The sequence below is a fragment of the Pagrus pagrus genome, assembly GCF_965226575.1.
Source record: "Pagrus pagrus genome assembly, chromosome: 8".
NCBI lineage: Eukaryota > Metazoa > Chordata > Actinopteri > Spariformes > Sparidae > Pagrus > Pagrus pagrus.
The window spans coordinates 21,200,989-21,338,954 of record NC_140192.1 but is presented as its reverse complement, the minus strand read 5'-3'; the positions used below and the strand labels follow the sequence as shown (position 1 = coordinate 21,338,954).

At 42.6% G+C, this 137,966-nt stretch overlaps 13 protein-coding genes across 25 annotated transcripts; 8 read left to right on the top strand and 5 right to left on the bottom strand.

The window, feature by feature from the left end:
- Positions 1–14,524: 14,524 nt before the first annotated feature.
- riok2 (RIO kinase 2 (yeast)) lies at positions 14,525–18,692 on the top strand. The gene is made up of 11 exons (XM_084359324.1): positions 14,525–14,601; positions 14,724–14,977; positions 15,669–15,807; positions 15,902–16,018; positions 16,329–16,504; positions 16,634–16,722; positions 16,816–17,007; positions 17,107–17,199; positions 17,295–17,738; positions 17,957–18,056; positions 18,313–18,692. The coding sequence occupies exons 2-11, from the start codon at positions 14,912–14,914 to the stop codon at positions 18,472–18,474; spliced, it is 1,578 nt and encodes a 525-aa protein (XP_084215450.1). The 5' UTR covers positions 14,525–14,601; positions 14,724–14,911; the 3' UTR covers positions 18,475–18,692.
- Positions 18,693–19,847: 1,155 nt separating this feature from the next.
- Positions 19,848–24,228, top strand: LOC311260768 (protein limb expression 1-like). The gene is given in 7 exon segments (XM_084358975.1): positions 19,848–20,050; positions 21,245–21,450; positions 22,172–22,312; positions 22,414–22,509; positions 23,608–23,685; positions 23,775–24,096; positions 24,099–24,228. Coding segments are annotated over 7 exon segments (960 nt in total). The 5' UTR covers positions 19,848–19,968; the 3' UTR covers positions 24,134–24,228.
- Positions 24,229–26,019: 1,791 nt separating this feature from the next.
- Positions 26,020–46,849, top strand: epg5 (ectopic P-granules autophagy protein 5 homolog (C. elegans)). Its single transcript, XM_084360731.1, has 45 exons — positions 26,020–26,683; positions 26,886–27,494; positions 27,898–28,158; positions 28,256–28,454; positions 28,557–28,693; positions 28,794–28,901; positions 28,989–29,062; positions 29,200–29,308; positions 29,898–30,012; positions 30,095–30,245; positions 30,332–30,487; positions 30,569–30,726; positions 31,244–31,395; positions 31,667–31,807; positions 31,922–32,083; positions 32,165–32,287; positions 32,384–32,646; positions 32,730–32,870; positions 32,976–33,120; positions 34,177–34,374; positions 34,733–34,840; positions 34,939–35,061; positions 35,812–35,978; positions 36,081–36,317; positions 36,433–36,556; positions 36,664–36,808; positions 36,996–37,167; positions 37,283–37,445; positions 37,540–37,682; positions 37,789–37,945; positions 38,104–38,298; positions 38,393–38,606; positions 39,678–39,865; positions 39,959–40,166; positions 40,296–40,371; positions 40,702–40,805; positions 40,889–41,064; positions 42,164–42,382; positions 42,474–42,683; positions 44,257–44,401; positions 44,489–44,731; positions 44,997–45,210; positions 45,322–45,540; positions 45,632–45,746; positions 45,843–46,849. The coding sequence occupies exons 1-45, from the start codon at positions 26,630–26,632 to the stop codon at positions 46,023–46,025; spliced, it is 7,704 nt and encodes a 2,567-aa protein (XP_084216857.1). The 5' UTR covers positions 26,020–26,629; the 3' UTR covers positions 46,026–46,849.
- A 2,254-nt stretch (positions 46,850–49,103) lies between these two features.
- dnajb5 (DnaJ heat shock protein family (Hsp40) member B5) lies at positions 49,104–61,702 on the top strand. 3 transcript variants are annotated; one of them, XM_084361089.1, is made up of 4 exons: positions 49,104–49,154; positions 53,504–53,781; positions 54,527–55,182; positions 59,644–61,702. In XM_084361089.1, exons 2-4 carry the CDS (start codon positions 53,571–53,573, stop codon positions 59,875–59,877), a joined length of 1,101 nt encoding a protein of 366 aa, XP_084217215.1. In that variant the 5' UTR covers positions 49,104–49,154; positions 53,504–53,570; the 3' UTR covers positions 59,878–61,702. The 3 variants fall into 3 exon arrangements, with proteins under 3 accessions (XP_084217215.1, XP_084217213.1, XP_084217214.1); XM_084361087.1 differs by lacking the exon at positions 49,104–49,154 and adding an exon at positions 51,118–51,398; XM_084361088.1 differs by lacking the exon at positions 49,104–49,154 and adding an exon at positions 51,623–51,900.
- A 614-nt stretch (positions 61,703–62,316) lies between these two features.
- On the top strand, positions 62,317–66,343 carry akr1a1a (aldo-keto reductase family 1, member A1a (aldehyde reductase)). The gene is made up of 9 exons (XM_084359737.1): positions 62,317–62,398; positions 63,007–63,096; positions 63,186–63,305; positions 64,570–64,721; positions 64,835–65,030; positions 65,112–65,161; positions 65,249–65,398; positions 65,499–65,658; positions 65,993–66,343. Exons 2-9 carry the CDS (start codon positions 63,016–63,018, stop codon positions 66,056–66,058), a joined length of 975 nt encoding a protein of 324 aa, XP_084215863.1. The 5' UTR covers positions 62,317–62,398; positions 63,007–63,015; the 3' UTR covers positions 66,059–66,343.
- Positions 66,344–67,031: 688 nt separating this feature from the next.
- On the bottom strand, positions 67,032–75,802 carry vcp (valosin containing protein). Its single transcript, XM_084359399.1, has 17 exons — positions 75,643–75,802; positions 73,824–73,935; positions 73,498–73,670; positions 73,269–73,411; positions 73,010–73,140; positions 72,786–72,917; positions 72,159–72,261; positions 71,566–71,699; positions 71,219–71,354; positions 70,208–70,320; positions 69,646–69,810; positions 69,440–69,562; positions 69,105–69,317; positions 68,671–68,979; positions 68,276–68,431; positions 68,014–68,168; positions 67,032–67,588 (listed from the first exon to the last, which is right to left on the bottom strand). The coding sequence occupies exons 1-17, from the start codon at positions 75,657–75,659 to the stop codon at positions 67,483–67,485; spliced, it is 2,421 nt and encodes an 806-aa protein (XP_084215525.1). The 5' UTR covers positions 75,660–75,802; the 3' UTR covers positions 67,032–67,482.
- A 567-nt stretch (positions 75,803–76,369) lies between these two features.
- Positions 76,370–83,018, bottom strand: fancg (FA complementation group G). Of its 2 annotated transcripts, none has more exons than XM_084360844.1 (14): positions 82,859–83,018; positions 81,798–81,897; positions 81,551–81,676; positions 81,248–81,420; positions 80,567–80,720; positions 79,647–79,777; positions 79,358–79,504; positions 78,977–79,137; positions 78,764–78,830; positions 78,354–78,682; positions 78,227–78,267; positions 77,947–78,120; positions 77,682–77,796; positions 76,370–76,601 (listed from the first exon to the last, which is right to left on the bottom strand). In XM_084360844.1, the coding sequence occupies exons 1-14, from the start codon at positions 82,925–82,927 to the stop codon at positions 76,499–76,501; spliced, it is 1,890 nt and encodes a 629-aa protein (XP_084216970.1). In that variant the 5' UTR covers positions 82,928–83,018; the 3' UTR covers positions 76,370–76,498. The 2 variants fall into 2 exon arrangements, with proteins under 2 accessions (XP_084216970.1, XP_084216971.1); XM_084360845.1 differs by having other exon boundaries at positions 81,798–81,894.
- A 3,393-nt stretch (positions 83,019–86,411) lies between these two features.
- LOC311260959 (uncharacterized protein) lies at positions 86,412–90,958 on the top strand. Its single transcript, XM_084359293.1, has 4 exons — positions 86,412–87,323; positions 88,588–88,787; positions 88,878–89,002; positions 89,092–90,958. Exons 1-4 carry the CDS (start codon positions 86,573–86,575, stop codon positions 90,338–90,340), a joined length of 2,325 nt encoding a protein of 774 aa, XP_084215419.1. The 5' UTR covers positions 86,412–86,572; the 3' UTR covers positions 90,341–90,958.
- Positions 90,959–92,511: 1,553 nt separating this feature from the next.
- Positions 92,512–100,445, bottom strand: thoc5 (THO complex 5). The gene is made up of 20 exons (XM_084360516.1): positions 100,327–100,445; positions 99,960–100,064; positions 99,295–99,438; positions 99,017–99,130; positions 98,541–98,638; positions 97,919–98,065; positions 97,693–97,807; positions 97,267–97,399; positions 97,105–97,182; positions 96,870–96,913; positions 96,087–96,186; positions 94,324–94,432; positions 94,108–94,209; positions 93,909–94,005; positions 93,714–93,825; positions 93,521–93,624; positions 93,319–93,406; positions 93,108–93,223; positions 92,818–93,008; positions 92,512–92,711 (listed from the first exon to the last, which is right to left on the bottom strand). Exons 2-20 carry the CDS (start codon positions 100,056–100,058, stop codon positions 92,648–92,650), a joined length of 2,055 nt encoding a protein of 684 aa, XP_084216642.1. The 5' UTR covers positions 100,059–100,064; positions 100,327–100,445; the 3' UTR covers positions 92,512–92,647.
- Positions 100,446–100,911: 466 nt separating this feature from the next.
- Positions 100,912–105,972, bottom strand: tfip11 (tuftelin interacting protein 11). The gene is made up of 15 exons (XM_084359050.1): positions 105,815–105,972; positions 105,185–105,395; positions 104,738–104,903; positions 104,496–104,652; positions 104,253–104,380; positions 103,968–104,129; positions 103,529–103,720; positions 103,214–103,393; positions 102,981–103,115; positions 102,788–102,891; positions 102,504–102,672; positions 102,135–102,378; positions 101,852–101,994; positions 101,558–101,723; positions 100,912–101,410 (listed from the first exon to the last, which is right to left on the bottom strand). Exons 2-15 carry the CDS (start codon positions 105,391–105,393, stop codon positions 101,064–101,066), a joined length of 2,502 nt encoding a protein of 833 aa, XP_084215176.1. The 5' UTR covers positions 105,394–105,395; positions 105,815–105,972; the 3' UTR covers positions 100,912–101,063.
- Positions 105,973–106,542: 570 nt separating this feature from the next.
- On the top strand, positions 106,543–109,302 carry srrd (SRR1 domain containing). The gene is made up of 6 exons (XM_084359296.1): positions 106,543–106,826; positions 107,126–107,166; positions 107,246–107,418; positions 107,514–107,612; positions 108,731–108,882; positions 108,964–109,302. Exons 1-6 carry the CDS (start codon positions 106,678–106,680, stop codon positions 109,202–109,204), a joined length of 855 nt encoding a protein of 284 aa, XP_084215422.1. The 5' UTR covers positions 106,543–106,677; the 3' UTR covers positions 109,205–109,302.
- Positions 109,303–110,587: 1,285 nt separating this feature from the next.
- On the bottom strand, positions 110,588–122,953 carry LOC311261057 (clustered mitochondria protein homolog). 2 transcript variants are annotated; one of them, XM_084359433.1, is made up of 28 exons: positions 122,671–122,953; positions 121,109–121,221; positions 120,560–120,731; positions 119,116–119,253; positions 118,863–119,017; positions 118,626–118,780; positions 118,379–118,501; positions 118,116–118,248; positions 117,929–118,021; positions 117,633–117,799; positions 116,572–116,751; positions 116,038–116,475; positions 115,880–115,953; positions 115,669–115,773; positions 115,479–115,579; positions 115,236–115,388; positions 115,083–115,145; positions 114,711–114,943; positions 114,528–114,612; positions 113,992–114,145; positions 113,744–113,883; positions 113,457–113,537; positions 113,195–113,320; positions 112,999–113,108; positions 112,805–112,898; positions 112,594–112,719; positions 112,414–112,484; positions 110,588–111,427 (listed from the first exon to the last, which is right to left on the bottom strand). In XM_084359433.1, exons 1-28 carry the CDS (start codon positions 122,714–122,716, stop codon positions 110,842–110,844), a joined length of 4,215 nt encoding a protein of 1,404 aa, XP_084215559.1. In that variant the 5' UTR covers positions 122,717–122,953; the 3' UTR covers positions 110,588–110,841. The 2 variants fall into 2 exon arrangements, with proteins under 2 accessions (XP_084215559.1, XP_084215560.1); XM_084359434.1 differs by having other exon boundaries at positions 121,109–121,218.
- Positions 122,954–123,880: 927 nt separating this feature from the next.
- Positions 123,881–137,584, top strand: LOC311261412 (triacylglycerol hydrolase DDHD2-like). 9 transcript variants are annotated; one of them, XM_084360004.1, is made up of 20 exons: positions 123,881–123,915; positions 124,792–124,980; positions 126,759–126,951; positions 127,787–127,983; positions 128,116–128,205; positions 128,331–128,451; positions 128,550–128,639; positions 128,729–128,870; positions 129,005–129,213; positions 129,305–129,366; positions 129,484–129,603; positions 129,688–129,783; positions 130,803–130,979; positions 131,088–131,114; positions 131,561–131,716; positions 132,107–132,209; positions 132,316–132,477; positions 132,685–132,789; positions 135,090–135,258; positions 135,414–137,584. In XM_084360004.1, exons 2-20 carry the CDS (start codon positions 124,861–124,863, stop codon positions 135,493–135,495), a joined length of 2,421 nt encoding a protein of 806 aa, XP_084216130.1. In that variant the 5' UTR covers positions 123,881–123,915; positions 124,792–124,860; the 3' UTR covers positions 135,496–137,584. The 9 variants fall into 9 exon arrangements, with proteins under 9 accessions (XP_084216130.1, XP_084216132.1, XP_084216129.1 ...); XM_084360006.1 differs by lacking the exon at positions 123,881–123,915 and adding an exon at positions 123,930–124,229 and having other exon boundaries at positions 127,790–127,983; XM_084360003.1 differs by lacking the exon at positions 123,881–123,915 and adding an exon at positions 123,930–124,229.
- The last annotated feature ends 382 nt before the right edge of the window (positions 137,585–137,966 follow it).

Genomic DNA, 137,966 nt, shown 5'->3' with positions numbered 1-137,966 from the left:
CTGCAGAGAACATCTTTGTGTAAATGTGTGCCGTGTGGGGACAGGATGTGTGTGACACAAAGAGACGGACTCAGAGAGAGAGAGGAAAAAGTTAACTGTGATCTGCACAGATGGAAGGACACCTGCTCTGTAATGGTGTTTTCAGATGCTCCCCCCTCTCTCTCTTTCTTTCATGCCCTCATGCAAGTGCACAAACACACACATATACACACACAGTTACTTCAGAGAGGCAAACCTGGGCACAACATGAAGGTCCATCCTCCTCCTCCCATGGTGCAATGGAGGCACAGTGACGGATGGGATGGGGAGAAATGGGAGAGAGATAAAACGACAATATGGAGCCATGGATACAGGTCCAAAAGGGGGGAAGAGGGGAGTCACAGACAGAGAGAAAGTGGAGGACAGACAGGGAGTGGTTCACACATTTGGCAAGCGACACAAGCTGTGATAAATCCAGCAGAGTGGCCTTATCTGTGTTGAGTTGTGTGTTTGCATGTGGTGAGTGCAGTCCTGCGAGGCTGAGAGGGAGCAGGTCTGTGCAGCTACAGGGCAGATAGGGAGGTGTGTATTTAGGCCAGGAGGCGCTCATAGTCCGCCTCAGGGGCTGTGGCTGGACCTGAACCTGAGCTGTGATTAGATTCTTGTGATGTAGCGTCTGAGATCCAGCCTTGACTGAAATGACAATCAGAGAAAAGGCTCCCCATTGTTTGACTACTTCCTACCAGAGTAAAAGTCTGCTCACATGAAAGCTGTTAAATCATCTATTGGGGGCACTAATGAATTACTTTAATCACAATGCATTTTTCAATGTAATGAGTTCTAATTATGCTAATGATACACATTTGTTAAAAGAACATATTTTCCAAAAGAAATGCACTTTGCTACCTGATGCTGCTAAATGTGGGACCACCAAGCATTTGGATATTTGGATAGAAGAGTAAGCATCTGTCTCTCTCTCTCTCTCCCTCTCTCTCACACACACACACACAGAAAGCACACCCTTTAGGCTATCATTCAACTTACCTTATTTTAGTTTTGCAAAAAAATGGTTGCCTCAGCTGAGATTGAAAGGAAGTTGACGTTAAAAAGTTCACTTTCCTATGGTTACATCATCCAAAACTACGTCTCCAACATCAAAAGTCATTCTGGTGCTGCTATCTACGAGAAAAGAAGAAGAAGAAGAAGTCAAGAGCATTTTAAACATTTCTTGGCTGATAAGGAACCGAAACGAAACCCGGTTGACAGACTCAACACAAACTGAGGGCTGATGCTCTCCAACTGAACTTGCATAACAAGTGTGTGATTGGCTGTTTTGTAGAGATTATACCCAAGGCACTGAACTCAATAATAAGTAAGACAGATGCAGACTGCCCTTCTTTACAGGTTATTACAGGAGCAGGGGCGTTAAATGAAAAGTTGAACATTTTTGGAAATATACTTCTTTGCTTTCTTGCTGAGAGTTTGATGAGAAGATCGATTCCACTCTCATCTCTCGATATGAAGCCGGAGCCGGGAGGTAGCTTGACTAATTATTAACATGTTATCTTTCATTTGTTTAATCTAAGTATTGAAGAGTAGTGACTTTCTGGAGTCTGTGCTGGAGCCCCGGCAAAGAAACAGTCCCCTCCATAAAATTGTCAAACACTTGTGTAAAAAGGACAAGTTACAGAATGTATGGATTACATACATGGCAGATTTTTTTGTTACGATTTCGTCAAGTGGTTTCAGTCTTCTCAATTAACTCTTTGTGCTTCCCAAAATATCAAACTTTTGCTTGAAGGACTTATTCTGAAACCTTGTAAGACTGCATAGATCTGTATGGATGTATAGGGTGTTGCAGCCTAGCTTCAGTGTGATATGTTTACACAAGAACATTGCTTTGGGATTTTTCAAAGTAGAAATGTTGGTATCAACATGTTAATAATTCAAATTTGACTTTATTTCAAGTGGATAAAATATGAGAGCTTCAATCACCAATGATAATGAGGAGGACTCGGAGGACTCAGCACAATGAATTTCAAACAATATGCTAGTTCTCAGAAGATATAGGGCAGTACAGCCCAGCAGGCAAACGCACAGCAAAGCCCATTACCAGTAGTTCAAATGAGGTTCCTGACACGATGCATGTCAATGAGGAGAGGTTGATGCCCAAGTGTGTAAAACTGAGATACATGCTGTGTGCGAACACACACACAAACACACACACACACACACACACACACACACACACAAACAGACATACAGGCAGACCAGACCGAACGAATAAACAACAGCACACGCACACCAAGAAGTCTGGAAACTCATATATATATACACACATCACTATCTCATTTTATTCACTTATTAGCAGATTCACTATAACGTAGCCTACAGGTGTCATTAACATTTCAAACATGGAAAATTATGCAAACACCCCGCCACGCTGTGGGGGGGCAAGCAACCCTGTTCATTTAACACACTCCTCCAGCCACTCAGACGGAACCGTTTTCTCATCTGTCAGTGTTCCACGGCTTTACGAAAACAAACATCTTGTCAACATCGTGCACTCTCACATTTACATTAACACACACCCAGACACGCGGGGGGGCCAAGACAGGCAAGAAAATAGCACAGCTGAACGCAGCTAAGGAAAACCAATTTCAGAAAAAAAACACACACATCGACGCTCACACATGAAAGATGGTATCAATGAACATTTTCTGCTCCCATCATCTTTTCTGACCCTCTTGGATAGACTGTCCAGCAAAACCAATCTGCTCTTATTTCATTTCATCCCAATCTATTCTTTTGCTTGGCTGAACTGACCAGTGTGTGTGTGTGTGTGTGTGTGTGTGTTTGTGTGTGTGTTTCTTTATATGTGTGTCTATTACACCCAGTGGAGGTCTATGTGCAGGGCCTCAGAATATGAGGTAATCAATCACATCATACGGCCTTAGATTAGAGCCACATCGATCTGGTCTCAGCTCTGACAAACAGCCTGACCTAGAATACATCCACCTGGACAGGGCGCATACACACACACACAAACACACAAACACAGCATCTCTTCTTTCGCTGCATTTCTATCGCTCCACATAGCACCCTTTCCCGGGAGTGTACACCACCACATACACACATACCAGGAATATTTACTGAGAACCGCAGTCTCACACAGACCAGTCCCTGTGCAGTAAACATCCAAGGTGGGATGATTTTCCCCGTGGGTGGCTGTTAATTTGTGTGCTCCTTTCACTGTCCATCACCTCCGCTGCCCCCGTCCACGAAAGCAAACACACACAGACACAGAAATTGACGTTCTTGTCATTCTCAACTGACTCAGGAATGTCATACATATTTCTACCTGTGTGTGTGTGTGTGTGTGTGTGTGTGTGTGTGTGTGTGTGTGTGTGTGTGTGTGTGTGTGTGTGTGTGTGTGTGTGTGTGTGTCTTCTCTCTATTGGCAATGCACTCATTTCATTTATTAATGCTGTGTATCGTCCCAATCAATGGTCGGTGGCGTGATGAAGGTCTTCGCCTGAGGGGAGAGAGAGAGCAAATGGAAAAGGCTCTGAGATGTGCAGCGTTCACAGAATCATTAAGTCTGAGCTCAGGCCTGTGTGTGCATGTGTGTGCATATGCGTGTGCAAGTGTGTGTACGTGTGTGTGTGTATTGTGCTTAACAAGTAATCATTAGCGCTGGATATGCAGTCAGGGTGTCAAGAGTGTTATCCAGGTATTGTTTGAAGATCCCTAGCTGTCTACTCTGTAGTGTAGACTGGAGAAAATCAAAGCTCTGAACATCTAAAGTATGTGTGTGTGCGCATGTGTGTGTGTGTGTGTGTGTGTGTGTGTGTGTGTGTGTGTGTGTGTGTGTGTGAAGGTGACAAGCCTTCACCCACCATTCCACAGCAGAGACTGAAAAATACACTCCAGTAAAAGTAGAGTCAGGGGGGTTGAACTTTTTCAGCGCTTGTGTTTAATAATGTGAATCATACAGCGGAGAGCAGAATTCATTTAAATGTTTTATTCAATCTTTGCTTAATTGGTAAGGATGCCTTGCAATATGTATTCGGAATTGAATAGACCCTACAGCAGTTAAAGTGACAAAGCAATTAAATTAATTAGCTAAAATGCACAGTGAATATCAAACACTTACCTACACAGTATGTATTGTGATGAAAAATCCACTTTGCTGTTTGTAATGTCAGCTACTCTCTGAACACACGGTAAGGAGAGGACAGGTTTTTAAAAAAATAGTTCAACATTTGGAAAATATTTTATTAGAAGAGTACTGCACCAAATCCAAAACTTTTGTTAAGTTTGAATCATTTACACATAAAGATAGATCAAGTGCCCAGGTTTACAAAATACCAGAAAATTTGAAGCTACAGCAAGCAGCCAGTTAGCTTAGCTTAGCACAAAGACTGTAACAGGGGGAAACAGCTAGCCTGGCTCTGCTAGATCCATCTACAAACACCTGTAAGGCTCTCTATTTAACAGGATATATCCTGTTTGTTTATTCTGTACAAACAAGTGTAAAAATGTCAAGTTGGAAGTTCTCAACATTGTGCCTGGCCACGTCCTGGAGTGCCTGCTGGTGGCCCATCAAAAAGACAACAAGACCTCCAAAGACCAAGACCAAGAACCACAGCATGTTGTTTTTACTTTTTGGTTGAAGTACTGATTAAACAAACTACGTATAATGAATTATTTAGATAGGTGGTAGGTGGACCCTGCCAGCTGTTGCTCCCTTTTTCCAGTCTATACGCTAAGTTAATCAAACCAGCAGCCGGCTGTAGCCTGATATTGAACAGACAAATATGAGAGTGGTCCCAATCTTCTAATCTTACTCTGGACAAGAAAGTGAATAAGCATATTTCTCTAAATGTTGAACTGTTTTTTTAAACAACTGTACTCACTGCCTGCCAAACTACTGGCTGGTTAGCTACATGTAAGAGCAGTATCAATCTCCTCATTAGCTCTCTCCACAGAAAGAAAATAAGAATATTTCCTAAAGTGTTGAATTATTCACATATCACAACTTTGTCCCTTATTACATGAGGTGACTCAGCCATACTGGATTATGTTATTTCTGTTGTGATTTCCAGCCAGAGCTTGGATTAAGTCTCATGCTGGATGTGTCCTGGTGAGCAACAGCTGAACAGTATGAGACCTACAGAGACAGCCGGGTGGACAAGCCACCAATGAAGTTCTTCTGGAGGTGGGAGAATTGACCAATGAGAGAGCAGGACTGATTGGAGGTGATTTACGTTCCTGACATCTTTAACCAAATTACCCGGCATCCTTTGCGGTGTGATTACTGTGATGCACAGTCTTGATGCTGGTGTGTGTGTGTGTGTGTGTGTGTGTGTGTGTGTGTGTGTGTGTGTGTGTGTGTGTGTGTGTGTGTGTGTGTGTGATTTTACTTCTCCCAAGGCAACAGCTCATGCAGAACTAGAAGATGGATTTGGGCAACAAGTGAGATTTAAAAACTACCAGACAGGAAAAAAAGATTTTTTTTTCAGACTGTGTGATAGTGTGCTATCTGCGACATCACATTTACGATACCCACTGACCCAGAGGCGAGGCTTAGACAACATGTTCTGGGTTTTATGAAGTAATCTTATTGATCAAAAGCCAAGGCTGCTGTCAGGACATCCACAATGTTTTCCCAGCATTTGTTTGAATTAATTAGAATCTAAAAAGCTTGTGTAAATTTTTGACTGGTGCAAACCAATTTCACTTAAAATGCTTTCCCTGTCAGCAATCTGAAGTCTAATACAAATCGATCTCCACTTGCTTTAATAGGAAAATATAATAAAACTGTCGGTGCTGACATGCATTTGATTATCTGACTCTGTGGCGACTACTAGAGTCATTTTCCTAAGACTAAACCAGTGGCCTAAAGATTTTGAAATGAGCTGAGGGAAGCCTTTCCCTTTGAAAATAATATGCAACTAAATCAGTTGAAGCTTTCATCAGACCAACTCAATTAAATACAAAATATATCAGGTACAATATGTAGTGATTTTTCTGTGGTTCACTATGAGATGTCTCTCTGCTGAGACCATCACAGTTTCTATTAGAGTTAACAGGCTCATCTGACTGGAAGCCTGCATGATCCATCAGTTCATTTCAGCCACTCTGCTCTCTCAGCCCTGCTCTTAAAGACAGATAGTGGGAGACTGTCTCATTTCACGCTTGCGGGAGTTAATGCTATTAAACTTGACACAAAGATAGACCCAAATGTGCACACATTTAAACACACACGTACACACATGTGCACACACACACTAACACAAGATGTAGCTGCTATCTGATGGCCTGAACAACGGCAACCTCTGAGATAAAGAGCAGCTTTCCTGTTCCAGTGATACACGGCCATGTTCAGCCTCCAGATGATATGTGTGTGACTGTGTGTGTGTGTGGGCGGTTGTACCTTTGAGTACACATTTTCACCTGCACTGTGACTGATGCAGGACCAATCCCTCAGCGATCCCATTACAAGGGTTTGACAAGTGAGGGGGGTGTGTGTGTGTGTCAGTGTTAGTGTGTGTGTGTGTGTGTGTGTGTGTGTGTGTGTGTGTGTGTGTGTGTGTGTGTGTGTGTGTGTGCGTGTGTGTGTGTGTGATGGAGAGGATCATCTGAAAACTGCTGTTAGTTAGCAGCATTCTCTATCACTGTGGCATGTTATTATCTGGCCAGGGCCTATGTTACATCACTCATACTTACACATACACACATACACGTGCACACACAACCACATACACGAACACAGATTTGTCTAGAGATTTTTGTGAGGATTTTTGATGGTACAGCCTCCTGTAATGCAGCTTTTCCACCAAAATTAGCGGGCCTATAAGGGTTTTTGTAAACTCGGGTGAACCCGCAAAAATCGCCTATCGACACCACGCCCAGTTCCCACAGGCAAGACAGCCCATCTGTAATTTTTATCTGAAGCGTTACGTTGAACGTAATATGTCAGAATTTAGCATGTTCACCGAAGTCTTACGTTTAGATCAAAGCCGAGCCGGGCCAAGGTGATAAAAACATGTGTCTACTGCAGAGTCAATTGACCCGGGTGTAATGTCAAGGGTACACATTCGCATTGCACAAAAAAGCCTGATCTTAGTGGGTTTAAGTGGGATTTCTGACCAGTGGAAAAGGGGTATAATAGGGTGAAAGTGTCTCTGTCTCAAAGTTTTCATATCAGCATATATTGGACAACATTTGTGCCAATGCCACCGTATCTGTGATAGGCCAAAATTGGCCAACTTATATATCAGTTGGGCTCTAAGAACAAGGGTAGACAGTTGCCTTGGCTCTGTCCATACCTTAAAAACATCTGCATACCAGAAGATCTAATGCTAACTGGTCAACATGTTATAACTTGTTTCTTTAATCCACATAAAAACAGAAATGTTAAACACTGATTTGTAGTTTTAGGAGGAGTTGTGCAATAAGTTTTTTTTGGCCAGGCACAATCACTTCCTGGAGTTTCTACTGTTTGCTTGGCAATCCAACAGTGATGACAAGACTCAAAGCAGTAACTGCATGAAATAGTTCCAGCACGTATCTCCCCCAAAGGTCCTATTTGTAAGAAAAAATGTTTTTTTAGTCTCATTCCCAACTAGCCAAAAGCTGGCACTTTAGAATGGGCATCAGTAATTGACAAGCTGGGAATGAGACTCAAAAAACAACTTTTTCTTACAAATAGGACCTTTAAATATGAAACTAAATCAAATCCTTAAGCCCAACAAAGTCAAGACACTGAAAGTTTTGAGGACTGGCCAAATGGTGCCACTTTACAATATCCTCACACTGTAGCTCAAACATTTAAGAGAAGTGCAAGAAGAACAAATCCACTTAAAACACTGCCCCTTTACCTAATGACACTATGACCTCAGCCACAAAAAAATCTTGATAACTAACACCTTGAGGGGTTCGGCTTGGTAAAAAAGGAAAGTCCAGCTCGCTGGTCACATACGGTCATATACTGGTTTGGTTTTTGGTTAGTTATTTCCTGTTTTATTTTGTAGTTATATCCTCTTGTGTCTTGGCGTCACTTTCTACTTCCTGCTCACTTTTGTTTCCTCCTGTTTTCCTGTGCTCCTCCCCAGCCTGATTTCCCCACCTCACGTGCCTCACATCAGTCTCGTTAGCACTGCCCTGTACCCAGTGTCTCTCCACCTGCACGTCATCTCCTTGTTAGTTTAGTTTGTAATTAAGCCTGTTGTTCACTTATTCTTTGATGGTTTGTCTGTTGTCGTCATCATGGCCTGTTTCCTGGTCCTTGATTAATTCCTGTGGTTTTCTGGTTTGTCCTTAGTTTTTGTATTTTCCTCTGTCTGCCTTTTTGTTGCCAGTTTTTGTTGCTTGCCATTTTATTGTTTATGTTTTTTTGTTAGATTTTGGATTTTGGACTTCACCTGCCTGCCTGTGAGTCTTGTGTTTGGGTCCTTATTGTGTAACTGTGACACACACACACTGATCCCGACTGAAATCCGTCTAATGTATGCATACCACACAATGCAAGTGCACACATTTTTAAACTGTTAGCATAATACTGTGCACACACTGTATTGCCAACCAGACTTTATCTCTATGCAAACCTGCCCTCCCAGCACCTTGTTATTCCTGTGCAGTGCCAACCTGCCTGCCTGACATTGGAGCAAGATTCAGCCAGTCTAGTCAGCTCTTGTTAAATGATACATCACTTACTGCACTGTCTACACACACACACAGACACATGCATCCATATACATTTCAAGTGCAAACACATATATGCAAACAGTATGATACATACTCAATAAACCATGGAGTTAAAACCGAGGTGCAAACCTTGTATGAACTGATGTGATATTAACCATCAATTTGTGTGAATAATAAACTCTGTTGCATGGAAGCTATCTTAGCTCTGATATGTTAATACTTACCAATGCACATGTATGCTCACTTTAGTAGCAAATATGCAAACTTGCAAGTCGCGCACAAAGTTTATGCCAGAATATTCTCTGTAAAGCTGTAAGCTGTAAAATTCGCTGTATTTATGATGTGTCTGTACCTCATTGTGTGGCTGTGGTGAGCAGGGGTTTATCCACAGCCACACTGCAGCTTATATAAGAGTTAAAACTTTAAAAAGCGAGAATTATTTGGTTAATTGGCAAACAGTCTTGGTGTGTGTGTGCGTGTGTGTGTGTGTGTACCGGTCTCTAAGGCTGTATGAGCAGGGCTCAGAACAGGTTATGCCTTCCCTCCTCATATTTCTCCTCAGGCCCCTCATTTACTTGCTGCTTGTACCAGCACCTGAGAGCAGATTATTGTTTAGGAGACTTGCAGCAGAACAGGCAGAGTAAGTAGATCTCCTCTCCTCTGGTCTAATCTAATCAAATTTGATGTTTCTAAACACACAGCAGCTGGCTAAAGGCACAGCGATGATACCCTCGGAACAAAGCCCACGCTTGTTGTTGGAGACTCACCTAAGCTCCAATTCCTGCCTCAATTTAGCATTCTCTCCCTGAAGCTTAACGCTGAAAAAACAACATGAAAGCAATTTAACGGCCTTACACTGTGAGTGTGTGCCTAGGTGTGTACGCGTATTACCCTCAAAATTGTTCATGTCTGTTCAGCAGACATCCTCTGTGGTCTAATGGGGGCAAGTCTCCCGTGGTCCCCGCTCTGCAACAACAGGGTAAAGGAAATTCAAACACCAAGAGACAGATCTGACATAAACAACCTTTTCAAAATATCTTGGCCTTCTGAATATATTTCTCCATCTCTTTACAAACATGCATCACTTGTCTAACAATGTACAGAAGTAAACAATAGTAACATGGCCTTTGCTGTACATTTGCTGCTCAGAGATCAGTTGAGTTTTCACTGTTCACTACAATAAAACTCAATTTTCTAAAGATCTAACATGTTTTTAAAACAGCTTTGGGTCTATATAGGATTGGGTGATGGTAGATATGAACACTTTTAAGCTTTCATGCATTATTAAAGCATCATGTGTGATGTCTTTCTTTATGTGAATGAAATAACAGGGGGAAGGGCTGCTAGCTTTGATACACTAGGTGTACATCAAGTGTAGAGATCACTTTACTTCAGTCAGTGCTGCAAAGGTCCTTTCATCACTTTGACCTATCCAGCTCTCACTTTCATCTTACGCTAACGAGGGGCTCATTAATTTCTTATCAAAGGATCTTGATTTACTGCAGGTCCGCTGAGGATATTCAGCCCTCTATACACAGAAAGTGGATGGGGTCATCACATTTTACACAATACATGAGTGCTCACATAAACACACGAGGTGACGGTGCCTCTGAACATTTGGGGCACTGTATAATCAGATGTATTAAATTTTATACAGCCCAGACTGGGCTGAAGAAAAAAAGAGATGAAGGAGAAAAAAGATGGAGTGGTATGAAGAGTGAAAAGAGAGCTGCTTTGTGTTAAAGCATGGCAAAATGGTCCCTCGCACACGCACACACACATCTGGAAAGAAGACACTATCTCACTGTGTGTTGTGAGTAAGTGTGTGTGAGTGTGTGCTTTTGTGCATGCGCGTGCAGGAATGGCCGTTCCGCCACGTTCCAGATAATTCCACACACAGTCGGCTCCACACTCTCCTTCTATACTCCCGGCCTAGCTCGATTAACACACCATCGGTCACTCTGGTCCATGCTTGTGTGTAACTGTCCAGACTCAGTGAAACAGGCGACTGCGCCTGTCTGTCATAGGCTGTTTAACAAGAAATTCTGCCTCCAGACTCTCAATCTGCAGCTCCTGAGAGCCAGCGGAGCAAACCACAAGTTTTATCAGTAAAAAACACACTCTGCCTGTCAGCTAAATCACTTACTCTAACCATTAAAACCATTACAACATATATTTATATATATATAAATGTAGCTGTGCTATTTTGGCAGCAGGATATCAAAAGAATTCCTGTGACAAATTGAGTTCCGGGATGATATGATAAACTAATCAGAATCAGATTTGGTGTGTTATTACTAGTATCTGATTATGGTTATCATGTGCTCCCATTCGCCTTCAGCATGGAATGATAAAATCAAAGATGACGTGAACAGGAAAATTTGTGTATCGTTAAAACAAACAGAAATTTGTGTCCTCAGATAAGCTTGAACGATAACTTTCATAGCTTATTAAGAGTCAAAACAACTTTGATGATATCTGCAGAATCTTTCCATACATTTCAATGCTTTTAGGCATCACACTCCAGGGTGATCTGCTGGATTGACTGCATTCATTAAAAAGGTCATTTTAATATGATCAGCATGTGTTAAATTCAAAATGAGAATTTCAAACCATGTTTTGCTGTCAAGACTTTCAGCTGAAAAGCATCTATGGTCTTTTTAACAATGTGGGACAGAGCTGCAAGCTGAAAAAACAAATCCTGGGGTTCAGTTAACATACAGCCAACAGTGTTACTGCCCTCATACACTCAACCTGAGCCTGTTAGAAACACAATGTCTGCCTCATATCACAAAAACACTTCAGCTCAAACAAAAGACCAGGTGCACATTCAGGAGGGAAATTATTCTGTTTCAATACTTGACTTAAATCTGAGACAACAAAGGTCCATATGAGACAAAAGACAGCAGCTTAGCAGCTACAGTAATCTGCCTGTGTCACAGTGCCATCTAGCTTTTAAATTGAGAATTGCAAAGACATTTTCTGCAGTTAAATAATTGATAATCACTTTAATGTTCTTGTGTTCTTGTTTTAGTGTTCTGTAAAATCGAATTAACAACATTGTATTATATAATATTCGAGTAAAGAGGAGAATCATTTAGATTCATTCTACTATAATAACTCATTAAGGCTTCTAATGTTACATTTGTGTATATTCTGTGTTTAAAGCATGCTCTGTCTATTCTGTGGTCATTTTGGTGGCTAGTTTGTGGTGCTGTTACTGTATTACTCAATTATATTGTAATGTATAATACTTATTTTGTTCAACACTGTAATGAGGGGTACATATGCCCCTACAGAGCACTGAGCGGTCATATACACAGAAAACAACCGTGACGCAGTGTTAATGTTGTTACAGTGTTAATAACTGTTTGAAACAAACGTTCACTAGCACCTACACACAGAAAGTGACTCACATAGAAAGTGACTCACACAGAGCTCATGTTCTCGCCTTACTCTCTCTGTAATAAACTTAGAAATGTTGGAGTAAATTAATGACTAATAAAGGAGCCAATTCAATTTGAGGCTTGTCAGTAATATAACACAAAGGTCAGTAAAACACCTTGGCTTGTGCACTTTCTTGTTTAGTTGCACGCACACACACACTCAAGCACAGCATGCCTGGCCGCTGGACACAGGCACTTGCTGAACCGCAAAATGTTAAATAAACCAATGGAGGAATTCCACTGAGTCAACACAGCCTGTGGAAGTGGAGAGCTCAGTGTGTGTGTGTGTGTGTGTGTGTGTGTGTGTGTGTGTGTGTGTGTGTGTGCTGTGAGCTGAACAGAGTGGTGTCTGTCACAGGGCAGTCCTGAGTAAACACACACACATAGACACACACTCACTCTGTTTAGAACCTGCCTGCCCATGGAATGCACAGAATCCAGCTGCTATGGCAACAGAAACCTGCCAGTAAATCTCTGTTTAACACCTCTCTCGCTAACACACACACACACACACACACACACACACACACACACCTGACCCCCAGGTTTCGCTGGAGTGATACAGGGTTTCCTGAAGCATCATTATAGATGTATTTCTTTCATTTTATGATATCATGTTGAAGACTTTATTGTCCCTGATGGGAACTCATTTTGGACTCACAGCACTGCTGCTCTATCATGATTAACAATAAAACAACACAAAAGTCAATAGAGCAACCAGCTGTTGAATAACACTTTCACAATAAATAACAATATGGAACATGTTCAACGTCCACACACATTTGTGTCTTCTATATTCCACAAGTCTTTTACATCTATAAGCCTTGTTTACAGCATCACAACCCTGAAACTCCTGCAGCCACATAAAAGTAAGCCATCATTCGTTGTTTTCCTTTACACCAGTGTTTTTTATGTCTTCTGTGAAAATTCCCATCCAGCAGTGACAATAAAGAAATGTTTCAGTACCCTTGCAGCCAGCAACACATACTTATCCCTATCCATACTTAGACCCAGGTGTGACCAATAACTTAATGACGGCTCCAATCTATTAAGTGTCCCAGTGGACCTAGCTCGCCTGAACAGAACGCAGCCGTCATTAATGTTATAAATTCCACCTGTGCTTTGACAAGTCTGCTGTGAAAATGGTCTGTTGGGCAGGACAGAAGCCCAACTGTTATAATTCCTTTGTTTACCAAAATGTATATTTTTTTGTTCATATTTTTTTATTGGAAACTGATGAAATCCAAGAAACATTTCTCATTAAAGGACCCTGCACATACGGCACATCCACTCGAGTATTTTCAATCACTTGGCTGATGGCTGATTAGATCTCTGCTTAGGTTGTGTCGGGTGAAGCTGTGCACTGAACACTGCCCCGCCCTAACAGGTGCAACATGAGGAGACTGAGGTAGATATCAATCAAGAACAGTTTGTGCATGCCAACACTGTGCTGAGCAGAGGTCTAATCAGGCAACAATTTTGGGGGGATTTTTTTGCACCGAACACTCAGATATGGTAATAGATATGTAATGGAGGCAGGAGGCTGGATATTTCACAGTTTAATAATAAACTTCAGGGTCCAAAATGACATCAATGCACTGGAACAATAATATAAGAATTATTAAATACCCCAAGAATCTTTTTCTGCATGTCATACATACATCTGAGTATATATACACCAATTCTGATATATCTGCGAAAGGCCAATATTGGCTAACTGGTATAATGGTCTGACTCTGATGAGTAGGGGCTTTAATATTTGACTGCTGTCTCTCAGTTCCATGCACAATAATGAAGGGACAAAATTAAGTATGCTCAAAAAAGTCTGTACGTAAACTGAAAGCACCTGATTTTTGTTAGGGCTGTTTAGTATCTGTCAGTAAACATGTTGCAGTATATTGTGGTGCTGTTACACAATTAGTAAGTAAGTGGATTGTGTTTGTATAGTTTATACTGTAGGTTATGCATTTAGTTGTTAGAGTAAAATTGGGATACACTTTGTAAAATAATAGCAGGGTCAAAAGTCATACTTGAGTAAAAGTAAATCAAAAGATGAATTAGCCAGAATGTGTGACAGTCACCCATACAAAAAGTACTAGTATTATTATTATTGTTATACTAAGTATAATTCTTATACTTCATGTAGAGTAAAAGTACAATCATTGCTCCAAAATGTAGTGAAAATAGAAATACTCAAGTAAAATACAAGTACCTCTTCATTGTACTTTAGTTGTCCAGTACTTAAATATAGACCACCAAGTTACATTCCATCACTGTACATTGTACTTTTTCACAGCAGACATTTCTACTTGTCATGGCGGGAAAAGTCCAGGTGGATCTAATATCATTAATGATGGCTCCAGCAGCGACCACGTCATTATTTTCACCTTTGTATGTCAAGTTAAAACGTCGATGAAAAGGTCAACTGCGATGAAAGAGACGCAAAATTTCAAACTAGGCGGTAGTAAGTGGTACACTACTGTATACATTATATACTTTACATGTACTTTTTTTGTTTTCCATCTCATTAATAGCGTCAGACATAGCTAACATACCTTGTGCACAATCTTGTGTCTTGTATCCCAGGTACCATGCATTACCATATCATATCAACATGACGTCAGACGTAAACCTGAAGTGACGTACTCTCCGTGCCTCTCCGCTCCGAGAACTTCCGCCTTGCACGTGTGTTTACTAAAAATGTGGACAGCTGAGCTTTAGAAGAAATAGTGACAATATTATAACACGCTTACTGTTTTTGCACCGGTTAAAACATGGGGAAGCTGAATGTTGTGGTGTTGAGATACTTATCTCGGGATGACTTCCGGGTCCTCACAGCGGTAAGTAGCGAGCTGTTCTTACCCAGCTGAGTTAGCCTGTGCTAAGCTAGCTTTGGTCTGACGCTAACCCAACATGAGCCGACGTTACAGTACAGATGATATGCCACCGTTGCAGTGGGTAAAACAACGTTACTGTTGTCAGTTGGGTGTTAAATAACGTTAATAAAGCACAAATCAACATACAACGTATGAATATTTGGTTTGTTATAACCAGCAACAGCTAGCTATAACATTACTTCACTATAGTCTATATTCTTAGTAAGGATTTTTTTCCCTATCAATTTCTGTTTCTCCCGCTTTGCAAGATAGCTTGTCTTATGTCTTGCGCACATAATGTTCATTTAATGTGATGTATAGTGCTGTAATCATTACTCTTGTCCATACTGGCTCTGAAGAGTTCACATCCTAAAGTGATTTCACTGTAAGTGATGGGGGACAAAATCCACAGTCCTCATTCTGTGCCAGAAATACATTCCTAATGTTATCTAAAACTAGTCTGTGTTAGATGAATCAAGTAGATATCTTCCCAAGTCACAGTCTTTTCAGTGTGAAATCCCCTGTATGTGTTTCACCAGATACTGTTAAATGCAGTGCTCATTTCATTTCAATTGATCTTGCAGCATATATAACCCTGTTGTTTCAGCAGCACTCGAATAATCAGATTACCTCCTGTGAACCTCCCCTCTCACAGGTTGAAATGGGGATGAAGAACCATGAGATTGTCCCAGTGAGCCTCCTGTCCTCCATTGCCAGCCTGAAACACGGCGGATGCAACAAGATCCTCAGAGAGCTCGTCAAACACAAGCTCGTTGTCTATGAACGCAGCAAGAGTAAGAAAACACGCAAAAATACTTGCTGAACTTCATTAGTCCTGGTACAGATGGTTCTTATAGGTTATTTTTCTAATGTGTATGTTGATTTCAGCTGTGCAGGGCTACAGGTTGAACTATGGAGGATATGACTACTTGGCTCTGAAGACCTTGTGTGCCAGAGAAGTGGTCATTTCAGTCGGCAACCAGATGGGTGTGGGTAAAGAGTCAGGTAAGACCGACAATCACACATTGTGCACATACTGTATATCTATTCATATAGCCACCTCTCATTTGGCCTGCATGATTTAGTTGAAATCAATCGCATGATACCACTCCTTTTTTATTGATATGTACAGTGTCATTATATGGTTCACACAAGTGAACTCAAGTGTGTATATTTATAATATTTATACAATATTTAAACTTCTAAATATTTTATTTCAACATATTTTCACAGCAGGTTTCCAGGCTGCTTAGCCAAGGTCAGAAACCATCTTGTGCTTATGGTAAAACAAATATGTATTTGTGTTTACCTGTAGATATCTATATTGTGGCAAGTCCGAACGGGGAGCAGTATGCTCTGAAGCTTCACAGATTGGGTCGCACCTCCTTCAGGAACCTGAAGAACAAGAGAGATTACCACAAACACAGGAAGAACATGTCCTGGCTCTACCTCTCTCGCCTTTCTGCCATGAAGGAGTTTGCCTACATGAAGGTAATGTAACAAATCAGAGAACATAAGTTATTTGAAATTGAAAGAAAATGTAATTAGCAATTCATAAGATGTGCAGTAGGAATCCAGTCTTGTGTGATGCATCTTTTGACTCATCTACTAATTTTTCAGGCATTGTATGATCAGGGTTTTCCTGTTCCCAAACCTGTGGACTGCAGCAGACATGCTGTAGTGATGGAGCTCATCAATGGATATCCACTGTATGTAAACTAGCCGTCCTGCTTTCTTGCTTTACGTATTACACCATACCCACCCTCTGTTTCTTATGTAATTTGTGTGAATCCCCCCATCAGGTGTCAGGTGCATGAACTTCAGGATCCATCAGCCCTGTACAGCGAGTTCATGGAGCTCATAGTCAAACTGGCCAATCATGGCTTGATTCATGGAGACTTCAACGAGTTCAACCTCATGTTGGACGACCAGGACCACATAACCATGATTGACTTCCCTCAGATGGTGTCCACCTCACATCCTAATGCTGAATGGTTGGTGCCTCATTTATAAAATTGAAAATTACTAATTAACTCCCAAAATGAATAAAGCAAAAGTGTGATTATGTTCACTTTCCAAATTTTTATTTTCAGGTATTTTGACAGAGATGTCAAATGTATCAGAGATTTCTTTGCAAAACGATACAATTATGAGAGCGAGCTCTTCCCAACTTTCAAAGACATCAGGTAACTGCTCATTTATGTTTTGGTGAAAATTACACTCTTGAAATACAAAGAAAACTATATATATGTTTTGTTGTCACTGAACTTTGTTCCTACAGGCGGTCTTGTTCTCTCGATGTCGCAGTCTCAGCTAGTGGCTTCACCAAAGATCTGGAGAGAGATGCCGCATTGCTACACCCAGCTGGACCTGAGGGAGAAGATGATGATGAGGACGATGATGATGATGAATATGATGAAGAGGAGGAGGGCAATGATAAAGAGGAATCAGACAAAAAAGAAGAAGAGAGCTTCGACATGGAGGAATATAAGCATGCAATGCTGGAACTGGAGGGTCTTAAAGTCAGCGACACAAGTACAGATATGCAAAATGAGGACAACAAGAGTGAAACAGGGGAAGAGCAAACAGAGAATGAGACAGAGCCTACGTCTCAAATTAATAAAGAGACAGAGGAGAACTTGGAGGAAGATTTGAATGAGGCAGAGGATGAGTGTCCAGAGTTGTCAGACCTCTCTTACGCCAACAAAGAGTTTAAACCATTCAGGTAAACGCAATGGAAAGTTAACATAATCCAATACCCGAATAGAAACAGATTTGATGAGATAATGCTGAATCTGAGTACACAACCTCCAGCTGTGGTACAGATCCAACAAATATTTGTAGGTCTGTTAATGGGAATGTCTGGTAACTTGAGACATTTAACAAAAATATAACAGTAAATTTCTGTGCTTGGTTTAAAATGTGTTGTGTTTTCTCCTGCAGAGACTCGGACAGTCTTCTACACATGGCAGAGCACAGGAGGATGAGGACAGACAGTGAAGGCACAATGGGAAGCGTAGGGAGCTGTTCTACCATACCACCAGTAAGAAAAACACACACATCATTAAAAAGTTTGACAAATTGGACATTTCTTCAAGCATTGAAGCAATCCAGTTTTAGACACAACTGGAATGGCCTGTAGGAGTTGCTAAAGAGCTTTCACATTTCACATGGTCAAGGATTGTGACGGGTGTAGCAGAAAAAACATATCCACATGCTGTTGTGTCTGCCTCTCAGAGACAGACAGCGCTGCGTTCATCTGTAGTAACCTGCTGTCCTTGTTTTTGTGTGTCCTGTAGGAGGTAGTCCGTCAGAAGGTGCGGAGGCAGCTCACCAAGCAGCAGAAGGCGGCGCAGAGGAGACGTCTACAGAAGGGAGAGGCCAACTTGGTGACCAAATCCAGGAGAGAGAACGAAAATAACATCAAGTCTAGTATGGAGACTGCCTCCTTCTGGGGATAAACAGGACTGCAGCGGTGGACAGATGGAATTCTTGTCAACATGCTTTTAGTTTGGTTAACACCTACTGTATACTGCGTTGATCCTCTGCTCCTTTGTCTGGAGAGTTTCTGTTGGAACTGCAGTGAACTATCACGTTCAGCATACAGTGTAATGTAAATAATGACTACTTATTATAATGAAACTGTATGATTGATCATTAAAACATTTTTAATCAATACAGATAAGGTGTGTTTTTCTCTGTTATTTCAAAAGAATTGTTTAACAAATGAGTTAAAAAACATTTCTTCTGCCAGTGATAAATATGTTTGCACAGTGAGCACATTCTTCTTAATCAGTTCTCTCATATCAACCTTCACAATGGCTACAGAAGCCAGAAACATTGAGTAACCTTTGTCATTTCTAGCTTGAAGTTCATTCTAGGTCTATGTATGCTGCTGACAGAATGACTAATGTGGGTGTGGATTTAAGATTCAAACAAGTTCATGGGGAGCTTTTATTCACGCTAAACTCCAGTCAATCAAAGGCCTCCAACTATTATGGAAATTTGAATAGATCGCTACCTCCACTCACGGCAACCAATCAAAAAACACAACTCCCACATGCATGTGGGAACATACATGCTTCACAACCAAAATACATTCAGCGTTCTATGGAGCGACAATTAGACATATAAACCTCGTTCTCTCTGTCACTCTGACATGACTCAATAGAGAGTGAGACATGACATGTTAGAGATGAGAGAGCAGAGGAATTGGGAGCTAAGAAACCACTTTTTTTCCCTCAGAATTTGGTTCATTTATGTGTAAGAGGCTTTCAGGGAGCGGGTGAATTCAGACTTGAACAATGCCCATTCATATTGAAGAGGGTGAATGGAGCTCAGACCCCGGGCTCTGTGGCCTCAAATTAGTATGTGAAGTCAAAAGTATCCCACCCCCACTCGTCTCAGACACTACATGTTGGGTAAGACTGTCCTTTAGATGTTGCTCCTTCATATAAAAATAAGCATCCAGTGATACACCACAGAACTATTCTTATTTTTCCTGTTCCTCAATGATGATTGTGCTGTCTGTGGTTCAACCTACCAACTTTATGCAGGTCTGTGTTCAGGGATTAGCCAGCTGCATAGCCCAAAGGGAGGGGCTCAGCATTCCAGCTCTGCACCGCTGTGTGTGTGTGCATGTGTAGAAAGAGTGAGGGGCCCTCTGAGCTAATTGGCAGAAGGGTGACAAAGGTGGTCCGCTTCAAAAGCAAAACCCTGGTGAGATGTTCACACAGGAGAGGAGGAGGGGGGAGAAAGCGGTTTAGGAGGTGGAGAAAGAGAGTTCAGAAGTGGCTTTCAGATTTTGAGTTTATTCCTCATGATGTTCCCATCCTGAGCTGTGATGGCTGTGGTGGATGCTCATTTCTAGGGTCATGCGTGGTGTTTTGATGGACTATTTTGATGAGAAGCAGTTGACTGAACGTTTCTGAGGCCACTGTGGAAGAAAACGCTGGATGAGGATGAGTAAAGTGAAAATGGAGGAGAGCATCATGTCATACCTGTCACAAAGTGAGACTGACACCAGCCCAAACGACTGTGAGTAACTGAGGAGCTTAATGTTACTTTCATATGGAAATAGACACATCTTCGTTTTAAATTTAAGAGTCAAACTTACCAATTGTGTTTAACAGTAATGACCTGACAGTGATGCATTAAAATAATTTAAAAACAGGCAAGAAATTAACTGTTGTCTCATAATTTTGTTGTATTTCCTCCAACAAGTGTCAGTCAAGTTACCCCTGCTGCCATAGACTGAGCTGTAATGAATTATTTGGCACACAGTGGAGGACACAGGAAGTGTTTAAACTTATTTCAGGGTCAGGAAAAGCTCAAGGGGTTACAAAATGCTGATTCGTGTTAGTTATGGGAGCTCCTGATTCTACTTTGATAAATGCTGTCTGGGAATGCTGATTTATAGATGTCAGGTTTACACATTACAGGTTAAAGATGCATCTTTTTAAAGGTTTTCTCAAAATGTGACTAAACAAAAACTTTTTTCCCCGAAATGTAATGAATAAATATGCAAATGAGTCATTATCTAATTAAATATGCAACAATTTGCATGGATTTCCATAAAAGAAGACAAAATTAGCGTTTCATTTTGTTGACATACGTATATGAGTTAATGGCTTTTACAGAGAGAATTTTGGATTTTTTTTTAATCAATCCATAAATCAGAAAATACTGCCAACAAACAAAAATCTATTTCACTGTAAATCAGGCGATGAATTATGTATGACACAAACCCCCTCTTTAAAAACTGGAGCATATGGTGTGTAAGTGCTACTGAAGAAAGTTTTGGCTCAGAGTATAAGAATAACAAGTCATTTTGAGAAAACAGCTCTTAAAGACATAAATAAACAATATAAAACAAAATAACTCACAGATTTCCACATGAAACTTCCCCAGTTGAATACTTATTAGACATGTTTTTGTGTTGAAAGTTTTCTGACATTTTAAATGAGCGCACCTAATTAAACACGCACTAATTTGCATACATTTTCTGAACAGAAACCTGAACTAAAATAAACACCTAAATGTGTATTTTGGACATTTTCTTCCCACTAGGCATGTTATGGAAATAAAATATCCAGAAATCTCAAAAACTGACTTAACAGACATGTTTTTACCTGTAGTGTCTCTCCAGCTGATTATTGCCAGCTGCTTCATGTATGCTTTCAGTGCTGTCAGTCCTGTTTTTTGCAATGCATCCTTATTACATGTGTACAGTGAATGTCGTGGCCATGCTCCATAACTTCTGGGAGCAGAGGCAGATGAGCCAGTCAAATGGCTCCATCGGTGAATCTGATGGTTCTGTTGGGGACACAGCCATCCAGACAGAGAGCCTGCTGCTGTACGAGTCTGCACCGTCCCCTGGTCCCCCATACATCTGCTACGTCACCCTGCCTGGAGGAAGCTGCTTTGGCAACTACAAGGTGTGTTTATCATCACCAGTGCTGTCTGGCAGGATCTCTACACTTTGCACTGTGTGAACTTACACCAGTTATCCTTCGTGTGAAACTGGAAATATCACCATCATGTGGTGAGCACACATAGTTGACCAAACATAAGCTAAAAGGGTTGTTAAGAAACATGATGCAGGTGATGTTTGTGTCTTGACAGTTTATTATACAACCTAAATGGATAGTATATCCACTGATTCAAATTAACTTTTAGTCTCATATATGGTAACAAAAATCTCTACAGCAGCAACAGCCGCCAGAATCCATTTTTTTTAAAGTCAGAGGCACTCAGAAGCAAAAGGTCATTCAGTGGCGATAAACACACAGTCACGTAGACTTTTAGGGTTGTTTTAAATTGATGTCATTCTGTTAAATGCCTATCAATGGGCTCATTGTGACCCAGACAGCAGCCCCCAGCTCATAGAAGGCATGTGATTGGTTTTTTGTGAATACCTCTCGTGTCCTAATCTCATTGGTGATTTGAGTTCTGATCCCATGATTAGCTGTAATGAAGTGTAAAATCATCAAAATGGAACTAAGAGTGGGCGCCCGTTTAAAGACAGAACTTACTGACTCAAAGTCAGTCAACCCGAGGCTCAATACATATCAGCACACACTGTGAGAAAGCTTCACATCTTTTCTCTTTCTTTTTCCACTCTTTTAACCCTTCGTGGTCATCATCTCTCATCCTCAGGTGTGTGACACTCAGGCAGAGGCGAGGAGGGACGCAGCTCGCGTGGCTCTGATGAACTCACTTGTGAACGAGCTGCCATGTCGACGCATCAGCCCTCAGTTCATCACTCAGAGTCTGCAGCAGGCCGCAACAGACAGCGCTGTGAGTGTGAGCCAGTGCCGACACAGTATTACCCCTTTCAGACTGTAGCTATGACACAGAAGGAGAGTGTTTAGTCTAACATGAATGTTGGCTCTGTTAAGGTCTCTATTGAAGACGCATGTGATTCAAGCACCAGTATAGGAACCTACAGTTTGCTGCTCCACTCCTACATAGGAAGGACCATGCTGGAGTTCCAGGTAAAACATAAAGCCAAGGCTCATTTTGCAAAATGCTATTTTTCTTGTAGCAGTGCTCATAAATCATGTGGAGTCATGTGGTAATTTTGTGAAAGATCAATTTACTTCAAAGGATTTAAGCTTTTTGAAGCGCCGCTCTAAGCTTGGGGATCTAATATAGTCTGTTTATAATTGGACCCCACGTTAAATTGTTATCATTTTACGCTCCTAAATTCGGAATTATTAAGCCAAACATAACCAAAATTACAACCGGTGGGCGATAATTACATTCCCCGTTGTTATCATTACAGCTCTAGTCTGTTTTTGCTTATTTATTCACACTCCCAGTTAGACCCCAACAGGGAGTCCTGGTATGAAACACCTTATATTTCTACCTTTGTGTAAATAAGCCCACGTCTGCAGACAGAGGGCTATTAGCAGGAGGAAATGGGTTCATTATCATTCCTGCTAAAGCATGGCTCATAAAGATGAAACACTTCCAAGTAATACACACACCTCCATATGTGCGCACATGTACATACACAGAAACTGAAATACATTTGCACACACACCCTCAAATCTTTACACATATGGTATGCAGCCGTCTGCGTATCATTTATACATGCAGTCAATGCTGGAGCTGTCAGATAGTTTGTTTGTCAAGCAGATGAGCAAGTAGCATAAAGCAGATGCACAATTCGAGACAGAGCAAACAGGCCGGTAGGTACAACGTGGACTTTGACCCCAGACGACTAACGTGTCATATTTTCCATCTGTGTCTCATTAGGTTCATTTAATCTATAGACTCTCTCTGTTTAACACAAATGTCAGTAGCTCTTAACACACGGCAGCTGTTCAGCCAGACAGTGTTTTATAAATCAGGAGGAGGCCTACCTGGTGTGAAAAGATTTACAATATCTCTTCAAACCAATCATCCACAGTTTAGGTGTGACTTCAAGAAATGTTCACACAATATGTTATCTTTGTCGGACCTGTGTACACAGAGCTGGATGTGTGGGTTTGTTACTCAGGTCATTAGTTATATGGTTGTGCAAGACTCTCTCACTCTTTGTGTTATGTATTCTGAGGGGGTTTCTCCCTCTCTCTGTCCCTCTGTAGGAGATGATGACGATTTTTCAGTTGTTGCACTGGAATGGGACGCTGAAGGTTCTGAGGGAAAGGCAGTGCTCTCGACAGGTATAGGCCAAGGATATATCTCATCCCTGGTGTCAGCTAACTTTGGTTGAGCATTTCAGTTATACCTATTTTCCTTTCCTCCTACTCAGAGTGTGATTACCTATTACTCTCAGCGAGGACTTGATGAGTACATGCGCAGCAGCTTAGCTCTGGATTGGCTCGGACGGGCGCAAAGGTCACCGGGAAGACTGGCAGAGGAGCTGCAGGTGGCGCAGAGGGAGCTGGTGTTGGCCCGGCGTCGAGGCATAGAGCTGCGCTTCTATAAGGAAAAGACGGAGATCCTCAGCTTGGCTCTGAGTCAAGCATACATTCACCACACACCCGAGGACTTCAGCCAGGCGCAGAGTCACACATACAAGCAAGAACAACTTCCTTTACACCCATTATACAGCCAGGACTCTGAAGTCAAGATAACCCCATCATGCAGTCCTTCACCAAGCCTCCATAAAAACACAAAACAAACAGTCTGTCAAACGTCTGGAAAACACATGCCCTCCAACAGTCCTTCGTCATGCTCACAGGAGACCTTTGTGCCTATAAATAACTTTGAATAGACTGAAGCAGAAGATGGGCGATAAAACTTGACATTTGACTGTAAACAAGCTAAAAGTCTGTCATTTCAGATTTGACCTTTTTTTTTGAGAGAAGAACATATCAAGCATGGACACGGTATTCAGGTTTTCTGTAAACGTTCTGTAATCATGAGAGTTACAAATATTGTGTTTATATGTCTATTAGTAATGCTCTAGCCTTGTTAACACTCCTTTGTGACTATAGATCCAATACTTAAATATGTCTGTAGTGTCATTAAAATAATTTAGAACAACTACCAGGAAATATAGTTGAACTGTAGCTGTAACCTTCTGTCGAGGCTATTTTTGTATGAGAGCTCTCTACTGCCTTCCCTTTATGTATGTTCAATTACGTTGTCTTTCTGAGAGGAAAACCTGAAAGTTAAAATAATGAATTTTTAAAATGTCTTAGAAAGATTCAGTCTGGATTGGTTCACATACCAGCAAATGAGTGCTCCTCCATGCCTCACTCTTCTTCTCTCCTTCTCTGTCTGGCATCTGGTGTATCAATTCCAGACTGATTGGAAATTACTTGCCAGGACACTGACTGACTGTGGGACATGTTGGATGACGTGTTGCTGGGTGTTATGAAAAAGAGTGTCTGTTGTTGAGTGTGACACACATTTATTTCATAGTGTTGGAGAGCACAAGGGTATGAAATATGGATACTCTTGTATTGAAAAGCACTTACTTTGTACCTCATGATAAAATGCATACAGGCCAAGAGCATTTAGTTGTCTTAGGTTTGGTTTGGCATTGGGACTAAATGCATTTTAAAGGGAAAATGGTTTTTTTTAATCATTGTAATGTACATTTGTAAATAAATATTTTCTGTGACTCATGACCTGCCTGTGCATTCATATGGACGCTGCCGGGAATGGTAAGGTGCTTTTTAAAGTGTAATGACTGAGAAAATACTAACTGTAATGGATATTTTTGGGTTTGTGGGATATTTATCTTGCATGATCACCTTAGTTGAGATTAGAGTGAACCATCATGAACCAGATCACAGGATACGTTATCTTTTAAAGTTTACTATACCAACTCAGAACTGGGGAAGATTAGATCAGTTAGATTAGAAAGTCTCTTTGAGAATTTATAGTAAGGCTTGCTGATATTTTAAATATTCAAACCATTGGATTTAGTGTGACAGACTATTCTTGTTTGGATTTTCTGTATATGATTTGATCTCAGTGTTCTCTTGCAAAGGAGATCTCAGTGAGACTTCGTGAATGAGTAAAGCTTAAAGGAAAAGTTCACCCAAGAATGAAAATTCAGTCATTATTCAATGCCATGGCAGGTGAAGTTTTGTAGACCACAAAACATGTCTGGAGTTTTCCAGCAAAACAGCACTACCTTATTTCCCTGATCAACAGAAGTGGATGGGGACTTGTTTTAAAACCTAAAAACCAACGCCCCCCTCGGGATTCAGAAAACGTGGATTATGCCGAATTGGCCTTATGGGACCATTTTCTGTTTTGTTTTTGTTTTTTAAACTAGTCCTCAACTACTTTAGGAAATGCTGCAGTGCTGTATTTCTGTGAATTTCTACACGTTTTGTTGACTAGGAAACCTCACATGACTTTCCTTCCAGATGAGGGTGAGGAGATGATGATACCGATACCTATAATCTACAGTTTAAGTATGACCTCGTGTCCAGGTGTCAAGAAATAACTGTCCTCACATTTTTTGTGTCTGTGTTTGTGCGTATGATATAAGGTTTGGGCTCTCTGGCTGTCCGTCGAGAGGTGGAGTAGTCACATGGTCAGAGATTGTGATCGAGTTCCTGGAACAAACAAAACAAATGACAGCTGACCAGTGGACGGGGCTACCAGCCCGTGTCAGTCGCTTCGACGTGTTGAAATCATATTTTGGTCATTTGCGCAACAATACTGAAAAAAGTGTTCACTGCTGGTGAATAAATTACTGAGGAGGAAGACAGCGTACCAGGCTAACAGCTACGTGTTAGCTTAGCTTAGCCATGCAAGACGTCTCAGTTATGTAGCTAGCTAAGGAGAGTTTCATCAGCAGAGACTGGTTTCGTTTTCGTGAAATGTGTTCTCGGGACAACACGTCTGTTCTTGAAGACAGGCTAAGTGCTGGCTTCCTATCCTCCGGCAGAGACTTTTCTCAGCCGGCCATCAGGAGTGTTGTGTTTACAACCAGTGACGCTGTTTATCTCGACAGCACAGCCAGCCACTAGCTGCTTATCGACCCCAGCTAGCTATTACAGCTAATTGTGGGTGTATGTGTGTGTTTACTCTACGTATGAGGACTGTTGAGCTGCACTGTTTCCACCAGGAGACACCCCAGTCAGCTGTTTTTCAATGTGATCTGAGTTGTTTTGAAGCTGGTTTGAGCAGACACTAAAGATGGAGGCTGTAAGGCCAAAGAAGACCAAGGCAAAAACCAGCGGAAAATCTCAGGTAATTAAAAGAAGACTTTTACAGTCACTCCTTCTGCTCTTTCTTTTTTAGTCCACAGACTGGCCTTGGGTCAGGAGGATAATTACACTCCTTCTCCATCACAGTGATTGTTCTTCTGTCACATGAAGAAAACGGCATTAAAGGGTTAGCTGTTAAACAAGGATAATCATTGTTTTCGCTGATTGTTATTGTATGTTTTCAGTCGGCCAGGAAGCAGAAGCAGGCAGAGGAAGACAAAAGAGCCACAGTCCCCTCAGCTGTGTGTGACGAGGCCGCCACCTCTGGCTTCACCGATGTTCCCCTCAGCCTGCCGTATCAGGAGCCAGAGGAGGAGCAGCACGACCCTGTTCAGCTCCCTGAGACCACGGCACAGCAATCAGATCAGCCCTCTGAGAAACAGCAGACCACCCCATCACAGTCCTTATCCACATCAGTGTCAACTAAGACTTTGGAGCCATCCCTCGAATCAAAAGAGGAGGATGGTGGAGTGGCTGCTCAGACGGCTGAGCTCAAAGTTGCAGCACAGGCCACTGACACACAATCATGGAATCAGCCTTGTGTTTCAACTCAGTTTCAGATCACAAATGCCCCGAGTGCTCCTGCGCTGTACCCCTCTCTCCCAACACTGGAGGAGGGCCCCATGCTACAGCTCTGTGAGGAAGCTGTGAAAAATGGGGAAAAGGGACCTGCAGTGTTGGCACTGCCTGAACAAGAATCTTCCCCTCCAAGTTTGCAGCCTCTGGAGTCTGTCACCGAACTGTCAGGGAGCAAACTGTACCCAGAATTACCCAAGACAGCTCCAGAAATGCAGGTGATCTCATAAATCAAGAGTATATTTGTGTTTTTTTTTTTTACAAAAGACCTAATGAGTTTAATTTTATGCATACAATTAGTTTGTAGTCAGATGAACACCAAGGCTTTCAAAGTCCACCACCATTTCTTTCCCCTGAAACATTAACATTTAAAAGTTGTATGTTTTTGAAAGTGGTTGTCGACTGTTCATGCTTAATGAACAGTAATTGCCTCTCCCTGTTTGGTTATGGTATCGACATCATTTGTAATTTAATTTCTAAAAACAGCGTTAAACTCAAACATTATATTGTGATGTTTGACTTTGTCAGTATTGCCCAAACCCATTTTTCACCATCGTGCCTTACATACACATGCATTAACATGTGCGATAACGTCTCTCATCTCATGTTTTTCTCCTGCAGCCATTCTCATTAGAGCAACTGAGTGTCTGGGAGCCAGGCGGAGGCTTACGAACTTGGTTAGAGGGTGTTGAAGTGTGCGCAGCCCAGTTCTGTGCTTTAGCCCGGCAGGAGAACCATGAGCTGACCGAACTGCTGCAGAACTACTGGCGCTGTCGCAGACAACTCACCCAGTCACACACACAGCTACATACTCAGTCCTCTGACTGCAAGAGCACACAGAATCGTCTCTGGAGCTTCAAAGATGAGCAGCTTACACTTCAGGTGTGGTCATTAAAGCAAAAAACAGAAATAAAAAGAATATAGTATGCAGAGAAAATAGCTAATGGTCGTCTGCTGTAATAACACTTCTTCCATACAGGGTGTGTGCGCAGATCAGTCTAAGGTGTGTGGGTACCACCGCTTCCAGCAGGCAGAGTTCAGTCAGAGTGTGCTGGCTGAGCTCAGGAGACTGTTTGAAGCTCGCAGTGAGCTGCTCCATCAAAAGGTGGCGCTACATGCGTACACCGCTCTGCTCTCACGTCTCCAGGTGGAATCATACTTGTATCGCCTACTAAAAGGTGAGCGACTCGTAAGTTGTTGCGAATATGCTTCTCATGCATAATACAGACCTTAAGTACATACCCTGTATCTGTTTTGTGTGTGCTTGTTTTTGTCATTAGATTGTTCTGGCAGCCAAACACAACCTTGTTCTCTCCAGCCGTTGAAAGAGGCCATCAGTGTCCTGTTTAGCTTCACACGTAGAGTCCTGGATGACTCACAGTTTCAAGCAGACATCCATCACTGGCTGGACAGATTGGTACACACACAAACACTCTACCACCCTTCTTACGCCACATTCCATTGGTCGAGGTGTTGTGTCGTTTTGTTTCTTTACATGGTTCTCGTACACTTTCCAGGTGGCAGTCCTGCTGCACGTTGGAGGGTCAGGAGAGCACCTTTACCTGCTGTGCCATCTTCTGTGCTGTCCTGCCGGTGTTGGCAAGTGGGCTGCACCCTTCCTTCAGGTTAGTGAAGGACAGTCTTTCATTTATTGTTGTCTTGTCAGTGGTTGTACAAACTGACTTGAGTTTTCTTCCCAATGTCTGCCTCAGATCCAAGTTTTTGGGAACACCTGTGGAGTGCAGCACTTTATGCAAGCTCTGTCCATCCTAATGTCGCCTTCAAGGTACTCTTTCTTAGCCACTGACTGTGACCTGTACACTCTTGCTTTATGCCTTTGGTTTTCTCTTAGAATCCATGTAAACCCTTCAGGGTCTAACAACCTCCCATTTCAAACCAATGGCGTCTTTGTCTTGCACTCAGACACCGTGCAGAGTTTCTGGGACATCTGAAGCCATGTGAGAGCCAGAGCTCAGCAGCTTCTGGACCTGAGTCTGGCAACTGGACACTAGTGGATGAAGGGGGAGAGGAGGTATGTGCATGAAAGCAATGGCTGTATTTCGAGAAAAGAAACCTCACAAAACTTCCATTAATTAATGTTGGTTCTGGTGTGTGTATATGTGGGCCGGGAAAATTAAAGAAAAACAGTAGAAAACTTGAAATATGATAAAGTGCGTGTTTTCTTTTCCTTCACTGACTGTCGCACAAAATGTGATATGTCACTGGGGATTATAGATGATGACTTTCTAAATCAGAATGTTCTAGTCTTCGTTCTGACACGCTGAGTCATATGCAAAGCTGTTATGGAAAGGGTGCCAAATGAACACCTATGACCATTTAAATATCATGTCTGCCGTCTTAAAACCACAACTGCTGCCAGCGCTAATGTGTTGCTTAGGAACCACTTTAAGAACCATATTATTTTGCAGAATAGTAACATTTTAAGATAGTGTAATTTAAGTGCTATATAATAATGTATCATTTTTTGTACAATAGTCTGTTATTACCATTTTATATAAAAAGTGAATTGCTTCCACATTGCTTCTTGCTTTTAAAAGCTGTTGAGTACGTGAAGTGATCATTTAAGCCTCATCTGAAGTCGACTTCTCTCCTCTGTTTAGGATGAGGACCCAGACAGCAGCTGGTTGTTGCTCTGTGAGGAGGATCTGATCTCCCTGCTCACCCAGTTCCCGTTCCAGCAGCTCTATTCACACATGCTGGGCATGAGCAAGCAGGGTAGGGGAGTCCGTCTGTCCGTCCTTCTGTCTGCTAGTTTGTCTCATTCACTGTATGAACTGACACACCTCTTTCCGTCCAGGTGTGTATGAACCTGTGGCCTGTTCCAGTCAGAAGATGATGCGTGTTTTTGGTTTTGCGTCGTCACTCATTGAAATTCTCGCTCTTGGACTACAAACCTACAACAGGGCACGATACAGACAGCTGGTGAAACGGATAGGACACATCATACGGTCAGTGCACCAATCAGAGAGCACAAAACTATGAATGCAGTATATAATATTAGCGAATAATAATGTTGTCTTCTCTTTTTCCTCAGAATGACAGTGTGTTATGTGAGTGATCACTGGGCCCAGTATGTGAGTTTAACTGGTGCTGGTGGGTCCGGCTCACACTCTCTGTCTCTGGAAAAACTACAGCTGGAATACGACCATCTCTTCCTCAGAGCTGTTTTACATGTACTCAGAAACAAAAGGTAAGGCCTCCAGCTTCTATTTTAACTTGAACCCATTTACTTACGGCCATTGCATTTATTTTCTGTGCTCCTCTCTCACAGGTTGGGGATTTGGTTGTTTATGTCCGAGATGCCGTATGGGACTCTGTCCAGCTCTATGTTGTGGAGGGTGCTTTATGTTATGCAGTGTGCAGAGACAGCAGGACTGGAAACCCTCGGCACTGCAAGTGACACACACTCCTGCGTTCAGGCTCTTAGAGGTACCAGTATAGTATTTTTTTTTTTGTACTACTTTTGTACTACTAAACTACTTAAACTCAGTTTTTTAGGACACTTCGCACATTTATGGCCTTGGGAATATAAAACCAGGTTCAAAAACATGGGTTGTAGCCACCTTATTCCTAGCCCCCATGATACCTTGCACAAATTATGGAACCGATGTCTTTCATGGTAACATGACACTCTTAGAGCGTTCGGTAAAGCATATCATTCACTCATGACGATCTAGTGTAACAACTTTGTTGAGAGGATACGACTAAGCCTGTTATTATTGCTTGGCAACTTAGCTAATGCTTTTCAAGCCTTGAAAGTGCCACCGGTGCATCAGTTATAATGATACTTTGTTTACTAGATTATGGGTGATACTTATGCCAAGCAGCGGAAGTGTCCCCGATAATGTTCTCCCCAGTAACCTCACCAGGAACTTTGTGGATTATTCTTCTCCGTCTGATATTGACAGTTACCGACCTGATATTTTCTTTTATGTGTCTGCTACAGACCCAGAGCACCAGGAAAGGTTTGAACACTGGCTGTGTGAAGTGAACAGCTCTGATGGCATCTCCCTCCTCACCGCACTAGCACACATGGCCACACCGACTCAGCACTCTGACCCCGCATTCATCACAACCATAACTCTGCTGATTTACCAGGTGCGTCAAAGAGAGGCTGAGGGAAAACACTAGAGGCACGTTCAAAATACACACAAAGAGTAATTTTATTGGTCAGGACACTGTGTATTTCATATAGAGTACTGATGGGAACCAATATGAAAACACTGAGGAGGGTAGCACAGAGAAAGCATAACATTTCAAGGATATGTAACACTGGTTAAAAATTCATCACCCTGGTCCCTTTGGTAGAAAACATACAGTAACTAACTTGATCTTTTCTTCTACATCTCACATCTTATTTTTGCTCCAGGTGTCTTATGTGAGTGTGTCTACCAGAGAAACTTACTCTAAAGTGGGGAGGGATTTGCTGGCTGCCATAGCAACAGTCCATCCCTATGTTGTCTCTGTGCTCCTAGAGAGACTGAGAGAGACCATACAAACTGTAGGAATGGTTCGTATTGCTATTTTGTTAATACTTTTGGTTTTAACTGCGAGTACTTGAGAGGAAAATAAGTGACTGTGATAATATCTGTTGTGTGAATATTTGTGCGTATGTGTGTCATAGGTGGCTCTTTACTTGTGCAAAGAGCTTCCCCTGAGTTTGTGGCGGCCCCGGCCAGAGGAGATATGTGTGATCGGAGCATGGTTGCTCCAGCATCCCCTGTCTGCTGTGGAGAACCGGCTGGCTTGTGTCATACTGGAGGGTCTGAACTGGGGCTACACACAGGTAGTTTTTACTGATGCAATGAAGATGATGTGTCCATATATCTTGTTGTGAGTTTGTCTTTAAACTTGCTTCTTCTCGCAGGACGGCTCCTTGGCCCTGTCTTCATCCCTCCACAGTGAAGTGGCTCTGCTGGTGGCTGAAGCCTTTCAGAAGTACCTTACTGACAAACCGTACAGTGGCCTCATATCAGAGGGAATCAAACAGGTGACACATTTACTTTTCTCTCACAAACTGGGCATCCAACATTCATTTGGATGTATGTTTTCTTATTGTTGTCTCTCTTCCTCCCCCCCCCTTCAGGTGTCTTACCTCGCCAGTGTCCTTCGTTTGGGTGTATCTCCTGAAGCATCCTTTAGCCAATGGGCATGGCAGCTGTTGCTAAGGTTGAAGCTCCACAGCAACGCCCAGAACCCAAAAGGAGCCTGGTCCGTCCCCGCTTTGACATCCAACCCACCTCCAGAGCTCACACACACTCCCAGCATGCACTCTGTCATCAGGGCTGTTAAAGCAGGCATCCCTATTGGATGCTACCTGTCCATCGCCATGACAGCAGTGGGACATAGGTATTTATTCACTCAAGCTATTTGTAATGCTCATATTTACATAAAATTTGAATGAAGTTAATCTCCTCTGTGTGTTTTTCTAGCCTGGAACACTTTTGTACCGATGGAGTTGGATTGTTGAAGAGTCTGATTCAGTCGCGCCACCTGAGAGCTGCTGTGCATCTTCTGGACAACATCCTACCCCCAACCTACCCTCTCAGCTTCTACCTGCTCAACAACTCTCAGTGAGAAAGAAACATCCTTCCTGCACAGCCTATAAAGACCACAAAGAAAGTTATTTATAAGAGCAGCTATTATATCTCCAACTGTCGTCCCTCTGTTTTTGCCAGGTTTGTAAGCTGTATCCAGTTGTTCCTGCAGTACGACAGCGTGTGTCCTCAAGGTGTGACACAGCAGGTCACTCACCGGGTAGCGCCACTTCTCACAGGAACCACCTATGGAGACAACGTCCGACTGCTGAACAGTGTCATTCAGGTTTGTCACAACAAGCTTTCCTATAAAGGTGCATGTCAGATTTTCAGTTGTCACAGACAATTGTTTACAGCCAGGAGACTGCAGATGCTTTGCTTTTTATACATATGTAGTAGTGGTGGGCAATATGGACCAAAATTCACATCTCTGTATTGAATGGTGATACAATATATAACTCTGTATTTGCTATAAAGTGGGCTAAATGTTCAGTTGTAGGTCAAAGGCACATTTGATGTGTCACAAGCACTTTGATTGAAACAGACTGCGATCAAAATAAAATGCAAAGACAGGGTTTTGAAAATATACAAATGCAACAGGTGAAATACAAGTAAAAAAATGAATAAATAAACAGCAGGGCTGTACGTTCATTTTTCTTTCACGTAGCACTGGAGCTAAAGAGGTTTAAAGAAAAAAATATCAGTATCGTCGCTGTGCTGCATTTTTATAAACACATCTTACACCTGCATCCAAGCGCTGTCTCACTGCCACACAACAGATGAGACCAAGTAGAAAAGGGAGGCGCAATGATTCAGCTCACACACGAACAAGCAGCCCTGTCTCACACACATGCAGTGCAACACTGTATCGCACGTGTGCCAAAGCTGTGATTTCATCCATGGCACTGACAGATATAGGCCTATGTCATACTGAAGATTGATTAACATAGAGTAGCGGTGCTGTGTCTCCCTCAGTGTTGCAGAAAAACTTGTGAGTGAGGCAGGGAGAGCGAGGAGAGACTCAAACTGACTTGGCTTTACAGAAGAAACAGGTTATGTTTCGCAGCGTTTGCTCTCAATTGATATAAACAGTATCTCAAACTGTATCTCATGAAAATATGTTGAAGTGTCTTAAAAAGTCTATTTACCGCTCAGCCCTAATATGTAGGTGTCGGTAATATCATTGAAACTGTAGTTGGTCATAATCTTCTCAAAATTACAACAAAAATACAGAAAAGATGACTCAAGACTTTAAGCAAAAACATCTTGTGAAATGAGCAACATTTTAGCCCATCCATCCTCTGCAAAGACGACGTGTATAAATGTGTGTTTTATCTTCCAGAGTCATGTGCTGGAGAGTTCTCAGCCGAGTCGTGTCGGTGCTGCAGCAGTGCTGGAGTTCTGGGTGGGGATTTTAACTCAGCAGAACTTGTGGTACCGTGACAAAACAGTCCTGTTCCTCATGGATCAGATCTGCTGTGCAGCATTCACACACCATCAGGAGGAATGTGTGCAGAAACTTCTGTACCAACAGCATAAGGTATTTACTTTGTTATGTTAGTAGTTTGCATTATGTAGGGCTCTTACAGGTCTCACAGGTGCAGATGCTGAAATTGGCACTGCAGGCTGTTTTCAGTAACATTATGATGATACACATTACAGTAAAATCAGGAGCTTGGTGATTAGGGATGATGAACAGTTAGATTAACACTTTTAAGCTTTTCATTTTAGTGTCGTTAGTGATTCACACTGTGTTAAAACTGATCTTGTATCATTAGTTGTACTCTGAAAGTTTGCAAACTCTGAGTCAACTGTGAAATGTTTCAATCAGGAAACCTTCAGGGAGCTGAAAAAGCACAGTGACTTCATAATTTTATCCATTTTCATGCCTCATGCAGAATGCCTTGGGTTACCACGGAGATCGGGGTCTGCTCTCCTCTCTGGTTGGTTGGATCGCTGGCAATGCCACGCCCTCATTTATAGAGGGCCAATCCCTGAATGTGGAGGTAAATCCCCAAAGCACTGACAGTATGTGCAAGTACTCTTGATCATAGTAGTAAAGTTCTCAGTGCTGACAGACTTGTTGTTATCGGTGTGTTTGTAGGTTTGGTTCGCCTGGCTGGTGCTGAATATGGAGGGCGTGTTTGAGGATGATTCTCAGCTGAGACGCTGTGTTGAAAATGAGCTCCTGTCAGACCCCAACATTTCCCCAGAACAAGCCTTAAAGGTATGCAGACACATACACAGTAAGTTTTATATTTGTTGATGTCAGGATGTTATTGATAGCAAGCGTTCCGTATCACTTGGCAGGACATTTCACAATTCAGAACATCGTAGGCGGAGGACAGAATGTTGCACAATTTCAAAAGTTTTGCACTGTACGACATTTGACCCAAAATAACACACCGCAGTTACAGAGTACTTACAAAGTCCTAGAGCAGTCTCATTATTAAAAGGGTTATTCCACCAATTCTACACATTAAAGTGTGTTTACAGGCCTTAGCAAGTACCACTGAATATATGAAAAAAGACAGTATAAAGCCTTTTGTGGCTCCAGAGGAAGCTGCATGTAATTGATAAAATGCCTCCAGTTATGTCACTTACTGGCTTAGTTGCTTTGTGGGTAATGTAGGTGCCAGGTTTTGAAAAGCAGTCCTTTGGTCTAGCATTGCACTGCTATAACACTGTTGGACTCATGCTGGATAGTTTAAAAACTAATGATCAAAATTCATACACCTTGATCGCCTCCTTTTCAAAACCTGGCGTCTACATTACCCACTATGCAACGTAGCCACTGAGTGACATCACTGGAGGCATTAGATCAGATTACATGCAGCTTCCTCTGGAGCCACAAAAGGCTTTATACTACTTTTTTTCTCCCCAAGACCTGTGAACACACTTTGACATGTAATTGGTCGAGTTACCCTTTCAGTGCTGTATTTAGATGGTGTTAACAGTTGGTCTTTTTCTGAGCCAGAAAGCACAACAGAGGTTGAAGCTGCCAGTAGCACCATCTCTGCAACGACTGCAGGTGTACCGCTGGGCGAGTCAGGCTCTAGCCACGCCTCCTGACCACCCCCTCATTCCCCTGGTCTGGCAGAAGTTCCTTCAGCTCTACCTCAGGCAGCCAGGACCAGATTATGGGTACGATGCACACACTCATTGCTATCCCTAACAAGAGAAACCAGGAAATGTGCAGAATCCATGTGAAGGCGCCACATCTCTTTTGCATGTCCTGTCCACCAGGCTTGCTGCAGGTGGATGTATCGGCCGAAGGTTCTTCCAGGGCTCTTCTCAAGCCTCATTGCTCAGAGACCTGAGACAGAGAATACAGGAGGTGTCTGACTTCCACCATGCTGCCAGCCAAGCTCTCAGGGTGCCCCCGCCACACACGCCTTCATCAGACAGCCAGGGCGATGACAGCCCCGACAATCCCCGTCCACCTTATCTCACTTCTCCTGAGCTACACACAGAGCTGGTCAGGTATGACAGTGATGCTTAATACACTCAAATACACCTTTTCCTGTTGTTTGGCAGGTAGTAACAGCCTTTAGGGTGTTGACAGGCTCTCAGATCTCAGCTGATTGGTTGCTTACAGGTTGTTTGGTGTATTTGCTGTGTGGCTGGACGATGAGACCCTGCAGAAGCAGGAAGTGTACCTTCCCTCTCTTCCTCCCGAGTATGAACCACACAGACTGGCACAGGTCATGCAGCGGCAGCAGGTGGGTTTGTCTTTATGTGTGTTTACCTTTATGGTACAGTGGTTGTAACAGGTTAGTCAAATCCTGTTATATCATGTGGCTCATACATCTGAATTTGTGTTGTGTAGGAACTGTGGCTGGAGTATGTAGACCAGGAGCGACTGCAGTATGATCAGAGGGAGGTTCTGTCTCTGTGGGAGAAGGTGCAGAGTGAGCCAACTTTCTTGCAGGCCCAAAACCCCGGCTTCACTGACTACACCAGCCTCAACAATGGTACAGTCAAAACTGATACTGGAGATCCAAGAGATTACATAAAGTTTAACTTTAGCAGACACGCAGTGATAAATGTCTGATAATGATGATCACAAAAAAAATAAACACAGCCATTTCATCCTGCTACATGACAATTTAGACTTTTTTCACCTGTTTAATGTTATGCTTTGCATGTCTCTGTGTGCAGCAAGGGACCGTATCTTGTCCAACCTGCAGAAGCATCCAGTTCCCCGTCCAGCTCCAGAGCTGCAGCAGCAGAAGGCTCCAGTAGCTGAAGTCCCCACCACATGCCTCACTGACTCCAAAGCTGCTGCTGAACTGGTGCAACAGGACCTCCGCATCCTGCAGGACCAAGCCAGGTACCTGGAGATCATACAAAAATTAATTTCCACATCATCAGCGGCACACACAAAAACACATATGCTAAGCTACACTCTGAAAACGAAATACTAAATAATACTATCTTGGTGTCAGACTTGCAGTGGCACGTGAAGCCCAGCAGGTGGCGATGGAGCAGGAGCTGCTGGAGAGCCTTCCTCTACTTTATAAGAACCAACCAGAGCAAGTCACCATGGCCCTGGAGTGTAAAGGAAAGGGAGGGCAGCCATGCCAGGGACCAGCAAACATCACAGTCACAGTACGGCCAACAAAAACACATTCTACCAAACATTTTAAAATGTTTTTGCAATGATCATTGAATGCGTTTGTGTGTTGTCTCCTCCACCTCATAGTGTGAGCGTGTCCAGAGACAGGAGGCGGTGCAGACTCAGATAACATCACTGCGCCGGGACATCAAGAAGCTTCAAACCGACTCCATGGCTCCTCCACCTCAAAACCTGGCCCAGGCTGCTGTCCACACTGAGAACTTCATCACGTCAGTATAAACACATTATGCCATTGGTCTATATCACAATAGATATAAGTGCAAATGCATTAGGGAGGTGTTTTCATTAAATTATGGGCTGTTCTTATGTGCTCAGGGCTCTGGTGAATATGTTCAAGGCACAGAAATCACCGGCAGTGCAGCATGTTGGCGTGTCTGCTTTCTACCAAGTGGTCTCCTTTGTGTGTGAAGACACTCTGCGACATCCCCCAACACGCCAGTACCTCTCCTCATGTGTGGAGATCCTGGGACAGGTGCGCGCACACACACTCACACATAGCAGATTTATATGAAGCATTGTGTAGCTGTATTAAGGATGTCCTGAATCAGAAACATTGCTACTTAGGGAATAATTAACTCAGCCACTAAAGGGTCAGGTTCATTTTCTCATATCACTCTCCTTTGTATCTAGGTGTTTATCCAGGGCAATGCAGAGGAATGTGGCCGTGTTCTGAAGACCATTCTGGAGCAGAGGCGTCTTTGTCCACTCATTTCCCCCTTCTTCACTCCCAACGCTGCACCCAATCAGCTCGTCTTTCTCTACCAAGATGTGGTGACATCACTACACCTCGACAGTGCTGATGTCATCTTTATGCTGCTCACAAAGGTTAGCTAAGACACAAGTGTCACACAGTAAAGAGAGATGATATACACTTAAAATATTTTAGTCACACACACCACTGCCTTCCCTCTGCCTGCAGTTTGATTTGTTCCAGTGGCTGAATGAAGCGCATCCTGTGTTTTCGGAGAGAACCCGTTTGCTGGAGTTGGTCCACGGAGCTCTCTGCGTCTGCGGCCGCGACCCCGAGCCTGAACTTCTCACGCCTTTTCACCTCTTCACCAAACACTGGACCTGGCTTTTACGTCACCATTTCCCTGATCACTACAGTGACTGCCTGAGGCTGCTCATGACAAGTGAGTGTGTGTGTGTATGTGTGTGTCTGTGTAAAAAGGCTTCCTGACTGAATTTGGTGTTTCGAATAATTAGAACCTCTATTAGCCTCAACTTTAATCATCGTTTTCATGGTTTGTCTATTATGTTACACAATGCCTGGTAATTCACTTAGAAGCAAGGGCTGCTTTAAAAAGTCCTCTTGTGATTCATCAAAACACATTCATGCTTGTGAAAGAATGCCTCCTACTCATCTTCCCACCAACAAAAGATGACATTAATTAATTAATTAATTAATTAACAATACTAAAGTTGGATCATTCCATCAATGTAGGGTATAGCCGGATGCTGAGTTCACACAATAGGATTTTAGCCCTGATCTTGCCGTCCCACAATTTTTTGGAGATTGGCGACAAATGGCCTTGAATCAGAGGCAGATCAGTGCGCGCTCCTGTGAACGGCAATCTGTATGTGATCCAAGATCTTAGGGACAGTTAGCTAGCGTGTCCCTGATATCTACTGGCTACATATCTGATTGAGTCGCATACCGATCGAGGAGCTCCAGCCAATGAGAGCAGACCCTCCTCTCCTTTCTCTCCTCTGCTGTCTCCACAGTAGCTCTCTGACCCCAGTCTTATCAGGCATCTGTGTGTGTGGAGCGTGCGCAATAAAAGCCTATAGCTTCTATCAGAATACATACACACAAACTGTTTCAGTATTTGTAACCATGTCGGTCCCGCTGTACCACAATACCAGCAGGGAGTTTCACACTTTCACTCCAAAAGTAATACTTGCTTTTCAAGCATCCTAATCCATCCTTGAACTCATCTTTCTGTTTCTTCCTCGTTTTTTTGCTTCAAATCAGCACACAAATGACTTGGAAGACTCACGATTAAGAGACAGAAAGTTGTGTAGTGTGGCCAAGGCATTAGTGTGTGGACAAGTGTGTGTCTATTTGTGTGTTTTACCAAGACCGGTTTGGGTTTATTGTTCACAGCCACATGATATGAGATCATTTTAGATGAAGGCACAAATTTAAATTTCAGTGGTTTTTTTTTTTCTTATTTAACTAAGATATTTCTTCATCTCATCAGGCTCCTCAAACCAGTTACTGAGTCCAGAGTGCTGGAAGGTGACTCTGCGAGTGCTTGGCTGCTTACCTCCATCTCGCCATACCAAGAGCAAAGCTGAACAAGCACTGAGCACCACTGATGCCTCCGGCCGTGCTGGCGGACCCCCAGCTTCTTCCTATAGGTCCACCATCAGCCTGTCTCCTCAGCAGGTAGCCAACGTTGGTGTTTGTAGTTAATCATGTGACACTCAAATGTTCATTATTAATCCAACCTTGCTAAATGGTTTTAATGGTTGCTGACAGGTGGATGAGACTATTGAATGGCTGAGTGATTACTTCATGCGGAGTCGTCTCAGTAAGCCAGAACTCCGCAGCTTCGGCCTCTACTCATCCTGGGGACCCTACGTCAGTGAGGTTGTTTCCCTCTGGGACTATTTGGTTGGCTGTCTCATCAACTTGCAACTCAGCAGCTGTGCCAGAGAGTCAGCGGGCAGCAGCAAAATAATGAAAGGTAACTGCCAAATGTCAGCACAAATTTTATGATACTAATACTCTGGATCATTAATCCAATTCAGCTGGTTTGTTTATATGCTTTGTTGTTATCTGTTGTTACTAAAGTGCAATGTATATTGTCTCACAGCTCTGCAGGACCTATACAGTAAGATTGTGAAGTTATTCAAGCCTTGGATCTTTCCTCTGGACACTGAAGATGGCGGGTAAGCAAAGCGTATCCTCAGGTGTCATATTTGTTTCTTTTTGCAGGTAAAAAGCTGATGCTTATGATGTTGTCGTTGTTTTATTACCTGAATAAAGTCTCTGAGGTACATTACATGGAATAAACCACAAACATGACAATGCTCAGAGAAAAGAAAATATACGCTGTTTACTTCTGAGTTATAAGTTGACGTTGTCACAATAAAGTCTCTCATGAGGCCAGACGTTTGTACTGTTATTCTTTTGGAGGAAACACGGAGACAGCCATTTAGTGCTTTCCAGGATAAAGAAAAAGAAAACACAAAGTCAATATCGGTGTCTCTCTGTCTCAGTAACCTCAAGTGTTACCCCTGGCTGGAGACAGAAGCGAGTGCAGCGGGATGTCTGGTTGGCCTGTACACTCAACTCACTGACACACTGCATCACAAATTCAGAGGTGGGTACCCAGCCAGCCATCCGTCTCTTTGTTGTCTGTGCTGCTGAAGTTATTTATACCTTTTGTGTGTATGTATGTTGCAGATCGTCTGCTGCCCGGTCAGAGAGGTGCACTGTGGCTGTGCATGATGCAGTACTGTGAGAGCTGCACCTCTACCCGTACACCCGAGTACCTTCTTTACCTGTACCACACACACCTCCGCAGCCTGTCCTGGAGACACCTGCACCCTGACACTCAGCTGATGGAGCAACTCTTCAATGTGAGACATTCTAGTCTTCGACTCTTAACCCCTGACTTCCGACACTGCATACTGATCGTGACATGCATGACACAGGGGAGCTTGTTAATTTGAGACCTGGGTCCTTGACCCTCAGCTACTATTTTTAGCTGGACTTCCTGTTATTTTGGTCTCAAGATTCTGTTCCTGGAAACAGGCTGTTTCTCAAGACCCACATGAATCTACCATACAGAATTTGCATGGATAAGAATATATAAAGCAGTAAGTAAAAATCAAATCCCAGTGACTGATAATCATATTTGATTATCTATTAATTGGTAAAGCGTGCCAGAAAAAAAGGAATGGAAGTATGCAATAGGAGCTAAAGAGAAGCACTTTTCATTATTCAAACAAAAATATCATCCATTTTGTCCACCAGCTTATAGTCAAGATATTCACCATAAATATGCATCTTACATTAAAGGGATATTCAGGTTTTTTGAAGTAGGGTAGTATGAGGTACTTATCCACAGTCAGTGTAGGATGCTTAACAATGTACTGCTGTGGGTAAGGGCAGCAGCAATGCATATTTTAGCCACCTATTAAAGGGCCCACTTAAAAAATGAATACCAGTTTAAGGGTACGCTATATTTAGAATGTTTTCACCACTTTATCTCACAGTTAGACAGCCCAGTTCGACAGGAAACTGAACCTGTTATCTTCCATCTTTGCTCTCTAAAGCCTTTGACAGAAACAGTAGTTTTACCTGGCAAAATCCAGAAGTTGTTGGTCTTTCGCTGCTGGCATCAGGTAGTTTGTTTGTTTGGGGTACTGTGTGATTTTGGTGGTTTAAAGCTTTCAGTGGGGTTCATGACAGTCACACAATAACACAAACAAACTAACCAATAAATCAAGAGTTTTCTGATGGCAAAGTAAAGCAGTGAAAATATTCTAAACATAGGTGGCTAGATTAAATTTTCTCCTCCACAGCAGTACATTGCTTAGCTTCCTTGTCAGTGCTGCTGTCTGCTTTTCAGAACTGAGAGCATGCCAACCACCATCTACTGTAGGCAGTACAGTCACCTGAGACCCAAGAGCTTTGATTTGTTATGTTTATTTTCTCGCCTTCCTGTGCCTGCAGGTGGAGAGAGGAAGTCCCAAGAGCTGCTTCCTCTTTCTAGGAGAGGTGTTATGTGAAGTCAACTGGGTCAGTGTCCTAAGTGACCACTTACAAACACCCCCGACCTCTACAGCATATCCAACTCTTCCTGACACTCAGAAGGAGTCACACACCATGTTAGTCTATCTACTCTACATGCTAGTATTTCTGGCAAAGGAGGATCAACTTCTGAATCAACAGGTAAGTCCAAAATATTTTGGTTTCACATCAGGATCAGATATCTGCCCCCTTCTTCGTTCATCTTTTGCTTTTTTGCCTCGTCAATCTCCAGGATTCCCCTCTGCTCAGTCTGTTGGTCCAGTCCACCTCTCTTCCATGGCACCAACTGGACCTGTCCTCATACCAGGGCATTCTGGGATATGTCAGCACCCACTACCCTCCCTCTTTGCTGCTCACTGGTGATTCTGCGCCTCAGCTGCTGCTGAAGTGTCTGCGCAGTGCTGCTGGGCTCCATCCCTGCTCCATTGAAGCTCCACACAGGGTGAGACGACGCAGTACTGTTTGTTCGACATGGCAAATCACAGATTTATTAAGTACGAAAGAGTATTAGGGCCAGGGTCTTTTTTTTCCTCATTATGCACTTCAAGAAAAAAGTCAAAATGTTGAGAATAAAGTTGAACTACAATTCCGTGACTAAAGTCGAAATGTCAAGAATAAAGTAAACTCTTCTGGTCCATCAAATCCAGTTAGGGGAGCGACTGACAGCTATGTGAGCTGCCAAAGCCTATGGTCTCTGACATCACTACATTCTTGGAGTGTAACGTTCTGTGTAAACAGTGTAACAATCTCTGCAGAGTCCTAAAACTGACAACTACACTGTGTTTATGAGCTAAACCAGAAATAAATTCATTGTTACTAAAGCTGATTCTGAAGTACAGTTTCACCAATTCATCTACACAAGGCATTTTGTTGAGGCAGTCATATGCGTTGTTTTATGTAGTCTCAAAAGGTCGACTTTAATCTTCAAATGTCAAGTTTATTCTCGACATTTCCAATTTTTTCTTGAAGTGCATAATGGAAAAAAAAACTTTGTGAGACATTGTGAACCTCATAAGGTCTGGTATGAGTAGCAACGCTACATTCAAGTAAACTTTAGTTGTTTGTTTAGTAGTTGGCAGCTCAGTCAAGGTTTCAGCCAAAGAACATACCCCCTTATAATTTAATATAAATTCAGTACACCAGACCTTTTTCTCATAAATTCGACACTACACGCAGCTGAAATTTCATCAGGGTCCATTTACAGGGTGACAGAAGATAATAGATTTGGCTTTCACTGAACAGCTGTGTTATGAAGAGGAGCTCTGCCGTTGGAGAATATAGGCATTAAATCTTCTCGCATGTGCACAGCCCCAGGCAGGTAAATCTTGTGTAAAAGTGGGAGGCTTGAAGCATCCGCTTTAAATTTAGACTTAAACAATTGAGTTTCCTCTGCTAGCTCAGTATCACTCAGCCAAATCACAAAAATGTAACACTTAAAACCTGATAGTTGCTGTTGTTGTAGAGCAACAGAAGGCAGTATTATACTATACTTGATTATGTTCCAAAGTAGCCAGAGTTGGCAGTACACTTCCAAGCTGTGCTGTACACAAGACCACACTAAGATCCAGAAATCCATTTTCTCTTTAATTTGACCAATTCCACTCCTAAAAGTAGCTTTACTGACAAACACAATAAGGTACAACTAGTTATAGCAGAAATATGCAGGAAAAGCTGTGGAAATCAGATACATTCATACCAACATCAAACATGAGAAATATGAGACTATGAGTCAGATTTCACCTTTAAATAAGAATTGGCAGCTATCTTTACCCAAAAAATCTCTTTTTGAAAAAGAAACTGAAGATTAATTGACCAGTAATAATTCATAAATTATGTGAGGCTTAAATATTAATTGAGAGAATCCAAATAATGCCTAAATTGTACTTACAATATCAAAATAGTGCTTTGACCGTATCAGTTTTATTAATGAATATTAGGTAATTATTCGTATATATCTATTTCTGTATAGCTTTAACCCAAACAAACAAAACCATCTGTTACTTCCCATCTGTCAGGAGGAGACGCAGAAGGCTGGAGTGTATGTGTGCTGGTGTGTGCAGTCTTTGGTGACTCTGGAACAAGGAGGAAGCATCAGCCTCAGCAGCCTGGAGACTCAGCTGGAGACCGTTCTAGAGGGCGTCGTGACATTCAACCCACCAGGTGAGCCGTCCTCCTCAACCATCAGTGAAAAAAAAAGTGTTTTTTTTATCACCCAGACTGTATCACGTCTTCCTTTTCCCTCTACAGAGACTGGTTTGGAGCAGAGGCACATGGCGTTCTGCGGCCTCTTCAGCGACGCTCTGGCTTTGCTGAATGGAGTGGGTGTCTCGACAGGCGAGGCACTCGCTGCTCATGTAATCACCTGGCTGGACCGGAAGGGGAGGGGCTTCCCTATTCTGCCTCTTCTCACAGCTTGCTCTCGCTGTCTTGCATCAGTACGACACATGACGCGCATCATGGAAGCGTGCATTACAGCGCACTTTAACCATGGTAAGTCTTTGGGGTTTTTCTGGAAGCTGTTTTATTTAACTAAGGATTACTTTCTTCTTTGGAGAGTTGTCAGCTTGTAAGGATTACTTCTTACTGTTACACGAAGTGGAAAGTGTTCTCCTCTGGTAGATATCTCTGAACATTTTCCCGAAAAGCTGGTTTAGTTTTAAATCTTTAGTAATATATAGTTAATGTGCTATCATGGATTCACGTGTGTGTGTGGTTTTTTTTTTTAATAACTTCACTGTCTGTTTTTTCGTTTCAGCCGAGGAGGAGTCTGGTGGTTGGGGTCCTGTGTTGGCATCGCTGCAGGTGCCTGAGCTCACAGTGGATGATTTCCTCTCTGAGAGCCAGTCAGGAGGCAGCTTCCTGACGCTTTATGCCTTCATCCTGCAGCGCCTCAACACTGAGTACACAGCAGCCAATGAGAGGAGGACTCTGGCTCTCATCAACACATGGACCAATCAGGTCTTCCCCAGGTATGATAGCTCGTACACTCGTTTTTTTGGCTTTTAAAATTATATTTAGTGTGTCAGCATGTGTCCTCTGTGAGTGTATTATTCATGCCATGATGTGTTGTGTGTGTCCAGTGGTCCAGGTGATGAAGCTAAGCTGTTTCTGTGGTGGCACAAAGCGCTGAACCTGTCAGCGGAGCAGCTGCAGCCGCAGTCAGGCCAGACTGAAGTGTCAGGAGTTGTCATGGGTCTGTTGAGGTTACAAACCAGGCTGCTTCAGCTGGGAGAAGAAAGACAGAACTCCGGGCTGTTAGGAGCTATAGGCCTGGGCAAGAGATCTCCTGTTTCTAATAGGTATCCTGGCATGGCTTTTATTAGCTTATGAAAATACCTGAATGCCAAATAGAGTGGATTATTAATTTATCATTGTCGATAAACCCTACAGGTTCAGGGTGGTGGTACGCAGCCTGGCCACATTCCTGTCCGTCCAGGTGCCATCAGAGACGGAGCTTCGACTCCAACCCAGCAGTGACTTGCAGCTCTCTGCGAAAGCACAGCAAGTATGCAAGAAAAACTGCACATACAGTGTTTTCATTTTCTAGTCTGCAATTATCTCCTAAAAATAACTTTTCTTCCTCCTCTTTCTGTGGATGTAGGCGTTGGGGATGTTGGAGGCCATGCCCAGCAATAAGCAGTATGCTGAGTTAGAGGAGGCTGTGAATAAAGCTGTCCAGTTCATCCGCTACCCAGGACACTGTCTCAGAGACGGATCCCGGCTGCTGGCCCTGCTAGCCAACCTACTTTACCCCGACCTCAGATACCTGCACATTATCCGTTAACCATGAATCAAGCTGACTTTAATGCTGGAGATCCAGGAGGACTTTAGTCTTCTGTGACATTAGACCTCTGTTTATACAGAGAAAATCTTTATGGAGCACAATGTTTTCAAGTAGTGAATCGCTTATAAGCAGGGGGTTTGTGTGACAGACACTGACTGTTCATCAGAGCTCGCTGTGCATCTGTGAAAAATACATTTGGACTGGTTATGTTCAATGAAGGTTCATCAAGCCAGTCCGAAGCATAAGAAATGTTATGCTAACCTGATCGTTACATGCACTTTGCTTTCTTCTCTCATGTCTCTGCCTTGTTGCTTTTTATATAACCTGCCTGTCAGTTTTCAACACATCAGTTCTACTCTTGATTTTAGAGGAAGTTGCACATATTTATTGAAGCAGAATTCATGAATCAGTATTCAACACTGGGCTTCAGCTATGAGTTTTCACACCTCTGTGGAATCTAACAAAGGGTCCACAGATTATTTGGAGGAAGTTGAAGGACATATCTATTAGTTCTGTACGTTTAGTGGTACCTTCTGAAAATGAGGTGTGGGACATACCAGGAAAGCTGGTAGGCAGGGTTTAAATGCGTGATGCAATTATTTAAGTCAGCTTTTGATGCTAGCATCTAGCTAAAATCTGAAATCTCCCAATCCTTGCTTCTGTACACACACAGATGGATACAGTGACTGCCTGTATGAAGTGATAATGTTTAGTAACATAACATTTGCCAGTATTATTTTAATGTCCAGCCAAAAGTGCTTTCCTTGTTTCTGCCAAAGAGATGTTATTTTCGTTGCTCAGCTACTTAAATCTTCTTGACTATGTATCATGAGTGTTTCGTCTGTCCCTCTTTGGTACAAAAGCTGCAGTCTGAAAAAGCACACACACTGAAAGGAACACTAAGTACCACTTACAATGTGCCACGACACTTGGCTTCCTTATAAAGTAGTGTGTGCACTGTAATACAAGTTACTGACACCGTTGGTATTACTAAACAAGCAGGCATGACATGTTTTTGGAGCTGGTATATAACAGACCAATACACAAATAGTGGCACATGCTGATGATTTGAGGGTAAAGGCAGAATTTATCTCAGATGTGTCGGACCTTCATACCGCTCTGTACATCCAAGACAGTTTTTTACATTTTAATTACCTTTGTTAGTTCACTACTTCTGTTGCTCTGTGCCATCTGAATAATAATTGTGCTGCACTTCTACCGCCCGAAGCTCGCCTTATTGCCTGTGTTATGTAGTGACTGTTAATGTCAAAGGCATTTCTTTTTATGAGTCAGTGATCGGGAATGGGTCTCAAGAGTGGAGGAGGAGGGAGCTTCAGAGCGGGGCTGCACAAATGAGACTATGTTCAATAAAGGGAACTGAATGTCTCACAGCTAATTCAGGCTGGTTATCAGGGACCATATGTACTACGTGGAGCCTCTGAGAGCGAAAGACTGATCTATACTCCCAGGACAAGTCACATACAAAGAGGGACACACATGTACAACCTTGCTTGCGGGAGCTGAAAAGAACCGGTGAGAGAAACGGAGAGCCAGACAGCGATACAGAGTACATTGTGCAACATCTACAGCAAAACTGGCCTGAAATCAGCATTCTCCATGCATAACGCTGCAGATGGTCAAAGTGAAATCAAAGCTTCCTTTCTTAGAAGCCTGTTATGACAAGCATGTAATGTGATTGATATCGGCATCCTGTTATTCCTCAAATGTGTGCGAAGGTACAATACATGTCCTCGACTGAAAGAAGCTTTTTACAAAGACTGCTCGGGGGGGAGGGGGGTAAATTGAGCTGTGTGCTTTGAGGACATGTGTATTGAGCATCCTCGTTTTACACCATCACGTATGTCTGGGAGAAACCTCTCTTCAGGCAATGGTGGTCTCTATGGTTACAGGAAGGGTAGAAGTGAGAGAGGAGGTGGAAAGGACGGGGTGTTCTGAGGCTGTGAGAGAGGAGGTGGGAGATGCTTACAGACGCTCATCGCTGCCTGCTCTTCACGCTCAAAAAACGGTCTTGTGCGTGCTCAGTCGAACCTTTCGTCTGTTGTCTCTCACCGTCTCAACGACCTTCTGTCCTCCCATCTCCAGTAGGTGATTTGTTAATTTATGACAAGGGGGATTTCCATAACCATATAGTGAAAACTATAACTTTAAGCATATCTCCCTCCTAAAATATTTTGTGGCAGGAGGCTTGGTATTTGGATTATTATAGGAATACCACAGGCCAGAGTGTCTATATGATCCTCTCATTCTTCTGTGACTACGTGTTGTGACTTTGATCATGAGGGTGACACTACTTCTCTCAACTCTATATAGGCTGCAATATAGCGTAAATGATGATCGTAAGCTAAATTGGTACAATACATGGAATATTATGGGAATAATGCAAGTGCGTCAATATGATCCTTTCACCCTTCTGTGACTAGGCATGGTCACTTTGAAAATTAAGATGACACTACTACTCTATAGAGTATAGGCTGACATAAAATTGAGTGTTTATAGTTTATAGTTCAGAGAATATTACAGATCCAGAAGGGTGATACTTAAAGACAAAGGCACAATTAAAAATCCATCTGCTGCTTCAGACCCACAGACAGCACCATGGATTTATCAATATACAACACAGTTATGCTACTGATATTTCAGTCATGCAGACTATACGTATTCAGATAAACAACCCCTCTGCCCCTGCATTCTCTCTGCTATTAGGGGATGTAGAGGGGTGGTGACAGGCTAACGAGGAGGATGGCATCCCCCCACAAACCGCCTACTGCCGTCTCTCAGCTCAGTTAGTGGGATACACTGAAGTACTCAATATTTACGTGACAATTCGCTCTCAGACATTACCTTGATTAGATACCTCTTTCCATGTTCTCTCTCATACACACACACACATCCGCGTGCTCAGAGGACCCATCGCTGAGACAGTATTCCTGGCAGACACATCACTGTCTGGCAGATTCCCGTGTCACCATGGAAACCCAGCATCAGGTCAGGAATAGTTGTTCCTAGACGCTTTTAGTGCTCACTCAGCATCGGAGCAGCACGTGGATCAGCTTCCCTCAGTCATCGTTGGCAATTAGGATGCAGACTTAAAACAAACCCGGCTTGCAGGTACGGAGATGTGATTATATTCTCTGAAATCGAACTAGCCATGAAGAAATCTGACAGGGCTGAGTAAGAGAAGCTTGTTGTGTCATGTGCATGTGCATTTAGCTTTCAGATCCCGCTTTGAGCTCTTGTTTTCGTCAGTGCCTTGCAGTTGATTTCAACATGTTCCAGTGTCGGTCACAGGCGGAGCAGAGGGTAACAGCCCACTGCTGACCAGTTGCTCTTCTGGGACAGCTGCACTGGCCTGAAGTCCCTCGCTGCTGCCAAAACACACACTCAGCTGGACACACAGGAATGTCTATCCACATTCGTCCTCACAGTGATTCTCTATGTGTTTCCATTGTTTTGATTGTGTGCGTGTGTGAGTGCAAGTCACTGAGTACATGCATGTGTGTCAGACAGACTCCTCCATTGACAACACCCACCTTTATCGCACCTCCTCGCTAGTCCGGTGGGGAGCGATGACTCAAGCTTAAATGAGTCTTTATTTTTCGCTCTGTCTATTTCTCACATTGACCCCAGCAGAGCAGGAGCACTTTGTCCCACTGAGTGTACCTTTCTGTGCATAAAGGCCATCAATAATGACTCAGGCCTCTACCAGCGGTATAATCGGCTATATGTGATTTTCAGAGAGGTGAGTAGGCTGCTTGTTGATCTGCTCAATGCGGAAGACTGGGAGGAATGTTTGGCCTTCACGATGTACTGTGTTTAATTTTTTGCAAATCTGCTTAACAGTGAGGACATATAAACCTCCACTGAGAGGACTTTTTTTAAACAAGTTAATGTCGGTTTTTATCTGTACTGTGGAACTGATGATTCTGGGTTTTTTCTCTTGAAAACATTGTTAGGTTGAGGTGTAGTTTTAAGGTGAAATGAAGGGCAGAGCTAAGCTTTACAGTCTAATCCTCAGGCCTGAAAAAAGAGGGTTAAATCTAGGCTTAAGACTTTCATTATTGTAATGTGTGTGTGTTGAATATTTTTAATATATTTGACTTTAATATCTTATTGCACAGACTATGGGAAGAACATGTGTTTATGGTAGGCTCGGCCCCCCATAACATAATTAGGCCATGGGTCAAGGTTCGAGGTTAGCTGGGTTATTTTTGGGGAATTGTTTAAAGGTCCAGTGTGTTGGATTTATGGCATCAGCGGTGTGTTTGCAGATTGCAACCAACTGAACACCCCTCATTTCACCTTTCCTTACGATGGCTGCTAAAAACATGGAAGACCCTCTCTGGAGCCTGTGGTGTGTTTGTCCGCTCTTGCCAAAACCAAGTCCTGCGTCCAAGTTCTGTGTGTATGGAGGAGCAGCCCTCCCTGCGGACACTCTGTCTGGCCCGAGACACAGCTGCGAGCCGAAGGGGTCGGTGTGTTTACCGGGGAAACTACCGCTGGCAATCCGCTCAGTATTGTAAGCAACAGACACGCCAGTGCTCGTATATAAATGCAAAAGCATCAGCTTCGAAGGTTACATTAATGAAACTTATGAACACTGTGTTCCACTTCTGCCCAAACATCCTACAAACTGCACCATTTAAAGTAGATTTAATTTAAGAAAAAAGGTTCATATCGGGGGTCATTTTTGTAGGGTGTTTCAAAGAAGATTTTCAGCGTCCCTGTGTTTGGTCTTGGGGCGAGTACCCAGGACATCAAACTAAGGTCCAGGGTTAAGGGCAGGATGGGTTAAAGTTGGGGGTTATATCAGGCATCATTGTTGGAAACGTAGGATGGGACTGAATAAATCTTCACTGTTTACAAAGACAGAAGATCAAAAATGCGTGCGTGCGTGTGTGGAGTCATCACATGACTCAGCAGTGTTTAACTCAATCCAGGCACGACTACACGACCACGCGCACGCACGCACGCGTTTTCTATCAGGTGTTTGTTCTTCTGACAACTCTCAGGACTCCCTCTCTCTCTCTCCCTCTCTCCCTCTCTCTCTCTCCCCAAATATGACTCTGTTTGTCCGCACAGTGAACCACAGCCTCTGACATGCCAGCTTACACTGCCGGATCCTACAAAGGGGAGAGAATTAAAGCAATGCAACTGGTCCGTTCCTTGTTTTAAGCCCCTCAGTATAACTTCATCCTAAATGTAGCTTAACTCAGACTGAGCGTGTTTGCGAGCGCAGACCTTAAACAAAGAGCTCTGCCGGTGCTGTGTCGAGAGGGCTGGGTTTGCTCTCCAGACTGCAAACAGATTTCTAGACACCGACAGGAGCGGATCGGACACGGGGTAGCAGGCTTGGTAAGAACTTGTTTTATTCATTTTCAAACGCAGATTTTACGCAGCAGACACCAGGATTACCAGGATCACGGATGGGGAGTAGACTTAACTGTACAAGCCATCATGGGGGGGGGGGGAGAGAGTTGTCACCTCGCACAGCCTCAAATTAATAAATTCATTGATTTTTAGATCATGAATATTAATGACTGAACCACACGAACTTTTTGGAGCTGTGTTCTTGCGCGCACAGAATAACAGCCGGGGAGGTTACGTGTGATGGATCTAGGTTTATGGCTGGCTGTATGGGCAGTTGTCCGAGGTTTTCCAGTGAAACGTCAGATGCGGCTCAGTGTTTGGTCACCGGTTATTTCCGAGCCTGTGATCCTCGCGGCGTCCTGACGTCAATTTATAAGGACCCAGCGGTGCCGGGCGGCAGGCAGATACCAGGGGCTGCAGGAGAGAAAGACAGAGAGGAGCCGGGCCATGTTGGTGTGATAGTCCTCAGACATTGCTGAGCGTTCTGGTAGGATTTTCTTCATTTGATGCTCCTTTGCTTTGTTTTCCTTAATCTCGTTTTTTTTCTCCAAGATCTCGTGTAGGCTTCTAACCTGGCTTTCTGCCACTGGTATTTCATTTTCATCCTGTGGATTAATATGGAAAATGTGTCGGGTTTATAAATTGGTATACCCCATTTTTAGTGTAAATGATGACTTAAGTGAGTGGTTTAAAATGTCGGGCTGTAAGATTTTGGGCTCTATGATGTAATAGCGGACCATCGCTTTGTCTGACAGCATATAGCAGCATGAAGAGATGCAAGAAGGCTTTTTTCCCTTCTTTTTCCCTCCCCACTTTTGTGCTCCTTCGGTTAAATAGAGGATCGCTGTGTCCTGTTCACAGTAACCGCAGTGTCTCAGTGAAGAGGAGTCTGCTGTCTGACAGGTTGTGTGTCTCTGCCCAGCTGGTTTAACACAGCATATATTGAGCAGGATCAGTCTGTAGTCAAGCCATTTTTATTAATATGTATGTGGCAAAAATAAAAAAATAAATAAATAAATAAATCACCACATTTCAAAAGAAGTGCATCTGGGATGAATGAGTCCAGGTATTGTCTGTACCTGACAGGCTGATCTGATGAGGAGAAGCCCGTAGATAAAGCAGATGATGGGGATTCCTCTGCAACCATGTCCCCATGGCAACAGCTATGAAAACCAGTGCCCTGGTTTTCCATTTCCAGCTATCACTAAATAGACTCACAGTAAACCTCTAATAGAGAGCACTTGAGTGTTCTCTGCACCTCTGCCAAGACACATATAGTCTGTTGCTCTGGTCAGCATCGGCCTTGGAGCAGCATAATAAGACACTAACATAGGGCTGCACAATTGATCAAGATGTAATCAAGAAGCAATTTTTCTAATAAAGGTCAAATGTGTGACAAAACAGCATTAAAACGATGTACTGTAGTGCTGCAGCGATGACCTAGCCTACATATCTTGTTCTCCAGATGTTTGTTTGGTGAAGACTACTGATCGACCAATAATGGTTCTTTAAGGGCCGATAGCGATAATTAATCATTGAGGAAACTGATAACCAATATTCTGAACCAATATACATTTGCAGTAAAAATAAAGATTACAATTTGCTCAAGTACTGAACTGAAGTACCATTTTAGGCACTTAAGATACCTTAAGTACCTCCATTATCTGCTACTTAATACTTTCACTCCACTAAAGGTATTGGATAACTTAACTTACTTAGTACTTTCAGACTCAGATTGTTCAATGTTGACGGGTTAATACTTGTGATGTGCAATCAATCAGATAGATTGTGGGTGGGACATTGATAGATACCACAGAGTGATGATTACAGAGAGAGGGAGGATGCTGGATCAGAGCCATTGTAGTGCATTTAAATGAATGTTTCATCAGCAATCAGACATAAAAACCAAGGATACTGACAAATGGAAAAACGGCACCGAAAATAGTGAAGACCCCAACAAACTTAAAAAATTATGATGCAAAAGTAATCATGCCCCCTAATTGTAAATCATATAGCAATCGCAATATCTGTCGAAATAATCACTGTTGGATTTTTTGACCATATCTAACAGTAGCCCTGTATCTCCCCAGTGACTGACCACTGCCAGACTTTAAGAGGGGGGGTCCCATTCCAGAGAGTGTATGCGCGTGTGCAGCTATGGGAAAGGACTACTACAAGACCCTGGGCATCCCCAAGGGCTCCAATGAGGAGGAGATCAAGAAGGCCTACCGGCGCATGGCGCTGCGCTTCCACCCTGACAAGAACAAGGATGCCAACGCTGAGGAGAAGTTCAAGGAGATCGCGGAGGCCTACGAGGTGCTCAGCGACCCCAAGAAGAGGGTCGTCTACGATCAGCTGGGAGAGGAAGGTGAGAAGTCTGGGTTTGATCCTATCTGTCTGTCTGTGTCTGTGAAGGATCATTGAGTGAAAGTGGACAGAGAGTGCAAGCGTTATGATGAATTAAGTTGTTATTGAAATAGCTCAGGAACAGACTCAGCTTCTAATATCACAGAGGGGGACTTTATTAGGCTTCAGCCACTGAAGTAATAACACTGTGTCTCTTCCATGTTTTTATGTTTGTGGTTATGTGCAGGAACTTGCGTGTGATTTCTATTGTTATTCTTAGTGTCAACAACACTTACCAGCTCTAATACCTTACAGTCATCCTCAGCTACGAGTATAGTGTGTGTGTGTGTGTGTGTGTGTGTGCGTGTGTGCGTGTGTGCGTTCACTGACAGACAGACTGCTAAAGATCATTACGTGGTTGAGATATGAATAGCAGCGACTCCTGTAGTTTTCATTGTGGGTGTTTTGTGCATGTGTCTCTGTTCAAATGGTGTGTGTATTTGTGTGAGTGCGATGAACGGAGTGACCTGGTATTTCATGAGTTCCTTCACCACCAGTGCTGTTAGAAGATCAGTGATGCTGTGGGATTTTTCCCGCCCACATGAGCTCCACTCTCCTCTGAACTGTTACCCACATGCAGTCTCTTCTGAACAGGGTCCTGTTTCTGCTATCTGAGTTTGTGTTAATGTGTGTTTTTCAGCTGGTGGGTGTTTGAGTGTGCATGTGCATCTGAGGTCTCACGTTCTTCTCTCCCTTTACTCTCTCAGGTTTGAAGACAGGAGGCAGCAGCTCTTCAGGCGCTCCTGGCGGCACAACGTACCACTACACCTTCCACGGAGACCCCCATGCCACCTTCGCCTCCTTCTTTGGCGGCTCTAACCCCTTTGACATGTTTTTTGGCTCGAACCGCGGCCACAACCGCTCCAACGGTTTCTCCTTCCACAATGACCACGACACGGAGCAGGACATGGACATGGATGAGGATGACCCCTTCGCCCACTTCGGGAGGCAGTTTGGCTTTCCAGGGGGGGTGAACAACGGCTTCCCAGGGGAGGGCCGCAGGAGGAGGGGCGTGCCTTCAGAGCGCCTGTCGGCCGGGCGAAAGCACCAGGACCCTCCCGTAGTCCACGAGCTGAAGGTCTCCCTGGAGGAGATCTTCCACGGCTGCACCAAGCGCATGAAGATCACCCGCCGCAGACTGAATCCAGATGGGAGGAGCATGAGGACAGAGGACAAGATCCTCAACATTATCATCAAAAAGGGCTGGAAGGAGGGAACCAAGATCACCTTCCCAAAGGAAGGAGACGAGACCCCTGAGAACATTCCTGCTGACATAGCCTTTGTGCTTAAAGATAGAGGGCACGCCCACTTCAAGAGAGACGGTTCCAATATAATTTTTAACTGCAAGATCAGTCTAAAAGAGGTGCGTCCGTCCTTTTTCATGTTCCCTTTCTCTCTTCCTTCTTGCCATCTTTATTTTTTGTCTGTTCTGCATGTAGATGAGCAGATAATGCTACTGAGGTTGGGAGTTTGAATCCCATGAGAGCAAACCAGGCAGAACCTTAATTTATTCATGTAGCTGCAAAGCTTTGGATGAATATCCAAAAATGGCACATTTTTATCAGTCTTGTTACTCAACCTGGGCTGGATGAGGTGCAGAGGTGTGAGTGTGACTTAAGGATAGGATTATGTCCTCTGTGGGTGGCCATATAGAGCATATAGAGGAGTGAGTGTGTATATGTGTGTGTTGCTGGAGGGCAGGATCAGTGAACAGCAGACTCTGTCACTGCAGTGTCAGAGAAGCAGTAGGAATGTGTTGTCCTTGTGTGACCGGCGAGGAGCCCTCGTCCTCACTTGTTCTGCACTGCTGTCTGAATGTACTGTTTTGCAGAAACACACATGCAACCAGGCACACATAAAACTACACACGGGCATAAAGATTGCATGCAAGCGTACACACTTATGCATCTTCAAGTGAATTTGCAAACACACTCAGGAAAGACGGATTGTAGTGGAACAGTTGTGACAATCCAGGCTGCCATTACTGTGACTGGCAGGACATTTAATTAACCGCTCCTACGAGGGCAACGAGTCCAGCGCAGCTCTGCTCTCTGTCTGTGAATTGCACAAGCTTTAATGTTTCTGATAGCACTGCCACTCACTGGCCTGTAGTCCCCATGTTCAGTCTTATGACATATGTTGTCAAAGAGTTGGGCATGTCAGGGAAGTTGTCTGTACTCCAATCAAGCCAATTTTGAGCAGTTTTCTTCTAAAAGCAGCACCGACTCTTATAATTCTCTTCAGAGGTGATTCACAAGGAATCAAGGGTGTCTGCACACAACACACACAACGCTATGAAGACAGCCTCATTAATGAGAGCGTATTAGAGAGGGTTAAGTTGCGTTAAGCAGGAGATGGTACTTGATCAAACCTGTACAATGATTAAGTTTACACTGCAGAACTCCCACAGCTAAGTGCTCGGCTCTAACAGCAGCCAGATAAGAGACTTAAGTCTGATGCAGCCAAAGACGGGATGGAGGAGAGGAGGGGAGATGGGGGGGTGGGGGGTATCTGGGGAATAGAGGGGAAGTGGGTCAGATGATTCAGTATCCAAAGCAAATAAGAGCTCATATTCCACTGCTCATTTCTGCTTCCCTGAAGATGTGATGCTGCAGTGAAAACACAGCACGAGTTGCATGCTGCACACCAGACAACCTGCCACATGTAATATGGCAAACATCATGCAATCCACCAGTAGATAATACCCCACAAGATGATTGTTTTCCATTAGCAAAAAAGCTCTTCAAGGGTGTTATGCAAAAACAAAAAAGGTAGGTTATGTCTTAATGATATTTGGAAGTGCATTACTTAATAGCATATTTTGACTTCTGCATGATTCCCCTGATATTTGGTTGCTCAGTTTTGCATTAGTACCACCAAGCACTCATTTGACCACGCCATAAACCACAGGGAGACACTGCTGGAGGCAATTTCCAGCCTTGCAATGCTCCCACTGTGACAGCAGTCAAAAGCAGTTAGAGAGTTCAGCACTGATTTCACACGTTAACTCCCCTGAAACTGACCTGTACCTGGACTCATAGTCTGGCTCTTTCTGACATTAATGAAGCCACTGCAGTGTGATGGTATCGTCTGTGGCAGCGCATTTCTAGCTGCTGTCACCACTGCACTCAGCTCAGCAGCTAACACGCATCCAAACACACATAGGTGCTAACTGTAGCTGTTGGGCTCTAAAGGCAACGTGGACAGCTCTTTACAGCCTCACCTTTGATTTAATTTGGAAAGACAAATATCCTGTTTAACCACGATGGTGGAAGAATCGCTGTGGTTCAGACCTGTCAGTTCAATTAAATGCAGCAATAGCAGCCAGAATTCAGGACAGGAATGTACTAAGGGCTTTGATTGACCTGACATCACACAGCTTTATGAGGACCGTTTGTGTTGTGAGGACATTAAACTGGTGGTCATAAATGTTCAGTTATGCATGTCACAATGACGGTTAACGTTAGCATAAGGCTCCATGAGCATTCACACAACTAGCAAAATCAAAGTGTGTGTGCGTGTGTGTGTGTGTGTGTTTGTGTGTGTTTTAGAGCTATGTTGTCTGAGCTGAGGCTTATGCAATCAGTGGGCCCTCAGATCAGCAAGCAGTGTGTGTCGAGCGTCATGGCAACCTGTCTCTGTGTGTAAGATTTGTGTTGGTGAATGGAGCTGTTCATAACAGGAGGATGAGCGCTAGTCTCCATCGCAGTCACAGGCTAAATCGCCTCCTAATGTATGTAGGGGGTAAAAGTAGACTGATGTCATGGCTGGAAAACTGTCTGTCCTCTGGAGCAGCTGCTCCGCTTGACTGAACTTCAACTGTCCACACGTCCACCCCTGTTTGTTAAAAAAAAAAAAAAAACAGCAGACGAGACAAGATAATCCTCCAGCAGTCTTAATACAACATTGGCCACGTAATGACATGGGCCGAGTGTTAGAGGCTAAGCACGTGCCGATGCGGGCAAAATCACTATTACATCATGATGGCCCAGTCGCCTTGAGATGATTGGTGCTAAGAGTTGGTATGTTTTGGAAAAAACTGAGAGGAGAACTTGGACAACTAATACTCTCAATTAAAAGGGTTGCCTTGAGTAGCATGTTTTTTAATAATTTTATCAAAGACATTGACATCCGTATCCATTTTGCAAAGGTGATCAATGCCTGACTTTTTCATCGAGTACCACCAACAGGTGAAAACGTTCACTTATCCTGTGAAATAGTAAACAGTCATGGTTCTCAAACAACATAATGACTCTGGTGATCCACTAACTTTTCCACCTCAAGTTACACGTGTCATTCTGAGTGAAATGTCTCAAGAGGTATTGGGTGGATTGGTAAGAAATTCGTAACACACATTCATGTTTCCCTAAGGATGAATAGCAACAACATAGCTCCTCATCCTGTGGCATCATCAGGTCAAAAAGACCTAATTAGCCAATGATAGCATGTAAATATGGTAAATTGCGATGGTTAACAGTTTATTTATACCTGTTAAACTTTAGCATGGTGGAGTTGTCACTGTAAGGAATGTTCGCATGGTGACATTAGCATTTAACTCAAAGCACCACTGTGCCTACTCACACTCTTAGAGAGCCACTACCATAAGTGAGGTGTCTTTAGAGACCAGCTGGGTGTCCCAAAAACTCAAATGGCAACAAAATGTTGTGACCTTTGAAAAGCTGTGCATGATGAAGTCAAGGTAGTATATCAAGGTTATATAAAAGTACTTTCAGGGTCATTTTTGACTTTATTACTGTGAATAACATATAACAAAGGCCATCATCAGCCAGACTAGGAAACACGGACATCATAACCACATGTTCCAACTCGTTTGGCAACTATCACCCCTTAAAATACCTTCTTTAAACATCACTTTTTAAACCTCTGAAATTTCCAAGTTCTCCTTATATATTTCTGCTTTTCTTACTTTCTTGACCTAGACCCCCTTTAATCCTAGTGAATCATAGGTTCTCTCCGTCTTCCTTTATCCACACCTCCATGTATTTATTCACTGACCTTATTTTGTGTTGTATATCATTCTGTAACAGCTGCTTATAAATGCATTATATAAGAAAAGTTTTTTTTTATTCATCAGGATGTTCATTCACAGAGTTGTGGATTTAAATAGTTCTTTTTATTCAGCGCAAATCTGGCGAGTGATGCTCACTGGAAAGCCTGTGAAGTCGTGATAACCACAGGTCTCCGTGTTTAGTTTGGCACTCGCTACGCTCTGACTGGATTCATCAGGCATTGTGATAAGGAGGTGCGGGTGTGTGTGTGTGTGTGTGTGTGTGTATGGGGGGGAAGTTTGTGTATGTGTTCTCTCTCCTCGTCCTGCCAGCCCATCTGACAAGCCCTCCAAGTATTTACGAGCTCAGCCGATTCCTGCCTCACTTCATTAGCCCCCGCTATGAGATCGTTGCTAAAATTAGTCCCCTGTGCAATGTGTAGCCCCTCCAACACTGACACACACACAACCCTTCAACCCACACTCACACACACATACACACCCACACACAAAGACTGGGAGACTTTTCCACTGCCAAGTCATGTTCTCCTAATGTTCCTGATCCAAGTGCTGCTCAGTAGACCCCACAGTGCTGGAGTCCATACGAAAACGATTTGCCAGGAAGGCCACCCTGTCTCACACACACATGATGAACACACACAGACAGCACGTGGAAGTTTGACTTCATACTGAGGGAAGACAAAGTTAAGTTTTTAGTTCATGGGAACATGAAGTCATGGGGATATTAATGGCTTCGGCATTTACTTCCTACTAAAGATATTAACCCTTTCAATCATCTCTTCCTTTCTCTTCCAGGCATTGTGTGGCTGCACAGTTAGCATACCTACGCTGGAAAACCGCATCATATCGCTCCCCTGTCATGATATCATCAAGCCAGGGACGGTGAAGCGACTCAGAGGGGAAGGCCTGCCTTTCCCCAAGAACCCGTCACAGCGCGGTGACCTCATCGTGGAGTTTTCTGTCCGTTTTCCCGACAGGATCCCCCCTCAGTCCAGAGAGATCATCAGACAACACCTCCCCCAGTCGTAGGAAGACTCACCGTCAACCTCTTCACTACCACACACTCCAGACTCAATGGCCCAAACCCCGAAAACCAACCCTTATTGGTCTTTTATCTTATATTTTGACCCTCATTGTAGTTCCCCTTTCCCACTTCCAGTCCCCATCATGTCCTGTGTGACAGCACGCTGATCTGGGTAGGGACTTTCTGGTGGGAGGATGAGGGAAGAATTCCGAGATGAATGGCAGAATCAGGATGTAATTAATTGTTCTGTCTTTTGGCCCAAGCACACACACACAAGCGTCCGAAGCAGTGGAGCGGTGCTCAGCACAATCGTGGCTTTTACAGGATCGTCTTTTCTTAACTCTGTTTTTTACGGATTTATCAGTGGTTTTATATGCTGTCCAACTCTCTGATCCTTTTTGTGATAGAATGAAGTGTGAGATATTTTTTAAAAGACACATTTTTTCCAGGATTTTCTTTTCCAAAGGAAGTTTCAAATAGAATTATTTATTTATACTTTGGGTGTACCAGCAGCTTCAGTGTGTTCAGTGCGAAACCCAGTTTTAACACAACTCCCTCCCTGCCACCTGCTTTACTCCTGCTTTCAGTCTGATGAAGCATTATGCTTGAAGTCTGTAGGCCTTTTACTGTTTAGTAAGATCTGTCTCCCCATGATCAGTTGTAGTTTGATGCGTGTGCACTTAAAGGCTCGCATTACTTTAAATAATATCTTAGCTGCATTGGAAAATTTGGGAACGACAATCACAGACTGTAACAGCAGTGTAAGCTTGGATAATACAGTCTGCACATAATATGGGTGCTTTCCCTTCTGAGCTGTGTGGCTCCTCTGAACTCAGTAGCCTGGCTCACTATCTGAGGGACATTTAGGTGCCTTAGCCCAGGGTCATACCACATATGTGAACACACACACACACACACATACAGGTCACACTGTAATATATATACAACCAGGCATGTTAAGTGCACAACAGACAATGCCCTATGCTGTGTTAGACATTACCATTCTCCCAGTGGTGGTGATCTTGGAAAACCAGTAAGCAATGTTAAGTCAATCACCATATAGTACTGTATGAACACAAGGAGATTTTTAGGTAAAGATTTGATACAAGACTGATGAATTTTGCAAATGTATCCCTGTAAAGTGCCGTACAAAGACGGGTTGGATTTCCCAGTTAACCTGACGTCCATAGTAAAAAGTGGAGATTTCTCTGGGAAACCCAGCTTTGTTGTTTATATTCTGCTTTCTCTTGTGCCATTTGAAGGCAATGTCTCGGTGCTACTGTGAGCAGTGCCAAAAACAGACCTCCTACTCTTTGGCTTCATGAAGTTTGTGATTTAATAACTGCTTCTTTCATCTGTGACATCTGTACATTGAACTTAACATCTGTTTTTTCAGTAGAAAACCCTGTTTAGGAAACAGGATTTGTAACATTGCAGCAGCTGTTCTCTGTCTCAGCTGCAGGGGGCTCTGAAAGCTCTCTTCAGCTCTTCCTACTGTAGTTTAAAGCAATGATAAGACGTATGTGTGAGTATGGTTTATGCAGACAGCACTGGTAGGTCGTAGATCTCATGTGAATGGGGAAAATGTTTGAATGCGAATGTTGATAAATGCACTTTTATGTCATAAAAGGTTCTGACAAAACTTTAAGGTGACGGGGGAAACGTGAATGAGTGGTCTGAGTGTGTGAGCGTCCTGCCTCTCAGAGCCTCCGGGGACGCTGGACTGGACACGTGCTGCTGCTGCTGAGCGACTCTCACTGCTTCTGTGCATTTGACGATATTTATGATCTTTTCAAAGTGACAACAAATAAACCAAATGTGTGAAGTTCACAGTTTGTGTCATCTGAGTTTCTCTTTCAAGAGTTATCAGCCTTACTAGCTAGCTCCACCTCAACCAGTAAATGCTGCTTACACATGCATGCATCAGTATTAAATTTAATAATAATGTGATGTAGGATAATGTATCAGTCACTGGGGACATTACTGTGATACTTAAAGGTACATTTTTCTGATAACACATTCACATAAGTACAATTTTAAATGCTTTGACTTTAAGTTTTTAATCGAGTGCTTTTAACATTGTTGTATTGGCACTATTGACTTTGAGTACTTCTGCACCTCTGCCCAGTCCCTGTGGGTACAGAAATAAGTAGCTTAGAATAGAAAAATGAGGATCCATGACATATATACAATGATATGAACCAGGTTTCTCATGTTCAATGTAAACATCAGATCCTGAGAAAGGCCAAGACTCCAAACTGAGATACTAATGTGCATGTAAACAAAACTATCAGTTATTAAGAAGCAGTAAAAGGAGGTAAGAAATCATTTGTGGAATCCTGTGTGATCAAACTTCAGTAATGTATGTTTATCTGTGTGCTACCTTCAGTGAGTACAGTGGAGTTTGGACACTTTCCATCAGTTTGAGTTACAGATAAACAAATGAAGGCAGACTTTGACCTCAGCCTGTTAAAATCCAAACTGACCCTCGGCTCATCACATGTCCATCTACCAGAGCGATCCCGGGTAAGAAAAATTAAGAGACTAACAGATAAATAGACTTTAATTCACTTTATGTTTAATCTTTGTAACATGTTTAAGCTGTGTTAGAGCATTAGTCAATTAAACCATCTGTCATGCAGCTGGGCTGTCAGGGCAGGTGATCTGTGTTAAGAGGTCATGTGAAATGTGTATCACATGGTAAGGATACAGCAGACAGTTAGTGAAGACTCTGGGATGTTCTGCAGTAATGCCGCACTGTGACTAATCCCATATACCTTAATCAGCTATTTGTGGTAATAAGGCTGAGTTCACAAAGGGTTTATAGTCCCAAGGAAACACTTTTAAGCTCAGAGAGTGAAAACACATAAGAAAAAACAGGTCACCGATATTTTTGTTGCTTTGTAGGCAGAAAATGTATCTACATGTATGAGGGTGACTGCTTTGTGAAAGGCCTTTGAACATGTAGAGTAAATACACACACACAACTCCTGCTGGAGTTAATGAATTCAGATGTGAGTGTGAATCAGTAACATGCTATTAGGACTTAGTCATGATGACAGCGTCCTTTTCCATAAGAGTCTACATGTGAACACCTCACACACTTCTCTGTCTGTTCTCCGTCGGGTCCTCAGAGGTGAAACATGAGCACCTTCGTGACTCTCTCCACAGGGCGGAGGATGCCCTTGGTCGGGCTCGGCACATGGAAGAGCGCCCCGGGACAGGTGGAACCACAACCTCTAACACCACCAACCACATTTAAGGAAATTATAAAAGAAATAGTGTTGGACTGTCTGTGTCTATATGTTCTCAGGTGAAGCAGGCAGTGCTGGCAGCTTTAGACTGTGGGTACAGACACATTGACTGTGCTGCTGCATACAGCAATGAGCAGGAGGTGGGAGAGGCTCTGGCTGTCAGGCTCGGTCCAGGGAAGGTGAGAAACTCTGATTAAGTTTGAATTAGACATGACTTTGAAAACAACAGTTGACCAATCTCAGTTTGGGATCCACTTAACTTTTTATCAGTAGATGGAGTTTTGCAGAGTTTTTCTATGAGATTGTATTTTAATGTGTCCTGTTTTAAATGTGATATGTTGTGTTATTTAATGTACCCTTTTTTGCACGTGCAAGCAAAGACACATTTCTGCATTTTTGCCCACAGAAGGTAGACAATAAAGTAATTTCTATTCTATTCTTTTCCTTTCTAAAGTTGAGCTCGACAGCTCAATTTAAACATTGAAAACAGCAGTTTACAAAACAAGATCCACTGACTTGCTTGTCAATTCTCAGAATAATGAAAAATTTGAGCATTTGCAGTTACATGACAGCCGAGTAAACTTTCTTCTTGCTGATGAAAAATATGTTTGGTAATGCTTGTATGCTAAGGTCCATGTAATAATCGTAATTATTAGGTAATAAGGTCCTTATAAGCTGCTTATTAACATTGATAAGACCATTAATGTTAATAATAGCATCATAAACACATCATAAATACTTTGTTATGCATTTGTTAGCACTTATTAAACGTCAAATATGCAAGAAAAATGCCATAAGGCTATGAAAGTCTTTATTATGCACAGAATTCTTTGAAGTGTTAAAAAAAGTGTCGTACAGGAGGCTCATAAATGTCTTATAATGTACAATAAACTGTTTAGTATGCTGTCAATACTTAGTAATGTTCTTCAGGACATACAAGGGCCTTAATATTATGTTATGTTTTATGGCTAAAAGCACCAGAATAAGTAAATAGGTGGACCTTGAGTTAAACAATAAAATTATCACCTTTATTTACAAAGCTTAATGCTGCTAGTCAGTTTGCTACTGACTATGACTTGTCAGTAACAAGTCTACTGACATGAGCTTTGATTCAGCACTCACAATGGAGTCAGACAGAGTAAGCAGAGAGCCCTGTGGCTGTAGGGGTTAAACCACTGACCATGAACTGCAGCGTCTGCAGTTCAAGGTCATTTCCTGGTCAGTGGTCCATTCTTGGTTTGGAAACTAGAGTAATATTAATGTTGGTTGAGCGAGATTGGACCTGTGGTTTAGTATACATTCTGGGTAAAGATGGCCACAGTCTAGTTACTGAAACATTTTCATGATACACCTGATTGCTCTGACTGAAGTATTTTTACTGTCATGTATTTCCCTGAATTGATTAGCTAAAGGTTTGTATACACATTGTCCTTTTCCTTCCAGGCTCTACGTCGTGAGGACGTGTTTATAACATCCAAACTGTGGAACACCAAACACGACCCGGAGGATGTTGAGGAGGCGTGCAGGACCACTCTGGCCCACCTGGGTCTCTCCTATTTGGACCTCTACCTTATGCACTGGCCCATGGCCTTCCAGTGAGTATCTGCAGCCAATGAACTGATTTGTCTCTCCGTGGTTGTCAATATGTGGATCAATGTGAGATTATTATGACATTAGGTGACGCTGCCTGTGTGTGTGTGTGTTTCAGGCGTGGGAAGGAGCTGATGCCTCGATGGGAGGATGGGAGTATTTGTTACTCTGACACACACTACAGAGACACTTGGGCAGCCATGGAGAGCCTGGTGGACAAAGGTCTGGTCAAAGCTATAGGACTGTCCAACTTCAACGCCAGGCAGACTGATGACATTATTAGCATGGCCAGACACCCACCTGTGGTGAACCAGGTACAATGTGGCCAAATAAATACATTTAATGAGGTTTTATTGACAATTGTGATTCAGTGTGTGTGTCTCATTGTCCCACAGGTGGAATGCCATCCGTATTTGTCTCAAGCAGGTCTCCTGTCTCATTGTCGGTCAGTGTAATTTGCAGATCAATTTCTTTGTTGTTAATTCCATTGAATATTGTTCCCATTGTGTCAGTGACGGTACCTCTGCCTCAGGTCAGTGGCCGTTTGTGTGACAGCCTACAGTCCTCTGGGTAGCGGGGACAGACCCTGGGCCTCTCCTGGTGAACCAAGTCTGCTGCAGGATCCTCGACTTGAAGCTGTAGCCCAGAGGTACCAGAAAACACCTGCCCAGGTCATACTCAGGTAAGACACTCAACATCCCTCAACTACAAAGTAACTTGTGAGCTCAGGTGTACAGATCAGCGCCAAACAGCTGCTTAAGTTTTTGGTGACCTCTTGGCAGGTGGCACGTGCAGAGGGGCGTCGTGTGCATCCCTAAAAGTGTGACGCCCTCCAGGATCCAGCAGAACCTGCAGGTGTTTGACTTTTCCCTGTCAGAAGAGGACATGAAGCTGATCGAATCCTTCAACTGCAACGAGCGCTTCATCGTTCCATCAGTCGAGGTGAGTCACTCATCTCAGGACACCTCAGAGGACGTCCCACCAAAGTAGAGCCCATATCATGCCAGTGAGTTATGTTTATATATGTACAGCAGCCATCTCAGTCCAAAATTAACTTTAAGCTGCTAAAGACTCACTGGTGACACCATATGGCTGAGACATCAGCCGGTTTTAGATCTCCATAAATCTCCAATACGCAGGGTATACTCTTTCTTTCTTAGAGAGCTGGACTGTATGAATCTGAATCTTCCTGACTCTTGTGGTCTTCTATGTAAACAAACCCTCATTCGGTTAAAATGTGAATATAAATAATTAATTGTCATTTCATTTTTCACAGAGGGATGGCAAGAGAGTGTGGAGAGATGCAGAACATCCACATTTTCCCTTCCATGATCCTTACTGAGTCTACACACGGGGGATATCGTGTCTTAAGGATGATTGTCACATACTGTATACTGCAGAAACCAAATTTTTACACTGAATTTAGTCGTTCCTCTTTGGGATGGATGGCACTAAATTGGTAATATTCAAGTGACTAAATTTGCCAGGAAAATGGATTATTACATGTTTTTTCTAGGCACCTCTTTACTGTGATTCAGTAAAAAAATAAAACATTTTCAGACACTACCATCATCCATTGCCTTCACTTTTCTTTCACTGCCAGTGACACTGTGTGGTCGTTAACAGAACTGCCTGTCTGCCAAATGTCACAAGCTTTGATCACATGGTGCCTGCATGTCTGGCAGAGTGAAGACATCATCATCATCATCACCACTGAGTCACTGCAGCAGCACTGCTCTCACAGCCTAAATTCAGCAATTCATTCTGCCCGACGTTGAAAAGGTCTTAAAAGGATAATTCCATTCATAAATGGTGAAAATTCAAGCCAAATTCTCAAGGTTTGTCTGTCTCTACTTAACATACATGACAAGCACTCATACAGAGCATTGCTTTATGTCGGCAACATCATATATTCTCATACATTTACCTATTAAATGTTAATTTTCTTTAAATCTAAAATGCACTTACTGTTGTCAATAAAAATTGATTCTGAATGTTTGAACAGGTTTCAAAACTCATTTTTCGCTGAATTGATGCACCTGTACTAGCTGCGTTTAGTAAATTAACATATATGCTGGTTAACTTAACAGTGCAGTGTTTTACTGATCCTTCAATAAAAATCAAATTTTCTACCCTCAATAGTGTCAATTTTTCCCTGTGGTATTGAACATGGTATCAGACATCAATATTAATATGTATAACGATTGAAATGACACTACTTACCATAGAGGATATGTACATTAAGATTTAAAGATGAGACCCTGAATTAGACAAAACTGACATGAACTAGCACAAAAATCAGACACTGATAACACTTCCATTTCGTGAGATTTTATTTTCAACAACATAACCTTGACAAATTTGTAATACATTATATGCTACTGTTTATTTAAAAAAAAAAAAAGAGAGGAAGTCATTAGCAATATGTTGTTTTCTTTTCTTTCTTATAGTCTAGCATAGAATCCCGTCACTAAAGCCATTCATGTTGGTTGTGATATACTGAGAATGAGGCCACTCAATAACAACCCCCCCACCCCTCCCATCCCTCCCCAATCAGCATCAGTCACTCACCTTCCAGTTCCAACATCCCCTTACCCCCACCCACATCAAAGCCAGGGCAAACCAAGCGGCTACATGCTTTCTCCGAGGGAAGTCATACAAAAAAAAGGAACACATGAAAGAAGCACAAAGTCCTAAAAATGTGGAATCTGGTGAGAATTTGTACAGGTGTGATCCCGGTACTGACCACTGTGGGGCAGTGTACATTTATCCATAAAGGTCATCGTCGTTGTCTTCATTGAACACTGGACCACTGCCAGTTCCTCCTGAACCATGGCTTGGACCACTGCCGCCTGCAGCACTGGAGGGAAACCTGAAAGCAAAGAAAGAATCATTGACCAATTTTATAGGCGACTATTCTGACGATAACATTCACGGGAGTTTAAGTACTTTGAGGTGTGAAGTAATGACAGGATATTCAGTAGGAGCAGTAGGGATTCCAGGAAAATGTTACCACCATTACAGTAAAGCTTGTTACAAAGATGTTTTAAAAAACATGCAGATTAGGTCCAACGTCCATGTAATAAGTGGACTTAAATTTAACTCTGCTTCAGTCTGGCTGCCAATCAGAACAGAGAAACCGATTTTGTAAAACAACTCTGTAGAAAGTATGATACTCCACTTACATGGCACCACTCCACAAAGGCCATGGAGCGACGTAATGTAAGTGGAGTGCCATACTTTCTACAGAGTATGCAACAGTCATGCAAATACAACCCATCAAACAGAAAAATATACCTGAAGCTGCCAAAGCCACGGCTCTGCTGCAGTGTCTGAGCGAACATCTCGTATTTGCGAATGTCGTTGTCACTGACGGAGCGGCGAGCAAATCGCATTGCCTCTTCGAAGTGGTCCTTCCTGATCTCTGGCACAGGATCATCCTCTTCCACCTCCTATGAAAAAAGATATGAGAGTTACCATCATGTAAAGCATCTAAAGCAGCAGCAGAGCAGAAGTGTGCAAATGTCAAAAGGTGAATAAAAGAGACAGAAGCACTGACCATAGCTGATGGGTTGGTCTGCCTCTCCCTCTCTCTGCGGATCTCATTCTCAATGCTCTCCCTGATGGCCAGCTTACATGCCCGCTGGCAGATCTCTGTAAGATCTGCTCCAGAGAAGCCATTGGTCATCTTTGCCAGGAAGTCCAAGTCCACATCCTATCAACAACAGATTAGAAAATTAGAAATGTATACATATTTTGATTCTCTTACTTCTAGTGAAGTTAGGGTTAGGGGTCAAGTGTATTAAAAGTACAACAGCTAATGTGATGACTATTTGACAACAGAAGCCATTGAGGAAAAAGAAAAAAGGTCATCACACAAATCACTCAAAAAACTGAGAAACTGTGACCATGCAGCAAGTCTGTTAGTGCATTTATGAATAGCAGCACGGTCACCTTGCTGATGGGGCTCTTGCGGAGATTGGCTTTCAGGATGCTCATCCTGCTCTTCTCGTCAGGCAGGGGGATGTAGATGAGCTGATCCAGACGTCCAGGTCTCAGGATGGCGGGGTCAATGATGTCTGGTCTGTTTGTGGCACCGATGATGAAGACGTTCTTCTTGCTGGACATACCATCCATCTCGGTCAGGATCTGGTTGATGACACGGTCGGCTGCTCCACCACCATCTCCCACGTTGCCGCCACGAGCCTTGGCTATGGAGTCCAGCTCATCAAAGAAGAGAACGCATGGGGCTGCTTGACGAGCCTGGAAACATCACACAGACACAGAATGGTCTTAAATACAGTGTAGAAGTTAATTATGTAGAGTGGAATTGGTTGCAATCATTGAAGCTTGTAGTGGCATGTAGACACTCTTAACAACATTCTTACCTTGTCAAAGATCTCTCTGACGTTGGCCTCAGACTCTCCAAACCACATAGTGAGCAGCTCAGGTCCTTTGATGGAGATGAAATTTGCCTGGCACTCATTGGCGATGGCTTTGGCCAGCAGAGTCTTACCACAACCAGGGGGACCGTAGAACAGCACACCCTTGGAGGGGGTCATGCCAAACTTGAGGAACTTGTCTGGGTGCTCCACTGGGTACTGAATTGTAAAGTAGAGGAAAAGCACAGTTAGAAAGAACATTCACATTTTATGGCTTGTACAATTCCCTTGTAATACTAATACTTTTTAGATATGATCTTATTTCTGGAAGAGGTCCATACCTGCACCAACTCCTGCAGCTCCCTCTTGACATCATCCAGACCTCCGATGTCCTCCCAGGTGATGTTGGGAACCTCAACAACTGTCTCCCTCAGTGCAGATGGGTTGCTCTGGCTCAGAGCCCACTGAAGGACAGCAGACAATCATTTCAGTAAGGGCTCAGTGGGCCGTAAGGAGCAAACATGGCAAAAAACATTACAGGCCTTACCTTGAAGTCATCCATAGTGACAGCAAGTGAGTTCATGACTTCAGCATCAATGGTCTCATCCTCAAGGTCAATCAGGTCCATCTTCTTTCTGATGGCCTGCAGGGCAGCCTCAGAGCAGAGAGCAGCCAGATCTGCACCCACGTGTCCATGGGTCTCATTGGCTACCTACATACAAGATACAGAGATCACAATGATGTTGAGATCCTGACTAGTATCATACAAACACCACACACGTTCATAAAGTCCAATAATGAACACTGTGAATGCATTATATTTGTGTATTCACTTACTGTTTGTTAACCAATGCATGTCTGGATCGTGTATAATGCCAATTGTCAAATTAAAAAAACACACCAGATACTGCACAATCAGGACAAGAGTGATCACATTCCTCCATATAAAAAAAAGGAATGTAAACTTACAGCACCTGATCCAAGGAAACAATTCAGAATAAAATGCAATTTCCTGTGTGGTTTTACTCGGAAATTACAGGTAATGATAACCACATCAAATAGTGTGTGGTTTGGTGTCACCTGACTGCTGGAGTATTATGTGTACGGACCTGTTCCAAGTCGACATCGTCAGCCAGTTTCATGTTCTTGGTGTGAATCTGGAGAATCTCCAGTCTGCCAGTGGCGTCAGGGATGCCGATGTCCACTTCCCTATCAAAACGCCCTGGAGATGGTGGAGGTTCAAAAACACCGATTAGTTCCAATGAAACAGATACTTTCCAGACACACCTCAATACAATTTAAGAGCACAGCCTGAGGGGGGTGTTGCCTGTTCTGTAATAGTGTGGCGGCAGAAGACATTTTCAAAAGTTAGATAAGAGTTACAAAAGTAACTGAAATTGATTGACAGGCAAGAACCAATCCCAATCCTTTGTCGAGGCTGTCAGAAACATCCCATCACACAACCTTAATGCCTTTAAAACTGGAAACCACACAGTGTTGTGAGGAACTGACCCACTAGTGACCTGCAGAGCCCACAAAATAAACAGCAGCCAGCAGTTTTAATCAGTGATGTGACAACATGCCAGAAACACAGCAGCTTGAGGTTAAGTAAAAGGAGACGCAGTAATTCGGCTCTATTGTAGTGACATTTCTTGAAGCACAACTCAATTTATGGGATGCTGTTGGTCGAAAATGACATTTTAAATTTGCTTTAAAGATTCTGTTAAAACAATTTTACAAATATAGGAAACCAGGCTACATTTGAATGCAAATCTGTTCAGCAATTGAACCTTTCCTGAATCTAAATGAAGGCCTGTGGTCGGCCATGTGAGCACTGTGAAAGGATGCCAAACAATAAAAGTATAACTAAAGAAAAACATGCACTACCTACTAAAAATATTCCATCCATTATTTAAAAAGTAAACATTATGGGAAGACGCATGATGAGGCATCCTTAGAAAAGATTGCCGAGTTTGAAATAAAACATCAATCAGAGTTGGGTTAAACATTTTTCTTTAGGAGCGTCTGTATTGCTGGCTTTACATTTTGTTACCAGTACATGTATTAGTAGCTTCCTCTAGTCACCACTGCAGGAACATGTTAAAAAACATTAAACTTACCAAATCTCCTGAGTGCAGGGTCAATGCTGTTGGGTCTGTTGGTGGCCGCCATGACGATGACATGAGCTCTCTGTTTCAGGCCATCCATAAGAGTCAGCAGCTGAGAAACAATGCGCCTCTCCACCTCTCCGTGAGTCTACAAAAAAACAACAAAAACATTGTTGCTATACATTTCACATCTAAATTTTATCTTTACATTAGTGTCTTGACTGAATTTGAACCCTTTGGCCAATGATCAGGATGTGACAGATAACACCAAGTCCCTATCAGCTATATTTTCATGTCAAAACACTAAAGTTATAAACAGACACTGTAATGTTATTGAGTTGTCCTCTCCTCCCACTCACCTTCTCCCTCTTAGGAGCGATTGCGTCAAGCTCATCGATAAAGATGATGGCAGGAGCATTCTTCTCTGCTTCCTCGAAGGCCTTTCTCAGGTTACTCTCGCTCTCTCCTGCCAGCTTACTCATGATCTCAGGACCTAAAATGGAGACCAACATTTTGTTTCAGAGGAAAGCACAGCATATACCAAATACATTTCATATGTATGCACAGAATAAGTCCCATCCCAACTAAACACTATCAAAGACAACTCTATATGGTGTCTGAGATATCAGTGCATACAGTGGCACATACAAAGAGCCAATTTTCCTAACTGTGAAGATTCATTAAAAGGAGATGAGACACCTCTACTACTTTATAACAGAATTTAATAAAAGGTGATATTGCGTCCTGCAGCTAGCCAATAAGATTTTTTTAATATCATTCTGAACATAAAAAAAGACACCAGGATTCACACTGATGCAGAAAGTGCATTTCCATCTTCATGGTATATTCAAGCAACCATTGAAAGAAATTATTCAACTGATCCACAAATATAACCAACACTATCACCCAGACTATGAATAAGTGTAAGAAAAATGTGGATGGTTGTTCATACCATTAATCAGGAAGAAGAAAGCTCCAGTTTCATTGGCTACAGCTCTAGCAATCAGGGTCTTTCCAGTTCCAGGGGGTCCATAAAGCAGGATACCACGTGGGGGCTGAAGAGGGGTAAAACATTTCTTTATTTTGTAAAATACAAAATTAAAAGCATTTTTAAGAAAAACAAAGATTTTTCTACACTTTGAATCAGTCACCTTAATGACAACATCTTTATACATACTGAAGTCAAACTAATCCAAGACCAGTATACATACACACTATGAGGTAGTGTTTTCTCTCCTTGCTTTACTCTTGTGATTCAACACTTGAAATGCACAGTTGTCAGACATACTAAACCTAGTGTAGCAGCAGCATAAGTGTAGGAGTCTCCTTAAGTGACGCAATGTCAAGTTACACAGCGAGATCAAGCTAACGTCAGTTAATATTTGTCACTTCTGTACAAGTAAGATTGGAGCTTAACCCTAGCCTTTTGAAATTGGGAATGGGTGCTTTTTAAATTCAACTTTAGCTTTGAATGAGAAAGTAAAGACATTTTTTAGCAAAATAGCGTCACTTATAATTCTACATTTAAGGCCAAGCAAGTTCTGGTTGTTCCTTCATACAGATTAAAAATGTGCCTTACCTTGACTCCAATGGCCTTGAACAGTGCAGGGTGTCTAAGAGGCAGCTCCACCATCTCTTTGATCTGAGCTAACTGCTTCCTCACTCCTCCAATGTCATCATAGCCCACCTCATTCAGGGACTCCTCCTCATCCTGCATGTTCAAAACACAAGATGTTCAATTTTTAATGCGCTTCTTTTTTGGAGAACGTTAACCCATGCACTCTGTGTGTACCAGCTACCCACCTCTCTCCTGATTGGCTCTCCCTCACAGTGGATGACTGTATCAGGAGCAACGATGCAGTAGGGAGAGGGATCGGTCTCTACCACCTTGAACTCCACAGCACGCATACCTCCTCTGACCAGGAAAATATCACCTTCGCATGGTAGAAGGAAACAGTGTTCATTTTCCTCCAACAAAGGGTTGCATGTCATACATTGAAACTGACTTAAATCAAATCGGGCCAAATGAAATCTTAAACTTGGGATGCAAGATTTCACTCACCTTTGCGGATTGGCCTGTAAGCCTCCAGAAAGTATGGCTTCAAGTAGACTTCAAACAGGTTGCCAGTAATTCCCTCTACTGTGTCATCTATTGGGAGCACGTGGATCCTCTTTCCGTACTTCACATCGGGACATGGCTGAATGCTGGAGGAGACATTATACTTAATACCACTTTCTTTTTAAAAGGTTGTGAAAAGAATTTAGATGATTAATTGTGTGCTTTTCCTCACCTGATGACATCACCCAGTCGGACCCTCAGATTGTTGCGGACCACCCTGTTCATGCGAACCTTTTCATCGGAGCAGGTGTCATCAGACAGCACGATGCATACGGTCTCCCGCCTCTTCTTTCCCTTCATCAGAACTGTGTCTCCACGAAAGAGCTGCAGCTCGTCCATCTTGGTCTTAAGAGACATTAAAACAAAGTTATTTTGCGAATCTATTGTGTCATTACATTTTAAATAAGGTTGATAAAAGATATCCAAACATCTGATCCATGACAGATTACATGTTTTAGAATCATAGAAACATCAGCAATGTGTAAAATCTGAGTCTACCTGAGAGAGAGAGACCACACTGTTGTCTTCATTGATGGATTCATCAACAATCAGTCTGTTGGGTCTGTTCTTCTGTTTCAGAATTGCAGTGGCTAGATCATCATTTTTGGATCTATGATGACAAACAGAAAAAACAAGTTGTGGGTCAGAAAAATATACTTATTGAGCATCATCAAGGTATCATGCAGGTCCTTCAGTAACTAAGCTCCTTAATATACTAAGGAATTAACAACATTAATGCAAATGTCTTAGGTTTGGTAACTTCATTAATAACCAAGCAGTGTTCTGTGACATTGTGAAACTTCTCAGTTTCGGGTTTAGTTTGTCTAGTACATCTAGGCAGAATTGGAAAACAGTTTTGTTAAGGTCCAGCATCCTGTTATCAGCGGGGCAATACAGTCTACTTCTTACATCCATTAAGCTACTGGGGTGGTTTTAAACCCAAGTCTAAACAGTGTCTGAAGTGAGATCAGACATAAGTGCTTTTACTAACGTTATTGATTGGTTTGGTCTTTGTAAAGTGAATTGTAAATGTATTTTACTGTATTGTTTCTGTACCTTTCTATATTTACACATCCATGAAAAACTGCAAATTAACTAGTGTTATAAATGATAGGAGGCATTAGTCAATTCGGATAATCTGAGGCCAATTCAATTGTGTGCATGTCCCTACATGATTAATGATAATAACTCTGATTAAGTATTTGTCGCAGTAACCATAAGTGTAAACAGGTCATTTATACAACTCGCCTATCACCAAGACTAAACGTCACCTACGGATAATACGCACAATCATGCGAACAATCAAAATACTGCAAACGACGAACCAGAGGTTAACGTTAAGGTTCAAATTGCCACAAGTTTCCAGAAAAGTCTTGAACCCGTTTTGTGGTTTCTCTTTCATGTTGTTAGCATGCTAATGCTAGCCTTAGAGCTAACTGACTGGCGAGTGAGCCCAGATGACACAGCAAAAGAATTGGAAAAAAACTTTGTTAGCTAGCTAGGTTCCTTCACGGTTAGAGCATGTACCAACTCGGTAGTGATTTTAAATGTATTAGCTACCGATGTAAGGATGACCCACACGATAGTCCGATGAGGAAATGTGTTATTTCACAACTGTTTTGCTAACAGCGAATTAGAGCCGAAGTAAATTGTCGATCACTCAGAATGAATAGCCGGACCTTGTTAGCCTGCTAGCTTAGGTGCACTGTGTAGAGTGGCTATAGACAGCTCGCCATGTAGCTAGCCGTTTGGATGACTAACGTTAGCTAGCGTGTTCTTTCGTGTAACCATTAGCCAGCAACCTTAGCCTCAGCCATTTGCCGATTGGGTTTATATTGATCAATTGACAATATAAAGCACACTGTAAAGACGGGTTCTTAGCCGGTGGTTAGGCCAACTTGTCGATGTGATGGTGGATGGCTTTGGCCTTGACACTGCTAAGCTAACATTAGCATGCAAACACGACAGAGATGACTGCGCTTTGTCAAGTAGCTGTCACACAGCTAGCTAACTCAATGTCGGTAACTAGCCAAAGACAACCGAGAGGATGACAACAGTTTAACAACTGTCGATGTAACACTCAGCTGTCAGTGGATTTTTAATGTTAGGTTATCCAACCAATGGACAAAAGTGCGGAGGCTGAAGTAACTGACCCCATTAGCTCTTCTGCTAGCAAACTCGGTCATGTATTAGCAAGTGAGCTAACTTTAATAAACGAACGTATTCTGAGCTGACGTTAGCTATTTAAAAGGCAACTGCTGATAGCCATTGTTCAGAAAAACGCATTTTAAAAGGACTGAAAGACATTTGTACTTACTCCCCTCCCGAGGCCATGGTCGTCCACCTGGTTTACTATCAATAAATAAAGAAATTCTAGCTAAATGTGTAAGAGGCTTGACCGGTTCTCGTTACTCGACGTTCTCTGTGATTTCACACGAAAGAGCAGCCGTTTCCGTGCTCTTCTTTACAGTTATACCGTGAGCTGGATGCATCCGTCATTCTGATTGGCTGGAGGCTGGCCGTCACCTCGGCAACCAATGAGAGACTCCGGAGTCAGACGTCAACAGGAATATTGTGGAAATCTGGCCAATTACAGCCGAGCAGGACGTTCCTATTTTCATCAGGTCGCCTCTTATTGGTCACTTCAGCGTCTCAGCAAACTTCTGTCATCCAATTAATGCGTACCGCGTTGATACTGAAGAAGCGTAAAAACATGAAATATTATTTTGTTTTTATTGATTATAGCTGACCGGTATGTGGAAAGAACAAAACAAAAGTATTATGTTTATATTTTGTGTTATTTATAGGAAAAATACACACACAAATCGCCTTAAATAGGCATTTTAGAGCAGCAGCATAGTTTGTGTTGTGTCTTCTCAGGTGGTATGTATTGTGCTTTATTTTAATAAGCATAATCAATTATTAAAGTAACATTCGTGATAACTCTTGCCTTCCCAAAACACACTTTTAATTTGCTATGGCCCAGCATCTTTACAGCATATCTTGTGTACACTGTGTTCATTCTCAGTCTCAAACACTGTAAGCCCTTTCAACATGCTTTATTTTACTGCTGAAGCAGATACATGTTTGTTGTGAGTACGGGTTTCAGTTCAGAGGCAGGTGAAAGTTGATCCGGTTGAGTAAGTGATAGGGTAGTTGTCTTTCGTCCCTCTCTAGGCTGACAAGGTTGGACCAAGTTCCTGTATTCTGCGCCGCAGCTCCATGGAGTCCAACAAAGGGCCAGACTGGGGCTCCTGTAGGTACAGACTCAAACTCCTGCAACACAGAAGACACTTACCAGTTAGATGAAGACTAACTTAACAGCATGGTAAATGTTCTCTGCCTAAAGCAACATGAGAGTGCTTTAACTACTTATGTTTTATATTCTTGATTAAAAAAAAAGTGTCTGAATCTGATTAAGACAGACTGAAGTTCATGTGGGGAAAGAAGAACAGCGCACACTGTTTCAAAACTTAAACAATATATCGAGCTCCGGGCAGTGACAAGAATCAAAACAAACAAAAATCCAGCACTTACAGATAACTGGCCTTTGATTTATTGTGGGCAAAAAAAACAAAACAAAGTGCGTTAGCATTTGTTGAGGATAGCTTCTGGCTGTAAGGTGAAAATATCTGTGAGTGAGTGCCAGTTTATACAAGGAATGCCTCTAAAATGCATTTTAAGTCACAACAGATTCGAGCTATCATATTTAGATCAAGATTGCACATTTGCACATGGCCATCTTTACAAAAACAGCTTGAAAAAATCGCTCATTTTTTCTTCATAGTATACAAAATGTAATTACATTCGTACATTATCAATCTGTGCCATGGAAAATGATGAAACACTTAAAATAATGCATTTCTTCTGGTTGGGCCACACCCAGTCGGTTGGCGATGTAAAAACTGTCTAAAAGTATATTTTATTTCCTACAGAAATAGGGTGAAACAACATTTTGCAATTCTGATGCTTCAATTTTGTTTTGCTGTAATTTAAAATGGCAAAACATTGTTGACAGCAGCTTTACATGCTCTGTTTGAGATCTTAAGAAGATTTAGAAACCAACTGTCTTGCTGTGTGCACTTATGGTTGAGTACAAAATGCTTTGGTGTGGTTGTGGATGCATCTGTATCTGCGTGGTCACAAGGGTTCCTGGCCACCTCCAAGTGTGGCTAGTATAATCAAATGCCACTTCCCCACACTATTTATTTATTTATTTTTTGGCACATTCACACGTGTCAACTGGACACATGTAACCTCGTCACCCGAGATGCATTTTTGTGCCAGGTCTTAACAGGGGTTAAGTGGGTTAAAAACTAAGCAGAGGCAGTGAATTTAAGCGTGGCATTGTCTTACTCTACTGAGGATTGTGTAGTGAAGCTCCATGTCTTTTCCCAACAAGCTGCTGCCTCCTGTCTCCTGCCAAGCCTCCACAGCACTTCACCGCACCACAGCCCTGCACCCACACAGTCTGAGACAGAACAGCACATACAGCATGATGACATGTTCTAACAAATGACCAGACAAAGTGCAGATTTAACATTGTTCAAATCATAGCTCATAATACCAAGGCATGAGCTCTGCTGTATATATCAATAAGTTAACGCTGTGGTGTGTATACCTGGAACTGCCTGCAAGCTGAGATTGAGGTCTCTCAGTGCCTCTCTTAGCTGGTCTGTCTGGGAGAAGCTGATGCCTCTACCAGCTAGTGAAAGCCCCTTCAGCCTCTGGAGGATACACAGATCTGTCCCCTGCTTGCCAACCATGTCTGCACTGGGGATCTGTGGTTGGAAACCTGCAATTGAACAATCAACAGGAAAAATGCATAAAGTAACAGTAGCTGTAGGGTTGGTAAAAATGGAAATGTCTCTCTAAAGCATCAAAGAGAAAAAAGTACTCACCTCTCTTCTTAAAGTGCACCTTTACCAGCAGGTTGATGCACCTGTAAGGCAGAGTATAAGCTTAGGTGTTTGTTTGTAATCATATTATCATAATAACAGAAAAAAGAGCCATTTTCATCTTGAAGACCTTGTGTAGTGAGTCACAGCTTGTTTCCAGTCCCTCAGGTGAGTGTGGCAGTGACCCTGCAGGAGGTAGGCAGCCCCTGTCCAGAGCAGCATCCTCATCCTATCTTCACCCTCTGCACCCACAGCCCTGGTCTCAGCCTCAAACTTCTCCTCTGGCTCCTCCAACACCAACTTCTCTGGCAGCAGCTCCAGTGTTGTGCCAATGACCTCATCGCACAGCGCCATGCAATCAGCGGGCCGTCGGGCCATGAGTAAGGCAGCGCCAGCCTCCAGGTAAAGTTCAGGCAACCTAGGGAGGGGAGGATCCTTGGCATGTACCTGAGATGGAGACTTAGAGCATACCGACATCAATTAAAATATATCCAAAGTTCATTATTAAATCATCTCATCTGTCAGGGTTTTCAGTCTTACTCCATGTTGATCATCTGAGTGAAGAGCAGCCAGCAGGTCCAAATAATATTCCACACCCTCTGACACCCTGAAGAAACAGCAGTGACAACCATATTACAAATACAGTTTGCACCATGTGTGTACTATTCTCATCTTCATCTGTTTTCTAGTTTTGAGTCATGATCAGGTGCCATAAAGAAACATTAACTCTGAGCTCCATGCTGTGCTCCTCACCTCCCATGGAGCACACACTTCTGGGCCAGACTGTGAAGGACAGAGAGGGCAGAGGGAACTGAGAGCAAGCTGTTCAGTGATTGGCTGCAAAGCAATACGGACGGGGAGAGGAGATGAGTACCAGCCAGAGGAGGCTCTGTGGCAGAGGGCAACAGCAAAGTCTGTGGGACAAGAGAGGTTTCATGTGTCAGTGCACAGGCCTACACTTACATGTCAGTGGCCCAAATAAACCTTTTGGTTCATCTGCTGACGGCTACTCCACAACAACAATGGCACAGAATATTTTTTAACAACAAATTATCTACAAGAACAACATTTAGACACATTTCTGTCACCTTTTTTCTGCTTTCCCCGTACATACTGTATACTTGTTTTACTCACTGAGTGCAGCAAACGAAGAGCTTGTATCTCAGCCTGTATGTTGCCCAGCTGTCTGTATATGAGTATGCTCTGGTACAGAGCACACACACACCGGGAGTCTGTCTCCAATGCCTTCCTGTAACACTGCAATGCCATCTGAGGGCAGCTCTGAAGACAAATGCACATATAAACACTCTCACTGCATGCAAATGCTAAAACCTGTCATACCCATGCATGATGAATGCAAATTCTCTGTGCGTATGTATAGACTATATGTGTATGTGTAAAACATTTTTGTTAGTGTGTATACCATATAGGCGAGGCAGGAGCCCGAGAGGAGGTGTGTGTATGCTAATAGAGTTCTGGGAGCGGGCAGGGAGGAAGCCATCTGCAGGCCAGACAGCGCTTCTGAACTCTGACCCGCACTCAATCGTTCTGCACCTTAATAAAACATACAGAAAACGGCAAAATACTTTTACTTTGTACTATAAACACAAGGGTCTTTTTGATACATCACTGGCATGTAGTTTAGTTTAGATAACGTCATTGTCCTCAGAGAGAAACCTACATAGATCAAACATAAAACCACCACAACACACTACGTCAGCCATCCGAGGCTCTTTGGCCAAGGCAATTCAAATCATGAATAAAAATAAATACGTAGGTCACAACTCATTTTAACCAAATGTTAAAATTGTAAGCACTATCTAAGTTGCACATAACCCATAAAGTAAAATTATCAATATATAAGAAATATTTATAAATTCACTTTTCAGGAACATGAGAACTACTCATCAATATTTGCTCTGGGAGCGTGCACCCGCAATTTACTCACTTGTATTTTAAAAAGTCGACTCCAACCATTCAAATACACCCGAAGACATCAGTTTGCATTCAACTAATATTTTTTTCTGTATTATGATAGTTTGTCTGCCCCTGAGCTGAAACATGTTTTTAGAGTGCAGAAATCAAGACATTTACTATATACTTAAGCTTTATACAATATTTTGTATGTATAAAGAAAATGTATGAGTCATATAATAAGACTATTTTTATCTTAACCAGGGATTAGAACTTTTTCACTATAACTGCATTAAGACTTTCCTCATTCGTGCCCTACTGCACACAACTTGTGCTTGCATCTCAGACAGCCTGAGTCCGCCACTCGGTTACAACAATCTGTATCTGTTTGTTCGACATACATCAACAAATAACATGTATGTTGCTGACCTTGGGCTATAAAAGTGCAGGTCTGCAATAACTCAATCAGCCGTCTTGGGTCCATCACTAGTAGTGGAATCTCTGAGGACTTTCCCCTTTCATTGCTCCTCTTGTCATCCCCAAGCTCAGTTGATAGTGTCTCAAACAGGGAGAACAGCTCATCCTGCATCACAGGAACAAAATACAGTATCAGTTTATTTTATAATACTGTCAACAACAAAACAATATCAAGCCTATACTATTACACACAGTGGGGACTGGACACTGTAGAAGGCAAATCAGCATTTAATGTTTAGGGAAAAAAATATTGGGGGGAAAACTGCACTAAAACTTTCAGAATGTTTTCACCACCATGTTTTTCCTCAAACAAACAAAAAACATATTTAATTTCTCTGTTGACTTGGATATAAATCCAACACTTGATAGCAGTCATTATATCTTTGCCTCATATATAACATATGAGGGCTATGAGGTTGAAGAGGACAGAGACAGCATGTATATATAGTATACGGCACATATTCATAACACACAACCTTCTGTTTTTTTAACATCACAAACAAACCTTTGGTTTAGTCTGGTTCACACCAAAGGGTTAAATGAAACCTATCTCTTTAGCTTCACCAAAATCGACTGGATGAATATCACACCAAACAAGTTAGGTGGAAACATAATCTATAAACAGGATCGTACCTGAAACTCCTGAATCGTTTTCAGCTGGCAGGTGGCCAGCCATATTGCCCACTGCAGACAAAGAAGGTGCTGTACAGAGGAGTTAAAAGTTGTGTTTCCCACTGATTTGAGAAGTGTTTTCCAAAAAGCAGGAGGGTCTGAAGAAATAGGGTCATCACCTGTCATCTGTATAACTGTAGGGAACAAGAGTAGGCTGTGAAATCACAGTTTAGAGATCCTTCTTACATGAAACTGGATGTCTGGCATTATTTCCTGTGTCATCTAAATCTATGGTTTTGTCATCATCTGGCAGCTTAGACCTACCTCTCTCTGTGGCTTGTGAGAGGAGCAGCTCAGCTTCTGAGAACTGAGACAGAGCAGCAGAGCACAAACAGGCATTGTACACTACTGTCAGCTCCAACTGTGCATGTTCTAAAAGAGGAGGGATACCTGCAGGAAAGGGACATGGGGAATGGAAAAAAGGGAGATAGAAGATCCACAAAGGTTAGTGCTGAGCTCCCCACCTTAACAAATTAGGCTTTTAAACAGTATTATGATGGAAATGGAGCACCTTGGATTTTCCTTGAAAGTTTGTGAAACTCAGACGAACAACATCTCAGATGGGTCTGGTTCTGGTCGTGGCTTACAGCTTCTCCTCCTATTTCTTGCTGCTGAAACAAGAAAGCGAAAGCAAACTGGAAAGTAAGAATGGTACATAAAGGAAAACTCCACCAATTATGCAACATTAAAGCGTGTTTACAAGTCTTGAGGAGTACTACTGCATATATGAAAAAAGTAGTAGGAAGCCTTCTGTGGCTGAATGTAATCTGTAAATTGCCTCTAGAGATGTTACTCAGTGACTAAGTTGTTTTATGGGTAATTTAGGAGCCACGTTTTGGTGTATCACTTTTGATCATTTGTTTTTAAACTTTCCATGATGAGTCCAACAGTGTTACAGTGCAATTCAGACCAGTGGACTACTTTTCAAACCTACATCACCTACAACAGCCACTGAGTGACATCACTGGAGGCACTTTATCAGATTACATGCAGCTTCCTCCACTTTTTTCACCTATACTCTAGTATTCCCCAAGACCTGTAAACTCACTTTACACACTGACTTTTAGCCTTAAAGTACAACATTAGAGTATTTACATTTTATGCTACTTCATATTGCCTAAACACTATAGTTGAGAGAGAATCATGGCACTTTTTGCAACACATTTAATAGATATAGTTTGACGTTTCCTCTCAAAAAAGATGATCAGTTTTTTTATTTTATGTATACAGATTACACCAGCGGCAGTATATGAATGAGATTAGTCAACCAGCTACATTTTACTGTCACTGTCATGTTAATGCATTTGTAATAATAGTATTGAAGTGAAGGAACGTTTTCAATGGGGGGGTTTCTTTGTAATAGTGTGTTATTGTCATATAAGCACCATTAAAAGATGTAAAAGCTTTTTCCAGTTCTGGTAAGACTTAAAGCACATTTTATTGTCCATCATAGAAAGGCCTATACATCAACCTTAACAGTGGAAGACAGTGTGTTCATGAAAAGTTGAGTTAATGTTGTACAGGCTAATTGAAACCGCTGAAAACACGAAATATTTAACATTAACTTCTTACCTTCCATTTGTTAACCAACTCGTTGTTTTCCTGGATCCATCTATCAAATAACGACAGTGGTTGGTACATTTTAATAGAGATTTTATCCCTGTTTTGTGAAAAGGTTAGCTGTATTTTGTTTGAACTTTCCCTCGGTTGTCAAATGGGAGCTAACACCGGAAGTAAACAGTAGTGCGTGTCTCGCAGCGGGGCTCTGCTGCCCCCCGTGGTCAAACCAGGAAACTACAGCCGCAGTCTGCTCACTGTGCAGCAGATGGTGCTGTGACGAAGCCTCAGTGTTCTGGAAACTTCAATCTGGTGGTTGATTTTTCACAGCCACAAGCTGTGAAGTGCCACAGCTGTTTGTTTGTGTTCATTAGCTTCATAACCATCACAATGAATAACCCTAATGTGTTCGGTGTGACTTTGAATGATGGCTCTTTTCTCCTTTAATAACTCATAGTGGTGATGCTATCACAATCACATGCACACACATGCACGCACACACAACTACATGTATAAAGCAACTGGTGAACACAATCCAGGGCCTTAATTGTATTGCAGCTGAGTCATCCCTGAGACTGCCAGGACAGCCATTTTTCTAGTTGTCCCTCCCAAGGTGACTCCCTCTTTTCTCACACAACTCCACTCCCCCCGTCCTCTCCTCTCATCCCTATTTCTGTGTGTCTGTCAGCCTTCCTTCTGTGCATCATCTTCTTCCCTGTTGTCTAAACCTCCATGTCTGCCTTGATCACAACCCCGAGCTCCTCTTTTCTCTCATTGTCTCAAATCACAGAAAGCTCTGAGTATACCACCATAGAACAAAACGAGGGAAGCTCCTGGCATCCACTGCTCCACAGTACACAATCACACACTTGCACGCACACAGGAAACATACACAAAAGATATCTTTTATTCTGATTCCCCACATCTTATTTCTTGTGGGATGGTTTTCACTGTTTTGTGACATTTTCTCTCTGCATCGATTCTGATGTTTTCCATCTCTCCATCCATCCCTTCAAGGACAAGGTCATTACATGGCAAGAGCCTACCATCTCTTTTCCTGCTGTTCTCGCTCAATGTCATTCACATGGCAAGACTTCAACTTTCATTGAAAGGTCACTGCGACAAATCCAGTCATGGCAGCATCAAAGTGCAGCTTAGGCTCCTTTTGAGAAACCAACAATACTGTCGCTTGACAGTTTGTCGCTTCTATGGTGTTCTTCTGTCTCAAATTTGGCTCGCAACATCATAATAGTTGCAGGGGAATTGGTTTTGAAAGCTCCCAAACTCTATTCTGATTACAAATACAGCAACCATTTGGATGAACTCCAAATACGGCCATGTTATATTATGTTTCTTCCAGCAGGAATTTTCTAGCACAGAATGAAAAATTGCGCATCTATTTTTTCATGTAGACTACTTGCAGTTGGTTCAAATAACAAGGTATTGAAGAACATGAGCTACATTGAATATGAGATCCTTGTAACATCACAACTGAATTCTGCCCACTCTGCTCCATTATCCTCATTTATAAACCATGAAGCTGGTGAAGGGAGGGGCTGTGGCATGTTATTTATGTTCTGAATGACCCTCAGCTCCCTGAATATGTGAGATGTGGTGCAAAACACACTGTGACTGTTGCGCAAACAGTACCAACACAGATTCAAAGAAGCATTTTCACCGATTTGTGAAAACAGTTGATAACACTTTCATGGATTTCACTTTAAAGGAGACATACTATGCTGATTCTCAGGTTCATAATTTTATTTTAGGTTTTAGGTTACTACTAGAACAGGTGGGGTCCGCCCGCTATTCCGACATCCCGCTATTCCGACATGTCTCCGACAATCACAAAAAACAATGTCGAAATAGTGGGACGCTTGAAAAATAACTTTAATGCCACTATTCCGACAATTAGAGGTCACTGTCTAAATAGCGGCATGTCGGAATAGCAGCATGTAACCAGAACAGGTTTACATGCTTTATTGCTCAAAAACACATAAGGTTTCCCATACTGTGCAGTGCTGCAGCTCTGTATCCCCCCTCTGTCTAAAACGCTCTGTTTTAGCTCCTGTCCCTTTAATACCCAGTCTGCTCTGATTGGTCAGCTCACACACGCCTGCGCCAGCACTGCTCATCTGGTCTCTGGTCAGCTCTGTCGTGTTTTCAGCTTCCAGTGTGTGTTTTTTGAATGTGGCATAGATTATGCAAATGTGTGACATGGTGATGTAGTGTGATGTCACAAAGTCACAGAATTTAAGGGACTATTGACGAGGCGTTCGAGGCCCTTTAAGAGCATTGTTTTCTGTGAGAGACGAGCTCCCGTTGTCCCACGTAAAATAGGCAAGCAAAAGATGGAACTGCCAGAAAGCCAAACAGTGCAGCACAGTGTTTTAATAAAAACAGTGATAGTTGGCACCAGCGTATCAATAATCGCATCACAAGAAAAGGCAACACCCTAATTGCCTCAACTCTATTTGAAGGTAAGATTTGAGGACCTTAAACACACATGACACCATCGCTGGAGGACAGGCTAAGGACTTGGGTGTCACACAGTCCCCGGGGTGTCATTGGGCTGACAACACACATGTTCACAGGGTTAAAGAATGGCTGATACGGAGAAATGACTGCGTGCTGATCCATCTATTCTTCAACACACATCTCAAGTGAAATACACCATTCTCCCTGCTCCTTTAAGGTATGCAGAGTAAACTCACTCACCCTGAGTTTGAGTAATCAATAGGTGCTGTACGTGCTCTTCAGATCTGGTCCTCTCCTCAGATCAGCAGACAGCTCAGTTTGGATTTTTGTGAATGCTGTATCATCGCAGCTCAATGCGTATCCTGCACTATAAAGTGGCTGTTTATGCTGCTGCTGCTGTTTTTGGTTTTTATGTCAGTGCTGTCACATGTCAGGCTTGGCCTGCAACCAAGTCTGCACAGCTGGAGATCTTCAGCAACAACAACGAAAATCCGAAACCGAGAGATGAAATGTTTCCTTTGAAGTGTAGAGGGGGAAATAAACCTTTTGTGTTCGTCTGTGTGTGTGTGTGTGTGTGTGTGTGAGTGTGTGTGAGAGAGAGAGAGAGTCTGTCAATGGCCCAGCAGTTGAGTTCAGTCTCAGGGGGTTTGGCATGGATCTGCAAACTCACACTGCAGCAGTACAGCTACAGAGAGCATCAGCAGAACATGCTGCTCACCAACACAATCACTTCACATAGACACAAATAAAGAAAGCCACAGCAAAATGTGAATACATCCTAAAGTATTGAAGTTTTTAAAATTATAATTTATTTTTATTATTTATTAAAAGCCATTGGCCGTTTGGAATAGGCCTGAAAATTGAGGGACTACTGACTACTACTGACTACTTATGTTTTAATTATTTAACACACAGGCCACATTTGTCCCGGTGATTTTTATGCATAAAAAAAGTGAAAAGTGGTGCTTACATAAAACCCTTATTTAGATTTTATTATTATATAGCCTATATAATATATATTTAAAAGATTTAAATAAAATACACCTCATTAACAACTTCAATGAAAATACAAATCACCAACAAGGTGCCACACTGATTATAATGAATAGATTCCTGCGCAGGCAGTAGTTTTCTGTAGAAACATATCTCTTTAAATAGTGCATCCTGGTGCTGACTAGTGAGTTTTCCCTCCCTCCTATATAAGCCCAGCGCTCCCCCTCCTGCTGCAGTCACTGCTCCGGCCCAGCCATCATGAGTTACTCGGTAGAGCACCACCTCTTCGGCCCGACCTCGTACCGCAAGGCACGGCCTGCCTCCGTGTCCTCCAGCGGCTTCCACTCCCAGCGCCGCCGCCTCACCTACAGCCAGCCGTCCTCCGTCGACAGCATAGACACCTTCAACGGCGACATGACACGAAGGAGCGAGAAGGAGATCCTGCAGACTCTGAATGACCGGTTCGCCGGCTACATCGACAAGGTGCGCAACCTGGAGATGCACAACCGCAACCTGGAGGCAGAGGCGGCAGCTCTGCGGCAGAGCCAGGCGGGACGCGCCTCCGTCGGGGAGCACTACGAGCGAGAACTGGGCGACCTGAGGGGTCTCCTGCAGCAGCTGACCGGGGAGAAGGCCCGTGCGTCTCTGGAGCACGAACACCTGGAGGAGGACGTCCAGCACCTGAGGGCGAGGCTGGAGGACGAGGCGCGCAACCGGGAAGAGTTGGAGGCTGCCGCCCGCGCCATGAAGAAGTATGTTGAGGAGTGCCGGCTGGCGCGACTGGAGCTGGACAAGAAGCACCGTTCCCTGGAGGAGGAGGACGCTTTCCTGAGGAAGAACCACGAGGAAGAAGTGGCCGAGCTCCTCGCTCAGATTCAGGGCGCGCAGGTGAGCTTCGATATGCGAGACACGCTGAAGGCGGACGTCACCGGCGCACTGCGAGAGATCCGCTCACAGCTGGACACCCACGCATCCAAGAGCTCAAGGCACAGCGAGGAATGGTTCAAGGGTGAGTGTGGTGAAAAAGGCAAAGTTTCTTAAAAATCTCATGGTTTTTAAATCGCGGAGGAACTTAATTGTGTAACATAGTGCATGTTCTCTGTCCATGGTGCTGAAAGTCTGACCTTTAACTGAGGCTATAGCTCATAGTTGTTATCATGTAGAAGGTGAGTTCAGGTGACTGAGCAGGGGCCTGCAGGGTTACCCACTGAGACCATCAACACTGTGCTGCACTATGCTGACAGACTAACAGATCCCAGCAACCTGCCAGGTTGCAAACTTTAACAAAAGAGATTGAATTTACTTTAATTACCGGTTACAGTCAAAGAAAGTAAATGTAAATGTAAATGAAAATATGCAGAGATAAAGATTCAAACAGCATGACCTCCAGTTTAGGTGATGCGACTCTCTTTGGGTGCATCGTTGCCGCAGAATGATAATTTTTACTTACAGCAAGCACTGCAGGAGTGAGACGGCACACTGAGAGGAGACCATGATTAATTTGCACTCTCACTGTGGGTAACAGTGGGTGTGTTCTTGCCAGCGCCCCACGTACGCTCTTATTTTTGTGTATCACCCAAAACCTGAACCTCTACAAATAGAATCATTGTCTCAAGGTCACAGGCAGACCAGACAGCCATCCCCTTAACAGTCATCCTGTCTGATGTCGTGACTGGAGGTAACCAAGGCCACAGAAGTGAGTTATTAATGCAGATATGATGGATTAGGTTTGCTGAGGCGAGGCAGTAACTGAGACATCATCTTGTGAGAATCCTCCTCTCAATGATACTGCAAGATCCGATACACACACAGCTGCTGACCTTTGTGGTACAACACACACACAATCTGCACCCTCAAAGGCCTCGAAGGGTTTTATCTGAGAACGTCACAGAACTTAATGATCTATGAATCGACCCTCGCTGTACATCCACATGCTGACTTGATATAAGCAGCGAAAGGTGCAGTCAGGATGACCTTCCCTGTGTGGTGTCCAGCTGACTGCAGCAGTGTGGCTCATTCATGCTTGGAAGAGGGAGGGAGCTGAGTCAGACGACTGACTGACAGACGGACACTGTCAAGGTTACTCAGGCTCCCAGTGGCTCTGTGAGGCCTTGTGGACAGAGGGCAGGTCAAGTGTCTCAGGAAGTTCATGCAGGCATACGGCCCGAGTCAGAATGCTGAATTTGTCACGTCAAACTGTTTCGGGACCAAGGCCAGACACAGCACATATGATTTATAAATAACATGCATCCTTTTTTATGTCATTTCCGCAGTGCGTATGGAGCATCTGTCTGATGCCGCAAGGTCTAACCAGGACGCCCTTCGTGGCAGCAAGGAAGAGATCACAGAGTACCGCCGTCAGCTCCAGAGCCGCACCATAGAGCTGGAGACTCTCCGAGGAACCAAGGAGTCACTGGAGAGGCAACGTATGGAGAGCGAAGACAGACACAACGACGACCTCAACTCACTACAGGCAGGAAATCAACACAAACATCTCACATATTACACGTGACATGCACATTCATGAGTATGACCTGTGAGGCTGCATGCTGTCATTTTGCAGGAGACCATCAATCAGCTGGACAACGAGCTGAAAACCACCAAATGGGAGATGGCCAGCCAGCTGAAAGACTACCAGGAGCTGCTGAATGTGAAGATGGCTCTAGATATTGAGATTGCTGCTTATAGGTCGGTCAGAGGTTGAAACCACACATAATTAAATAGATTCTCTGGCTATTGACATTTTCACTGAGTGTGCGTCTGTGTCTTTAAAACAGGAAGTTGCTGGAGGGAGAGGAGAATCGCTTCGTGTCAGGAGGAAGTCCGTACTCCTACCTGGAAAGCAGACTCTTCAAAGTGAAAGGAGAGGAGATCTCAGATACAGTCATCGTGGAGGAACAGACAGATGAGACCCAGGTGACAGAGGTGACAGAGGAGGCAGAGGAGGAGGAAGAAGAGGAAAAGAAAGAAGGAGAAGAGGAAGAAGAGGCAGGAGAAGAAGAAGAGCAAGGTGAGGAAACCAAAGAAGAGGAGGAAGGGGAAGAGAAGGAGGAGGAAGGAGAGGGTGAAGAAGAGGAGAAGGAGGAAGAAAAAGGAGAGGAAGAGAAGGAAGAGGAGGGTGAGGAGAAGGGAGAGGAAGAGGAGGCTGGTGAGGAGGAAGAGAAGTCCAAATCTCCAGAAAAGGCTGCGTCACCTCCTTCAAAATCCCCTCAACCTAAATCTCCTGCTGTCAAATCACCAGAATCTAAATCACCAGAATCTAAATCCCCAGCAGCCAAATCCCCGATGCCCAAATCACCTGCGAAGTCGCCTGCAGTCAAATCCCCCGCAGGAGACGAGTCAAAGTCACCCGCACCAAAGTCACCTGTGTCAAAATCCCCACCCAGCAAATCCCCTGAATCTAAGTCTCCTCCCAAGACCCCTGAACCAAAGTCTCCAGAGAAAGAGAAGGCCAAGCCTGTCGCTGCCAAAGACACCCCTAAAGAGGAGAAAAAAGAGGAGAAGCCTGAGCCTGTCAAGGAGGAAAAGAAGGAGAAAGAGCAACCTGTGAAGGAGGAGAAGAAGCAGGAGCCAAAGGAGAAAGAGCCAGAGAAGGCAGACAAACCTGAGGCAAAGAAAGAGAGCAAAGAAGATGACGCCCCAAAGACGGATGACAAACCTGCTCCTCCCAGCAAACCCGCAGAGGACAAACCTGCCCCTAAATCTGAGCCTAAAGAGAGCGCTCCCCCTGCAAAGGAGGAGAAGCCTTCTGCTCCCAAACCAGAGAAGGCCGAGCCCGAGGCAAAGCCTGCCCCCAAAGCAGAGCCTGAGAAAACAGAGGGAAAGAAGGAGGAGAAGAAGCCAGAGGAGAAGCCCGCACCTAAAGCCGAACCCCCGAAAACAGACACCAAGAAAGAGGAGAAGAAACCAGAGGAGAAAAAGGAGGCGAGTAAAGAAGAAAGTAAGGAGGCGAAGGAGGGAGGGAAGGCTGAGAAATCCTCTGGTACTGAGTCTAAGGAGAGCAAAGAGGAGAAGGCCAAGAAGTAAGACTGTGAATCGGGGCATGAGGAGAAGGTGGAGATGCCAAAGAACTATGAGGGAGTAAAGAGCAGGAGAAAGCAGACAGGCACTTTAATGTTCAAAGCAAAGCAGGTAATGGTATGTAAGCAATAGTGATTTCTGTAGCAAATAATCCCCTGCTCCCTAGGTATGGCCATTACCCCACCGATGCTTCTGATGTATGACTGTAGTGAATGCAGAATGCTCTAAACTCTTTATCTGAATGTGACAACTGCCCTTAATAAATAACAAGTGCATTTAAACTGAATCCCGCTGACGGGGATCGCAGGGGCCTGCTGTACCTAAACAAGCCTTCCAAGGGTAGAGATGTCAAAACAATGTCAAGCTAAAGATTGTGACAGATATCAAATATAAAGATGTATATTTAAGCAGATACAAATGTCTATTATATTTACAGATACATGAGTAAAGAAAGATTTGAATTTTCGCTTGTTGTGCACCTTAATGCAGCTTCTCCTGACAGGTGAACTGCAGTGTCTCACTCTTCTGGTCTGCAATGCTAGGACAATGATGACTGTGCTATGTATTACTGCTGAGAATATGCAATATGAAACAGATAAATAAAGAATGAAAAATCAAACTCAAGAGGCTGTTCTTAATGTGTTTTCACTGCCCCCACACTGTGACCTTAACAGGAGATTTATGAAGGAGAGGTGTCAAGATTGTCGTACGAGGTCCGTGAGGCCGAGGGGTAGATGCTGCCTCTAACGGCACTGCATTGCGGCTGAGGAGAGGAGGAGCTGTACCCACCCAGCGCACCCTTCCTCACATCCCAGAGACCACACTCATGTATTAATCAGGAGCAGCGCTGCTTGCTTGCACAGAACAGACTCCATTTCCCTTCAATTTCCCACCTTTTCCTCACTGCAAAAAGTTAACTTCACACACTGAAGCAGTGATCTTATCATTATTTAACCGCTCCCACATTTACTCATTATTATTAGTTCATAATTAACATTTTAATTAATTATGTAATAGATTATCATGAGATAACAATTCATATTGCAACATTAGTGAGGAAATACAAGTCTCCTGTCGTCTTTGGTCATGACTTAGATTTCTATCTTTCACAGAAAAGCTGTAGCTGAACATCTACTATGATTTACTGAGAGCAGCAGCTCAGTCATGTCGATTAAAAGCAGTTCAATTGACGCCATTGACGAACCTCTGTTTTGCAGATACAACACTGACATTGGACACGCTTTGGCTGACATTGGAAGGATTTCTCTCCTGGCATGATTTCAGTGTCCCCTGTACATCAAATGCAATTTGATTGCATCTGATAGATGGCTTTATATTAATGGGATCAGCAGCTAACAGGTGGTCGTTTCTTCTGCTCATTTCAGTGCATTTGAACAGCACTTTTTCCACCAAGTTTTCCTGAAGTACCATATCTGAAATCACATCACTTCTGACAGCTCTCAGCAGGCTTTAAGAATTGAACAGCTGCAGAGCAGTTCATAGTCACATCAGCCGTGAGAAGCCATCTCATTTTGTTTGAGCTTTTTGCTGAGTTATTTTTTTAAAGAAAAAAGATTTTACTCAAAGTAGATTCCATTTCTTTATTTTTTTTTTGTATCTTTAAGTAGAAACAAGCATCAGTAAAAGTCCTTGTTTGCAGTAATGTTTCCACCGTGAAAATCCAAGAGAAATCCGCATCAGTGGCCTTGTGCTCTCCTTCCAATGGTTTACATCCTTGTATATAAATCTATGAGCCAATTAATGTCTGGATTAGGTTACACCCTGCTGGATTCGCCCTCCAAATGCGCAAAAACCGAGAGGAACACTTCTGTCGACTGCTGCTAGCTAATCATAAAATGAAAGTAATCCTTGATGAATTCAACATCAGTATCCTGAACAACAGCCTGTTTTTCTTCAATTAAAGCATCTGGGATGATAAATGAAAGGTCAAAGGCTGACAATACACGAAATATCATATTCCATGGACAGAATTGTCTGGGGAAATGACTCAGCGCTCTGTAGCACTGAACCACAATGGCATAATAATCAGGTAGTGCAGACGACACCTATAAATAGAGCGGCACAGAAAGAGGTGAAGGTAGAAGGGAAGGTGGAGAGATAAAACAGAAACAACAAAGCATGGGCGTAACACAGCTTTAAATAGACCAGATACACACTTGTTTAAGAAAATGTTTTTTTTTATTTTCAAACTGTTACAAAGACTTAAAAAGAGAGTGAGTCAAAAAAGCCACAAATGTAAGCTTCAGGGAGTTAAAGATGTAAAGTATACTGGAGAGAAACATATGAACCGACTTAGCGATGACTGAAGAAACCCTGAGGATGATTGTACTTGAATGGCTTCAGGCGATTTGGACCCCTGAGAAAGAGGGAAAGATGTCAAAGATACAGTAAATCTACTCAGATCTGAACGTGTGTAAAGAGTTAACTTTTTCCTTCTATTGAAGATGTACGTGCACGTGTACCTGACAGTGCGCAAGCACATCTTTTCTCTGGGAAACTCTCTTGGTCCCTCCACTCCGTCGTCTTGTCCTTCAGTCTCCAAATACACATCCAGGCAGACACACAGGCGTGAAATCTGATTGGTCAGGAGCTGGTGTCCTGGACGTGGTCCCTGTAGTTCATTTTTGAACACGTTGACCTCGCTTTCCATGGCCTAAACAAGGAACGGGTGAGTGATTTGGAGCCTCAAAAATCTAGACAAGCTAAAACAAGCTCTTTAAACAACAGTTATTATATCAAAAAATGTTCGTACTCGAAGGTTGTCGTCAGTGCGTCCACTGCGCTCTCCCTTCCAGCTGAGGCAGAGGGAGAAAAGAGGAGAGACTTCTGGGTAACGGGGACTCAGCACCACAGCGGCATGGAGACGAGCTGTGGAAGAAAAAGATTGAAGAAGGCGGTTTATAAACTAGGATAAGAAAACATTTTCAATATTGGCTGATTCTATTATCACTTCTAGTATTTACCTGTGCCCCTCTCCACTACAGTCATGAAGTACATATCAGTCTCCTTTGCCAGACCGGCATCAGTCACGTGACGTGTATAAGGCAGATCCTACCAGGGAAGACATGATCACAGTGACATGTGCTGCATGGGGCGACTTTCAGATGCATCATTTTAGTAAAGGTGATTTCAGATATCTGTGCATGTGTTTCTATATGCGTATACCATGTAGTCCTCGTGGGTGGTGGTGGTCCAGCGAGCTAAACGTGACATGATCTTAGCAGGGAAGAGATGCTGGCACTCACTGGAGACGGGGATGATGCTGTGCTCTGAAGACACAAGCACAAACAATCTCAGTCAAAATCATCTTTATCTTCTTAAAGAGTATTTCATGTGTGGTCGTTAACATAAAATGTACCTAAAGAGGCAAATTGTTTGTGCAAAGCCAAGCGGGACTGGACTCGGCCCCTCAGCAGCTTCATGGTGTTCTCCATTTGGCTGGCACTCAGAGTACTGCCCATACGCGCACCCTGGAAAAACAAGAGCAACATGATGAGGCTGTAAATAACAGACAATGTGCTCATCTCAGATAAAACATGATCACAACACAAACCTCTGAAGAATCTTTGGGGAAATGGAGTCCTCCCAGAGTCTGAACCCACATGTAGGGATAGCCCAGCTCGTCCACATAATCCACAAAGGAAACAATCCTAAAAGTAAATTACGGGTTAATTCTGCTGGAATTTTGTTGAATTCAATGATGTGATTGGCTACTAATCTTCTTATTTGTTCTAATTGTTTGACATCCTCACCCGACTTTATCAAACTGGTAGCGATTAGACGGATTTGGTGTTTCACGTCCATGGTCGCCAGTGTAGAGACAGCTGAGCAGAGTATCTGATTTCAGCAGATCCCTGCAGAAGAAGACATCATTAGACTTTCCCTTCAGGGACACAGAGAGGTAGATGAATGCTCTCTCTCTCTATATATATATATATATGTACACACACACACACACTTAGACGCACCCTGCACTGATGGCTGTGTTGAGGTCTGTGGAGGTGGAGACCTTGGTCTTGACTGTCATAATGTTCAGATTCATCAGATAGTAGAAGTAGAGGTGGAGGATGCTGCCATCTGTGGAGACATGATAGGTAACACACTGATGAGCTAATCCATTACTAGCTGAATTCAATACTCCCTTTACCCCGCAGCTCTTTTCATTAATCCTCCCAGTGAACGTCCCCCAGGGTTTACTTAACACTGCAGCGCATTAGAAAGAGATAACAGGGTGTGGACAAGATGATAGCTTGCAGCACCCATGGGATGCATACTATGCTGATGGTCATCTTTCACACTCCTCTCTCTGCAGTCTCAGGAAACCCAGTGACACTCTGTCACTCACAGACACCTATCCTGCTCAGCTTTTTGCTTCTACTGCAGCAAACTGACTGCTGCAGCTGGCAGCAGTGAAGATAACTGGGGAGAGGCGAGGCACTAGAAATAAAAGCAGAAGCTGGAGAGAGACTGCCGATGAGAAAATATGCTTACAGCGTGTGGTAGGTGCTGCAGACCCACGCTGCTGCAAGCGTCTCTCTCACCTCTCTCCCTTCTCCCCCTTTAGGTAGAGTTACGCCTGCAATGCAGATCTCACTATAAGCTGGTCACTATTCCTTTTATTGCCAGCAGAGGGAACACATGGGTCAAGTGGTGTCATGACATCATAGCGCAGGTCAGGGTTGCTTTCTTTCACAAACTATCTGGCAGGTATAGAGTTACCACAATACACAGTGCAGCTATGGTCACATTACAGGGAAAGTAAAACACTTAATTTGTAAATATTTGGGCTTAAATGCGCTGCTTAAAGTAAGGATGCACCAAAACCTATACCTGGGATTTGGGTACCAGCCAATAGAAAACACTGATACAATACCAGTGTTTCAAGATATAACATGCAACATTTCTGCATTAAAATGTCTTAAAGCAACTAGACCATTGTTATAAATTTTGTTGAGTCATGTACTTACATTATCACACATGCTTACAACAATGTTCAAACCCAGAGAAATCCACTAGTTTGTTTAAGGTAACAGTGCGTTTCACTTGGTCGTATTCAACTTTCAGAATAGACTCAGAAAGTGAGGAAGACAAAACGTACCGTGATTAAACTTTAAACTTTACCTCGTCTGTAAACATTTGTGCCTGAATCACGTTAACTAGATTTTCAACAACAATGAGGAATTGTTTAATGATGTGTTCACAATTTGTTCATTTGTGTTGCGAGTGTTTATTGACTGCAAGCAGCCAGATTACTTTCCTGTACATGACGCTAAAGTGCAACACACACAGAGGGTGTGTGTCTGTAAATTTAAATTCAGTTCAACCTCTAAATGAACTCAGCACTCACCGGACACCAGGTCTCGATCTTGTTTCACCTCTCCTCTCTGTAATGACGTTCATTACGTTTAAAAAGATTTTGTTGGCTCCCACCATGTGAAATGATTCCATGGATGGATTGAGAAAACTCCCTCCTTCCTTCCTTCAAGCAAAATGAGTAGGTCTACCAGCGCGCTAGTGATTCATGACAGTGCAGAATGAATATGTTCATCTAGAACTGAATTAGTATAGATCGACTCAATTGTCACCGTTACCCAATTCAGCTTTTTAAGACATCGTACGGACTCGGAACAGTCCTTGTTTTAAGACAGGGAATGTTTCTTGCCATCACAAAAATCACAGAATTAATTGGTGCAGACACTAAAAACATTAACAATAATGTTGAATGAGTTACCTTTACACTTGAGGTCCAGGCAGAGGGACAGAGGATGCCTTTTCAGCATTTCCTTTCTTTTCTCATCCAGCTGGCCACCAGTAGTCGGCCTCCTCCTCTTCTGTCAACCAGACAATAAAAAGCGATGGAAACAAGAGATGAAAAGAAAGAACGAAAAACAAAGCACATGTTTGACATTGTGGTATATCAAATAAATCAGAAAAACAATATGAATCAAATTTCAGCTGCTTTCAGGAGAAACACGATAGTCACTTAGCATCGCTAGCACTTTAGCCTTCTACTATTACAGATAAAAGGAGGAAGCAGCAGTTCAAAGAAAGGCTGGAGTTGTAAAAAACTGAAAAACAGATGCAGGTGTTTCAGATGAGCTGTCTGAAGGAGGTAAAAGCCTAAACAGAGTTTACAACAAAAAAGCAAATCAATTATTCCCAAACCTGTAATCTAATGTAAATGTAAAAATACTCATTTACTCCATATATAGACAAACAGCCATCAATCTGACAACAAGAACAAGCACGGGTTTGGTGCTGAGTGTGCATGCATGAGGTGGGCTCAGGTTACAGTCACCTAGCCATTCTTGGCAAATATTTCCCAGAAACCCTCAGCTGGCTTGTCCGGATGCAGGAGGCGATCGATAACTGCTGCTCCCCGTCCTGCCAGACCACACTGCGTGGCAGCCAAGGCTTCAGGGACAGTTTGTGTCGTTGCAGATACGGATATATTAAGAAATCATTGAACCCATTGACCTGAATGCGTCTGTGTTTGTGCACAAGTGCTGCTCACCGTTTTCTCTTGCTCCTCCTCTGCATCTGAATCGCTCTCATCATCTGGATGAAACCAGAAAACATATTATTCTATTACTTTCTGTTCGGGATGCATCCCTAACAAATGTAACATCTTAAATATTAAGCAACAAAGAGTTTAAAAGAAAAATGAGCTGCACAACAAAGCTCAGTGTTTGTGTGCCATGTGCACATGTTGTATACGTGATGGCAGACATTTATTTTAGTGTTTCTACCCTGGGAATCTTCTGGAGGTTTGGACAGGGCCTTGGCCTCATCCACATCACCACTAATGGAGACAGTCAGGTTCTTGTCTGAAATGGAAAAACAAAAACAAATTCCCATTAATAAAAACTCAAGTTTGTCTTCAAACAGGATATTCTGACACGATTACTTACCACAGGCCTGGCCATAGGCATTGGCTTGAACAAACAGGACGTAGAGAGGTGGAGGCAAGTGGCGGGCAATCTCTGTCTGTTTCTGAATCTGTTCAAAAGGCATGGCCAGGTACTGCTGCACTGGGAGAGAGGCCTGGGAAGGAAGAGAGAGCGTACCGTCATTCAGACGATACATACGTGGTGTCCATTGGTGGTACAGCAGCTGAGACCTTCACCTCATTGAACACAAAAGCTTAATGGGACTCTAAAGAAGACTTCTTTAATAATACATATGTTAATAGACATTTAATATCATTAAATAATAAATCAACAACACATTTTCTTAGCAAAATCAATGCTCCAAGCTGCTGAGACTGGAACACAAGGGTGTGGTCCTATCAAAGCTCAAAACCTTTACGTATTATGGCACCCAGATAGTTGTTATACCTGCATGATGGCATTGAGTCCTGGCTGCAAGCTGGTCAGATGTTCCTTCTTCACCTCGATGCTCTTCTGGATCTTCTCCTTTGTGGCCTGTGACTCCTTGTATTTCTCAGCCAACCTGCAACCAAGCATAGACTTTTAATGGATGCTTTGTGTTCCCAAAAAATCATGACTGTTTTTTGACCACAGCATACTAATAATGCACTATGTTGCAAGGAAGTTTGCATACCTCTTCCTCTGTTCAAGCTCCCAGTCTAGGCGTGCCAGTGTGAGTTGGTGGGGATCATTTGTAGTTAGGTTGGGCCTGGAAATCTCTTCTGGTGCCTCCTGGTAAAACTCCTCCTCAGACACCAAGTCTATATCCTCATGTTTAGACCTGGGTCAGGAAAAGGTATGTTAACTAAGCCCTTTGAGGTGTGGTCTGAAAGGTGCTATATGAATAAAATGTATTACTATTACTACAGCGGAAGTATGCATTTCTTAAAATATGTACATGAAGTATCAACAGGGAAGTAACAAGTTGTAGTTACAAGCTTCATTCACATGAGCAACTTTTTGTATACTACAAATTTTGAATATCTTTTGAGGAGATTAAGTACATATAGGCTCCTTAGAAACGTATCCTGACATGAAGAACCAGGGTGTTTTTACTTCTAGGGCTTACTGTGGCACTGGTGTCTATTTGAAAAGGAATTGTGTAATCTTTCTTAGATTAAAGTGCAATATAAATAAAGCCTGCTTTTCTATTCTTCTTGTATGTAATGATCGGTAACTTCAGTACATTTTCAAGGCTGGTTGTTTTACTTGGTTTGAAGTAAAAGCTGTAGTTTAATGAGACATTTTGAACTAACTTGAACTCCAGACACTTGCTGATCTCCTTCTGGAGATGCAAAACTTCATACAGCAGGTTTTGTAACTGGAGGTGCAGCACATCCACTCTCTGCTTTGCCTGAAGAAAAAAACAAGAACACAATGGTTAAGGCTTGTTTGCAAACACAACCCAGGTGACCCTGGAAATACAAACACGTAAGACAATGCACCAATAATCAGAACCAGGATTCAATGAGAACAAGGATCAATAAACAGGTTCTAATACTGGATCAATACATTCTAAACGAAAACAAACCCACGGGTGCTTAAGCTTTTTTTTTGCTGACAGTAGCAGCTGCAGTTAGGTGAAACAAAGTGCTTGCTGATCAGCACAAAAGTGAGTTGAGGCAGCACTTTTTCAGCAAATGAATGAAATAGTATAAACTTCACCTCAGCTGGTATTTCTTTTAACACCTCGTAAATGTTGGACAGCATTTGAAAGTCGTGTGGCAGTTACCTCGTGTGTCTGGTCTCTGCCTCGCTTTAGTCGCATGTGAGCCAGACGATTGAGTTTTTTCAGATTCATGAAGTGGATGCAGCTCTGCATACGTTTCTGCTCCACCTCGGCACACTGCAAACAGATGCAACAGGTTAAACTTCACTATTGTTAGTTAGGACACAGAATCACCTTCCTCAACAGTGTGATGTAGATCCACTAGTACAACAAACTGCATGTATAAAGTTTCGGCTAGTGGGGAATGTTCTTGTTTCTGTATCAGGCTGTATGATTCTTACCCCCTCTTTTGCTCCGTTGGCTTTAAGATCCTGGATCTCACTCATGAGTGTAGCCAAACTCTCACATGACTCCTTGTACAGCAGGAAGTCCTGCTCAGGGTCCCTGCCATCCAGCTCCACCTCCTCACTATACACACGCACATCCTGAAAAAAAGATAAAATAACTTACATCAATCCTTAATCTATTACAACACAACAAGCAGGGATTCAGACTTGTCGTCAACAGTGGTGAGTGACTCAAGTCCATTAATGTAAAGACTTGTGCATAAGTAACTGATTATCTGGTAGCAGCATAGGCTTAAAATGCTTTTCTGTGACAATGTCTAAATTAGACAGGACGTAGACATAATAACACTTACCAAAATATAGAGTAACTATGGTATAGCCATATAATAAACGCTACTTTCCTGGGGTATAAATTCCCTGGTTTTGATTGAGACTCAGAGAGCTGATCTACTTCACATGTCTTTCTGTATGAGATGCTAAAAACTGAAGTGAGATTTGGCTGGAGTGGATACATTTTTTCAAGTGTACACCTCAACTGGAAGAAAATCCTGAGCTTAACTGTTATAAAATGTTATATATCCCAATGACACCTTATCAAGGCGGATATTATGCTGCTGACACAGGACCTCGACCCTGTCCTTCTGCCCCAAGTGTCCTACCTGCTGGTCCAATTCTCCGCGACCTCGCTTCATCTCTGGGGTTCCTCCTTCACTGCGGAGAACCTTGGACTTTCGCTTTTTCAGGGCGTCCGACGACATGGGTGGCTAGATGAATATATCGACAGTATTTAGACTACACACAAAGAGATTAGGGTTAGGGTTAAGCTATTTACAGCGACATACGGGCCAATGTTTCTCTATTAGCATGCTAGCTAATGGTAGCACTGTAGCTCTGTGATTGCTAAGGGTAACTAGCTCATTGGCTAAGCGTTATCGTTTCTAATCATAAAGTAAGGTTTTCAAATCATAAACGCCAACCCGTCGATATACTGTGTGTTTGCTTAGTTATCTATAAACATCCACGTACCTCTGTGATGCAAAAATACTTAAAAAATTCTTAAATCTGCTCAAATACACATGTACACGGCACTTTGTTTCACCACAAACCGCTGAGCACAGACGGACGGAAGCCCCGACGTGCCAACAATCCTCAAACCGGTTTACCGGAAATGGAGCGAGCAGCTACACTGCCACCCACCGTAAAAATGTAAACATTGGTATCGCAAGTCAAACACCATTATACTAAAAAATGAGTTTACTCTATTTTTGTTTCTCTATTGTTATATTTATATTCCATACAGAATAAATATTCATAAACATTAACGGTGGATATATACTCAAAAAGGTACAGTAAAAGTAACAGTACACAAAGTACTGTTTTGTGTATATATACATGGTCTACTACTACCTTTAGCAGCATTTTTTTTAAACAGGTGACTTTCCCTGTAAATAAATATGCTATATAGAAAATGTTGTTGCCTGTGTCAAATGCAAAACCTTCTGAAAGAACGCTAATATCATATACATACATGCACTATTCTGTGTTAGTACAGTATTTGAACATAATGAATTATTCACAAATCTGATTGAAACAGAAATAAAGACGACCACATACGTTCAAAAAGTATTTATTCACAGCTCTATTGACACTTAAAAATGTACAAAGACAACAAAGATCAGCATACTGAGTTACATGAAAAGCAAACTTTTGCTGTACTTATTCTCTTTTACACTTGGCAGACTGACGAATCCGTCAGTCCGGCCTCACTTGGCCATATCTATCAGACTCTGCAGAGATGTGGGCACCCAAGTCTTCTCTCCTTGCACAAACACAACCCCTCTGTCTATGTAGATGACAATACGCCCGAATGTGTACAGCTGTTTGCCTTCGTGGCGTTTGGCAACTAAGGGCATGAAAACAATGTTGTTCTCCTCTGCCTTGGTCTGGATAAGATCTTTGAAGTTGGTCGGCACACCAGCGCTGATGCCCCTATGAGCCACACTCTCTGCATCTCTTCTCTCCTGCATCGCTTCATACTGGAAGTCTTTTCGTCTCTCTGTCTGTGTTAGATATGCAATGTTCTCCCTTGCACCAGGTTGCATATATCCACCTGTGGATATGAAAGAGGATGAACAAATGTTGTATGTTTTGGTACAGAGAAAAAAACAGGCTCAAGTACTGAATTATATTTTTTTATAAAGGAATGCTGTTCTATAGTTTTCAAGTACTGATTTTTTAGACTTGGTGTGATACCTACCCATGCCTGAAGACACTGCACGATTCATGATGTCCAAAGCTTCATTAAACTTCTCTTTAATGACCGGCTGTGTCAGCAAGACGTCACTAAATATGCTTTTCCAACCCAGGTACCATTTAGTGATTTCCTCATAGTTAGGACTGTTGCTCAGCCATGAACACAGGACCTATAATCACCGAAACAAAGACATAAAGTCACAAAAACAGAACAATCAAGATAATCAATTGCGGGTAAGTGCGTCTTAAAAACTTTTTTGTGTACAATTTACTGTTAAAGTATAAAAAGTATACAGACCTGCAACCACTTTGGAAAGAAGTTTTTGTCCAGCAGGGACACAAGGCTGGAGGGGGACAACATGCCTTCCCAGTCCATCACCCAATGAAATGGCTCCATCTGCTGCTGGTGAGGGTTGATAACCAGCTCTTCCAGACACAGGGCTGTGGAGGGAAACAGGAACCACCACATGAAGAAAAAAGACCAGGAGGAAATGGAGATGGAGGGAAGGATAAGATGGCAGAAAAATATATTTTCTCACACTGCTATTGCCCATTTAGGGCTGCCACTGATGAAGACATACCTAGTTTTGGGATGATGTTTTTCACCATGAAGGCCTCCCAAGCGCCTGGTGTGAAAACAGCTTTCCACGGCTGCAGGATAAGGCGGGCTGAGGTGTCGCTGGGATGCCAACGCTGCAAGGCGTTTGATAGTTTGCTTCTGATTGGTGGGTAAAGAGGCTCTAGACGTGACTGGAGCAGAGGAAGCCATGGGTGGATCCAGGAGTGGATGGGTACCGTGTCAGTTAGAGGGTTCCAGTTATCCACCTACCAAACAGAAAGGAATAAATACAGCTTGCAATGTAGACAGCAATTATCCACAAGTCAGTTGTGAGCAATTATCAAAACCATGGAAGTTTCTCCACATTGGAGATAATGTTCATGTGTCTTGCCTCTCGCTGTAAACGGGGTAAAATCAGCTGCTCCAACAGGTGATCCAGCATCCACAGGGGGAGAAGAGGAGCCCACACTTCCACACAGTCTACCATCGGCCCGACCATACGAGGCTGCCAGCCTGACACACAGGGCCGCATCACTGGGATCCACACTTCCCACAACAGTCTGGACCAACAGAAACAGCACATATACAGTCATTAACAGAGTGTAACAAATAGCCAGTAAAATGTATCCATGTAAATACACAACTATAGTTTAATATGCGTGTGTTTAAAATGACCTGTGGTAAGGATCCATGTTTGAATCTGGGCCACTTGAGAGGAGGTCTCTAGATTCAAGGATTGCTCTCCACTGGCCGATGTCTTCCAGACAGTAAGAGCTGTCCTGAAATTAACAGAGAACAGTGGTTGCTCATTATTAATCTATTACAGCAAATCATTACATTATGTAGTAGGAAAATTACAAAAGCTTACCTTAAGAGGGTCCCAGGAACGAAGTTTCTCTTTCAGTAATGGATGAACAACAGCTACAGCCAAGTCTGCCAGTCCCATTGTCTTGTATTCTTCGTAATAGTCTGTTTGTAAAGTCTCAAAAATCCGGGCACACTCCTGAAAAAAGAGAAAAAGGCACAGACACAAATAATTATCTATATGGCTGTGATAATAGAGAAAGGACTAACTTAAGCTGTTAGTCACTGTGTATGCACCTGCAGGCTGGGTCCCTCCCCCGGTGCCATCTCCACAGAAGGAAAACGCTCCACCAATGCCAGAACGGCCTCCATTCTCTGGATGGAATCCTGCTCTGCATCCAGTCTGCTCTGCAGTGCTCGTGACTCGTGGCTCAGAGACACAACTACATCTTTTTCATGCTGCAGACGTCTGGCAGACTACAGGATGTGGTAATAACATAGCAATAGAGAAAGCCTGTCAGTATTTGACAGAGGACGTAGCATAGTAAACTTGTAGAAACCACAACAACACAAACTGAAGATATTTAGCATATATGTTTGGTTCCCTCTTACCTGTAATATGTCCTGTTCTGTGAGGTCTATCAGTAGCTGCAGGTTATGTTCGAGTTCGGGAAGAGCAAAGCCAGATCCTTTCTGATCCTGAGTGGACATGCTTGGCGGACCTTCATCTGGAACACTGTGCTTGTTGGACATCTGACTGTAACTGTAATATACCTTTTGCTCTTTTCCAGTCATATCAATTACCTGGAGATGAAAAGAGATATGAGGAAAATGAGACTCTTACAGTCGATCATGTGCTTTCATTCATAAAAATTCCACCCACAGGGGATTGCACTGAGTGTAAAAGTAAAATTAATTTAAGTTCCTGGTGCATATTATAATATTGCAGCCTAATTCAGTGTGAGTGTGAAGATTAAAGTCGCTGTGCCCTGATAACATTCCTGTGAGACAGACACAAATAAGTATTATTGTAAGTCTTTTTCAAACATACCTTGACCTGTGCCAAGACTCCAGCGGCTGCAGCTGTACTGCGCCCTGCAACCTTGCCTTTAGCCTTCAGCTCGTCAACAGTTCTGTAGGAGTACTTGGGTTTCTTCTTTCCTCCAGGGCCTGCAGGATCCTTACGCCACTGGCCTAGCTCCTTCTGAAACTCCTACACAGACAACAATTGGGGAATCATGTTGACTAACTCTACAATATCACTTATGCTATATGATCTACGGGTATGTATGGCTGGAAAAAGAAGCAGAGACGATTTATTTTTACAGCACTATACCTTTTCCTCCTCTTCCTCGGAGTCAACCACAGGAAAGTCCTGAAGAGACTGCTGGGTTCGCTCATTGCCATAAGCACCCACGGCTCCCTTGCCTTTACGAAGCTTTGCCTCAATGGGGTTTATAATACCTGTAGCAGCAAAAGGGGGTAGAGTCAGAATATACCACCTCTACTTCGTTTCCCCTGTAAAAACACACTGTATTACTAAACATCTCAATAACAAATATTGCTCAGGCATACCCACCTTGAGCATTCTTGCCCAGGCCTTTGCCTGGTTGGTATCCCATTTTCTGCAGAAGTTTCTGTCCAATTCCCTTTGTGTGCTTCTCCCAGCTACCAATGCCTTTACCAGACTGTATGCCACCTGCAAACCTCTGGGACTGGTTCCCCCGGAAATTACCCTAAAAAATAAAAACGTGCTTTGAAAAAACACTGTTACAGAACACGCTGCAATGGGAAAAGAACATAGAACACAACAAAATTTACCATTTGAAGTTTTTTGGGCGCTGTGCTCCGAGAAGGGGGAGGTGCTGAAGGACCATCATCATCCGAGTCATCAGAGGCTGCTTCTGCTTTTAGCTGTTTCTCCTCCGCGGCACTCTTACGCAGACCACCACTCACAAAGTTCACTGGAGCAGTGTAGTCTTTAGTTCTTTAAAAAAAAACAAAAAAAGAACACAAACAAATCAATGATTTTGCTCACAACTGTTAAAAACTCAGCTGTTGTTTCTGTGGACTGTTCATCTGGATATGACTAAGATTGGGTCTGTAGTCGATGTCTAACTGGTTGGAGTTAAGATACGGTTGGGGTCAGGTTAAGCATCTCAGAAGAGGGGTGTTTGGTTAAGGTGTTGGAAACACAAATTGACAGGGGAAAAGACTTAAACACATCAGGGGCATTAAGGCAGAAGCGTAAATAAACCCATTCCTTACTTTTTGCCTCCAAAGCTAGGCCTCTCATCCTCATCTGAGTCCCTGTCAGCCCAGATGCCGTATGTAGCCTGCTCCTTGGTCTGCCTGTGTCTGCGGCGCTCTGGATTGAATTCATTGGCAAGGTCCCATTCTGTCACCTCAAAGCTCTCTATCTCCACACCTTCCTCCTCCTCCTCCCCTCTCCGCCCATACAGGTGGGACATTGACATTTCTGAATATCACAATAAAAATAAAAACAGAAAGATGGTTATAATGGTCTTAAAACTTCAACGCCAAACCAACATTAACGTCATAATTATGTTAACACTTGTTAAATATATCTTGACCAAATACGAAATCAACAACAATTAGCTTAGTGTACCATTTAGCTAGCTAACGTCAAGTTTATATTTATTCCAAGTAAAATATCAACATCTTAAAGGAACTGATTATCTAGGTCACATAATAGCTCTTAGTAAACGTATCCAAACAGCTACAATTACATGGCCAGATCTTCCCCTTCGAGAAAACCAAATTTTAAGACAAGCTAACGTTTATTAGCAAGGGCTACGTTAGCTAATACAAACAGATAGCTTTACCCGAAAGCTTGTGTGTAGGGAAATTACGAAATAAATGTTTTCTCTGACTCACCTGAAAGTTTTGTTATTCCTCTAACTAGAGATAAAATATGCAGTCATTCTTCTGTGGCAGTAATGAAAGACAATTCAGCTAAAGTCAGTGAGCTTCACGTTTATTCGTTGTGCACACGAAAACATAAGTACTTCCGGTTGTTACCACAGTCACTGCCCGTGTTGCACCAAACGTCGTAACCCGAAAAATATCGTTCCTCGGCGTATATGTCCGCACGTGTAAGCGTAATCGTGTGTCAGTTTTACAGAACAAAACAAATATAAACTAGAAGATAATTTAGTCGTGTTCCGTTTTTCGATTCATGGCAGTTCAGATGGCAAAAACAATATTTTTAAAGCTTTACACGCACATCGTGGTCTCAAAAGTTAAACACAATCATGCCAAAGGATTGGCCCGCAGATGTCGCCATTTGTACTCTCAAATGCTTTGAAAAAGTGAACCATTTTCAACTGAAGTCAAATATGATTTCAAATCTCTAACTTTAAAAGTGTGACAGGAGATCAATCTTTCAAGCCACTTTATTTTGTGGATTTAATATTTTGCTAAAATAATAATTCAATTAATTAAGTATATTTCATCTGGGGAGAAGTTGGACTTCCGTAAAAACATGGTCAACAGTTTCTCCCTCACAATCAACAAAAGAGCATCTCTTGTTTATATCAGGAGAAAACGACAATTTGAACATGAGAACACACCACGGTACGAAGTTTTAACACCGGAAGAGCAAATGTGTGTGTTACACTCAAAATGGTCCCACTTGCTGTCGACTCAAACTCAGTGCAGCACTGACATGAGAACCTGGTTGATAAGAGATACTATTGTTCCCACGTGTCTGTGCTCACGGTGTCGGTGAGTGAGCAGAGATGTCGGACCCCGGGGAGGAGTGGCAGGTGGCCCGGCGACGAAAAGGCGCAGCGCGGAAACCAAAAACACTTCAGGTGTCCTCGCTGTCGACATGCTGCCAGGATGAGCTGGACATCAAGAAAACTGTGAAACGAATCAGAGACACAATGTAAGTTCTGATTACAGTCATCAGTATGATTAATATTTCATCTGGAGACATATTTTCACCACAAACTCGAGAAAGTCTCATGGAGGTTCCCTTTGTTAATTATCCATTAATATTTATTTGTCTTTTACTTCTTACTTATCTTTTGTCATGTGTTTATTCTGTCTTATGAAGGTATTTTTGTTAGTATGACAAGAAGCAGTGCAACACCAGCTTTTCTTATTTTTTAAAATGATGCTTCACAATAAAAAATATTCAAAACAAGAATGTCCTGTAACTTTGCTCATCCTCTTCCTCTGTAGGTCTGAGCTAAGATGCGAGGAGTTCTGGCAAGAGTGGAAAAGTGAGTTTGTTATCACCAAATACTTTTGTCTGGCTGTGATCTCGCAGTTCAGTGAACCTTACAGGATGTTTGTCTTCAGAGCAGATGCTGGTTGCAGGATCAGCAGCCCTCTCAAGTCCTCCAGAGAGCAATGACACCGCAGGCCCCACTGACAGCCTGGAGTGTGTGTGTTATGGCCTCGGCTCCTTCTCCTCCTGTGTCTCTGCTCGCCACCAGCTTGCCATGTTGTTGCTGCTGCTCGATGCAGGACAGGTTAGAGGATGTGTTTATCCGATGAGATATAAAAAGCTCTACCTGATGAGACCCTCTTCATTATGCTCTCTGTCTCACTCCCCCTCTGCCTCTAGATTCCTCTGAAGGACTGCTCTGTATACGACCCTGCGTTCTCCTCTGGAGAGAGGGATGTTTTGAGAGAGCTGGGTGTCACTGTACTCACAGAAAATGAGGTCGGTTGTTGGTCACTCATATTGAAGTTTATTTTATCCTGTCAGAAAAACAGTGAGCTGGTTTACAGTACAGGGAACAAATGGGACCTCCCAGTGTTGTCAGATGTTTTAGCCCAGTTCATACAAATTATAAATACTTAAAAATACTACAGAGTTGCCAACCAGGACCCTCTCAGACGGACATTATTTTTAATTAATTACAGTCCGGAGTCAACGTTGATTTATAGAGACTAGAAAGTTCTTCAGGTGAGTAGATTTCTCTCATAGTCGGAGTTATTGTTGTGTGGTATCTGGCCTGTAAGTGTGGACTGTTTTGTAACATCTTCCAGTGTTGTGGCTTTAAAAGAGCTTGTGGGAAACTCTGTCACAATCAAAATGTAGAAACCACTGAAAAAGGAGCAAGCATTTTTTTCCAAGGCTGCACGATATTGGAAAATACATTGCGACATGAGGGATTTCCTCCAGATTACAGTCTGGAGAGAAATAATCTTTGTAGAATGATTGAGATGATTTTGTAGGGGAGTGCATTTTATCAAACAATCAACCAACCAAAGTAGACCCTGCTTCGTTTGATGAATTGATCAAGAATGATGTAGAGCTTGCATGTCACCCACAAGCAAAAGCTCTGTATCCAGGAACCCTGAAATCAGATTAAATTATGTTATATTATACAGACTTCTTGTCTGCAAGTCTTGCTTTTGTATAAAGCTGCAAAAAGAGTTGTAGCAGTTAATTTGCTATACTTGACACTGCAGGTCATCGCAATGTGACTATTGCACATGTGCACATTGCAATGTTGTTGCTGAAACGTTATATTGTGCAGCCCTATTTTTGTCCAAAGATCAGATCCAGAGGACAAACAAGAAGAAAACACAGACTTTGTGAAACACAAGTTTGGGTGATCATTGCATTCAAAAGTTGCTGTTTGGGCAGATTTTTAAATCTCAAACATCATAAATGCCAAGAATAGATTAACAATACAACTATTATAAAAGCAAAGACAACTTTACTCAAGCAGGTTTCAGGTCAGTGAAAGTTGATTTCGTAGCTGACTGGCTGCCTGTACGGTTGGAAATCAGTGCAAAAACAACAGCCGTCTGTTTCACTGTGTCCTGCAGGAGGGGAAGCGTCTGGTGACCAGGCCCACACTCTTTTACCTGATGCATTGTGGGAAAGCCCTGTACAACAACCTTCTGTGGAAGAACTGGAGTACACAACATCTTCCTCCGATGATAATCATCGGAAACAGCTTCAATGGAATGAGAGACAGGTTTGTACAAGACACAAATGAGGGGGATTATGTTCAAGAAATTGGAGTTGTGGTGACGTTTTCTGTCCGTTGTCCCAACAGGACAATCGAAAGAGAGTTCAAGCGGGACTACGGCTACATTACTCAGGCTGTGTCTGTGTGTGAGGAGAGACAGCTGCCTTGTCCGTCCCGACTGATTGACGTCTTCAGTGACACGGCAGTCATCACATTTCCAACCAGCAGCCTTCAGAGACTCCCACAATCCACCTGGGAGGAGCCACCTGAACCACAGTATGAACACTGCCCTGATTTGGAAATTATTCACAGGGAAACACAAAGATGAGACAGGCGATGGACAAGAAATGGACACTACTCTGTTTTTATAGTTTGCATTGATATAAGTGACTTTTAAATAAATTAACTTGGCTTCATAATGAGAAATGAGTCTTGTACTACTGCACTGTTCAGCATCTTGGACCAGTTCTCGGCACCCTGTGTTGTGCAGGTGTGCTCCGTGACAATGTGACATATCTGGTTTTTCATTTTTCATTAGGTAGGTAATGTACATCTCTAGTTATCCAACACTTTTTTATTGCAAGAACACACTTTTAGAAAATGATAAGTTTCAGATAGTGTTGAGGATATACAGACTAGAGACAGAGAAGCGAATGCATCAGAGCCAAAGCAGCACATTTCAAAGTTCAAACATTTAAAACTCAAATTACTTCACCGCTGTTGTATGCCTCCGCGCACCAGTCAAGTTGCTGTTCCTTTGCTGTGGCGCTGAATACATAGAATATTATGATGGTGCGTTGCATTTAATCTTTTTTTTTTATCCTATAAGACATTTGTGTAAATTGTCTCGTTATTATCGTTCAATTCTTGAGTTATGGCCAAAAATTCTAATCAGTTGATTCCTGAGTCATAGTTGACATTTGTACCAAAATTGAATGTTGATGAAGGTTCTCAGTCATCCAGGTCTTGGTAATTTTAAGTGCTATATCAGAGGCAACTGGACTTGTTTCAGTTTCTTGAAGACACTTCTTCAGGTCTAACTAACTAACTGGAAAGGAGTTGCAGGCTTTAAACCCTGTGTGGGAGTGTCCTTACAGAGTCGTTAGGGCCACTTGTGGGTCGTTGACTCAGCCGGCCTTCATGTGGAATGATTCTTCTCCTTTAGATATGAGTGGACAGCAGAGTCTTGACCCAAAGAGTTGGCCCTCCTCAACAGGAACAAGTGTGAAAAACCATGAAAAATCATTCCTTTCATGAAAACAATGTAAACATCTTGGCCAGAGCAGACAGATGGTTTGAAAGATGTGTAAAATAACCCATCTATGTCAAACTGGAGGCGTGGAGGCATAAAAACACATCATTCTGATAATTGGACAAATGCCGAATACCAGGTCTGATAGTCGGCCAGGCTGATAATCAGTTTGTACCTTAAATAAACAGTAGTGCTAATGTTACTCACTATGGTGTGTTTTGTAAAGTGATTAGTCATAATGTATTCACAATTTTGAGTAAAAGTGAAAAACACAGGTGTAGTCCTTTTACCTATAAAGCTTCTATGTTCAAAGTATATTTTCTAGCTTAAACTTCCACTTTGTGCTGTTAATGATTTGCAGAAAAATGTCTTTTCTTTCATTGTGATTAGACGTTTGTTTGTACCTGTGGAGAATCACACCTTCACACGTCATTTTAACAAGCAAACGGACCGCGTATGTGCCAAAAAACAAACGAGAGTAAAAAGTTTATTGTTGAAGAAACAAAATAACACTCAACATACAGCCCTCTCCCAGCATCGTCAACATCACCAACACAAAGTAATACTCATCATCTGACTCTGTCATCTCATGCTCTGCTTCATGTTCATCAGATCAGATTAGCCTACATCTGGGATCCTGGGAGACTTTTATCTTACAGCAGTGACTTGGGAAAAAAAACAACTACAACACTGTTTCCCTGCTTGATATGTTTTCACTCCTTAGCGACGCCGTTAGCAGTGATGTTATCTGCCACTCCATTCACTGCTGCGTCTTTGTCTCCTGTTCCGTTGACTACGGCAGGTTTTGAAACAACATCTGCCCAGGTTCCTTTACTCTTAAGGACTGACGGGCTGGCAGGGACATCCACAGCTCTGTTTATTTCACCATTAACCTCCTCTGACTCTGACTTTACCTCCCCATTGGCTGTGCTCGTCTCATCTTCCTCTCCTGTAGCCTTAACCTCTGACTCCCCGTTCACTATCTTGACCTCTGAAGCTGCTCTGTCACTGCCCTCGTTCTCTTCAGCTGGCTCCACCACATGACCATTAGCTGAATCTACAGCAGCAGTCTCCACTGAGGTCTCCTCCGCTGGCTGCTCCTGTTGGCCCTCACTGGCATTCTCCACTGCCGAGCTTCCTCCGTCATCAGCTTCCTTCCCGCTTCCTGTTTCTTGATGGGAGCTCTTCTCACTCTCGTCCAGCGGGGTAACAACCCCGTTGACTACTTTGAATCCCAGTTCCCTTGCCACTGCTGCCTTTAGTTCCTGGTGTTTCTGCTTATACTCCTGGAACTTGTCACTGTAAGAACACAATGAATACATGAAAGGCTTGATACTTGGCAAAAGAATATTTAGTTGGAACTATTCAAGCTTCAGCGTTTTCAGTTTACAACCGGAAAACCTTGGATTTCAATGTGTGTTTTTTCGAGGTTTGAAAAAGTGCTTAGATTTTGGATAAAGTCCCTGCACGGCTTCAAATTCTAACTGCATTCCTTTCGTGATAAAAAGTTTTATATTGGCTCAGCCAGATTACATAGGGTGTCGAGTCGACACACAGACAGGTGACACATTTTTAGTTTTCCTTTACTGAAACACAATTATGGTGGTTTATAGCACAATACTGGGTCTTAGCTTGGAAAGATTGTGTTTCTCCTCCTGGAGATCTTAAACCTCCCAAACTATAGTTTTTATTAAGATTCAGTTATTTTAATTTTGTATGCTTTACATGACAGCATTTTTATTTTACTTTCAATTATAATCTATATTATTATTATTGTTATTATTGTTTATTATTTTTTGTATCAAATTTACGTTTTTAACAGCCTTGGCTGTTCACTAGTGTGTTGTGGGACTGCTTTTACTTTGTCAGTATTTCTCCTTTTTATTGTTATTCCTTTTCTTTGTTTATTTGACTTTAATTGTAAATGTGGGTCAACCCTAAAAAAAAAAAAAAGGCTGCAGGGAAAAGTTATGCATCACTGAATGCTTTAAAGGTTCAGTTTTAATTCAGTATTTGCATTTTTCAACAAAAAAGAAAATAATCCCAAAAAATTCACAAGTTTCAATATCATCTGCATTATTAAATATTATTGAAGTACTTTCAGAGCTGGACTGATTGATATCTACTGATTTTGCTATCGATAAATCGCTAACGGATTTTAAAAGATTTTGATCTCGGTATCAGCTTCAGAACAGCTACAAGCTACATTTCAGTGCTTCAACATGTTTTAGGCTTATCATATGGCATCATATCACATCATATCATACAGTACAGTGAATATTTACCTTTGTGTCTTCCTGATCCCCATCACCAAAACCATTTGCTCCAGCATAGTGTCAGTTGTTGGAGTCACACACTGAAGATAGAGGGGACATGAGTTAATAAACACACATTACCTTTTCTTAGTATGACTCAAAAAAAGAGTTAATGGCATTAGACCGCATGAGCTCCTGGGCATACAGTACCTCCACTGCCTGCTCCGTGCAGTCAGCTCCTGCCTGTCTGAGAGAGCGCTCCACCTTCACCGCCTGCTTGGTTATGACTCCCAGAAACTCTTTGCTGCAGCGTGTCTGAGAGTGATCCTCGCCAAACTGAGAAAGAAAATAACCATAAGATGACATGCATGCACAACCAATCCACTTATCTCCATTTTGCTCTCTCGACAGGCAAACTGACCAAGGAGGTGAAAGCAGTGAGGGCTTCCTTCTCATGGGTCATAGCACTTCGGTAGTCACCCTTGCTGCACATCCACTGGGCCAACAGGTGCTGACTGAACAGAGGAGACATCAGGAAGAGAAAAGGTGACAATGTTGGGGACAAAAGTAACTATTACTTTTCATACAAAATGCAAGCTATTGATGCCATCTTACTTGAGAGCAGTGTGCAGATTTTCCGGGCCGAAGAAGGAAGTGTTGAGTCTGAGGGCGTTCTTTAAGTACTGCCCTCTCTGATCTCCTGTCAGCACCAACCCAAGACAGCTCTGCAAAAAACAAAAAGTAAACACTGTTTATAATGATACTGTGAGAAGCTTCTGTTGCGTTTGGGGTGAAGTGGGTCGTGACCTACATCCAGTGTTGCTATGTAAGGATGGTCCTCTCCATGGACCGTTAGTGTTAGCAGACGAGCTCTGAGGAGACACTTCTGGGCCAGGGCAGTCTCCCCTCCAGCAAACATGTACACACCCAAGAGGGCCTACAGATAACAACAAAATGAAAATAATCACACTTTAAACACGTGAATCATAGCACACTCTATAGAAACAGATAGAACTGAGTGGTAATGGACACGTGTTTGATTTGATTTTGATTGATGAAACGTGCACACTCACATATTGCAGGATGGTGTTTGGATGGTCAAATCCAAGCACTCTCTCACTGATGACCACTGCTTTCAGCTGGATGCTGCGAGCCTGGAGAACAGAGAAAGTCACAGTGATGATAATGGCCAGCTTCATGTATTTTTATGTCACTTTGCTACCACCTGAAATTGTCAGTTAAGCACAAGTATCTCGAAATGTACTTTCGTTCAGTGCTTGGAGAAAATGTACGTGGTTACTTTCCACCACTGCAAAATGTGTTAATGTAGCTGTAAGACGTTGTGGAGCAGTCAGCCTACCTCAGCTGGCTTCCCCTGCAGGAAGGCCACCTTGGCCAGCAGGCTGTGGCAGTAACAGGCCTCAGGGTTGAGGTCATTACACACTCTACCAAACAGGTAGGCAGCTTCCTTCAGGTGCTCGTGGGCCTGATCCAGCAGACCTGCAGTGGCGAGACACGCAGAATTTACTTTTCCATTACATTTTGTTAAAAAACACACATTGAACATGAAGAAGGTGCAGCACAAGGGCTCAGCTTGGATTGACCCACCTTTCTGAATGGAAGTATGTGCGGCGCGATGTGCTTTTGAAGCGTCCACAGTTGGCATGTGAACGTGCTTGACAACGGGGAAGATGTTGAGGACGTCGTCTGGACCAATGGGAGCTTTGTTTTGGTTGTCGAGGGAGTAGTCTCTCAGTCTCAACTGGTGTGGACACAGAATTAACAAACATGTTTTATTGTATCATTGTATTATACAGTATTTTTAAGTTTTTATCAAGCAGCCAGTTTTGCAATGTTATTATCTGTAGTTGTTGCTGTACTTGAAGTGGGCGGGGCTTAAACAGGAAAAGGGTGTGGCTTATTAAACATTGTTTATTTAAGCCTGAAATTGATGTGGGTTGATCAGAAGTTGCTATATATATTATCTATTAGAAAACTATTGATATACACAAAAAAAGTACAATATCTGTACTGGATACTTGTTTCAGCTGCGTACTCAATCAACCTAATCAATTACAACTACTAATATATTTGTGTCAGTCGATCTAGTGACTATTTTTCCCAATATTTCAGATGTGTGTTACCTGTACTCCAGTCTTCAAACAGAACTCTCTGAGCAAAGAGAGCTTCTGAATGCCGTAGTGCTCCACCAGATGGTTTGGACCAGAGCTGCCACAGAGAAAAATGACAGTTATTCCACAAAGAGCTCTAAGCCGCTGCGTAAATAAGAAACACAAGGTGAGAACAAACAAAAGCTATCTCCTCACCCGAGGCTGTCAGTGATGTTATATGTCTCAGCAGCGTCCTGGCAGACCAGGTTCCACAGCTCAGCCCCCGTGAGCGTGCTCCAGGGGGTGCTTTCAGAGGCCCCAGCCCCTCGGCCGCGCCGCCTTGACTTCTTTTTTGTCTCTTCCCCCACCGTAGTGGGTGTGAAGTGGGGAACCAATAGGCAGCAGAGGAAGTGACTGACAGCTGCGGAGAGACTAGGCATGTCCACACCCTGCGAAGACATGACCAGAGGCTGCAGTTTGTTCTTTCTGCAGTATGTGGACGCACATCTGCTGCTAGTTCACCAGCTAACTTTGAGGCGTTCAAACATGAACAAATGAGAACGCTCATTACAGAATACTAAAAAGTACCTGGAGGAAGTTGTTGAATACTCGTCTTGTTGAGCGGATGAAAATGTCACCTATGACCAATCTCTGGTGAAGACAGAAAGAGGGTTGGCAGAAGGTTAGGAGAGTGATTACATAATTGAGACTGAGCGTGACAAAGCTGTAAGTCAAACACACCAGTATATGCCTCAGGTGCTCCTTGTGCTCTGTGTGGTTGATGGTCTTGACCACGTGGCCCAAATACCGAAGGTTGATGCCTCTCTGGTGTAGTGCCTGTTTTAGAGAAGCTCCGTCCATTGGCGCCTCGTTGGTTTGTAGGCAATACTCCACCTGCACACAGACAAAAGCACACATGCTGAGCTTGAGTCATGTTTGTAGTAGATGTGCCCACTATAGTATGCAAACAACGGCTCCACTTACAAAGGCTGGTATCTGGTGTGTGATGATGAAAGATGCAGCTTCCCTCAGTAACCTCTCCTGCAGCTTCGTTGACTTACTTTCACCAGGAGGGAAGGTTACTCCTGAACACAAAGCACAAGAAGCCTGTCATATTGTGTTCTTGCAGAAGATTTGATTGTGTGTGTGTGTGTGTGTGTGTCTGTTATGTTACCTGGCGAGAAGACGCTTGAGTTGAAGCGCATCTCAAAGATGATGTCGCTAACTGAGCCCACTTCTTTACAAGCAGCTCGTACTGCCTCGGTAGCTCGAGAGTCACCTACACATTAAACAAATATTTGTCAAACATAAAATGGCAAAGTTCTGTATTTATTTACTTTTTTTTATGGTTTCTTTTCAGCAAAGTCTACTACAACACTTCTTACCAGCTGTTGCACATTCTTCAAAGCCTCCGTTCGCGTCCAATATCTCCCTGACACGCTGAGTGAACTGACAATGTCTAAAACAAGCAAAAAACTAAATGTCAGCTTTGTGAAAAATATAAAAACTGAGTTTGAAGTGTTTTATTTTACAGTGAACTCACTTGTGCTGGATGAAGGCCTGCACCAGCTCTGGCTTCAGCCTACAGAGACCGTGAGTGAAGCTCTTTGGCAGCCCAGAGTCTGAGTGATAATTCTCTGGCCAACCTTCTTTCACACAGCCCTTCTTCTCCTCGTCCCCCTCGCAGTTTTTATTGCTCTCCTCATCTCCAGTGACTGTCTGACTTTCTGTCTCCACCTCTGGACAGAAATTGGCATCAGCTGGGAAAGTCCTGAACACATCCAGTACGTAGAACCTCCCATCAGCCCCCAACAGTCCCTGAGCATCCACTGAGGTGAACAGTGGTACCTGGTGACCGTTGGGCGCCAAAACAACATGTCTCTGGAGACAAAGAGACTTGGCAGAGCTAGCCAAGAGCTCTAGTAGTCGCCTGCGATGGGGGGACTCCTGAGGGCCTGCATTTACCCCGTACAACAAGCCTCTACAGGAGAGAAGAAGACAGTTAGACAAAAATGTGCTTACAGCGTTGACACAACGACCAGAGTAAAATGTTGAATAATGGGTCCATGAGTTGTACCTTGAGGCGGCACCAGCTTCCTGGTCCTGCTCTGAGCCTTCCAAGCCAGGGGCCAGACCCTGAGCCAACAGACGCACTCCTCTGTAGTCCACAATGGCTGTAGGCAGAGTGTGCAGCGCCTGTAGGCTCTCTACATTACTGTAGGCCTGAACTCCTTTCAGCTCTAGCCTCTGAACAACCCTGCAAGAAGAACAAGTCTGGCCTTAAAGCAATGCAATTCTACAAGTCAATCAAGAAACATTTCAGAAGGGTTTTATCAGACACAGCAGATGGCCACTGTGTACTTTGTGAATTGTTTACAGCCATTACTCAATGAAATAACATGATTAAGATCAAATTAGAGCCTCACTAATACTGGATTTTTGAGGCTGATTCCAATAACGATACTGGAAAGGAAAAGCTTCCGATATTCTTATATGAACAGAAAGTGTGAGGTCACTAGTCAGAATACTTCTATTGTGCTTTTGTCATGCTATTTCTTTCCCTACAAATGATATCAGCTTTAAAAATTGAGTGAAAAGTTGGATTTTTAAAAAGACTTTCCATGAATTACAGAACATCTCTGTGTTTGGTAACTTCCGCTTTTGCTGTAATGACAGCATACAGCTGGCATGGACTTAACAGGTTTGTCAAATAATGCCGGGATAACATGAGTCATCAGGTTTTGCACAAACTTGTGGAGTCGTCATTCAACTTACCACTGGCATTGTTAGGCTGATATCATCATTTATAATGAAAAAACATTTTGACTAGTGCTCTCAGACTTTTGAACCCTGCTGTACATATACATAATCACAAATTCGTTGTCATGAACCCTCAAATGTGGTTATCAAACAAGATACGTATGTAATGGAGGCAGGATATTTTAAAATTCAACAATAACCTTTAATTTCCAATTTGACATCAGTGCACTGAAACAGTAACCTTTACTAGGAATTCAATAATTACAAATTAGCCCAAGGATCTTTTTCTGCATTGTGTTTTGATATTGGCATACTGATATATACATTGCATATATACATCCACAGGATCTTGTCATTGAAGTTGTGGCTTGCTCTCACCTGCGGCTCCTTTCTCCACCAAACATTGCACATGCTGCCCCCTGGCTCATGAACAGGCCCCCCCACAGGAAAGCCGGGTCCTCGTGGTTTCCATTCACCGGCTCCACAAAGCCGTCTACAACAGTCTCTGCTCCCTGCATCACGGCCCTAACAAACGCACTGTTTACCTGAGAAAACAGGCACGAATGAAGGTGAAGGGAGGAGAAGGTTGAGTGGACAAGGAAGAAAACGGCTAATACGAGTCCTGAGATGTCCTGCTGGTGTTTCGAGCTAAATTATATGTTTTTCTTAGCTACCTGCAGCAGAGCCCTCTCTCTCTGCAGCCTCTCCTCCAGACTGCCAAGTGGAAGATCTCTGGCTGCTTGCAACTCCTCATTCCAGTCTGGAGCCTACACATAACACACATAGTTACAGTTACTATCACTGCCAGAAACACACTATAAAACACATAGCAACAATTATTGATGCCGATTTGTGAATGACCTGTGTCGCTGGCTCGTCTTCCACTCCCAGTCTGCTGAAGGTATTTTTATGAGTGCGTGAGGCACAGGGAGGCCCGAGCCAGCTCAGCGTGTGGTAGGGAGTGGCCATCACCTCAACTGGGGGTAACTGAGGCCTGAAGGGAGAAAGAGCTCTATTATCCAAAATCCACTTCACTTACAGTCAGTTTAGATGCAATCTTTTGATGCAACAACAGTTCATATTGTAGTATTGTTGTTTTCTATATGCGTAGGTAAGAATGTTACCTGTTTTTGAGTGCAGTAAAAGTTTGTTTGAAGGCCGGGCTGATGTGACAGAGCACATCTGTGAAACTGTGACAAACTGAGGAAGACTGTGCAGGACGAGGATCAAACACATCCTCTGTAGACCTGAGATGAAGCAGGACGAGAAAATCATTCAAAATTAAACTCAAACTTGTTTATCAGTACAACAATTTACTGCAATAATTGATATAACTCTGTTTGAGTTACTTGTATGAAGTGACGTCTTTACCTGTTGAGAAAGAAACCTTTCGGACAGGATGTGATGTCACACCGCCGTCCCTCTATTGTTACTAGAGTGATGTACAGGAAGTCTCCTTGCATCTTCCTGTGTCCCGGAGGTGGGTTCCAGCAGCTGAGAGACAGGTCCTTCAAGTAGCTGGGGGCCTGATGAGACAAATATAAAGTCAAGGCAAGTCAGTGTGTCTGTGTGCATTGCGGGCTGGCCCACTGTGAAACAAACACCTACTTCTGGTTGGGAGCTCTGTGGTAGCAAGGCCATGAGAGGTCTGTCGGAGGAACCAGGGAGGAGGTACTCAGGAGGAGCTCCGTCCTGGTTAGCTGTTTCTGTTTTTGTGTTACTTAAAGAGCGTTTCAGGTTCTTTCCGTTGGGTAAGCTAGAGTCTGCAGCAGGAACAGAGAGATTTCAAAGATTTCAGTGCGAGTTTAACTTTATATCTTTGTATTAACCTTCCTAATAAGTGCACAGTGTAAGTGTCTACCTGGTGTTTGGTTATGTGTGAGTGTCTCCAGTATGCTTGGTGAGCGTCCTTCTCTCAGTGCATCCTGTGGTCCAGATGCTCTCAGCAGCTCCAGCACACGAGTCAGGTGGAGCCGGGCTGCGCGGGCGGTGTACGGTTCTGGAGAGACACACAGCATTAACTCTAAGACTGAATCAGGATGTCATCATCCACTCAAAAATAAATAGGGGTCAATATTGATGTTATTGTCAGTTCAAAAATCTCAACAACACATTGAGAATCAGTTAATCAATTCTGCATCTTCTCATAGACCTACAGTACGTCTAACGGTACACACTGCAGGACTGTTTGTTTCAGTATTTTAACAGCTAGCCGGTGAGAGAAGGACTAATTGGTTTACACACAGCTGTAATCTCTGCAACTATAAACCTTGTTATGACTCAGAAAAGGTGAGTCAGCTATTTACATTGAGCTGAGAGGAACTTGAGTGTGTATGTGAAAGGGAAAGCATGACTGGGCCAAGTCCATTCTGGTAATTGAGCTCTAAAACTAGAATGGCATTCAGACCCAACCCCATTGAATTAAATCAAACCTAATTCAATATAAAACTTGAAAGCTCTGTATCACTTTATTCATCATGAACTCCTAACTAAACCATAATTTAATATCAAAAGATCTAAGATCCTCATCAATTTATACTCACTCAAAGATACCAGCCAGTTAAATACAGACTGTGTCAGGAAAAGTGGAGTCCTTATTAAGGCAGGTCAAGTCACCTTTTCCCCACCCAAGATACTGCAATTTTATTTGCAGCATCTGGCCTTAGTAGGTATTAGTACCTGTCTAATAATGATATTATTGACTGATTCATGTAACCTGTTCAAAAATTGTTGTATATATATAATGGTGTATATAACAATTGATATTCAGTGAAAGAAATGTAATCAAACATTTTTTTTTTATAAAAGCTTATTTATTTCACTAATTTCTTCTCAATCCAAAAACCCATCCCTTCTAAAGTGTGAGAAACTGACAGTCAGACTTTAAAAAAGCACTAAAAAACTAAAGTGAAAACACAAAATGTCAAAGACAAGTCAAGTCATGAGCAGCAGTTCAAGTTCAAGTCATCAAAACAGTGACTCAAGTAGACTCGAGTCCAAGTCACACTGACTCGAGTCCACATCTCTGGACCCCAGATATGTGGACCCATTCATGGATGTTAATGGAAGTAAATATTATATTGCTGCATTACAGAGATGTTCTTAAAAAGCTATAACTGTGTCAAAAACACACAATATATACAATTCAAGTACTGTCATCCAAGTTATAATAGAAAGTCAGTTTCTCATTGAGCCCAAAAAAGTCTACAGACTCAACAACTTTTCTCAACTATTCATAAATGCTAAAAATATGGACTGGATAGCTGAAATAAAAGAGAGGGCTCTCAAATAAAGAATGCCAGTACCTTCCACTAGGCGAAGGATGGCTCCCGGTTTAAGTCCCTTGATGCTTTGCAGTTCTGCGAGTGGGTCCAGAGTGGTGCCGGCGAATGCCAGCAACAGGTTGGAACGAGGACAAACCTCATCCCTCGAAAGCAGAGTAATTATTGCATCTTGAACAAGCCAAAATCCATGGACCTACAAAGAGAAAATAAGCCAAAATACAGATTATAAACCTTCCTAATATAAAAAATACATAAGATTTCTATGGGGATAGTTTCTGCAGTAGACAGAAAGATATAGATGATGATATAAAGACAGTACATTAAACATTAACACTAACAGACGATGCAGTATAATATGTAGAAAACAGATCCTGTGAGGTCTTTACATAGAGATAGAAGAATATATGCAACAGTATCATAAATACCATAAATTACATACAGTATACACAATAAATATGATACATTGTTGTCTCTATACAGCCTCAGCTATCATTGTTAGTTTCCATAACTTGTCAAGTCTCATTATTACCAGAATAATAGGGAACAGAGAGGAAGCTTAGTTTTTTCTACCTGCAGCTCAAATGACTCGACTCCTGCCCCCTGGATCTTCACAGGAAACGATGTGTCCTCGTCTTGCTTCATACCAGCAACATCCTTCCCACTAATCAGGCTGATAACATCTGCTGGACGGAGAAATAAGAGAAAGTCCTTCAATCAACGAGCGAAATAGTTTGGGTGGTTTCCCTGCCTTCTGCTGGTTGGGAGGTGGGGCTGCCTGTAGCTATGACTCAGAAAATGCTTTTTTATAGATAATGCATGAATAACCGATGAAAGAATGAATGAAAGACAATCGTGACGTATTGCGTTCAGATTCTATCACCTGTTCTTTGCTGCAGGATTAAACAATCACTAATCTCTGGCTGTGACTGTGAGAATGCCTGACGGTGAGAGTGAATTTATGCAAGAAAACATCAAATAAATGGAAAGTGGGGTGTGTCTGCTTTCTGACACACACATGCAGAACCAGAGGGCAAGCAGGACCCAGCGTGTTCCTCAACCTGCAGTGTGACTAAACCTGTTGAATTTGCCTACTGGCCTTCATGTCATCTCAGGGTGAAGGGACAACCACACCCAGCACTGGCATGTGGAGACAGCAGAATGTAATAACAAACCTATAGCTTTGCGGTAGAGCGTGCCTGCATGTACAGTTCCCGCAGATGTTGTATATACAACAAAGCAGAAAATTCAAGTCTGTAGTTCATTGTACTGTAAATCCCCAGCTCTTGTTGTCAATCTGGGCTTGCTTTACTACTGGAAAACACCCAAAAATTGCATCTCTGTTTGCGATTGGCTGGAAGAACTTCCCTCCTCTCTGCAGGCTTGGAGTCGTCAGCGTCCTTTTGGCGTTGCTGCGTGACTACTATAGAAAGCAGCATTGTTTTCAGCCCTGACAAGTTTATTTTGGCACCGTACCAATGCCATAAACTAATCAAGCACGCCAAATTCCTCCCTTACACATCATATATTACAAGAATGTCTCTGACAAAACCTGTCAATCATAATGCTGTGCCCACAGATTCCTATGTCTTTGCTTGGTATATAACACTTCAAGGCAATTCATCTAAAGTCGGCTAACACACTCTTCCTTAATTCAATCATTGTGTCTTGAGAAAGGGGAGTGGCAAAGGTTAAAAGAGGTCGAGAGGCCAACTTGAGAGGTAGGCAAAAGGATAAAGGTAGATAAGGTGGTTGGAATTTGTGAAAAAGGATGAACAGGAAGAGTGGACAGAGATTTCTATAAAGGCTATTTGTAACTTTTTTTTGATACTTTAAGTTTTCTTCTATGGATTTCAGGCTGGTTTTTAGTGTGTATCTATGTGAATGAATTCACCACGAGAGTTAAAAGTGCGCAGCAGATTCTCCAAGTGGCCAAAAAGTAGGTGAAAGCAGAGAATGGCACCAGCCATGTTCACAGCAGTGCTAAATCTTCCACTCTTCTCACATTCTCTAGCGAGGGAGGCCTCAAACAAATAAAGAAGGAAGAGGAAAGTCCCAACAGGAGAGAGAGAGAGAGACAGACAGAGAGAGACAAAGAGGAGCTTAAAGAAAAACACATCGCAGGGATTTCTCACCAGCCTTGGCCTGATTTCTTCCTCCTTTCCTCACTTTGTCCTTCATGGCTGCGTGTTGAACTTTTTCTTGAGCTGTCCTCTTGTGTGTTTTTTTTTCACTTCTCTGTGCTGGAAGTTGCCTCCCCCCCAAGTCTCGCTTGAAACCGCTGGCAGAGTGCACACAAGAGGGACAGAGTGAGAGGGAACGTGCAGAGTGAAAGTAAACGACTGTCTGCTCAGGATTGTGACTCCTGCCCCTCTCTACAAGGCAAACTCAGCTTATCTATTCTGCCTGAGTAAAAAAGCCACACCCTCTTATTGCTACACACACGACTCTTTACTCTGCTTTCTCTCACACTGTGTTGGACTGGGTGTGTCTATGCAGTCTAGCTCTACTCACTCTTCCTCCCCCTGGTATGTTTCACTCCACCCTCCCTCCATAAACCCTGGAGGAAAGGTGGGAATTAAGCACACAGTGTGTTTGGTGGTGGTTTGGTGGGCAACCAAGCTGCTTTTGAAGTACAGTACTTCATGTTACAAATGAAATGGCTCATTTAGTGAATCTGTGTATACATGTTTGGAAACAGAAGAATGTTATGAGGCAGTATTATACTTTTAACTCCACACATATTGCTCTAAACCAAGGTCAAGAGAAACCTGATGGGTTCATCCTCTATGGTGACTAATGAAAGTTAAGTCAGTTAAATGAGAATTAACTTGGAGACAGTTAGCATCCCATGAATGGGTGTGTATGCGTCTGTCTGAAACATGTTACACATACCTGGGCACATTTCACTCCGTACCAGCCCAAAGATTTCTGGGTTAGGCTGAACAGGTAAATTCTTTGGTTTTAAATGTCACTAACATCTACAGTTTGTCAGCCCTGTGTTTGAAATGTTAGACATTTAATGAGTATTGCAGCAGAGAAAACAGATATGAAATTAATAAATAATAAATAAATAAAATAAGGACCACCATTAGCGTAAAATTAGCTTCATAATTGGTGCACATTTACTACAAACTCAACATTACTAATTCGTGACGTCAGCTAGTATTTGGGGGGCGGTGGCCTCATGATGCTTTGTGGTGTTCATGTTGCCTTCACGTGCTTCGCGTAAATTTTATATTTCAAACATAAACATTCGTTGTTGTACTCCGATTGTGATTTTGTCGGCGATTGTTTTATTTTGATTTTAATTGATGATTACTTTGTGTAACAACGGACTACTATGTTGAAGAAAGGATAGGCTTCTTATATTTTTATATGTAATTATATTATATATTATAATATTTTTTTCTGTTGTGACAGCACGTATTTCAGCATCTGATGGTCACACTTTGAAAACTTGCTGGCGTCACAGACAACTCCTTATTTATTAGTATGCTTGTTTTATGCCTTTATTTGGCTGTTAGCCTGCTCGTTCGTGAACGTAAATCTCGTAATCTTCATATTTCCGAGCACACTGTAACTAGGCAGCGTTTGACAGGAGAGGCTGTCCTTGGTTCGCCGTGCTAGCGAGAGCTAGCTAAACTAAACAACGAATACAAAACCTCTGAATTAACTGCATGTGAAGTTATTGGTGAGTTTAAGTTAACGACTGTCTGTTACTAGTGCTGTAACGGCCCAAACACCAGCAGAGTGTGGAAACGGAGAACTTAACAGTAGTGTCCCGGCCAGGTATCGTCACTCAGCTAGCATGAACCTCAACCAACGATAACAACTTGGCCTGTGGGATGTGTTTGTTGCTTTCTGAAAGATACTTCAGTAACATGAGATGTAACCGCTAATACTAGCAAGTTTTATTCTGGGTAATGCCTAGTAATTGCTACGCACCTCAACATAAGTCATAATTCATCCAAATGTGTCGCTAGCTGTCACAATAACCTGGGTGTTTACATTTTCCCTTGGGTTAAACGTGACTGACCAACAGCTTATGAGACAGCTGCAAGTGTACCATGTGAACTGGGATTAGTTACTAGTTAACGATAAACCACCTTGCTCTGTCAACAACAGTTTGGTGCAGCTATCACTAGTGAATTGCTTGCAAGTTGGGGAGTGTACAACATGTCATGTAGTAGTTGTGATGAGGTTGTGATGTCTTTAAGCCTCATTTTTTGCTCTCCTCTTGTGGGTTGTTACAGATCCTGTGTTTGTGTGGCTCCCTGCATACCTCAGGTCAGAGCTGAGGGTTGGGTTCAGGTCTTGAGCTAATGTCAAACAGTCCCTGTGAAGAGGGGGGTCTATCTCAGGCTGCCCCAAACATCAACCCTCAAGACCTGTTTGACAGCCCCACTCAGACTACGGCAACAGAGAAAACACCTGAGGATCAGGTGAGGGTGTATATGTGGTTCTTGGTGTGAGTTTAACAGTGTTTGTCATAGCACTGCCCTCAATGATTGGTGTCAGGGATTAGGCTAGGTTATGGTTAGGCATTGCAAATATGATTGGTTGCATTTGAAGGTTAAGTTGATCCTAAAATGTAAATTCTTTCATTCTACTCACCCCCATGCCGATGGTAAGTCAGGTGTAGCTTCTCTGTCCGTAAAATATTCCTGGGGCTTCACAGCAAAACAGCGTTGCAGCATTCACCTATACACTTTCTTGCAACCTTACACCCCTTTTAAAGGCAAAAGCTTCACTGTAGCTGCTGGGCAAAAAGCACCCCGTCTGAAGTTGGTGCTAAGCTTGACCATGTGTTGAGGGTGTATATAAGATGTTTTCAAATCAGTATGAGATCTCTGGTCTTCAGGAGACTTGGACTATGCTAAATGAGCTGTATGTGTCCATTTTGTGTGTGTGTGTGTGTGTGTGTGTGTGTGTGTGTGTGTGTGTGTGTGTGTGTGTGTTTTTTATGTTTGAAAAACCCATCTACTTGTTTAGGACAATGCTGCAACATTGTTTTACTGTGAAAATCCAGAAATGTTTTGTGGACTACAAAACTTCACCTGACTTTTTGACTTTCACCGGCATGAGGGTGAACTTTTCCTTTAAGTTTAACACAAGTTGATGGTGAACAGACTTTCATTCCTATCGAATACTACACAACAGACATGAAATAGTATTAACTCCTCCCAAGTGAGTATGAATTTGAAAAAGTGAAAATGTTGTATTATAGCGGTAACAAAATTCAGTTATCATGTGATGCATTGTGATGTTCCCCCTACAAAGATGTCCTAAAATGATTCACTGACTTGTAAATCTGATTAACAAATGAAAGGTACAAAGAGATTGTTGTGCTTTACTCTCAGGCAGAAGTAGCTCTGCTACATTCTTTCCCCTGACTGTAGAGCAGAGTAGAAATGGTGGGCTTGTGGGGTTATAGATAGAAGTCACATAGCGTCCCTCCTTAAGGTATGGGCATGTTGTAATTTTTTGAACACAACACACAGCCCAGAGGGGACACTAAAACCACCAGGGCTAGTTTGCCAGCATGTGTCCGGGTGTTAATGATAAGCTAGAAACATTACATGCACCTGGATCAAGATTTCATTGCATGGCATGCAGAGAGGAGATCAACCAGATTTATTTCTTAGGAAGGGTGTTCCTCTCACATATCAGTTAGTCCACAATCCTGTCTTAAATCTGTCCACCTCCTGTATAAACATTACCCTGCAAATCGGATTGCTGATTTGGCAGCTGTTGTGTAATGTGGGTGTTTGTTGTTGTGTCAAGCAGTGGCAGGCTGCTCTTTCTCAACACCCTAAAACAGGATTTTGTGCCAAAAATATTACTGGCAGCATTGTTTCTGTAAGATATTCAGTGATAGAAGGTTGTTTACAAGCTGTAACTGTGGAAAGAAGAGGGACAAAAGACAGCTTGTATTGGAGGAAAGAATCAAACAGGGCTTTGTCTGTCTGTCCAAGTAGAGGCCTGATCCTTTCCTGTCCGACTGTCCTTTGCTTTGTGTGATGGTCTCAGGTGCCATCAGCTTAGTGGAAGAGCGCAGGCTAAGACTTCTATATGTACTTATCTCGAAACTACAGATTTGAAAAGTGGACTGGTCAAAAGAAGGATAACACAGGTGTATATTTGCTTTTTACGATCTGAGCAATATTGCTGACATGAAGAAGTTACATTGAGTTGGCATGCTTTCATCGTTTTTCTCCAGGTGTCGCCTGTGGTGGATGAGGCCTCACCTTCTTCCACGTCCTCCTTTGAGATGCTTGACATGGAGTCGGTCCCAGCGCCTTATCAAGAGGTGCAGCCTCACTGGTTCTTCTGTCGACGAGCTGATGACAATACCTCCTGGCTTCCCTTCAGCAGAGAGGACTCTGACAAACTGCAAAACGCCTGCAACACTGGTAGGCATGCATTTATAGTTTACATGCACATTTTATTCTGTATATGTACATTTTGTAAACATTTATTTATGATTATGTGTGTGAAAAGTAGGAAAGTAATGAGTTTGCTATTAACAGCTGGGAGAAGATAAAAGACTGTTGCCAGCACTGGCTTGGTGCCCAGTAGGACACTTCACTCTCCTGATAGGACTTGCTCACTTTTACTAGCTGTTTAACAAGGAAGTTGAAGTTGATTTTCAGGTTTTCGGTAAATGTCATGATGAATTATATGGAGAAACTTTGTTGAATACATTTACTCAGAGTTGAAATCTGTGATATTCTTATTTAAAGTTGTGTTGCCATTCCTTAACATATCCACTGTACATTAATAATCACACACATCGCCCACCAAAGGAAAAATACGAAAACAAGAAAAAAACAGCAGTGAATATTTCCCAATCATTCCAAAGGGACTCTTTTCTACAAGTTATATAGGAGTGCTACACAAACAAGCAAAGTTCTCGTCTTTCCCTTTGACAATATAAGTCTCTTGAACGTGAGACAGGATGACAGTTCCTTAGCCTACATTATTTGCCCATATTTTTCTAGAAGAGTGCACTTGCACTGTTGCTGCAAAAGTACAAGGTCCAGAATCACTGTAGCCCATAAACAATGAATTCATGTACCTTTTTCAACCATGCTCTTGACACAAATATGTGGAACATCAGGGAACATACTCTTTTGCAAATCTATTGCCAGAACTAAAGCAGAGCACCAGCATACTTACTTGTCTTTATAGAGTCTTTGCTTAAAATCTGTTTGTATCTGCTTGTGTATGTGTGTGTTTACTTTGCAGTAGGAGAAAAGAAGAAGGAGGAGGTGGTGGTGGCTGTGGATGGAGAGCGATATGACGTATATGTCAAGGAAAGGAGGCGCCACGCTGTGTACTGGGAGCAAGGTCCCACTGAAGTCCGCCGCTGTACCTGGTTCTATAAAGGAGACAAAGACACCAGATTCATGCCTTACCCAGAAGACTTCAGCAAAAGTCTGGAGGTAGTTTGACACTGACCCATCACACTGCTCATTCCTACAACTTCTGACTTTATCCTCCTCCTAACTTTGCTTGTCCCTTACTTCTCTTTTCACATTTGTTTGTCTTTGATTCCTGCCCTTCCAATTTTTCAGGAGGCCTATATGATTGCAGTAACTTTGGATGAGTGGAATAGGAAACTGGAGTTCCCCACTGGAGAGACTGTCATTTTACACAATCCCAAAGTAAACCCTGCTGTTAAAGTATCTCTTTGTACACTGTAATTAAATCCACAACAAAGCCACGCCATGGCTTTTTTGAGCATATAGTTTTTCAATTCTATTCTTCCATTTCCCTACCTCTCTCTCAGCTGATAATGCAGTATCAGCCAATCGGATTGCAGGATGAATGGGTGTCCTCACCCTCGGAGCAGACCAGGCCTCGAACTGTCAAGAGAGGAGTAGATAACATCTCTGTGGAAATACCTGATGGTATGTGTGTACCAGTAGGAAATACATGAGAATATAAGCCCATCATAAGCCCAAGTATTACCTACAGTTGGTACTTTCTGGCTCATTTTTCTTCTCAGGTGAACCAGAAAAGGTGGACCACCTTGTCTTTATGGTCCATGGCATCGGTCCTGCATGTGACTTGCGCTTCAGGTCCATCATACAGTGTGGTAAGTGGGAGTTTTTGTGTGTGTACAGTGAGTAGAAATGCATAAGTTTACGTGCATGCATGACTCCTTTTCTTCTTGTCTATCTCCAGTAAATGACTTCAGGAGTGCTTCTCTGTCCCTCCTGGCCTCTCATTACAAGCGTGCTCAGCAGGATGGCCAGGTAGGAAGAGTGGAGTTCCTCCCAGTCAACTGGCACAGCTCCTTACATGGGGATGCCACTGGTGTGGACGAGTAAGTATGGAGAAAGATGTACAAAACAAGATTCCTCTGTTTTACAATACTGCTTATGTCCCCACTGGTTGCAAAACATGTTAAACTCTGTCTTTCCTCCCTTTGTTTTCTCCTTTATTCCCCATTTTTTCCAGGGACATCCAGAGGATTACTCTACCCAGCATCAGCAAGCTGCGACATTTCACCAACGACACTCTGCTTGACCTGTTTTTCTATAACAGCCCCACCTACTGCCAGACCATAGTGGACACAGTCGCCTCAGAGATCAACAGGCTTCACACCCTCTTCAATCAGAGACATCCTGAGTTTAAAGGGGCAGTTTCAGTTGTTGGCCATAGCCTGGGTAAGACACCCACAAACACAGAAACTCCCACATATTTGCAAGTCATTGAAATGCAAAACCTTCACTCTTACCTGTGTTTCTCATTCCGCAGGTTCACTGATCCTGTTTGACCTGCTAACTAATCAGAGAACTGATTCAGAACCCAGAAAGGGGGTATGTTCTCCTTCACAGTTAAAGATAAAACCAGTAGAGTGATAAAAAAAAGATTGCATATTTCTTTACATATAGATAAATAAATCATTTTTCCTTTCTGTCCCCGCTGTGCCTCAGGTGCCCTCTGATGAGCCCTTTCACCTGAACTGTGACACACTGGAGCAGACTCTCACCAGACTGGGCCTACAGCAATACCTGGAAACACTACAGGCAGAAAACCTAGACCTGGAATCTCTGGTATGACATTCACAGTAGACATGCAATGTACATAGAAATTCAAGTGTAATGCATAATTAAAAATGTATGGATCTCCTCTTTTAGGCTCTTTGCCAAGACAGTGATCTCAAAGATTTAGGAATTCCTCTAGGACCAAGGAAGAAGATCCTGAACTATGTCAAGAGGAAATGGCTCCCAGAGGTCAGACATAGCCTGAAACTATACTGGCTCTTCTTGTTATCAGAACATATGCCCATTACAACCCCTTTACGTTAATGTGTTTCTTATTAATTAATGAAGTATTTCTTGGCATTGATTTACTTTCAATGTCCACACAATAATCTGCAACAAAACATTCACATGACCACATACATATAATACTTATTTCCCTCCATTTATGTGGATTGTTTGCTGCTGGCCATTTGACGGCTATAGCCGTGGCCACACACAGACACACAATGTTTTCAGGTTGTCTGTAAGTCCATATCTACATCCATCCCATTCTTCTGAACACTATGTCTCAGGATCACCTTCACTGTGACATTATGATGTTCTGCAAAACAAATTCAAATTCGGTCACATACTGACTTGGAGACACAAATCTTGGGTGTCCACCTTGAAATTGTGGCTTCTTCATGTTCTGTCAGAATCAGCTTTATTGGCTAAGCATGTAACACATACCAAGCATTTGATGTTTTTTGTTTCTCAATTAACTTCAATTAACAGCAGTAGTCCACTGACAGCTCTTTGGATTTGCTGATATTGAGCTTCAGTATATTGTCTTTTCTCCATTTGATGAGGCTCTCTACCAGTCCTCTGCACACCTATGTAAAAAGTAGTGAAGACAGCATGTATTTGACCGAACATTATTCACTGAAACAAAACATGCTAATAAATTTTGCAAGAACTACACATATTGTCACCTCATTCCTTCAAAGTCTACACCACATATAGTATATGCGCCTGGACATGTAAACTGCAACTTGACTGGTGTGCGAAGGCATGCGACCACGAGACGGTAGTTCTAGTTACATACCAAATACAGGTCAAACTATCTCTGGGAACTGGTTTACTCTAGACTACAGTAGGGAGCAGACAGCTTGGTGTGGCTCATTTCACTTATGCTCTTTTCCTTGGGGCTCTTTTTCCAATTGATAGTAATCATATAATTTAAATGTTGTATTGTTTAAATGATTTTTTACATTTCTCAATTTAACTAGGATTGTAAGGCAGGGGCAGTGCGTCTGGCACCAGGGCTGCAAGTTCCACCTCAAGTGATCGGTGATCCTGATGGAAACCAGTCTTCAGGATTGACAATGCAGCAGCCCCAGTTCCACAGAGCGCAGTCCATCACCAGTGCTGTCGACTATGAATACTTTGACGTGGGCATCGGACAGGTACCACACATGGACAGGACATGATAATGTATGCTTGCGAGTACTGGTAGATAAAAGCTTTGATGCATCACCTTCCTGCTTCTCTCCTCCCCCCGCTTGCCTGGACAGACTAATGGAGGCATAGCCAAGGGACAGGTGTGTCTCACATGGTGTCCCCATGCCCTAAGGCTTTGTCCTTAGCCCTCTTTGTTCTTACTATGCCTGGAGTTTCTCATTGCATACAGTCTGGTCAGGGTAAACTTAAGGAGAATGAAAGATAGTGGCTTTTTTATGAGCAATAGAGTTTCCTACATTGTGCTGTGATTGAAGATTCCACCTTGTTCCCATTGAGTCATACAACACAACACTGTCTGTGCTCATTCAATCCTGCATGAGTGCTTGCTGGTCTCCTCCTTACTTACTGTCATAGTCCCTGAATGTTGTCTCGATGTCATGAAATGTAGTTTAAATGTTCGCAACACCATTGTGCAACATAGAAGTGTCTTTCTGAATAGCTCTGTAGTGTTAGAACAAAAACTTTGTTTTGCGTTTTTAACAAATTTAATGCCACATTTATTTCTGGCTACCTTCTCTCCATCCAGGTATCCATTGATTACCCACAGCTGGCTTTCCACCCTCAAACTTTTTTTGCCTTTGGCTCACCCATTGGAATGTTTCTGACCGTTCGTGGTCTCAAACAAGTTGATCCCAACTACACCTTCCCAACCTGCAAAAGCTTTTACAACATCTATCACCCGGTGAGTATTCGCAGATTTGCTGTGCATACATCCAGCGCTTAGCAGGATAAGACCTGCTTTTATTTTCCACGACTACAGTTGGATTTTTTCCCCTATTATCACACAAAGAAGCATTAACAAGGCAGCTCTGAATGTTTCCAAATTGTGTTTGCATTGTAGACCTGCATGAGTCATGTTTGAAATGACAGATGTAGTTTCAGCATTGAATCAACATGATGACAAGATTTACTCTTACCTGTTTCCAAAATAAACATATGCAGCCACTGGTCTGATCTAACTTTTTTCATCAGTAAACCTACACATGTGCTAAACAGAGATTTTATAAAAGAAAACAGGAAATAAGGCATGTATTGGAGTTACATTCATCTCGTCCCTTTTTCTGCTTTGTAGTATGACCCTGTGGCATATCGAATAGAGCCCATGATTGTGTCAGATGGGGATTTGGAGCCCATGCTGATCCCTCACCATAAAGGCCGCAAAAGGATGCACCTGGGTATGGCTGTCTGTTTCTTTCTCCTTGTCTCTGTGGAACAATATTATGGTAAGGGATTTTTGTTTAGTGGGTTTAACGATAATCCCTGTCCACCTTTGTCTATAAGAACTAAAGGACAGCTTGACTCGTATGAGCATGGATTTGAAGAACAATGTTTTGGGATCATTACGGACGGCATGGCAGTCCTTTGCCAGACTACCAGTTGCTGCACTGCCCCCAGTGGAGGAAGGAGAAACCACAATAGAGAGAAATCTTCAGGAGGCGCAGGGTAAAAAAGCACTTTTATTTGCCTTTTGTGTGTGTGTGTGTGTGTGTGTGTGTGTGTGTGTGTGTGTGTGTGAGCGTGCACAAGTGTGTGTCTAACCCAGTCTCTTCGTACTCCTCTCACCCTTCTCTGCATGTTGCCACCCTCCCTCTCCCCTCTTGTTGTTGCTCCTGCTTCCCTCACCCCTTACCACTTTACCTTGAACCCCAGCATCAGCGGCAGTCACTGCTTCTGCTGAGAGGGAAGAGAAAAGTGCTGATTTGTGGACTAATATACTGGAGTGGCCCAGGGCCCTTTATAAGCATTACTTCCAAGGTAAGCCAGGATAGTCACTTGGCTAGAATAAATGAGAAAATGAGTAAATGAAATCTTTCCATCTGGATTTCTCTGTAAACTTGCCTGATTCAGTGAAAGCCTATGAGCCTCTATGAACTTTATTTTACTATGCGTATTTCATTTAACTTCCCTGGCTTGAATCTGGAAAAGAAACCTGTTGAAAGAGGAATAAATGATTTTTGTGAATACCTGTTTTAATTTAAAACTTTGCTGCTTTACCTGCAGAATTTAGGGGGAAAAAAATGACGATTGACGATTACTTTGGTTCACTTTTGCACATTGTCTCCCTTACAAAGAGCAAATGTTATGTAATATGTCATTATTGCCGCGGGCTCTCAATAGTCCTCTGCTCCTCCTTCCCCCAACTGCACTGCTACAGCTGAACACCTAGTCCTCAATTCAAACGTTGAGTTTACTGACACCTCCTTCAGGTCTTTCCCTCCCTCTCCTGCTGTCACTTTTGATTGGTTGAATTTATTGACTGTTTCACTGATTGTCAACGTTAGAAGCCACTTAGGTAACCAGCTCACGACACACTCTGGCATGTGCTGAACAAATAGGTCAAGTTAAACAGTCATACAGTAAGCTGGATCTCAACCAGCAGGCAGTCATTCATCATCATCAGTAGCAGGTCACCTACATTAGCTGCATGCAGGTACATGTCCTCCCTTTTTCGATAGCACCTCAAGCACTTAATCTGTCAGTTAATTAAATGGGTCAAAAGGAATACAGCTGCTGGTAGAACAGACGGTACAATTACATAACATGAGACCTTTTTATTTTACCGATCACTCGTTTTTTTAATGTGGACATATAGTTTTTCATATACAGCCCTCACAACCTTCATTTGTTGTATCACGTATAGTTCCGTCAGAATTACAAAAAGTTATGACGCTGTGTAAAATGTCATTTAAAACAGAAAGCAGTGCTTTGGAAAATTAACAGTGTTTACCAACAATGGTTTCACAAGGTGTCCCTAGAGCTTGTTTAGTAATATGCCTAATATAGTCATGTGTTTCACAAGGTGGTGAACCTCGCCCCATCCTTGATGTGAACTTTTAAGGATGTACCTTTCATATCCAATCAACTGTTACCCAATAACCTGCTTACCTGTTAAATCTTCCCAACAGCATTTTTTATAGCACTACATAAGTTTCCCAATCTTTTGTTGGTCCTGTCCCAACGTGTTTAAAGCATGTTACTGGCATCAAATCCAGAATCTGCATATATTTACAAAAATCTATTAATGAGGTAAACCATTAGATATATTCACTTTGTATTGATTTACTCCACTAAGGAGGTTGTTGTCGGAAAAGTACTAACCTTGATAAGGCTTGATTGAATTAAAGGGGACTGTTAGGCCTTGGCGAAGGTATGCGCTCTACTAAGTGCCATTCAGTTGAATATATATGTGAAAAAGGATGAGCAAATTACCACCCCACAACTTTATATTTTACACAGCATCCAAACTTTCTTGGAATAGGTTGTACAAGCCAATAAATATAGAGGTAGATTGTAAGAAGTTGCCATTAAAAATATATGAGAAGCTAGCGGGCAGCGATTTCATCAGGGTTCACCAGCAGAGCATTACATCTTTATGGAGACTGTTAAGACAATAATTCATACATAACATACTATTACTCATCACAAAACTAGCCCACCTCACTGATATTTACTTGCACCTAAGAGTGAAGGGAGATTTGTACTTGACCCCTCCATTATCAGTGGATATGATAGACATTTATTTAGTGCTAATCAAAAAATGTGAAATGCCATAAACTCATTTAACTAATTCTCTGAAAGTTTAAAACATCTACTGAGCAATGTCATTAAATAAGCACTCGTCCAAGTTCATAATGGGTTACCACTACTATAATTCCAACCAACATCTACAGTAAACAAGTCCTTAACTATAAAAGCATAACACAGTGCTATAGAAAATACTTACAAAGCACTTTACCTCCTTAAACCACCTCTTAAAATATTATTTTTGGAGGCAGATAACCACTTGCGCTGGAAAATTCTTTTAGTAATGGATGCTGACTGAATTGCAAACCCAATTCAGCAAATGTAGGCAATATTTGTGACTTGCAATTTTTTTGGCTTGAATGTTGCTTACTGCAGTCAGCACATACTCTCTTTTCTGTCTGTTAACTGATTTCCGTCTGTTTTACCATATATAAATATGGGTCAAAGCAAATAGCTGCTGGTGACTCTTATCATTGTTTTTGTTGTCTGCCCGTACAGTCTCATCAGCTTTTTCACCTCTGTCCTAGCAGGAGTGTGTGAGGAGGCAGAGTCCTCGGGGTCAGCAGAAGAGACGGAGCAGCCTGAAATTAAAGTGGGTATGTTGAATGGAGGGCGAAGGATCGACTACGTACTTCAGGAAAAACCCATCGAGAGCTTCAACGAATACCTATTTGCCATCCAGTCCCATCTGTGTTACTGGTGAGTCATGCATACCTGTGGCAGGGTGGACCACAGTAATTGTGTATCTTTGGATTTTGTGTTGCTGTTATTTCTGTATATTGTGTTCTCTTTGTTGTAACACAATTTACTTCAAATAAATTATGTTTTCCTCTCTATATCTGTCTGTCTGTTAGGGAATCTGAGGATACCGCTCTTCTGCTACTGAAGGAGATTTACGACAAGCTAGGTGTGGCCTTTGAACAGCCACAACAGTAATAGTTGATGAATGAAGACTTGCTTTTGAACCTGACTGTAACATGAAAGAGAGAAAATGAAGGACAGCTGACAGAACCGGAGGCTGCACAATCCACTTTCAGAATGCCTTACCGTCTGGGTGTTACCTGACTGCCCCGCCCTTTCCGCTCTTGACAATGGAGACTGTTGCAGCAGTCAGGTGATCTTGGTTCAGATATGTCAGTTAACTTTAACTTTGCGGTGACTTCTAGGTGCCGCCTCAATTACCACTGCAGACTGGGTTTGGTGTCTGATAATTGTTTGTAATCCACCCAAACATCACTGACATGTTCTGGTCACACCTTTCTGTGTTTTATGAATCATTCTTTATTTCACTTACACTTCATTTTCACTTATTGACATATCATGCATATAGCTGCAGCTGATTAATATTCTAAATAATAACTCATGATAACCAGAAGACGCACAATACTTCAAGTAAAGAGAAACATAATTATTTCTAATGATATAATCTATAAGATGTCATTTATATATTCCCCAGCCCTATGACAAGTCTCCAAAAATGTAGAGCTATAACTACAAATAACTATGATTCTCATAGGTTTGTTCAACTTAAAGCTCTTTTGACAGGGAAGCTCTCCATTGACCTCACATTAGACCGCACCTTCATAAATAACTGGGTCATGTGGTTTAATTTGGTTGACCATAAAATGTTTACTTTCTGTTAAGATAAATGAAGGTGGATGCGTTGTCTATTACAAGTCCTTCAGGCAGCTATATTTTCTTCTGTCAACATTATGGTCACTTGAAACCCGGAGCTGCTACTCCTACATTTGTGCAATGTATCAATAATGCCGATGTCGGCCACTATCACTATCAAGTGAAGTTTGCATTCTGATATTTTATTTTCACTTGCAATATGTAGTTCATTTTAATCATACTAAATATGTTGATGAAGGAAGGAAACTGGACTTGTTTCAGAAACTGAAAACTTTCAGAAACTGAAACGAGTCCAGTTGCCTACGACATAGCACTTAGAACAAACTAAACATGTATCGAAAAGAAGTAATCCTGATGTTTTTTTCAGAAAGTGAAGTGAAACAGGTATTTAAAATGGTCAAGCACATTGTCTTTTCATAGTATATGTGTGTGTGTGTGTGTGTGTGTGTGTGTGTGTGTGTGTGTGTGTGTGTGTGTGTATGTGTATGAACACAGTATGTATGTCATAACAGTTTGCAAACTGTACAAAAAGGTCAGGGCCACGTTCTCTCCCCCACGTCGGTGCCATTCCTCATTTGCTATTTTCTTCTTTCTGCTATTTTGCAGTTGACCCAAAATGTATCCTTCCGTAATTCCTAACATCAGTATATTCTTCATTCCCATACAGACGGGCATCCCACTTAGACAGGTGCCATATCAAAGGGCCAAATGGTTCATGTCTCTCTCATCTGTTCCTTTGTATTGTACTTTTCTATCTGTATTGCATGCCCTTCTTTCTTATGTTAGAGCAGGATTTCTCAACATTTTCCGGTCCTGACCCAATTCTGAGTTTTCACATTAAAATCATATGAATTTGAGCATGATAAATAGATTATATAGAATTTATGTTTAAAAGCAGATTGATTTATTTTATATTAAAATATATGAAACAAATATCAATATATCAGTGTAAGAATTATCACAAATCTGCACCTTTATATAAAGTAACATGGGGTCGAGACTTTAAAGTTGAGAAACTCTCTGTGTTGAGTGATTGAACTTTATAAATGACTGTTCTGTTATGCACTGTCAGGTCCCCACAGCCCCCACCACCAAAGCTCCGAATGACCTGTATTTACACCCTCTGGGTGTAACATCTGCACAACATGTGTTCATTTTCCTTTGAGAAATGCACTAAATACTGACTTATCACGTTGACGTTTCCTTGAACCTTACCATCCAAAACAGGACCTTATGATCTGTGGCTCCTCTTCCTGACTAAAACTGATGTTTTTTGCACTTGATACTAAAATGTTGTTACATACCAAAAAAACAAATGTTCTCCTTTCCTCATACATACCCTATGAATATGGTTACATGTTGTGTGTGCCATAATAAAACATTAAAAGTGTCTTTTTGTGTCCTTTGAATTTCAAACACAGTAAATTATTCTTTATTGTTGGACTGCAAACTGACTGTAGATGCTGTGCTTGTTAAAGGCTAAGTTCACCCAAAAATACAAATGCAGTCATTATTTATTCACTCGTGCATGGGAAGTCGGTCAATAAAACATTTTCTGGCGCTTCGCAGAACAGTAATCAGGACTTGTTTTAAAATTCAAATTTTCACTGTTAGTTCACACCCAAATGAAGTGGGTGCATGAGCTTGACCGCATGTCGAGTGTTAAGAATGTTTTTTTAATCAATTTGAGATCTTGGTGCATCAAGAGACTTGGGTTACACGAGACATGCTGTGAGGAACCTTTATTTTTTTCTGTCGTTTAAATCAAGTCC

What these genes read in the sequence shown, in the direction of transcription:
- epg5 (XM_084360731.1), top strand. Translation starts at nt 26,630, where the DNA reads ATGGAGGCTGTAAGGCCAAAGAAGACCAAGGCAAAAACCAGCGGAAAA. An exon ending in CACACTGAGAACTTCATCAC is followed by an intron (nt 37,683 to 37,788) that starts GTCAGTATAAAC and finishes TTATGTGCTCAG; the next exon opens with GGCTCTGGTGAATATGTTCA. An exon ending in CAGCAGCAAAATAATGAAAG is followed by an intron (nt 40,167 to 40,295) that starts GTAACTGCCAAA and finishes ATTGTCTCACAG; the next exon opens with CTCTGCAGGACCTATACAGT.
- LOC311261057 (XM_084359433.1), bottom strand. Translation starts at nt 122,716, where the DNA reads ATGAAGGACAAAGTGAGGAAAGGAGGAAGAAATCAGGCCAAGGCTG. An exon ending in GGTGGAGAAAGGAGCCGCAG is followed by an intron (nt 116,752 to 117,632) that starts GTGAGAGCAAGC and finishes TTCTTCTTGCAG; the next exon opens with GGTTGTTCAGAGGCTAGAGC. An exon ending in AACATCACTGACAGCCTCGG is followed by an intron (nt 114,613 to 114,710) that starts GTGAGGAGATAG and finishes TCTCTGTGGCAG; the next exon opens with CTCTGGTCCAAACCATCTGG.
- fancg (XM_084360844.1), bottom strand. Translation starts at nt 82,927, where the DNA reads ATGTACCAACCACTGTCGTTATTTGATAGATGGATCCAGGAAAACAAC. An exon ending in AAGTGTGTGCTCCATGGGAG is followed by an intron (nt 78,831 to 78,976) that starts GTGAGGAGCACA and finishes CTGTTTCTTCAG; the next exon opens with GGTGTCAGAGGGTGTGGAAT. An exon ending in ACTCAGATGATCAACATGGA is followed by an intron (nt 78,683 to 78,763) that starts GTAAGACTGAAA and finishes GTATGCTCTAAG; the next exon opens with TCTCCATCTCAGGTACATGC.
- riok2 (XM_084359324.1), top strand. Translation starts at nt 14,912, where the DNA reads ATGGGGAAGCTGAATGTTGTGGTGTTGAGATACTTATCTCGGGATGAC. An exon ending in GGGTGTGGGTAAAGAGTCAG is followed by an intron (nt 16,019 to 16,328) that starts GTAAGACCGACA and finishes GTTTACCTGTAG; the next exon opens with ATATCTATATTGTGGCAAGT. An exon ending in GCTGTTCTACCATACCACCA is followed by an intron (nt 18,057 to 18,312) that starts GTAAGAAAAACA and finishes TGTGTCCTGTAG; the next exon opens with GAGGTAGTCCGTCAGAAGGT.
- LOC311260959 (XM_084359293.1), top strand. Translation starts at nt 86,573, where the DNA reads ATGAGTTACTCGGTAGAGCACCACCTCTTCGGCCCGACCTCGTACCGC. An exon ending in CAGCGAGGAATGGTTCAAGG is followed by an intron (nt 87,324 to 88,587) that starts GTGAGTGTGGTG and finishes TCATTTCCGCAG; the next exon opens with TGCGTATGGAGCATCTGTCT. An exon ending in ATTGAGATTGCTGCTTATAG is followed by an intron (nt 89,003 to 89,091) that starts GTCGGTCAGAGG and finishes TCTTTAAAACAG; the next exon opens with GAAGTTGCTGGAGGGAGAGG.
- srrd (XM_084359296.1), top strand. Translation starts at nt 106,678, where the DNA reads ATGTCGGACCCCGGGGAGGAGTGGCAGGTGGCCCGGCGACGAAAAGGC. An exon ending in AAACGAATCAGAGACACAAT is followed by an intron (nt 106,827 to 107,125) that starts GTAAGTTCTGAT and finishes CTTCCTCTGTAG; the next exon opens with GTCTGAGCTAAGATGCGAGG. An exon ending in GTTCTGGCAAGAGTGGAAAA is followed by an intron (nt 107,167 to 107,245) that starts GTGAGTTTGTTA and finishes GTTTGTCTTCAG; the next exon opens with AGCAGATGCTGGTTGCAGGA.
- dnajb5 (XM_084361089.1), top strand. Translation starts at nt 53,571, where the DNA reads ATGGGAAAGGACTACTACAAGACCCTGGGCATCCCCAAGGGCTCCAAT. An exon ending in CGATCAGCTGGGAGAGGAAG is followed by an intron (nt 53,782 to 54,526) that starts GTGAGAAGTCTG and finishes TTACTCTCTCAG; the next exon opens with GTTTGAAGACAGGAGGCAGC. An exon ending in GCAAGATCAGTCTAAAAGAG is followed by an intron (nt 55,183 to 59,643) that starts GTGCGTCCGTCC and finishes TTTCTCTTCCAG; the next exon opens with GCATTGTGTGGCTGCACAGT.
- tfip11 (XM_084359050.1), bottom strand. Translation starts at nt 105,393, where the DNA reads ATGTCAATGTCCCACCTGTATGGGCGGAGAGGGGAGGAGGAGGAGGAA. An exon ending in TACCCCGTTTACAGCGAGAG is followed by an intron (nt 102,379 to 102,503) that starts GCAAGACACATG and finishes TCTGTTTGGTAG; the next exon opens with GTGGATAACTGGAACCCTCT. An exon ending in TGCAGTGTCTTCAGGCATGG is followed by an intron (nt 101,411 to 101,557) that starts GTAGGTATCACA and finishes TCATATCCACAG; the next exon opens with GTGGATATATGCAACCTGGT.
- vcp (XM_084359399.1), bottom strand. An exon ending in TCACTATGGATGACTTCAAG is followed by an intron (nt 69,563 to 69,645) that starts GTAAGGCCTGTA and finishes GCTGTCCTTCAG; the next exon opens with TGGGCTCTGAGCCAGAGCAA. An exon ending in AGCTGCAGGAGTTGGTGCAG is followed by an intron (nt 69,318 to 69,439) that starts GTATGGACCTCT and finishes TTTACAATTCAG; the next exon opens with TACCCAGTGGAGCACCCAGA.
- akr1a1a (XM_084359737.1), top strand. Translation starts at nt 63,016, where the DNA reads ATGAGCACCTTCGTGACTCTCTCCACAGGGCGGAGGATGCCCTTGGTC. An exon ending in GGTCTCCTGTCTCATTGTCG is followed by an intron (nt 65,162 to 65,248) that starts GTCAGTGTAATT and finishes CCTCTGCCTCAG; the next exon opens with GTCAGTGGCCGTTTGTGTGA. An exon ending in CCTGCCCAGGTCATACTCAG is followed by an intron (nt 65,399 to 65,498) that starts GTAAGACACTCA and finishes ACCTCTTGGCAG; the next exon opens with GTGGCACGTGCAGAGGGGCG.
- thoc5 (XM_084360516.1), bottom strand. Translation starts at nt 100,058, where the DNA reads ATGTCGTCGGACGCCCTGAAAAAGCGAAAGTCCAAGGTTCTCCGCAGT. An exon ending in GCAGAGACCAGACACACGAG is followed by an intron (nt 98,639 to 99,016) that starts GTAACTGCCACA and finishes TTTTTTCTTCAG; the next exon opens with GCAAAGCAGAGAGTGGATGT. An exon ending in AGCAAGTGTCTGGAGTTCAA is followed by an intron (nt 98,066 to 98,540) that starts GTTAGTTCAAAA and finishes TTCCTGACCCAG; the next exon opens with GTCTAAACATGAGGATATAG.
- LOC311261412 (XM_084360004.1), top strand. Translation starts at nt 124,861, where the DNA reads ATGTCAAACAGTCCCTGTGAAGAGGGGGGTCTATCTCAGGCTGCCCCA. An exon ending in AGTTGTTGGCCATAGCCTGG is followed by an intron (nt 129,214 to 129,304) that starts GTAAGACACCCA and finishes CTCATTCCGCAG; the next exon opens with GTTCACTGATCCTGTTTGAC. An exon ending in GAGGCATAGCCAAGGGACAG is followed by an intron (nt 131,115 to 131,560) that starts GTGTGTCTCACA and finishes CTCTCCATCCAG; the next exon opens with GTATCCATTGATTACCCACA.